Source organism: Panthera uncia, unplaced genomic scaffold (genome assembly GCF_023721935.1).
Source record: "Panthera uncia isolate 11264 unplaced genomic scaffold, Puncia_PCG_1.0 HiC_scaffold_1369, whole genome shotgun sequence".
NCBI classification, from domain to species: domain Eukaryota; kingdom Metazoa; phylum Chordata; class Mammalia; order Carnivora; family Felidae; genus Panthera; species Panthera uncia.
Window position 1 is genome coordinate 1 of NW_026057996.1, and position 105,528 is coordinate 105,528.

A 105,528-nucleotide genomic window follows, 5' to 3' on the forward strand; every position below is an offset into this window, starting at 1 on the left:
CTGCACTCGAGAGCCTAGTTCGGGGCCTGAGGGCTCAAGGAGCCAAGCGGCCCTGAGGATTGGCCGTGCCTGGGGCCTCTGGGAGCCTGTGGGCAGCAGGGCTCAGTCAGCAGGAAGAAGCCTGACTGCTCTGCTTTGCTGTGTCTATCCCACCACAGGTCCAGAACATCAGCCTCCGAGAGGGGGAGGTGGTGACTGTGGAGGGCCTGGGGGGGCCCGACCCTCTGCCCCTGGCCAACCAGTCTTTCTTGCTGAGGGGCCAGGTCATCCGTAGCCCCACCCACCAAGCGGCACTGAGGTTCCAGAGCCTCCCACCACCTGCTGGGCCTGGCACCTTCCATTTCCACTACCAAGGTAGGCCTGGGCAGCGGAGGGAGGAACCAGCCCAGACTGGGTGCCCTCCTCGGGATCTCTGGCGCTATTATAGTGTGTATAGGGGGTGGAGGGGAGACGGGGGACAGGCACAGATGCCCAGTGAAGCTCTGTACAACCAAAGGTGATTGTTTAGTTGTACAGAGACACATCAGACACCTCCAGAACCTTTCTTCCTCCACCTACTACCCTATAAAAGAACTGGTGGTGAAGGGGCCCGACACAGAACCAGGTAGCCTCAGGGGTGCCCCTTGCCATCTATTCATTCATTCGTTCGTTCATTCAGTAAACTTTTCCTAGGCATCTGCTCTTTGCCAGGCCTGTGCTGGACACTGACAATATCAAGATGAACTCTCCAAGTCCTTGCCCTCAAGGAATTCAGAATCTCTAGGGGAGGCAGACACTTAAGCAATAACAATAAAAGCCATCTCCCCCAAATTCAAGGGGGTCAAGGTCAAAGGGACTTGATAATGACCAACGGGAGGTCCTTTGCTACCAACCTGGGCTTCCTGAACTGCCTCATTCACCCTAGACCTGTCTCAGACCCCAGTCAGCTCAGAACACCTCTGGAAATAAGGGAGTGGCAAGATATAATGGGAAAATCACAGACTCAGGAGATGGGAAGATCTGTGTCTAAATCTCCTTCCCATTGGTTGACCTTGGACAGGTCATTTGACCACTGTGACCTTCTTTTCCTCCGCTGTACAATGTGACCAATATACCTACTCCATAAAGTCATGATGAGGATTATACAAAAGGGTTCATGTGAAGTGCCTAGCACTTAGAATGTTCCATGAACTTAGTATGCTCCATGAAGGAACCGAAACAAATATTAAAGAGCTGGCAGGATGGGAAAGGGAGGAAAAGGGGCTTGCCTCTGCCCCTCTTCCATCAGCATCTCTCCTGGCCCCCTTTCCCCAGGCAAAGTCTTCTTGACCCCTTGTACTGCTGTAACAGGGTAACCGGTTCAGACTGGGAGTGCTAATGGGGAAATAATTGGTGTGAACAATTATGGCATTGCCCTGCATTATCAATAGGGGCCCCCTTCTGCAGCTCCGCAGGGTCCACAGCCCAGGGAGGAGGACAGGCGCTGGAGACACAGATGCTGGAACCACCTAAGAAGAACTTGCCCCTCTCTAGCCTCTCCACCCAAACTGGGAGAGCAGTCTGGTGTGGCAGCATGGAGCCTGGCGGTGGGCATGGGCTGCCCAGGGTCTTGGCAGAGGCAAGGGGCCAACTGAGGCAAGGGCCAGCCTCCCTAATGGCTCATCAATCCTCCCTAGCAGTGGGCATAATTTCACGCCACGGTAACCTTCTCTCTTGCCGCAAATTCCTTCGCACAAAACCCTGGACCTTCTCTCTGTTGGGCCAGACAACGGTGGCTGGAAGGCAGGGAGCTGGAGGCCTGGCAAGGGGTGCAGACCCCAAGGAGGGGCTAGGAAAGCTGGCCCAGCCCTGCCTCCTGCTCGGCTCCCAGAAGCCCTCCCTCCTCGGCCCAGTTTTTGTCAATGATCAGCTCTTTCCTTAATGAGTGTAATTCCCCTAATTATAGGCTGTAATTAGCCCTGATCCCAGAGATGGGAACAGGAGGAGCATGTGCTCACACGCGTGTCTCCCTGGGCTGGAGAAAGAGGGTGCCAGAAGAGGGGGCGAGGGGACTAGTACCCACATCACTGCCGGAGCTGTCCAAGATAATGTTGGAGATCACAAGCATGGGCCCCCACAAGGGCTTCATCTGCAGAATCCAAGTTCCACCTCCCCTCCCACAGCCTCAGGCAGGGTGAGGAAGCAGAGGGCCCTGCCAGGCATGCCCCTCCTCCCTCCTGAGCATTCCTGGCACTGGACTTGGCCCCAGAAACAGACGCCAGGGAGAAAATAGCTCAACAGATTGCAGTCATCCAGGCTCCCTGGGAACGGTAGTCATGGCAACAGGAGGAAGCTCCTCCCGGGAAGTGGCCTCTCTGGAGTCTGGGGGCTTCCTCATCTGCCCCCCGCCTCCTGCTCTCACCTCATCCCAGCCCAATTTCCTAATCTGTGAAATGGGGGACCTCCCTTCCCAGAGTTGTGATAGGAACTCCCAGGAAAGATTTAAGTACATCTGACTCGTGGCCTAGACCTCCCTGGGTGTCACCCCTCTCTTCTGCACTCTGGGTAGGGTGCCCCACCCTCTTTTCCCCATCCCTCCCCAGGTCTGTCCCCAGATCATTGTAAGCGGCCACCACAGTAACCAACCACCCAGGGCAGGCTTGTCTGTTGCTCACAGGTTTCTCTGACTCCTGAGCCCAGGTTTCTACTTCACCTGGGGAAGCAGGTGGGAGAGGGGACATGGAAGGCTCTAGAGGGAGGAGCTTCATGTGCCCACCCTACCACTCACTGGCTGCATGATGAGGGCAAGTCCCTCAGTCTCTCTGAACCTTAGTGTTCCCTACCTGAAAATGAGTTACTAACCCATAGCTTGCCTTCCTGCCTCCCAAACGTGTTATAGACATCAAGCAAGAAGAACATGAAGGCATTTTAGAAACTGGAAGGTGTCTGCAGATGTGAGGTGCTTGTATCAATCAAGATTATAAACAATAACAGCAGGCTGGTACATTTGGTTTTTGTTCTGTGCCAGGCATTGCACACAGGTCCTCTCAGTTAACCTCTCACATAACACTGGATGCAATACTCTAAATGGGTGGGTAAACAAGGAAACTGAGGCATGGAGAAGTTAGGCAACTTGCCCAAGGTGGCACAGCAAGTAGGGGAGCCTATATTCAAACCCAGGCAGTCTGACCCCAGAACCACCCCCTAAGCGCCGCCCTGTCCTGCCTTGCCAATCACAAGTAACCACTCGTTGGCCATGAGACATGGAAGAAAGTGAATCATCCTCTCTCTTTTCACAAGCCCGGTAACTACAACCAGGAGAGGTGAAAATCACAAAACTCATTTCTGGATTCTGTTCTGCCCAGAGGCAACCCCCCTTTTTCTATTCACACAAATCACACAGAGGCCAGCAGAGTTCCTGCCTTGACCTCTCTTCCCATCCACCTAGTGCCACCAGTAAGGGTGGGCCCCTCCACCCAAGATCCTCAGTCTAGACAATCCCCATCCCTCTCACGACCCCCAAGAGTTTTCAGACTCTGTAGCCCAAGGCTTCATTCAGCCTGTCTCCTTGACCCCTCTGGCCTTCTTTCCCACCTCTCCGACCCAAGCGCTGACCTCCATTTTTAGCTATCACCCCAGCTTGGCTCCAGGTTAGGACTTGCCAGGTTGTTTTATAGGATTTGCTGCCACCATCCGGTCACACTTGGTATGACAATTCCAAAAGTTCCCAAGTTTCCCAAGGCAACTTGTCCTTCCCCCAACTTCCAAGAAGGCGTTCCCTGCCTCCCCACCCTCGCCCCATCCTGTTTTTAAAAGAAGTCCACAGCCCTTGCCAATGAATACTGGAAAAGCTTTTTACTGTCTGACTTCAATCGTTCTGGCTGTAATTCCTATTCGTCCCCTATAGGAAAAATAATATCAGTACATCAGGATAGACTTATTATTTCAAGTGCTTTCATATCTATAAGTCATTCAATAAACACTTCTTTTTTTAATTTTTTTAATGTTTATTTTTAAGAGAGAGAGAGACAGAGTGCTAGCAGGGGAGGGGCAGAGAGAGAGAGAGAGAGAGAGAGAAGCAGGCTCCAGGCTCCAAGTCAGTCAGCCCAGAGCCTGATGCAAGGCTCGAACTCACAAACTGTGAGATCATGACCTGAGCAAAAGTTGGACGCCCAACCGACTGAGCCACTCAGGCGCCCCTTTCAATAACTGTTTCATAAAGATGTGCTATCAGCTACATTCCAGGGATACCAAACTGAATAAAATACTATCCCCTCTATTCTCTTAATAACCCCATAGGTAGCTGGCATTTTGAATCTCATTTAACAAATGAGGTGGGACACAGAAAGGCTAATCTGCCAAAAGTGTCAGAAAGCTTGGACCAGAACCCAAGCCTTCTAACTTCCAGCTCTGTGCTTGTTCCACTAACCAGCCTAGGCTGCTGGACATTTCACTGGCACCTTCTGAGGGGATCAGAGTCTTTTCTGGAATTCCTGGTGCTTCCTCTGGCCCCGAGTGATGCCTCCAGGCAGGCTGTGGCAGGCCCCTTTTGCCCTGGCTATGACTCAGCCCCACAACTCACACACACACACACACACACACACACACACACACAGTCACTCATTTTCTCTCTGCAGCCTATCTCCTGAACTGCCACTTTCCCCGGCGTCCTGCTTATGGAGCTGTGACTGTCACCAGCCTCCACCCGGGAGGCAGCGCCCGCTTCCGCTGTGCCACTGGCTACCAGCTGAAGGGTGCCATAATCCTCACTTGTCTCAATGCCACCCAGCCCTTCTGGGATGCCCAAGAGCCTGTCTGCATTGGTAAGTGGCTCCAGGAGACCCAGTGCTCAACAGGGAAGTAAGTTGCGGGGCGGGGGGAGGTGGGCATTGGAGATCATCCCCGCTCTCTGCTCCTGCCTGGAACCTTCATTTGGTCTCCATAAGAAAGCCAGACATTGGCCACACACCTCAGTAGCATTTATCCAACCACCCTCCTTGACCACTTCTGACATAGAGGCACCACCAGTACAGAGCTAAATTAAACAGGTACCGTGCCCTCAAAGAGCCCACAATTCCAGGAAGTGGGAGAAGAAGGAAGCGCACGGATCACCAATTTCCAGAGCAGGAAGTAAAAAGCACCAGTGAAGAACAGCAAACAGACCTGGGCAGGGAGGAAGCAATCATTCCTAGTTGGGTATTTAGGAGGCTTCCTGGGGCGAGTGACATTGAAGGTTTAACATTTCAATGGAGGGAACAGCGCAGGCTTTGACAACAGAGGCAACAAGTTGAGGGAGTGTTTAGGGACTCAGAAAATAGCCAGGGAGGAGCTCAGAACTATTCCTCAGGAGAGCCAGCCAGATGGTGTCTGGAGGCCAGGAGGCCGGCCAGGCAAGAGGGTCTGAAATTAGTGACTTTGGTAATGGAGAGCAGGGAAGAGGTTCCAGAGACACAGATGAGGGAAGAGGGGCGAGCGGAAGGAGACTTCCTCCCAGGTTCCAGTCCTGGATGATCAGGAAGTCTGAGGTTGCTGTCATTGGAGATGGGCTTCTTGGCAGAAGGAAGATGGAGTGTTCAGTCTGCAGTGTGAAAGTCAGCTTGGTCGTCTTTTCCTTTTTTTATTTTTTTTTTTAATTTATTTATTTTTGAGAAAGAGAGAGACAGAGCATGAGCAGGGGAGGGGCAGAGAGAGTGAGAGACAAGAATCTGAAGCAGGCTCCAGGCTCCGAGCTGTCAGCACAGAGTCACATATGGGGATCGAACTCACAAACTGCGAGACCATGACCTGAGCTGAAGTCGGACACTCAACCAACTGAGCCACCCAGACGCCCCTTTTCTTTTCTTTTCTCATGTTCTTCTTGCTCTTTTTTTAATCGCTTGGGCTCTTGAGACTTCTCTCATTTTATAAGCTCTTCCTGGGTGCTAGGCACAAGCAGAGGCAAATAAGCCAGATGTGGTCTCTGCCCTCAAGGAGCTCTCTGGCAAGTGGGAAAACTGGCACACAGCAGGTTCTGCGCAGACAGTGCTGTGACGGGGTGAATTCAGGGCATGGGAAGGATCCAAGGGAGGGAGCGCTGCTCCAAAATGAGGAAGGAGGAAAAGAAAGCTTCCCAGGGAGAAAGCATGGAGGGACTACAAGAATGTGAGCCCAGGGAAGTGGGTTGGATTCTTGAGACAGTACATGCAAAGGTGTGGAGGCAGAAAGCAGCATGGTGGAGTGAGGAAGTGCTGAGGCATGCCTAAAGAAGGGGATATATGGGATGGGGCTGAAGCTGAGTCAAGAAAGAGCTGGGCTGATAAAGGTTTGAATGCCACCTTGGGCTTGCATTACCTGGGGGTCACAGGGAGCCACAGACAAATTTAAGTGAAGGGTGGGGCACGATCAGATTTGCAGGGTAGTTCTGTTCTGAGACCAAACAGAAAGGTGCATCTGCCCTCTCTGCAGAGAAGCAGAAAATCAACGCAGCCCTCTCTCCAGCTTTTTTTTTTTTTAAGGTTTTATTTATTTATTTTGAGAGAGAGAGAGAGGAGGGGAGGGGCAAAGAGAAAGGGGTGGCAGAGAATCCCAAGCAGGCTCCGTGTGCCCGATGAGGGGCTCAAACCCACAAACTGGGAGATCATGACCGGAGCCAAAATCAAGCGCTGGTCGTTTAACCAGCTGAGCCACCCAGAAGCCCCCCACCCCACCCCCACCCAGGAGCTTTATTAAAAAAGATTCTGCTCTCTTGAACATCTGGAGACAAAGGCGCTGTGTCTTCGCCACGGCAGCCTGGTCTCTGAGAGCAGGCAGGGGCCAGAGCTGTGTGTCTAAGAGAGGAAAGTGCTGCCTGGAACCAGCCTCACTCCGCTTGCCTTTGAAACCCCTTCTCTGGCCCCACTCAACTGCCAGGAGCTCATGGCCAAGTAACCCAGAAGTCCTCAGTGATGGGGCCGGGAGAGCTACTCAGCCTCCCCTTGGAAAGAGGACAGTCCCAGGCCAGAGGAGTCAGCCCAGGAACAACGGGGGTAGTGATGCTATTTCAGAAAGTATGTGAGGCCAGGTCCTGGCTAGCAATGTCTTCTGAGGGCACAACATTAGGAGGCAGATTGCATGTCCACCAGATGTCTGTCAGCCCAGATTCTAGTCCTGCCCTCTTTTTTATATTCATTCACTCATTTTATTCAACAAACACTGAATACCAACTCTGTGCCTGCCCTGAAAAGACGTGGCCCTTGCCCCAGGGGGTCCTAGTTAAGGGACATATCCAAACAATAACTGGTTTTAGAAAAAGTGGCATGAGGTAGAAGCAGCAGATATACCAAGAAGGCTGGAGCCCTGGGTAAGGGGCTTTAATAAAGTCTGCCTGGGGGGAGTTGGGGAAGGCCTCCGAGAGGAGTCAGCAGAGAGAGGAAATGACTCACCCAGGACCCCTTGGCTAGGCCGTGGCAGATCTACCACAGTCAAAGGGATTGCACATGAATCATCCCAGAGGTGTGAAAGGTTAGGAGGAAAATGTCCCAGAGGTGTGAAAGGTTAGGAGGTAGGGAGTCCGGGCTGCCTGGGGCTGCAGGGTCACAGGGGCCAAGGACTGACCTTCAGGACCATGAAAGCAAATACCCCTGCTGCCCCATGCAGAGGACGCAAGAGCTGGGGTGGGCAGGCACGCTTGGTAGGCCATCCAGAATCCAGTGGGTCTGGGATCCGGGATCCAGCCCACAGCCCTGGCCGTGTCTCGCAGCTGCCTGCGGTGGAGTGACCCGCAACGCCACCACCGGCCGCATCGTCTCCCCGGGCTTCCCGGGCAACTACAGCAACAATCTCACCTGCCACTGGCTGCTCGAGGCTCCCGAAGGCCAGCGGCTGCACTTACACTTTGAGAAGGTTTCCCTGGCGGAGGATGACGACAGGTGAGGGGAGGTCCTGGCCCGGTGTGGGACAGGAGTGTGCGGCCTGCTAATGCCCCGCTGGCAGGACGGGGACCCAAGCGTGGGCCACACCCCCACCCGGGACAACGGGACCAGCCGTGCAGCCGCTCCTCTCCTGGCCCAGGCTCATCATCCGTAATGGGGACAATGTGGAGGCCCCTCCAGTGTATGATTCCTACGAGGTGGAGTACCTGCCCATCGAAGGCCTGCTCAGCTCCGGCCGACACTTCTTCGTGGAGCTCAGTACTGACAGCAGCGGGGCAGCCGCAGGCATGGCCCTGCGCTATGAGGGTGAGCCTGCTGGGGCCTCGCAGGGGTGGAGGGCTTGAACCCAGGGCCTCTTCTCTCACACCCTCCCCCCACCACCTCCATTCCACCATCCCTCCTTCCAACTTAGCCCTTGCTCAGCTAGCACTTAGCCCCACCCCCCATCCCTCCCCTCCAGTTTGGGATCCCTACCCCATTTTTGTGGGAGACCCTTGCCTGGACCCGGGCCCTCCACAGTCCAAGAGAATGAATCCTCTCGAGTCTGAGGAGCAAAAAAGGCCCCAACCCTTAGAGACGGAAAACTAGAGACATTCTAGAACCACTCATGCATGCATGCCTTCGTTAATTAATCCAAAAAAGAAACATTTATTGAATGCCCTGTGTATATGAAGCACAAAACTAGGTGCTGGGAATGCAACGGCGATCAAGACGGCCTCCCGAACATGACAGGGTAGGGTGCTCTGGGCATCCCGCCCCTGCTGCAAGCCTAGGACACGCATTTGTGGTCAAGAACATAAAGGCCTTGGGGCGGGAGGCAGAAGAACATCTGCCCCATGTCTGCCCCGGTTGCGACTGAGCTGGGCTGGGCCTGGTTTGTAGCCTTCCAGCAGGGCCACTGCTATGAGCCCTTTGTCAAATACGGCAACTTCAGCAGCAGCGCCCCCTCCTACCCCGTGGGCACCACTGTGGAGTTCAGCTGTGACCCTGGCTACACCCTGGAGCAGGGCTCCATCATCATTGAGTGCATCGACCCCCATGACCCCCAGTGGAATGAGACAGAGCCAGCCTGCCGAGGTCAGTAGGTACCTGTGGATGGGTCTGCCGGGAAAAGGGAGCAGGGTGGGGACGGGAGAGCCAGCTGCAGAACCTGGGGTCATAGGGCCCCTGTGACATGTGTGATTCAAGCTTCCCCTCGAGGAGGAGGAGGTGGGGGCTCCCAGCGGTAGGTATTCCCGCGGGCAGGAGGCAGCCCCAGGACATAGCGCTGGGGGTGGGAGGCGGGACACCGAGGGGACGCACCTCCGGGGCCTCCCCTGCCTTCCAGCTGTGTGCAGTGGGGAGATCACAGACTCAGCTGGTGTGGTGCTCTCCCCCAACTGGCCGGAGCCTTACAGCCGTGGGCAGGACTGCATTTGGGGCGTGCACGTGGAAGAGGACAAGCGCATCATGCTGGATGTCCGAGTGTGAGTGCTCACTGGGCTAGGCCAAGCCAGCTCCTAAGCCCTGGGGCCATTTCTTGCCCAGCCCAGCCCGGGGTCCCGGGCCCATCCTCCCTGACGGTCCTCCTCCACAGGTTGCGCATAGGCCCTGGTGACGTGCTTACCTTCTATGATGGGGACGACCTGACAGCCCGGGTCCTGGGCCAGTACTCAGGGCCCCGTGGCCACTTCAAGCTCTTTACCTCCATGGCCGACGTCACCATACAGTTCCAGTCAGACCCTGGGGCCTCGGTGCTGGGCTACCAGCAGGGCTTTGTCATCCACTTCTTTGGTGAGTTTGCCCCTGCCCTGCCCTGCTGCCTGGGGGAAGAGATCGTGGCAAGCCAGAGAGGCCAGTGCAATGAGCCTGAGAGCTCTTATCTGACAAGGGAAAGCTGGAAACTTTCCCAGGTGTCACCTGAAGGAAGCCAGTCTTATTCTCAGTCTTCCCCGAGCGCACAGTGAAAGGGGGCCTTCTGTTGCAGCAAGAGAGATTTGGGTAGGCAGCAGGAAGACCTTCATACCAAAAAAAGGAAACTGAGGAAAAGTGTTGGTTTCTGCCTTTCTGACAAGCTTTAACAGCAGTGACAATTTCCCACCCTACCCGGCCCCTCTCTCAGGACTGAGGAACTGGCAGATGTCCTTTAGAAAGCAGAGCCAAAGCCTGCCTACATGATAACCCAGGAACCGAAGAGACAGAATGATGTCAGGGGCAGGCAAGGAGGGGCCCCTGGGCAGGAAGGAATGCATTGCTGAGGCTGCCTGGGCCAGGCTAGGCCCAGGACAAACTGGCAGGAGCTGGAGTGGCCGCACGGTGAGGAAGGCGGGCACAGACAATTTAGTGCCCGCTAAGGGCCCGCACCTTGCTGCCCCTGTGCCCCCAGAGGTGCCCCGCAATGACACCTGTCCGGAGCTGCCTGAGATCCCCAATGGCTGGAAGAGCCCGTCTCAGCCTGAGCTGGTACACGGCACAGTGGTCACTTACCAGTGCTACCCCGGCTACCAGGTGGTAGGATCCAGTGTCCTCATGTGCCAGTGGGACCTAACCTGGAGTGAGGACCTGCCCTCCTGCCAGAGAGGTGAGTGCACCTGTTCCCTGCGTTCCCTTCCTCAATGGAAGCTACAAGCCCCTCTCCTCCATTCTGAACCAGACTTCGGCTGGTATCGGCTGGTACCCTTGAGCTTCCTCCACCTCTCATAGCCTCGGTTTCCTCACCTGTGAAATGGGGGAATGAATACCTTTTCAAAGGGTTATCTACCAAATACTTCAAATATTTCCTTCCTGGGACACTGCTAGTGTCTGTTGATTCTAGTGGATGGGAAGAGGAAAAATAAGGGATACACCAGTGAAATGGTAGGGACAGACGAACAGGCGGCAGGGCCACGTGTCATGAAGATACTGGCCGACCTGGAATAAAGCCAGGGTGGGCTGGCTTTTGTGGAGTTCTACCTGGGCTGCTCTCCCCCACCACCCCCTACCCATAGTGACTTCTTGCCACGACCCCGGGGACGTGGAGCACAGCCGACGCCTCATATCTAGCCCCAAATTTCCTGTGGGGGCCACCGTGCAGTACATCTGCGACCAGGGCTTTGTGCTGACGGGTAGTGCCATCCTCACCTGCCACGACCGGCAAGCCAGCAGCCCCAAGTGGAGCGACCGGGCCCCTAAATGCCTCCGTAAGTGTCAAACGGGTAGGAGGGGAAGCCTCCGGTAGGAGATAAAAGAAGCCACCTCTGGAGGCCAGGGGCCTGGCATCCTCACTGGGCTCTGCCTGCTTTGCAGTGGAACAGCTCAAGCCATGCCATGGCCTCAGCGCCCCTGAGAATGGTGCCCACAGTCCTGAGAAGCGGCTACACCCAGCAGGGGCTACTGTCCACTTCTCTTGTGCCCCTGGCTACGTGCTGAAGGGTCAGGCCAGCATCAAGTGTGTGCCCGGGCATCCTTCACATTGGAGTGACCCTCCACCCATCTGTAGCGCTGGTGAGTGTTCAGAACTCCTGCCTGTTCCACAGGGCTGCTCTGGCAAAGAGGCCAAATGCTGAGAACCAGAACTCCCCTGGCCCCACCCCTTTCATGTTACCCTTGGTCTCCCCAGCCTCTGCCAGATCCTTCTGACCTGGTGACACCAAGACAAATGCTGGGGTGGGCTCTCCTTGGACAAATCCTTCCCATGATCAGCCTCTTCCCTGCCTTAGTGGTTTGGCCCATTGGTCTCACCTCTGCCCTTGGCGCCCCCTTCTTGTTCCAGCCTCTCTGGATGGGTTCTACAGCGGCCGCAGCCTGGATGGTGAGCCCCCTGCTGAGGGCCTGGGAAATAGTCTCCCTGCCCTGGCTCTCACAGCTCCCAGGCCATGGGTTGCCCAAGCAGGGAGGGAGGAGAAAGAGAGAGGTTTGGGACCAGCAGAGCAAAAGTTCTTTCCCTGCCCCTAGCTAGCTAGAGGGAGCTGGTGGCTGGATTCTCCTGGGCAGAGGTGAGGGCAGATATGGGCTCTGGGTGACAGGGACTTCTGCCCCAATCCCGACCTCTGTGTTTTCAGTTGCCAAGACACCTGCTGCCTCCAGCACCCTGGATGCCGCCCACATTGCAGCTGCCATCTTCTTGCCATTGGTAGTGATGGCGCTCTTGGTGGGAGGTGTGTACCTCTACTTCTCTAGGTGAGTCCGGTTTCCCTTCCTGCCCTACAGACCTGACTCACTCCTGCCCAGCACTTCTGACTCACAGGATTTTCTGTCCCACAGGCTCCAGGGGAAAAGCCCCCTGCGGCTGCCCCAAACACGACCCCGCCCCTATGACCGCATTACTGTGGAGTCGGCATTTGACAATCCAACTTACGAAATTGGAGTAAGTACCTATGCCATTCTTTGCACCCTATCCAGGACCTCATCTATGCTCCCTTGGGCAGGTACCCCTGAGGGTCCCTCCAAACCCTCTCACTCTTTCCCTTTTCCTGGGGAAGGTGGATTATGGGCTGGCAACCGTTATACAAGTTTCCAACTCCAAGCAGTCTCTTTACTTTGCAGGAGACGAAAGAATATGAAGTCTCCATCTAGTTGGGGCAGCCTGGAGGAGCCAGCTCAGCCCAGCATCACAGCCCAGCAGCAGAGTTTCCAGCCTCCTGCTGTCCCTACACCTCCTGTACATACCATCTGGGAAGAGACGCCACCAATCCCTCAAGAAGCTGTGCCCTTCCCCACCTGTAATGCCCTCCAGGGCCCCTTTTCTTGGTCCCACTGCCCACATAGGGCCCTTCCTTGGGTTCAAGTCAGGGGGCATCTGCCTCTGGGCAGAGCACAGCTGGAGCACATGCATCAGGAACCAGCATTCTCCTGACTCTCCTTCATGCCCTGGACCTCTAGCCTGGAATCCACAAGCCGAGGAAGAGCACCTCTCTCCAGGTGACCACCATCCAGCTTGGCATGTGGCACCTTGCAGCGGGGTTAACTTGATGGTGGTGGAAACTGCACCAGGGTGCTCCTCACAGGGCCATCACTAGTGGCCAAAGCTGCTGTCAACAGTGACCTCTGGGTAGTCCTGGCATGCTGACATCAGCCCCTCGGGTGGGGAGATCTCTAGTCCTTCTCTAAGGCCCCAGGAATGGACAGTTCTGCTTCCTGGAGGCAATAATTCTAAGGGATCCTAAGGGGCTTAGGGACCCTACCCGAAGCTCAGGTTGGGCTTCCCTAGGCACTCATGCTCCACACCAAAGCAGGCCACCCCACTGCTGCCCTGGCAGCCCTACACCCTGAGGAGAAGGAGATCTTCCCCTGATGTCAGTCTGGCTTTACAAACATCTTCTTTCCCACTAGTCCCTCCTCTAACCCCAGCCACTTGCCAGTCTCCCCTCCTGGCCACTGTGTTTTGGGATAAGGGGAGTGGGCAGGCATATTCTGGAGAGGAGCAGAGGTACAAGGGCCCAGGAGTTTGGCATGGAACATGGGGTCAGAGACCCAGGGAAAGACCCAGGAGTTGGCTACAGGCCACTTTGAACATGTAATGTATTATATGGGGTCTGGGCTCCAGAGAACAATCTTCTATTTCTGTTGTTTCCTTATTAAAATGGTGTTTTTTGGAAAAAAAAAAAAAAAGCAATGGCCAGGTAGATGGTACTTTCTTGGAGGGAAGGGAGTTGGGAAATAAATGAGATGTGGACATCAAGACCAGAAGGCATGCTGGACCCACCAACTGATCACTCCCAGATTTTATCAAACAAATTACATGCAGTACTCCAGGGGCTACTGTTCCAACAAGGTCAGTGCAACAGATGGCAGGTGAAATAAGAGGCCCCAGTAGGTGGCCCACAGGGGTTTGGAAGCCCAGGAATCCAACCGCTCATCTACCCCAATGCTTCCTTTCTTCCTCTTTGCTAGGTCCAGAACTACAGTCTGGCATACTCCCGAGCTGCTCCTCAGTGCCACTGTATTGTTGGCCAGGCCCAGGAAGCCTGATGCCTCTCTCCTTCCCCTTCTTTCCCAACTAGCAATGTTTAGAAAATTGGAGCTGGGGCGCCTGGGTGGCGCAGTCGGTTAAGCGTCCGACTTCAGCCAGGTCACGATCTCGCGGTCCGTGAGTTCGAGCCCCGCGTCAGGCTCTGGGCTGATGGCTCGGAGCCTGGAGCCTGTTTCCGATTCTGTGTCTCCCTCTCTCTCTGCCCCTCCCCCATTCATGCTCTGTCTCTCTCTGTCCCAAAAATAAATAAAAAACGTTGAAAAAAAAATTTAAAAAAAAAAAAAAGAAAATTGGAACCGGATTCAGAGACTGAACCCCTGAACATGAGGCCCTAGTCTGTCCTGGCCTCAGGGAACATCCAGACTATCAAGAGGAGGGGCAATGCAACTTAGGGTAGGGACTTGGCTCCTGTTTTAGCAAAAGCCCTATCCATGGGCTCCAGAAAGAAGTTGGCTGGAGAGAATCTGCTTAAGTTTGCCATGTTTGGTCACTTGTAGCACCGGTACCCCTTCCCTATGGCTTCCCTATGGCTCCCAGCACCTCCTGAGATGAAAGTGTTAGTCCAGCCCTGGCTCCCAGCATGCATACCCACGCTTAGAGGTGTCCTCTGCATGGCTGCTCCCCAGAGTAAGAGAAAGAGGCAGGCAACAGAGTTATGGACACTTCAGAAGCCAGAAGATAAAATCCACGAAGGAAATAATGGCAGCAACCAGCACCTTCTACTTCCACAGTCTTCAAACAGAGAGGTCTTGATCACTTATGGCTGCCCACCTCCCAGCTCTACCACAGGCCTCCTCGAAGGCTGGAGAAACTCCAGCCGGTGTAGAGTGCAGTGCCTATATTAGCCACAAGAGGTCACTTCGGAAGACATCTGTATCCCACCTGCTTGCTAGCTCTCTTCAATTCCCCTGGAACAGCCAGGGCTGGAGCTCTCCAAGGTGGCACCAACTTCCAACCTCTGGGCTGACCTCACCTCCAAGGTCTAAGAGGAAGGTGTGTAGAATGATTAGTTCCCCTGGCACTTGTCAACAGAGCCAAGTATTATTTTCCTCTCTAGCCCACCACCTGTTCCTGTTCTCCACTGCAAATGACGATGTTGGTCAGAGCAAAGCCTTATTCATTTGCCATATGCCAATGGACTTCTCTGCCCCATAATGCCTTCAGGCTGACACAGCAGCACAGCTGGGTCCTGAGCAGTAAGAAGGAATCAGTGGAGAGGGCACGTGTGGTTCCAACTTCTGAGGGCCTGTGACATGAAACAAAGCCCCAGCAGAGATGAAGTCTGGCCATTTTCATACATCTAGCTCAGCGCTACTCTCTCTGAAGTCCACCTCTCTGGGCCATAGCCACTAAGATTTCTTGTTTGCTGAGGCTGGGAGAGGGCAGAGAGCGGCCAGTCTACATGACATCTACACACACACACACACACACACACGAAAGATAAGACCTATGACCTTATCATTCTTCCCAGGCACCAAAAGGATCATCAGAAAAGTCAGAAAAACAGAACCCTAAGACCACACACAGACATCCCTACTATCTAACTCAACCTCCTTAGTATCCCAAAAGAAGCAGCAGCAAGAACTCCATACAGACAATTAGCATGGTGTAGGGGAGAGTGTCCTGGCCTGAGAATCAAATCTGTTTCATTCATACATAAGTCTGCTATAAATTCACTATGCGAACTAGGAAAATCACTGCTCCTCTCTATGCATCTGGAAATGAGATTAACACAGATGGTCTTTAATCCCTTTCTAGTTTTATCCTTCTTCAAGTGTTAAGTACCCCCTTAATATCAGAGGTGAGTTGGACACAATTACCTGGCAACAATGCCAACTAAACGCCTAGTGGCAGGCACAGTGATGCCATTCCCTTCTCCACCTCTTCCCCTACCGTCAGGCAAGAGATAACTGGCCATCTCTGAAGACGACACCAGTGGGAGGGAAAGGTGCTGTGGGGGGTGGGGAGGGAAGCCCAGAATTCGAGGTGAGGCCTTCAAACTACAAATCCCAATACACAACACTGCAGCTCTCAAAAGCATCCCCTCCCAGCAGGCAAATCACTCTTCCCGAGGCCATCCCACCATACAGTGCACAGCATGCACACAGAACTACGGCTCCCACAATCCACCAGATCCCTCGCGATTCTTGCGCCCAGGTTGCAATGCGCTCGCGTTCGCCCTTTGGCCCTCTTGCGCATTGCAAACTGGGAGTTGAAGTCTTCTATAGGCAGGTAGCTGGGCGTTGTCAGCGTTACTAACTCTTCGCTGTTGGCCTCCTCTGGAGTCGTTCCCAGGGACAGTGATCAAGAAAGGATAGTAACGAGCAGGCGGAACTCTCCATGGTGTCATCACTACGCAAGGCAGAGATTCTCAGGCTAAAATTTAGTGTCGGGAGCGAGAGGGAAGTGTGAACAGTAGCCATCCAACCCCACACCAAAAGAATAGTTTTCTGTCGCGGTGGCTTTTCTTTTCTCTTTACCAATATGGCGCCTAGTCCAGCCACACCTGACGCTGGGAACCAAACCATCCAGTACAATAACCCTAGGAGCACAGCTGTCACCGACAGCCTACCAGCTCCAGCCAACACCACACCTTACTCCTTCCTGTTCATGCCTGAGGACTCCAAGGACATGGTAGCCTATATCCCATTACCAAAATGGCGAAAGTAGAAGCATTCTTGTTAGGGCCTGCAGGTGACAATACGCTTGCGCGGAAGGCGGCTGTGTTGTGGGGAGGGAGGGGAGCATTCTCAACACGCCTGCGCAGGAACAGAGTATTCTTGGTTCTATACACAAACACCAATGGATGAAGAGCCCCCATGTTCCTGCGGCTGCGCTGTGACCCTTAGAGGCTCTCCCAGGCGCCTGCGCGAGACCTCAGGTCCCGCCCTCCCCTTCTCAGTACGCTGGCGCAAGGCAGAAAGGCGGGGCTTCGGCGCTCCAGACGAATGCCAGCGCGGCTGCGCGCTGGGGGGTACCCCCTCACTGCGGCTGCGCGGGAGCCCGGCCGCCGGCTGTCACTGCGGTTGCGCGCGGCGAGCGGCGATCCCGGGGCGCCTGCGCGGGTGGCTTTGCGGGCGCTCGCGGTAAGTTTGCGCCAAGTGCGCGGCAGCCGGGACGCAGACGGCGGCGGCGGCGAGAGGCGGAGCCCGGGGACCACCCCCCATCACCCTCCCCGCAGTCACCTCACGTACCACAACCTCACCTAACCTCTCACCCCCCCTCCTATCCCCCCAACCCCGGGATGGCAGCGCCCGCCAGCCTTCCCGGCCGGACCAGCGGTCGCCAGCGCCGGCTTTAGCCTGTGGGACTAGGCCCCGCCGAGGCCTGACCCCCGGAGCCGGGACCCACCGTGCAGCCAGCCGCCGGGCCGGGGTTGAGGGGCCGCTCCCCCCTCACGGCCCGTGGGGAGGACGCTGCCGTCCCGGGGACTGGGGGCCGGGGGGTGGGGGGGAGCCAGGGCGAGGAAGTCGGGACCCGTGTTGGGAAAAAAGAAGGGGGGCCGGGGTCAGGAGCGCCCCCTCCCCCCGCTTCCCCCCTCCCCCCGGGGTTGGGGGGGCCGGAGCAGAGAGCGCCCAGCCCGGGAGGTGGATGAATGTGGGAGAAAATGGAGACCAAGACGATCGTGTACGACTTGGACACGTCGGGGGGGCTGATGGAGGTAAGAGTGGCCCTCCTCATCCCCTTCCCCCAGCGCCGGGAGGGAACCTCCGCCCTCCGCCCCACAAAGCCGGTCCTGAGCTCACAGCGCAAAAGGGCCGGGGGAGGGGGATTCTTCCTCACCCAGATTCTCCCTCCCTTCTTTGCAATTCGAGGGGCTGAGCTTAGCCTCCGAGGACGTTTGCAGCAGTTTCACCTACCCGCCGCCCTGGATTCGCTCTCCCGAGGCACCAACCCACTCCATGTCGTTGCACCGGCGGGCCTCCCCACCCCCTTCTTGTCGGCCCCTTTGTGCTTCCCCCAGCACGTCCGGGTACCGGGTTTCAGGCCTTTCCAGAGCCTGGCTTTGGAGTCCCCCACTGTCCATACAAGGAAGTGGCGAGAAGGGAACCGCGCACCCTCTCCCCATCCCCCTACCCTGATCCTCCCCATTTGGAAGAGGCTGTTCTCGTTGTGCTGCAGGAACGCTGTTAGGGTGGGCTCCCCCCGGTTCCGGGGGGCTGAGAGGTTCTGGGAGCAGCTTGGATGGGAGGAAGAAGGACAAAAGGGGGGAGAGGGGTGGGTGACGGAGAAGCCCTGCCGGGGGGGCGACGGACCGCCCGGGAGCTCCGAGTGTGCACACACGCCGTTTATGTGTGTGTGCAGCAAATCCAAGCTCTGCTGGCTCCCCCCAAGACGGACGAGGCAGAAAAGCGGAGTCGGAAGCCTGAAAAAGAGCCCCGGAGAAGCGGCAGGGCCACCAACCACGACAGCTGCGATAGCTGCAAAGAAGGTGGGGATCTCCTGTGCTGTGACCACTGCCCGGCCGCCTTCCACCTCCAGTGCTGGTAAGGTCTGGGGACCCCTTTGCAGCTCCTTCGCTGACCCTTCTCGGCACATTCCTTCACCCGGCCTACCCCTGGCTGCCGAAATAACGGGCGCTTGCAGCCGCTAGCTGACTTTCTGCAGCCGCTGGGGCGAGCGCCTCCCCGCCCCCAGGTGTCTGCTGGGATCTAGCCGTTTGGGGGGGGGGGGGGAGGAGGAGCAGCAGTGTGTCCGGACCCCGAGGTGGGGGTTGGGACGAGTGAGGAGAGCCCCATCTGGGATTGGAAGTCTCTGGGTAGCCGGGACAGAGCCGGCAGGGCACGGCCGGCGGTGGCGGGGGAGGAAGGGGAGGAGCTCCGGGCCCGGTGCCGCTCGCCTGCCCGCGCGCCCGCCGCCCTCGGGGTCCTGCCGGGCTGGGCTCTCCTGCGGGCGGGTGCGTGGGGCCTTCGGCCGCCCGAGCTGGCCTGGTACGGACCCGGGGGGCCGGACGCCCGGGCGCTTGCGACTGTGGAAATCATGGAGGGTGTCTCTCGAGTCCGCCTCTTCTCTGCTTCTCTGTTTACAATATGGCGACCTGCCTTTAAATTATATTTTTATTCTCAGCGCCATTTTGGCTGCATATATGATTTGCAAACGTCTCCCGGGGAACGGTGGGGGTAGAGGCTCGGGGTCCTTTCTGCAGAAGCTCCTCGGGGGGCAGGGCTAGGATCTCGCCGCTTTGGTCCCCTTTCTCTGGCTCCGCTTGCCCCCTGTTGCCTCTCGGAGCTGCCTCCCTCTTTCCCTCCCCGCGCTGCCGCCTCTTAGGAAATCGGGCCGGGTTAGACAATTAAAATTGCCCTTGGGCGCCGATTTCGCTTCGGATCGGCGAGCCCTTCGCGGCAAAATTCTTTGCTGCTGGGGCAGGATTGTGTGCGGTTGGCTCCGCGAGGGCATTTTTAAGGAGCAGAGAGCTGGAAAGCTGAGCGCTTCCCCCCGCCCCCCCTTACTGAACGCGAGAGGAGGGGAGAGACCGGAGAGAGAGGGAGGGACCTGGGTTGATCGCCCGCTGCGTGATCCTCCTCAGCAGCTCAGCCCAGAACAATCCGGCCAGGAAGAGTTTAAACTCCGGTTTCTGCCTGGAGAAATCATCTCTGCCCTCCACGAAAATCCTCCATCAGCGCAGGGAACCCAGATTGCGTCGTGTTCTGATGGGTGTTGTTCTGTCGTTCAGCAACAGTTGAGTGAAACAGGCGTTTGTGAGGGAGCGGGAAAGAGAGGGGCTTCTGTTTGTCCCCCCCCCCCCCCGCCCCGTTTTTGATACTGCCTTTTTTTAGTCCTCTGGAAGAAAAAAGAGGTTTTCCTTCTGTTCTCTACAGTGTTCCATTCACATTCTGTCTCTGTGGAGTAGTGCTTACTGTATATTTGTACTAATTGCAGGTTTTGGAACACTTACGAGACAGATGACTGATACCGGGCAAATTAAGTCTGTGGTCAGAAGTTATGTAGGAAGCTCCCATTACCATTCCCAAGATGCTTTTGCCCAGGAGGGCACCCCATCTTCGCTTGTAATGTTGCAGGGACAAAAATGGTTATCCTGGAGGAAGCTTTGTTGCTGGCTTTAAATTTTTTATTATGTAGTGACTAATACCAGCAGGAAGGGTCTGTGGTTTTTAGCCTTTGCTTCCTGTAAGGTGTGATCTACCTGGAGAAAATCTCTCTGGTCAAGCTTCCTGTGCTGGTCTTGAGCAAGGAAGAGATTTGTACCTGGATATGTTATGTTGTTTATCAGTTTTTTCCTGTTGCTTGTGTTTTTTATTGTGCTTGTTTGATACATAAACCCAGACTGAATTGTAGGCTTCTTGATTTAAAATGTGGGTTAATGTTTTACCTCTAGGAGGAAGCTATTGTTAACCAAGAATGATGACCCCTGTATTGAGTGAGAATTTTGTAAGCTCATTATCTTTTTTTTTTTTAATGTTTATTTAGTTTTGAGAGAGAGAGAGAAAACACGTGAGTGGGAAGGGGCAGAGAGCGGGGGAGACACAGAATCCCAAGCAGGCTTCAGGCTGAGCTGTCAGCACTGAGGGATACGGGGCTTGAACTCACCAACCAAAAGATCATGACCTGACCTGAGCGGAAATCCGATGCTTAACTGACTGAGCCACCCAGGTGCCCCTATAAACTCATTATCTTTAGTCTCGTTTGTTCAGACCATTTGTTTAGTAAGCTGAGATTGTTTATTAGAAACTTTAGGTATGGAAAAACTGTTTTGCCTGAGTTTCGGCTTTTAAACTCTAAAACCCAACCTGGATCTTCTAATTAGAGGAGTGTAAGTCTTGTCAAGTTGTAACAATTAACAGTTTCTACTTCAGCTAGGAGAGAAGGAGGTACTTTTAGCTGTTGGTGAGACTCGGGTTTGCCCAGACTGCATTTCATTGAATACTTTTCTTTTTTTCTTTTTACTTTTTTTTTTTTTTTTTTTTAAGGACCATGAATGGGAGCTGGTAATCAGAGATTCGAGAACCCTAGTAAATGAGGCAGGGTTTGTTTCACATCTCCAGTTCTCTCTTTGAAGATGCCAGTACTGAATGTACCATTGACTTATCTGAGTTATTATATAAATTACAAAACATTCTAGATACTGGTACAAACGAAGGAAGCTTTCTTTTAAGTGAGGCTTATCCCACTTTCCTGCCTTCTATTCCACTCTTTCCAGCACAAGTGAAGTACTTCGTTAACCATCTCCACCAGAGTTTAGGTCAAGCAGTTGACAGTCTCAGAAATTTTGATTCCTGAGTGTGCTGGCTTTAATTCATGCTATTACTGCTTACTTGTGCCATGTGGGAGTGCAGTTAGGTATGGCTATATTTTCTCTTGCTTCCCTTTTTAACTTGCTAAGACTGGATTACAGTTGACCCTTGAACAATGCTGGGGTAGTTTAGGGGCACCAACTCACAAGCATTAAAAAAATCTGCATAACTTTTGACTCCTCAAAAACTTAACTACAATAGCCTACTATTAACCAGAAGCCTTACCAGTAACACAATTAACACCTGTTTTGCATGTTACGTGTATTGTACACTGTATCCTCATAGTAAGGTAAACTGTAGAAAAGAAAATGCTATTAAAATCATAAACAAGAGAAGATACAGTGCTGTACTATAGAAAATCTGCATGGGGCGCCTGGGTGGCCAGTTGGTTAAGCATCCGACCTTAGCACAGGTCTTGATCTTGTGGTTCATGAATTCGAGCCCTGCATTGGGCTCTGCACTGACTTTGCAGAACATGCCTGGGATTCTGTCTCTCTGCCTTGTCCCACTCTCTCAGTCTCTCGAAAAAAAAACAAAAAAAAAATCCACATACAAGTGGACCTGCAGTTCAAACCCATGTTTTCCAAGGGTCAGCTGTGCTTAGATAAGCAGCGTAATGTTAATTTTCTTAATATTCACAATGTGCAAGAGTGAAGGTGGAGGTTTTACAAATCCTGTAGATCCTAATTTCAGTGCTGCTGTGGGTCTTCATTCAAAGCTGTCTGAGACAAGTTCTTTTTTCAGTCTAGTGTCCCTTGCCAGCTTGCCTCAGTGAACGAGATCTAGTAAAATGTTCCAGAAGTGATTCTAGGCAAACTTTACCTCCTGGGCGTAGTGACATAGCCATAACCACAGGGGATTTTTCTAAGATAAACTGCTGGAGGAAATGACTGGTCAGATAAACTGTTTTAATTGTCTTTTCTTTTCTCAGGGGCCAGTGCTTTGTATGAGGAACAGTTCTCTCTTCCCAATTAGACTGGAAGCCCTATAGCTGGGTTTTCTGTAATGATCCCCTGGGTTGGGGAATGAATTGCTCTGTGCTCAGCCCCATGACCTCTCTAAAGAATTAAACTTGAGGAGGTGATTTTTTGTTTTTGTTTAAGTGATAGTGTAATCATTTTATCTAAGTTGAACTGGTTTATCAGTTATTCAGAGTGGTAGTAGGGGTTACTAAACCTGCCCCAGGAGAACTGGAAAGAGATATGGGGTTTTTTTGTAAGTGTTTTCTGGTGAATCTGACCTCTCTATCATAATTGTCATGGCATTCATTGGACTTTCGGAAAATACTGGTCTCCATGGATTGGTCCCTAAAAACTGGTTTACAAAAATTACGATAACTTGTGGTGCTCTAGTTGCCACTGGCCCATCTTTGTGTTTGAAATGGATTGGATTGTTCTCACTGATAAAGTGAATAAATACCATAGGTCTTCGGTAATGAGGCTGCCTGGAAACTGGATGTTTTCTGATTGCTTTCTCATGGCATTTTGCTCTAGACGACCGAGGGACCAAAACGGTCTGATTGAGAAGTGCATCTACCTCAGCAGACCTCAGCATGGTTGCTTCCCGTCAGACAGATTTCTGTAGCATTTGCCTCCGCATGTTATATTTGGAATTGTTGGCCGGCTTTCCTCTCTTTGGTGTTGGCAGCAAGATCCAAAATGAGGTTTTCGAAGAATGAGAGTAAAAAGGTCTCTGTGCACAGGCAAAACTAAGCTCAGCTTGGAGTTTTGCATATTTAATTTTCAGTGAGTCATAACAAGAAAGGTTTCACACATAGAGTAGAAAACTGCCTTGCAGAAAATCTTTGCCGTTTGAGCATTTAAGAAGGTGATTTTTCTGATTTGTTGTGTTTGGCTCCTCATGAGAATAGTATTAGTCTACTGATGAATTAAAATACATTCTTTTTGGGCGCCTGGGTGGCGCAGTCGGTTGAGAGTCCGACTTCAGCCAGGTCACGATCTCGAGGTCCGTGAGTTCGAGCCCCGCGTCAGGCTCTGGGCTGATGGCTCGGAGCCTGGAACCTGTTTCCGATTCTGTGTCTCCCTCTCTCTCTGCCCCTCCCCCGTTCATGCTCTGTCTCTCTCTCTGTCCCGAAAATAAATAAAAAACGTTGGAAAAAAAAAATAATAAAATAAAATAAAATACATTCTTTTTTTTTTTTTTTTATTTTTTTTTTTTTTTTTTTTTTTATATTTATTTATTTTTGAGACAGAGAGAGACAGAGCATGAACGGGGGAGGGTCAGAGAGAGAGGGAGACACAGAATCCACAACAGGCTCCAGGCTCTGAGCGGGTCAGCACAGAGCCCGACGCGGGGCTCAAACTCATGGACCGCGAGATCATGACCTGAGCCGAAGTCGACCGCCCAACCCACTGAGCCACCCAGGCGCCCCTAAAATACATTCATTTTAATATTACCTTATGAATCTGTTGTTTCTGACATTTTAAGTGCTTAGAAGCTTAGCACTGAAGACCTGGAGGTGACGGCATCTGGCCTTCCTCCCGTCACCCTGCCCCCTCAATAGTAAAATGATTCAACAGTAAACAAACCTGATTTGGTTTTATGTGTATTTTATTTATTTTTGCATTTGCTGCATTGCATTGGAATCTGGGTGTGTAGTATTGTTTTTAAATGTTCCACTCAAACAGGGAGGGTCTGATAACATTCAATTTTAGCTCAATTTCACATGCATGCTTTGTAAACTTAATGTGGGGCTAAGGGTCTAATTCTTGTGATAGGAGTGCTTTGGTTCATAGATAAGAGGATAATCACTGTTTAATAATAATAATAGTAATAATGTTTCGAATGAATTGTTTACTCACAAAATGTTGGTGACGTAGATGGCTGTGGTTAAGACAGGAAGTGTCAGAGGGCACCTGAGTGGCTCATTTGGTTGAGGGTCAGACTCTTGGTTTCAGCTCAGGTCCTGATCTCATGTGGTTAGTGAGTTCGATCCCCGCATCGGCTGGCTCTGGGCTGTCAGTGCGGAGCCTACTTGGGATTTTCTCTCTCTGCCCCCTCCCCTACTTGTGCGCATGCACGCTCTAAATAAATAAACAAACTTTAAAAAAAATGAAGTATCAAATTTTTTAAAGTGAAGGAGGAGGTAATGTTCTTCAAAGGTAACAGTGTTTGTGTAACCTAAGGCAAGTAGTTAGTGGTCCTACTGTGAGAAATTTTTCATTTTGGGCCTATCCCCAAATTGATTACCATACTTAATGAAAGGTAGGATGCAGTTGTAATCTCATCAATTTCCTGCTGCTCCTTAAGGCTCTCAAAGTACTTTACAGATGGGCTCCACTAACTAAACTTTGTAAATGACTAGTGTATTTTTTTTGTGTGTAAGTATATAAAAGACATGTTTAGGTACTGTCTTCTTTTACATCTGGAGATGGGATTCATGTTGGTCTGTTTCAATTTCTTAAGTATGTCTCCAAGATAATTTTTTAAAAGCCAAATCATAAAATGAGACAAATAAATTACCTAATTTGAACTGAAAAAGGATCCAAATAGTCACAACTGAGTGCCAGATGAAACACTGGTTTTTATTGAGCTCTCAGTGAAAATGAAAAGACCAGTGATACTCAAAAGGGTTCAATGAGATTTCAAGGTTCACGCTTGTAGGATTTATCAGTACTTCATCCCTTTTCATGGCTGAATACTAGTCTGTTTATGGATATACCACACTTTTGTTTATTCGTTTATCAGTTAATAGACATTTGGGTTTTTTCTCCTTTTGGCTATTGGGAATAATGATGCTGTAAACTTTTGTGTGCACATTTTGTGTGGACATCTGTTTTCATTTCTCTTGGTTGTGTACCCAGGAGTGGAATTGCTGGGTCATAGGGTAACTCATGTTTAACCTTTGAAGAACTGCTAGACTGGTTTCCAAAGTGGCTACACCATTTTGCATTCTTACCAGTATAGGAAGCTTCCAATTTCTCCACATCCTTTCTAATACTTGTTATTATCTTCTTGATAAAAACCTGTCCTGTGAGTGGGAGTGCTGTTTTTTGTTTTGTTTTGTTTTAACTTTTTTAATGTGTATTTATTCTCGAGAGACAGATAGAGACAGTGTGAGTGGGGGAGGGTCAGAAAGAGAGGCAGACACAGAATCTAAAGCAGGCTCCAGACTCTGAGCTATTAGCACAGAGCCTGACGTGGGGCTCAAACTCACAAACTGTGAGATCATGACCTGAGCTGAAGTTGGATGCTTAACTGACTGAGCCACCCAGATGCCCCTTGATTTGCATTTCCCTAATGGCCAATGATACCAAACATCTTCTCATGTGCTTATTATCCATTTGTATATTTTTTTGGAGAAATGTCCATTTTGATCCTTGGTCCAATTTTAATTGGGTTACTTGGGTTTTTTTTTACTATTATTACTAGGTTGTAAGAGTTCTTTGTATGTTCTAGATACCAAGTTCCTTGTCAGATACATGATTTGTAAGTATTGTCTCCCATTCTGTGGGTTGTCTTTTCACTCACCCATTTTATTTTTCTAATTTTTGAGTCTTATGTAGAAGAAAGGTGATTTAAGCGCACTTTATTTATTTATTTATTTTTTAATTTTTTTTTTTTTTAACGTTTATTTATTTTTGGGACAGAGAGAGAGCATGAACGGGGGAGGGGCAGAGAGAGAGGGAGACACAGAATCGGAAGCAGGCTCCAGGCTCTGAGCCATCAGCCCAGAGCCCGACGCAGGGCTCGAACTCACGAACCGCGAGATCGTGACCTGAGCCGAAGTCGGACACTCAACCGACTGAGCCACCCAGGCGCCCCAAGCGCACTTTAATGGCTGTGCTTTTATTATCAATGTAATGACAGTGAGTAAAAGGTTTCTTCTGTGAACTCCAGTCAGGATGGTGCATCTCAGTGGAGAGAACCTTATCTGCCACCTGCCTTAAGGCACCACTAGCCACAATAGAAAATTTCTGTGTATAGAAATCCCTCGTACTTGGAGATTCCTAGTTTAAGGAGGACAGTTTTAATTTTCTCGCTTTGATTGGTGGCAGCTTGGGATGGAAATAACTCCAGATCAATTGAGGTATCTTTTGAACTCCATTAACAACAAAAATTGTACGCTTAGGTGAACTCACCTGTTTATATGTGTCTTTATGTAGGCCCAGATAGCAATAAATAGGGAGACAGAGTGAAGAGAATATTTGCCTGAAGGTTTTATATAGCTTATAAAAACAAACAGTCTGTTTTGATGCCCCCAAGAGGATTTTTGCTACCTAGGAATGCAGATGTCCAGCTTCTTAACAGAGATGGGTACATCTTTTCTCCTACAAGTGCTAAGGCAATAGAAAATAGATGCAGCTGAATGTTGTTTGCTTTTGGTTATACATAAGAGTGTTAAAATCTATCTCTGAACCTTCTTGTCCCACCCCCAGCACATACACAGTTCCTTGGGCGTGTAGTTAAGCAGGCCACCCTAGTCAAAGATTCTGGTTGGGGTTTTGATGATGCTCTCGGGGTTTTGATGGTTATATTATTATGATCATGCAGCACAGGCTCCTAGAAATGCATTCTTATCTTAAGGTGCCAGAATTTTAAATCACCACAGCAGGGGGAAGGGGACAGTTTGTTTTCCCACCTCGACTTTGCTCTTCCTTTAACTTAAGAGTCCCCAGGGAGTACAAACATGGCCAGCTGCATTGCCATTCAATGAGTGACACTTATAAGAGCACCTCCGCATAATGCTAGCCTCCCAAGAGACCGGACAGGAGTACAGCTGTCCCCCTGCCAGTTTCCTGAAAGAGGAGGACATTGTATTCAGTGCAAGTCCTAGACCAAATTTCAGAAAGGCACTTTGGTATTGCGGATTTGTCACCATGCCCAGGACGCATGCACAGGTCACTAGCTGACTGCTTTTCCCATGACTTGGGAGCAGTTAAGAAGAATAAGAAGGTGACTCCTTTTTATGCCTGCCATTTACAGATGTCAAAGTCTTCATCCTTTAAGCCTAATACTATTTCTGAATCTAGGTCTCAGCAAATAAGAAAAAAAGATGAAGTTTTAGCACATTTGCACGGGAGGTGGAAGACACTTGAGGGGTACAATAGACACTGATAAAAGGAGAAATCATTTCTTTGACCCATCAGCAAAAAAGAATTTGTCTGCTATGTAGAGCTGTTGTTGAATTCACGGTAAACAAATTCCGAGTACGCCTTACAGACTGATGAAATTTCAAGTAATGTAAAACTTGACTCACTCATTCAAAAGGCTACTTTCCCTTTTGCAACCGTGTACTAAATGCTCACTAAACTACTTAAAAGCCAGAGGCTGACCCGTTTTCTCCGCTCACTGCTGTGCGATACCTAGTGGTATTACAAATGAGAGAGACACAAAGAGAAGCACTGGTTGGGGAACAGAAACGATGTCTAGTTCTACCAAGTGGGTAGTACCTTTGTTAACAAAAAACACGGTGACCGTTCCTTTCTCCCTAATTACATTTGCTTTCCTGTATGTTAATAGCGTTGGTTTTTAAGTCTTTGCCCTTCCCGGGTTTTTTTGTTGTTTTGTTTTGTTTTGAGACAGAGAGAGACAGAGCTTGAGCAGCAGAGGGGCAGAGAAAGAGGGAGACACAGAATCCGAAGCAGGCTCCAGGCTCTAGGCTCTGAGCTGTCACCATAGAGCCCGATGTGGGGCTCGAACTCATGGACTGAGATAATGACCTGAGCCGAAGTTGGACGCTTAACCGACTGAGCCACCCAGGCGCCCCTCCCTGTTTTCTGATAAACTGTACAAGATATATCTCCCAGGAAATGTTTCCCAGTCTTGAAAGGACAAAAGACAGAGAGTGTAACAGCAGGGCGGGGACTCCATGCCTGAACCTACCTTCAGTCTTTCCCACTGATTTGGGCTCTGCGTGAGGCTCTTTTGAAATAAGCTTGAGTGAGCAAGAGGACTCTCCACGGGGTTTGAATTTAACCGTAGCCCAAAGACATCACTTTACCACCCGGCCACACGAGGCTGAGGGAACCTCTCAGAATTACTAGCAAGCTTGAGTTCCAGGGTGGAACCCTGTTTGTAGCAGCATAAACACATTTACAGACTTTCTATCCAGCTGTGATCCTTAGAAGGATGTTGAATATTATTTTTCTCTGCTCTGCATTTGTGCAGAGAACAGAGCAGAGAAGGTAATGAAATGCATAGAACTTTAAGTGATTGTAGGTACGTTACAAAACTGGCAGTGAGGAGCTACTGTTGTTCTTTCCACCAGCCCTGGGGTCCTATGCTGAGCTGGGAGCTTTTTAATTCTCACATGCATTGAACCATCAGATAGCATTCTACTGATTTTTGGTTTTAACAAAGCTTTAGAAACATTAGAGGGAAACTCTACAGTGAACTTTTTCAATTGACAATCCTCAATTACTGGCCAAAATGCATTATGAAAATTGTATTTCATTAATCTTGTTAAAAGTGTCCAAACTTATGACTTTCTTTAAAATTTTTTTAAGATTTTTTTTTTTTTTTTGAGTAATCTCTGCACCCAACATGGGGCTCAAACTAATGACCCCAAGATCAAGAGTTGGGTGCTCTTCTGACTGAGCCAGCCAGGTGTCCCTTATAATTTTTTTTTTATGTTTATTTATTTTTGAGAGAGACAGAGCTCGAGAAGGGAAGGGCCAGAGAGAGAGGGAGACACAAAATCTGAAGCAGGCTCCAGGCTCTGAGCTGTCAGCACAGAGCCCGATGTGGGGCTCGAACTCAGGAACCACGAGATCATGACCTGAGCTGAAGTCTGACGCATAACCCACTGAGCCACCCAGGTGCCCCTTATAGTTCTTTTTATGCATAGGCTGGCTATATTCAACTTTCCTTGATCTTGCTTGCCATTTTTTGTTTTTGTTTTTGTTTTTTTAAGTTTATATATTTATTTTAAGAGAGAGCAAGAGCTTGAGCAGGGGCTCGAGAGAGGGAATCCTAAGCAGGCTCTGTGCTGTCAGCGCAGAGCCCAATGTGGGGCTCGAACTCACGAACCGTGAGATCATGACCTGAGTTGAAATCAAGACCCTTAACTGACTAAGCCACTCAGGCTCCCCTTGCTTGCCATTTTTTGAAAGCATCTTAAATATAGGGAGTATTCTGTCAGTGATTTTGGCCTTTTGATAAACATTGTTTGGCTTTATCATTTTTTTTAATGTTAATCATTTTTGAGAGAGAGAAAGAAGGAGAGAGTGTGAAGGGCGGGGGGGAGGGGTGGTGCAGGCGGCAGAGAGAGAGGGAGACACAGAATCTGAAGCAGGCTCCAGGCTCTGAGCTGTCAGCACGGAGCCTGACACAGGGATCATACCCATGAACTGTGAGGTCATGATCTGAGGTGAAGTCGGACGCTTAACCAACTGAGCCACCCAGTTGCCCCTCATTTTTGTTTTCTTTATCCTTCCTTTTTACTCCTCATGGTTTTGCCTGGCTTAGATGACACTTAGCCATTCATTCTAGCTTAACTTAATTCTTATAACACCTCATTCCACGATATCAGACATCTTTGACTGCAGGCTTCAGTTTGTTGGTGTTGAAGTAAGCTGTATGGTAAGAAAAGTAGCTGCAGTTTATTGAAATTATGGGAAAGAACTCATGTCCAAGATTTGTATGCTTGCTGTGTAAGAGCTTTCCTCAAATCTTATCGTTTGTGTGCACACGATCAGACCTTTAAGGGTGATCATTCTTTGGTTAGGGATCATCTGAGAGAAAAGTGGGCCAAAGGGAAAAAATTATGGTGCTCTCTCTCTGAGAAGTATGTTCACCTCCTAAATAGGTCACTGGGGGTATAACTGGAAGGCTTCAGAAGCTCAAGTCAGCACTTAGCTGTGGCATCAAACCACGACAGCATAGTTTGACAGTATGCCCAGGAGATTACTTCAATCATGTAGGTTGGGGAGCTTTAAGGTTTATGAGTAAAATTGGGGGGGGGGAGGTAAAAGAGGGAGGGAATAGGCCCTGTGCTGCTCTGGTGCAAATTATTATTATTCTCTATTTTTCCTTTTTTTAAGGAGACCCTGTCAGAGGAGGGTAAATTAAGCAGAAATCCTCCTTAGGGAGAAGCAGCTGGGTCTTAAGTAGAAACCTGCTCCCTGTATTTAGTTGGATTTCAAATAAAGACATTGCTAGTGTTTTTAGTTTTCCCAGCCTTTATAGAATTTGAGGTCCAGTATCTATAAGATGTAAACCGATCCAGATTTCCTGAGCTGTGTGTGCAAAAAGAATACGGCCTGGTTACTTCCTTGTTCTTGATAGTCCAATAAATTTGGCTGCGGAACAGTACCCAGTTTTCCATACCTCTGAGACTCTTCTGGAATACACAGTTACAATTGTGGATTCTTCTTTCCAGTGGAACATTCCCTAGGAACATCAGAAAGTGTTGAGGCCAGAATGTTGACTTCCAAAACAGGTGGGGGGCTCCAACATCTCTGATGAGGTGAACGAATGAAGCACATTTTTTAAATGTCTGTAGCCAGCTCATTTGCCATTGTGGAGAAGCCAGGATTGACAGAATAGCCAAACTCATGATAGATAAGGCCCTGTGGCACCCAGTCTCAGCTTGTAGAGAAGTTGGCAGAGGGAAAACACCTGGTGTAACTGTTGGTGCTCTACCCTCCCACCCTCCTTTTGCTGCGCTGACTTTATAACCCTGTTCCCCAGGTGTCCTTCACTGGGAGGATGCCACAAACCAGCTCTGCATAGAAGGCAATGAAATTTGGGGGCACAGTCAGCTAGTTTGAAAGGACTGTATGCCTGTGGAAGTGACGCAACTAGCTAAGTTTCTCAATGGGGCATTTGTAATGGCCTGGCACTTCATTGGTTTCCTTGTTAACACTGCTACTGAGGCTTTGCATGAAAAAGCCAGCGGTCCTTGTACTTTTTATGTACTTTGTGGCATTAGCTGTGCTTGAGTCAGTAGCTAGGATGAAGCAGGGCAAGGACCCCTGAACTTTGTTTTTATCTCCATTGCCTTTCAGTATGGCCATCTTCCCTGCCTTTGAAAGGTAGGCTATATTTGAAGATAAAAACTGATGCCCATACAAGTGTCCAGAGGAAACTTACTGTTTAATGCTGACATTTAAATTTCATTAGATTTTGTTTCTTCAAAACTTAGACGATTAAATTTGGATATATTAAGACAGCTTTTAAGTTTTAAAAGATATTTTTAAATTAGATTTTACCTGGCACCTCTTCGCTTTTCTAGAACAGAAGCTGGTTTCAGTTTACAAAAGGCTTGTTTTCTGTGCTCCTAGGTTCCTTTGTAGATCAAGATGGCTGCCAGGAGGCTGAGACGTGATGGTGGTCCTGTCAGTGATCACCTTCGCTCCCATTTTGGCTAATACCAACATATTTCCTGAGCTGGCCAAGGGCAGCAGGGCTGGTCTGAGGGAGAGTGGGCCTGTTCTGAGCATGTATTGTCTTTTGCAGTCACTCTTAACACAATGCCGTTAAATATAATTGCAGGATTTTTATCTGGTAGTGGACCTCAGATGGATGGATGAGACCCATGAACTGTGAAATTAAAAATCAAAACTGCTCAATGCTATTGTTTGCTGGTTGAACACCCCACCACCACCCAAAAAGGGGAGGGGACATATAGAGGGTGGGGGGGGGCAGTGAAATCTTTCTTAGTCTGATATTTTAACTGAAACTGCCACATATGGCTCGAGAGCTTCTGATTCTTGGTGAATGATGGGTTCTGACAGGAAAGACCCTAGCAGTTCATGCGACTGACCTCTTTTAGAAGAGAGCCCGAGTGGAAGGCTGTTGGTGTATTGTGTACAGATATGCTGTCTGCATAGTGTTCCTGTTCAGCCTTTGTATTAAATAGAATATTTTGTCAGTCTAGGAAGAAAAAATGAAGTGTCTTCTTTCTTAAATATTGTTCATCCATCTTGCTTCCTTTTGTCCTAAGATACATACCAAAGCTTTTAATTTGGTTAAGTGATATTTCCATGTCTCCCCAGCTGCCTTTGGCTCAAGTTTTAAAATGTCAGTGTCACTTAGCTGGATGGACAGTTGCAAACCATACATCGGTAACCTAACGTATTTTTTAAAAACAAGTCCACAGCCCAACACCATTTTTATCTGCATGTTTTAATGCAAAAAAATGGGTCTCTGAAATAAAAGGCAGTCTTTCTGCTTCCTTGTCTCCCTCTCTCTCTCTCTCCACCTCTCCCCTCCTCCCTTTGTTCTCTTGTTCCCCTCCCCCTTCTCCTTTCCAGTTCCATATTGAAAAACTGCTTGCGCTGGATGGATAATTAACGCAGAGCTGTGGAGCAACAGGTCCCATTGGTGGCGACTAAATCTGAAGTAAATGTTAATATCGTGCAGGTTCATATGTATTAATAGGTGGGGGAGATGAGTGAGGTTAGACTCAGATCAGCCACACTGGTATATGACTTGAAATAGATCCTCTTAATTAGAGAGCCAAGAACCATGACAACTAACGTCTTCCACCTGCAGTGGTGGGCTGCAGCCTCATTAGTGAATGAAAGAGGCATTCTAAATTAAAACTGGACTTCATCCTTTGGCTGTGAGTTGGGATCATCTGGCTCTGGGCTTTGAATCTTTGACATGGAGAGGTCTATCAATGCAGGCATTACAGTTAGCTGAGGGGTGCAAGTTTGTGGTTTTCTCTTTGAGGACTCCAGAAATAGAGTTTTTTTAAAGTTGTATTTATTTTTGAGAGAGGGAGAGATTGAGCCTGGCACAGGGCTCAGTCTCACAAACCATGAGGTCATGACCTGAGCCGAAATCAAGAGTCAGATGAAATCAAGAGTCAGATGCTTAATGGACTGAGCCACCCAGGTGCCCCAGGCCAGGGTTTTTTTTTTTTGTTTTTTTGGTTTTTTGGGTTTTTTTATTCCTAAGTTTATTATTTACTTTTTGAGAAAGCAAGTGGGGGAAGGGCAGAGAGAGAAGGGAGAGAGAATCGCATGCAGACCCACACTGTCAGCACAGAGACTGATGTGGGGCTCAAACTCACTAACCATGAGATCATGACCTGAGCTGAAGTTGGACACTTAACCTACTAAGCCACCCAGGCACCCCTGGGCCAGGGCTTTTTAACAAATGATCTGGGAGGAAACCTCCAAAGCAGTGAAGATGGATATTCTGCAAAAGCTCTGTCCACAGGGCACTCTTTAAAGAGCTACCAGTTTTCCAAGACAAGCCAGCTTGTGTACATTCTGGGGCTCACCTTCCTTTCTATGACTTGGACAGTTCTCAGAAGGAATCTAAAGGTTCATATGCTATTGGGTTCTAGATGGACATAAAACACCCATTGCCAGGAAAATGTCCTCCCTTCCAGAACTTTCCTTCTTTCAGGTAGTTTTTCAAAATACAGAAATACACCTGCTTCCAAAACTATAGTTTCCTCCTGAACCCCTCAAGATCCTTAACTTTGCCGTCTTTAAAGGATCACTGACTGACTTACCACTTGCTGAATAGTTGTGAATTATGGAAAAAGAGTAGGGAAAAGGTCACTGCCACCTTCAGGTACCAAATAACCAAATTTCTGGGGCTCTTTGAGTCTGGCATCTGTGCACAGTTAAGTCTTACATAGCTTTGTGTGGCAAGGATCAGGGTGTATTCGATTGTATGTGGTCTCATTGTCAACTGTTCTTTTCATGATGTTCTAGCCTGTGATCCCTGAGAGCAGGGACCATGTCTGAAATTTCACCACTTAGCACATTGCCTAGCATAAAATGATTGTCCATTAAATGCTTGAGAGGACAAATGACTTTGGTCCTCTCTCCCCAAAGGAGAGTAGTTTGTTTCTTGGTGGGGTAGATAATAACCACTTGTCCCTCCTCCAGTGTGGTACCTCCAGCGTGGCATTGGTTAGTAAGCAGTGGGAACTCAATAAATATTGACTGATGTCGAAGGAAATGCTCGACCTTGAGGGTTGAGGAAGATATTTTAGCGAATATTCCACTGTGTTCCCCAGAAATAAGAGAACTACCAAAGGTTTTTTACAAACAGCTTGGGCTCAAGATTTGAAAGAACCAGGAAACTGATTCGAGTTCTAATTCTGCAACTTAACTGGCTCCATGGCTTAAGATGAGTCCATTTCCTCACCTGTATGACAGGAATAAGAATTGTCACAGTGTGCTGGTGAAGATCAAATAAGAGCATCTGTGAAAACACTTTGTGAACTGTAATATGCTATGTAGACATAAGATGAGATTGTCACTCTGCTGTTTCTGAGCTTTAGTGACTAGGAAGCATACTGATGTCTTTACAGGCAGTACCAGCTCATTATAGTGTCCTCATGGTTTTCACTGCTGCACAGCAGAAACTCTAATAGAGCATTTCCAACATTACCTGACTTTTAACTTTTAACGATTTCCTTTTATAGAGAATGGCTCTGAGCACCTTGTCTTCGTTGATATATAGGGATGAGCGGGAGCTGAGACAAAGCCTTGTTTTTCTTGACAGACATACCCTGATTTAAAGACTCTGGTAGGCGTGTAATCGTTTCAAAGTTGCACACTAAACTTATGGGAACACCATTCTTATGGGAGAAAGAGCTTTAAGATGGGCAGCTGAGATGGGGAAGTCTCCAGAATGTGTTATGTACATGAGTGTCTTGAAGCTGCAGAATCTCCTTTCTCCCTGGAATCCTCTCCCTGTTGGCAAAATTTCTGATAGCGAATCAAACCAGTCTGTCTGCACAACAGCCTCTTTCGGAACTAGTTCCTGAGCTTATTACTCCAGTGACAGTCTGTCTTTCCTGGATCCATTTCATGAATCCCTTTTGCTCTAGATATTTGAGTTGAAAAACTGCCTTCTAAATATTAGCTTGAAAGGAATTACTAGGGGCAAAGAGGAAACATTGTCATGAGAAAGCTTTATCGTGGGCAGTTTCTGTATTCCGGGTGTACCTGTGATGTTCATTTTCTAGAAACATAGACTTTCCTTCCCTATCCATCCTATCATATATTACTGCCTTCTCTCAAGATAGCACATTTTCGGGGCACCTGGATAGCTCAGTCGGTTAAGCAGCCGACTCTTGATTTCAGCTCAGGCTCAGGTCATCATCTCACAGTTCGTGGGATCTAGTCCTGAGTCCAGCTCTGTGCTGACAGCCTGGAGCCTGCTTAGCATTCCCTCTCTACCCATCCCTGACATGACTCGTGCACTCTCTCCCTCTCTCTTGCTTTCAAAATAAATAAACAAACATTTAAAAAGATGCCACATTTTCAAGTTTATTTCAAGATGCGCATTCTGTCTTTGAGAAAGCAGCAAAAATCTCAACAAGGTCTCACTTTTAAATGTTCTGTGCTCATCCTGGAAATAACATTCTGACTTCTCTGTACTATTCCCTAAACTCACAGCCCTTATCACACACTTTAGTGCAGACAAGAGGAGCCTGTGCCCATAATCTAGAATTCTGAGAAACAAGTGTTCTTAAAGTTGGTATCTCTAAAATCAATCCTTTAGAAACCAACCAGGAGCTACTTTTAAGAGCCCCTTAATACAGACTTTAAGTAATTTACCCCTGTGTTAAGAAAAAGAACCAAGAAACCAAATTGTTTAAAGAGGATTTAAATGAGTCAGGTTGGTTTGCAAGTGTGGACTTTGACTTTGATATCTTACCATTTCGTGACTTAGAAAACAAATTATTTTGTGTGCGATTTAACCACCAAAAACAAGTGCCTGCCTAACTGCATTGCTTTGCCTCATTTGCTTCCTAGAAGCCTATTTTAGTATTCCCCAGTTCTGTGTGTGTGTGTGTGTGTGTGTGTGTGTGTATTTACTTGAGAGAGAGTGTGAGCAGGGGAAGGGCAGATAGAGAGGGAGAGAGGATCCCAAGCAGGCTCCACACTGGCCGTGCAGAGCCCAATGTGGGGCTCGAACTCATAAACTGTGAGATCATGACCTGAGCTGAAATCAAGAGTCGGATGTGCAAGCAACTGAGCCACCCAGATGCCCCAGTGTTCACCAGTTCTCTAAAGCTTTATTGAGTACTTTGTGTATGCCAGGCACCTCGCAGAGTGTGGAGGTACAAAGGTAAATAAAGCATAGAGAAGGGGGTTCCAGTGCATAATAGTTTCAGTACAGTGTGGTACAGAAGTGCTATAGGGAATCAGGGGCTGCCAGAGAAGGCGTCCTGGAGGTGTAATATCTGACTTGAGCCCCAAAAGATAAAGAATCCACTGGGTGAAGGAATGAGGGAAGGGCCAGCTTTTGTGGTTGTAAGTAGCAGCTCCAAAATGAACAGACACACAGACTAAAGAAAGGGTATATGGACTGTGTGGGGAGCCACCAGGTTAATGAAGCTAGAGAAAGAGGCAGGATTCTGGCCACAAGGGTCTTAACCTACAATACTGAGGAGTTTGAACTTTATCCTATAATGGATAGGGTAGGGGTGATACTGAAGGGCTTTTTAATAAGGAGGGTGCTATGATCAGAATTGTGTTTTCAATAACTCATTCTGCCAATAGGGGTTGGGGCTAGATTGAGGGAATCATGAAGGGTGGCCAGGAAGCCATTTACATCTTAGTAAAAGGTCTCAATTCAAACCACCTTGCCTTGCCCTTCTCTGCTTTACATGTTTGGTAAAGAGTATCTTGGTACAAAGCCAAATGGGCAGATGAAAAGAAATGATGAAAAACAGAATCAGAAGTGACAGCCTTTTCAGGGTTAATTTTAATATGATGGTTGCTGAAGCATAGCAGAGTCTGTAAGCCTTTGCAAATTACATGCATACATTTCATTAGTTTGGATGTAGGCTATGCAGAAATCCATTGGTGAGAACTAGGGAAGACTTTACAGGTGACATTCACCTATGGTCCTCTAGGGCTTGAAAACCTGTCACAACAGGCCAGTATGCCTCCAGGTTTTCTGCATCCTACTAAGGATCTCCTGAGAGTCCACCAATGAAACAGGGAGGAAAGGAAGCAAAGAGCTGTGAGGACTTAGTGGATATCCTGACATGTATATTCAGGTCTCCAGGGAAGCGTGGCAAAGCAGAAGCTAGGAAAATTTGCCAAGCCAAGTGCTCTTGTAGATAGAAACAGTAGAGCAGCATAATATTAAGCCTTGGGACTTCAAGAAGAGTCCTTATATATTCAGCCCTCAATTATTTTTTTAGTATTTCTTTTTTTTTTTTTTTTGGATGAAAAACTCCCTTCTGACTGCTAGGAACCAGATATAAGTATTTCTTTAGCATAAATGTATCCTCATTCTCCATAACAGAATTTCTGATTCTGTAGGCCTGAAGTGAGGTCTCAGAATTTGTGTTTCTTTGCTAATAAGTTCCCTGATGACACTGATGCTTGCTTCTGATCTGGGAACCACACTTTGAGAACTGCTACTGTACAGACTTAGAAATGTGACTCTCTCAAGAATTTAATAAAGTCTCATACATATGGTTCTTGGTGTAACTTCAGTGGAAATCAATGATCTGGAGGTTCAGTAAGGCCAGCCCTATACAGCTCTAATTTTGATTCAGTATTGACTGAGTGACTACTGTATGCACAACCTCTGTATTATAAAGCTACAAGGTGGGAAGAGATTTAGTCCTTGTCTTGGTCCCTCTAATGAAAAAAATAAGAGGGGCTATACTCAGTCAGTATAGCATGTGACTCTTGATCTCAGGGATGTGAGTTCAAGCCTCGCATTGGGCATAGAGCTTAACTTTTTAAAAATTGGATGGGGGTGCCTGGGTGGCTCAGTTGGTTAAGCATCTGACTTCGGCTCAGGTCCTGATCTCATGGTCCCTGAGTTCGAGCCCCGCGTCAGGCTCTGTGCTGATAGCTCGGAGCCTGGAGCCTGCTTCAGATTCTGTGTCTCCCTCTCTGTCTGCCCCTTTCCTGCTCTCTCTCTCTCTCCCAAAAATAAACAAACACTAAAGAAAAAAATTGGATATACGGATGGATGGATGGATGGATGGATGGATAGAGAAAGAAAGAAAAGAAGAAAAGAAAAGGGAAAAGAAAGAACGGGGCGCCTGGCTGGGTCAGAAGAGTGTGCAACTCTTGATCTTGGGGTTGTGAGTTCAAGCCACACTTTGGGTGTAGAGATTACTTAAATAAAACTTAAGAAAGGAAAAAAGAGGAGGTGCCTGGGTGACTCCGTTGGTTAAGCATCCGACTTCAGCTCAGGTCATGATCTCACGGTTCATGGGTTTGAGCCCCGCATTGGGCTCTGTGCTGAGAGAGAGCTCAGAGGCTGGAACCTGCTTCAGATTCTCTGTCTCCCTCTTTCTCTGCCCCTCCCCTGCTCATGTTCTCTCTGTCTCTTTCTCTCTCTCTCAAAAATAAACATTAAAAAAAAAGAGCGAGAACTGCCACACAAGGGAAAACATGAGAAGTCGCAAAAGAGAACTAAATCATACAATCCACATATCCAGGAGGTCCCAGTAATCCAGGCAGAGCACATGGAGGAGCTGTACTCAGTTACATGTTGCTGTGTAACAAACTACCCAAAACTCAGTGGCTTAAAACAGACACTGGTTATTCTCTCTCACAAGTCCATGTGGTGACTTAGCTCAGCTGGGTGGTTTTTCTGTTCAGCATTGTGTTGTCTGGGACCACAGTACTTTAGAAGCTCTACTAAGCTGGCATGATCTAAGACAGCTTAGTCACATAGCAGTAATTCATGCTGGCTTTTGGCTTGGAATTCAGAGGAAGCTGTTAATTGGAGCGCCTTAACTCTCCTGAGTGTGGCCTCTTGGCGTGAGAGCAGGGCCCTGAGATGGAACATTCCAAACATGAAAAAATGGAATCTGCAGGTCTCTTAAGAGCCAGCCTCAGAAGTTACAACATAGGTCACCTCTGCTGCGTTCTACTAGTCAATACAAGTCACAAGGCAAGCCTAATTCAAGAGGAAGGAAATGGCCTACCTTTAGATGGTAGGAATAGCAAACAATTTGCAGCCATCTTTAATTAAGCCTTACAGGATTAATAGGGTTTAAGAGGCATAGCGTTCTAGTGGGAAAGGGCTCTAGAGAAAGAAATATCAAGTCTTCAATTTGACCTGGCGAAAGCGTACCTGAAAGGGTCCTGGGAAGGTAGAATGGGACCGTGCTACACAGGGCTTTGAATTGCAGATGAAAGAGCTTAGACTTATACCGACAAACTTTGAAGACTGTAGAGAACCTATCAATGATTCTGTTAGCATGATATAGTTGGGGGATGATTCTCAAGGCTCCAGACTACTTCTGTCTTTCTCTGTAAAGCCCAATGTTGAGAGCTCTGGATTTGGCTTCTCTTCCTAAGATGTGGGAGTAGGTCCTCACTCTTTAGGTTATTGTAAACGATGCCACGTTAGCATCTTGAAAGATGAGAGAAAGAGCCCTGGCAGTGCTACAGGACGGGCCAGAATAGGAGTCGAGGGACAGGTAGCTCTGTGCCAGACCTACCTAGGCTTTTTCCTGCTGCATCAAAGGTTAGTACTTAGTCTTGCCCTTGTCTTTTCCCCACAGTAATCCTCCACTGAGTGAAGAGATGTTGCCTCCTGGGGAGTGGATGTGTCACCGGTGCACTGTTCGCCGAAAGGTAATAATGGCGCTTTCTGAAGGCTTTGCTCAGAATGCCAGATCTAGAGCACTGATATTCTAGAGCTAAGACGGCCTGGCCCTGAAGGCATTTTCGTCCCTTCTTCTTGTCTTTTCCAGCCCTGGAATCACCCTCACTCTCCCCATGGTGACTGTTTGGAATCCAGTAGGGCCTAAAATCCAAACATGGGCTGCTGAAATGGGCAGAAGAGGTGTGTTAATTTATTGAGCCATGTTCATTCACTAGTGACAGGAGTAGACTGAGGAGTTGTAGACCTCCTGAAAAATGGCCTGAATGTGGCAGTTCTATCCCTGACTGAAAATAGCTGAAGAAAAGCAAGGCTGCTTCTCCAGCTTGATGGAAGAAGGATGCCCCTCACCCCAAGGCAAATAAGGCTTGGCTGGGTGTGTGGGAGAGTACTCGGAAGCCTTTTGTACCCCAGGTTGCCTAATCTCTCTTTAGCTCCCCTTCCCTTGGCTTTGATAGTTCAGTACTGGCTTTGAGAACATGATTTTCTACTTTGAGAACTTTTGTGGCGTGCAAAAGCTAAATTCCTCTTTATCAAAAAAGGAAGTAGCTGTTTTTCCAGTCAGAATATGAGAGACCCAATCCTCAAATTAGAGGCTGTGAATTAGAATCTGTCTATGAACTGTAAACCATCCCCTTCCCTCCCTCCACACTAATCGCACACCAAGCAACTTGCCTTTGTTGTGACATCACTTCTGTTTTCCTGGCCCCTGAACATGATGTCACAATGAATGATGATTTCCTTGGTTGCAGAAACAGGATGAGATGATTCAGAGATTGTGGTTTATGTGTGTAACAGTTTTCAGCCTTTAAGAAGGTAAACAGACTTTTATTTTTCAACATCTGCACACGGGTTCTTATTAAAAGGCAAGGCAAGGCCAAGTCAGCCAGTTAGCCCCAGCTATGGTTTGATTGCCCCTGAAGTCCACAAACCAGGCTGTCCTCCAGCCTAACCACCTGTCCGCATCTCTCCCTGTGCATCCCCAGTTAGGTTAGAGCAGAGCCAGTTAGAAGCACCTACCAGCCAGGAGGCCTTTCAGAAACCTGCCACTCCAGAAACTGGACGTGAAAGAAAAAGTAAAACCAGGAAAAGAGGGTGGAGAAGAAGAACTAACATTATTTTAGTGCCCGTCAAATGCTGGGTATTTTACATGTGTTCTCTCATTTGATCCATGCAGTCGTTTGGGGTGCCGGTGATAGTACCTCCATTTTAGAAAGGAAGAAACTGAGGCTTACAAATGTAGAATGAGGACTCAAAAGAATTAACAGAGCCAAATTGTCTTACTCCAAATTTCTATTGCCTCTTCATCAGTTTTCTAGAAACAGAGCTGCTTGACAGGGATTACAGTAGCCTTTTTCTAACATAGTGTGCTTTCCCCGAAATGCCACAGTGACATGCTCTCAAATGGGCTTTTTTGCCTACCAGTGCCAAATCTGCCTTTTCCACCACCACTACCTCTATCCCTCTTTGGCCTCCTGTAGTTACGCTGAAGTGGACTGAAATGATTCATCCTTTGGGCCTCATTAACCTTTGATGTTCAGGTCCTGTTCCTAGTGGAGGCTAGATCTTCCCCCGACTCAGCCATCCCTTTCACATATGTCACCCTCTGTCTCCACCATATCTTTGAAAGGAGGAGAAGAAAGGTTTTACTAGTCTTACTTTACAGACAGGGAAACTCCTGCCCACCAACCTGAGTCATCCAGGGTCATAAGCAATCAGTGGCAGAACTGGGACAGATCCCGGGTCTCCTGATTAGAGACCAGTGTTAAACCTTCATTGGACTGCTCTTTGGAGTCCTAGAGGAAAATGTAATACCAGTCGTCCAGTCCTACTGAATAAATATAGTCTTTTTCCATTTCCCCACATTCCCATTTGAAGAAGTGTCCTTTCCAGAGTCCTAGTAAAACTTGAAATACTGAAAGCCACCATTCTCAGACACTGTGGTCGCTGGGTGGCTACCTTCCACACACAACCCCACCACCTTGCAGTGTAGTTACTTTCCCTGTCAGCACCCAACCTCCCTGGACAGGGACCTCTGTTTGCCTATCTTACCTTTGCTTTTGCAGACTTTATTTTGAGCAAAATTCTTAAACCCATTCAGGAGGTCAGGATGCTCCATGGCAAACTACAGTGATGTTGAGTCCTGCTATATTTTTCTCACCGTTCTCCCTTAGCCTCACTAAATTTATTCTCGCTGTGGTAACTTTTAATCCCTTTACCCCTGTACTTTGTATAGAGATGGTGTGCATCAAACGATGACTTCAAGTAAATGATGTGTGATAAATGTGCGTAATTGTTTCTAACTTTCCCTGCTGTCTGGTGATTCTCTGCTGCAGTTTCGCCAGCTTTAGTTTAGTTCAGCTGTAGTTTTGTCAACTTGGACAGACCCGTGTTCCAAGTCCCCAGGTGGATGAGTCTGTAACATGTTGGAGAATTTCATAATTTTGGCTAGTGGTCTTTGTAGTATCCATCTCTTTCTGTTTTGTGGTACTTTATGTGATGGGCCTACCTGTTCATTTGCACAGAAACGAGAGCAGAAAAAGGAGCTGGGCCACGTCAATGGACTGGTGGACAAATCCGGCAAACGGACTACATCTCCCAGCAGTGATACCGACTTGTTGGACAGATCAGCCAGCAAAACTGAACTCAAGGCCATTGCCCACGCCCGGATCCTGGAGAGGAGAGCCAGCCGGCCTGGCACGCCCACATCCAACGCCAGCACAGAGACCCCCACCTCTGAGCAGAATGATGTCGACGAGGACATCATTGACGTGGACGAGGAGCCAGTGGCAGCTGAGCCGGACTATGTGCAGCCCCAGCTAAGGCGGCCCTTTGAGCTGCTGATCGCTGCCGCCATGGAGCGGAACCCCACCCAATTTCAGTTGCCCAATGAACTGACTTGTACCACTGCACTACCAGGTTAGCCAAAGTGTCACGTCCCCGCCCCCCACCCCAGCTGCCCCAAAAGACTACTGTCCAGCCAGAGGGCAGTGCTGCCTGTGGGATCACCGGGCGAGTAGCCACTCTCATGTTCCTGTTCTTTGTTCTTCCTGGACATCTTTGAAGGTTTTAGCCTTGACCGTGCTTATTCAGTTTTCTATTTTCTGCCCTTCAAGGTATCCCCTTTTTAAAAATATAGGTAATATATTCACATGGTTCAAAAGCCGAAAAATATAAAAAGGCTTAAAATGAAAAATTGCCCTTCCACCCCTGCCTGCCATTTGCCTGATCTCTACCTTCATATCCCTCTCAGATAACCACTGTTTGGTTCTTGTGTATCTCCTTCTGGAATTTCTTTGTGCGTATATAAGCAAAGAAATATAATATGCTCAGTATTTTCCCTTTAAATAGCTTATTTGGTATACTGGTCTGCATCTTGCTTTTTTCACCTCACAGTATGCTCTAGAGATCTTTCCATATTAATGTAGACATTCCTCAGTTTTTATTAATGGTTGCATAATAGTCTATCATATAGACATGACATAATTTATTTCACTGATCTCCTATTAATGGACATTCAGGTTGTTCCTGATCTTCTGTTATTATAGATGCTTCTTCAAATAATTCTGTAAATATAACATTGTGTATCTGTAGGGTAAATTCCTACTGTTCGAATTGCTGGGTTACAACTATGCATTTATAGTTTGATAAAATGTTACCAAATTGCCCTTTTTTTCCCCCTTTAATCATGTCTTCTACTTGATGCCACAAAGCTTCTGGATGTTATTTTCTTTTTCCCAGAGAAAGTGAAATTGGCAGGCTTAAGAATGCTGTTCAGTCAGCAGGAGGTATATAGAATCAAAACTTTTCTGATTTCTATAAAAATGCAGTAAAATTATAGTCTTTTCTTCAGCCACCTCCACAGAACAGTCTTTGTTGACCATTTGACTCGGGCATGTGTATTTCTTAGGTTGCAGTATCTAACAACCTAAGCTTCTGACCACTTCATGTTTGCAAAACATAGATGTGTTTCTGCCACAGAACAGGTGACTTCAGACCATAGTTCTGATTTATGTCTCAGTGTTCCTTTTCCTCCCTTCCTATTCTTTTTTCTCATTTGAAACCAGCCGAGGGGGTCTCAGAAAGAGACCCGTGTCTAGGCTGTGGCACATGCTCTTACGGAGATCTGTTCCTTTCACTTATTGTTGTTTCCATATCCCAGACTAGGAACTCTGCATCCAAGAGAGTTCAGCACCATTAATTTCTCTTCTAGGTTCTAGCAAGAGGAGAAGAAAGGAGGAAACCACGGGAAAAAATGTTAAGAAGACACAGCATGAGTTAGATCACAATGGTCTTGTTCCCTTACCAGTCAAAGTATGCTTCACATGTAACAGGTATTTTTCGTCCATACTAAGGACTCTTCCCCATATTCAGCAAATGAGGTTTTTTCTCTCTTCCATCATCTCTCCCAAACTCTGTCTGTTAAATGGGGATAACCCATATTCTGATGGTATGAGTACAGAGACTGAGTGACTAATTGACCAGAGCCTTGACTGTCTTCACAGCAAATTCCCTTAAGTACTGTAGACTGTGTTTATAGAGGCTCGAATAGGAGGGGTTGGACTTAAACAGAAGCGTGAGATATTTTGACTAGCTAGCAAGAGGAACCGTGGCCAGCAGAGACACAGGTCCCTGGAAAGGGCAAATAACTTTTTAAATCACCAAAGATGAGTTTAAAAGCAGTACAAGTATCCATGGTAGCTAACATGCATCAGACTGGATGACTTCCAAAAGCCTCCAGGCTGCCCCAGTTGTAGCTTCCCTGAGACACTGGTTTCCTTCAAAAAGGATCTCCTCAGTGACGGGAACCAGCTGCTTCAATTACTGACGCTGGACTTACTGGCCTGGGTATCTTAGAAGGGCAGGATAGCAGGAGAAAATAGCCATCAAAAAGAAATGTTCCCAAAAAAAGGAAAGAAAGAAAGAAAGGTTCCACAACAAAAGCTATAGGGAACTAGATAGTAGGGCAGCAGAAAGAACTCTGAGCCAGGCCCAGACTGAGGCTCCAGTGCATCTCAGGGACCCAGGGAATATCATAGTTACTTGCTGAAGCCCCTCCCTTGAACTGTGCATATACATGAATACATCACAGAATTATTTCCCAACACAACTCTTCCTGTGTCATTTTTGCTGGGTGCTTCACGCAGAAGAGAAATCCTTTCTTGCTGTAGTGTAAGACTCTAGAAACAGGGCTAGAGGGATTTTTTGTTGTTGGGTTTTTTTTTGTTTGTTTGTTTTTTTAAATAAGGTAGTTACTTTCTTTTAAGGAGTAGAAAAATCAGAGCGGAGTTGGCTGTCTTCCCCCTGTGGGCACTGAGCATTGATCATTCCTGCTCTGACAGCCACTTTAGCTATACTCCAAATAAACATTCACTTCCCCACAAGACACATTCCTCTTAGAGAATAATGGAGAGCCTGGTGGTAGCCCCCAACTTCATCCATCTTCCTAACTGAGTGTAACTGATCACTGGGGGAGGAGGCCCTGGGAGAACGTTGTGAGGATTAAGGAGAGGCTATTCCATAGTGCACGGTTGGTTTGAATTCTCCCATCTTGCCACAGAAATGGCCTACATCTCTTTTTTGCAGGAGCTGCCGTGTGGCCCCTCTCATCCAGTGTGACTATTGCCCCCTCCTGTTCCACATGGACTGCCTCGAGCCACCGCTCACTGCCATGCCCCTGGGCAGATGGATGTGTCCGAATCACATCGAACATGTGGTGGTAAGTACAGCATTGTCCCTTCTGTTCTCTCTGGGCACAGCCAGGGCATGGCCTGATTCAGTAGAAAGCATAGTAAGGTCAGCTTTGTACCAGAGTTCGCTATGTAATCTCTCAAATACGGATTTCTGCAGACCATCCTACTCAGTTCCAATCACTTTGACATGCCTCAGCTGTGCGTTTTGCATTTTCCCACAATGCCTTGTTTTAGCTGTACAGGCAGACTTGATTGTTTATACATAAATTTATTCCATGGTGAATTGAGCAGTTGATGTTATAGCCATGAAGGAGGGGGGGGGGGTGCGTATATTCGATCCAACTCATGGGAATAAATGTTCTCGTGGTAGCTGCCTCTGTATTTTCCTGTCTCTTATTTTTAGAGGGAGCAAACTAGAAATTCTAAAATGTTTATTCTCATATCTCAAGAATGACAGACAGTCAAATCCCAGTAACTTGGGAGAATTGAAGAATTGACATGGATAACAGTGTTCCAAACATTCAGCCATTTATTGAACACTAACGTGTCCTAGGCATCCCATGAGGATCTTCCCCTTCTCTTTAGTTTTTGACCCCCACCTTACCATGGTGCATGATAGTTAGTAAGTTGTTGAATGAATGACTGGTGTAAGGGTCCTTTTATCTTATCTCCCAGGAGTCTTGGGTACATTTTCCAGACGCTTCCTGGGGCTAAAACAGAACTGTAGTTTGCTATCTCCAAAAGAGGCTTAGGCTTAGGCCCTTTCCTTCTAGGCACTAAGAACAGCCGTTTACAAGGTTGAATGGGTGAGGGCTTCAGAAGAGCAGCTCCCTTATAAGTTCAGCCTTTCCAGATTAAAAAGATTATTGCTTAAGACATTGTGTATAAGATGGTAATGACCACGGAATGTCTTTTGACCCTCAGCGTGACAGAGTGCTCCTCACATTGCACTGAGGAGCCTTGGTTATAGACTTGCACACATGGGGCAAAAACGTTTGCTTTGGCCTCTTCATTTGGCTAACGCTGCTCAGAAAGGTTTATGTAGGAGGAAGCTTCTCTCCAAGCTCAGTTACGAGTGTTTCATTTTGCCTCCTGCCAAACCAGAAAAAAACTACCATCAGCTATACGCCCAAATATGAATCTTAAAGAGCAACTTTCCAACAGATGAAAAATTATTAATTAGATAATTTATTTACTTAGCCACTTAGGGGTTTTTCCTACCTTACTAATCATGAAGCTTCTGAGCAGATCTTTTTTGCATTAAAGTTTAGAGGGAAAGTGGCATAGTTTTTATATGCCTTTTGTATGCTGCTGCGCAAAATTCTTTCTTCCCTCCCTTCGGCCTCTTAGAGCAGCCCAGGGTTTCCTCCTCCTCTAGAGCAGGACTGTGATATCCAGATGGGCTCACTAATGTTCCCTGGTATGTTGGAAGAGGAATAGAGCAGAACACACAGGATTCTGGTGCTGATCCTTGCTGTTAGCCAAGCTCCTATATAGGAAACCGTCCTGCTTCCCGTGGGAATGAGTGCCTTGCTAGAAAGGAAGTCTGGGTCTCGAGGGCCAAGGCCCCGCCTGTCCTCTGAAACCTGTGCTCTGTTAGGGTCCACTGGCAAAAGGTGGTCTGAGCTGTCAGGCTGGATTTGAAGGGTACTTGTGACTAATTTCCTATTTCCTGTCCCCCTCAAGCCTCTCTAGGGAATAGGAACATACCAGTTTTCCCTCTCTGGACCAGGCAGGACTGAGGGAGAAAGTCTTACCGGTGTTCCCTAGCCCTCTGACAGGGGTGTTGACGTATCAGCCCCTGACAGAAGGAACCTATTTGGCCAAGGGCTTCTATTTTTCAGACCTAGAGGATAGTTAGTTGGGAGGGGATGCCTTTTGAGGGTCATTGTAAAAGTGTGTCTGCTTTGTCCCTAGCTGAACCAGAAGAATATGACGCTGAGCAATCGGTGCCAGGTGTTTGACCGTTTCCAGGACACCATTTCGCAGCATGTGGTCAAAGTGGACTTCCTGAACCGAATCCACAAGAAGCACCCTCCTAACCGCCGAGTGCTCCAGTCAGTCAAAAGAAGAAGCTTGAAGGTGAGTCCCAACCTGGAGCAGGCAGGAGAGTGGGCTCTGATTGCTTTCATGGGATAGACAGAGGATTGTGGTCCCAAATTTATAGACAGGGAGACTGAAGCCCTGAGATTTGTCTGTGGTGTCTCAACAAGTGGTGAATGTGACCACACATTTTAATACTTGAGGGCGGTGGTCAGGATTACCAAGGCCAAACCCCAAACTCTGCAAGTCTTCAGTTCTCCTGATGAGTGCTCGTTAGCCCCTTCCGCCAGACGGATGTGCTCTGCTATTGCCACCCCTGGCCTGGTACTCATGCTATCTGTTCCTGGGAGGTGGCCCCTTTCCAAGAGCTGTCTGGCGGGGTGAAGGTGATGGTGATAAAGCAGAGACCCATGTGGAAGGGAGGAGCTATCCCAGCTGAGAAACTTAAGAGGAAAATGCCTAAAGGAGAGTTAAATCTGTTTTTCCAAGGTGCTGGTAACATATAACGAATATTCCAAGTTGTGGCCTTGCCGTAATAATATCTGACATTCTTGTATGCACTTGACAGTTGCTAAAGTGTCAACTTTAGCTGAGATCTGCTGAGATCAACAGAAAAAATTCCTTTATTGAAAAGCATTTGGTGGTGTTGAGGCTGTTTCTCAAAAGCCATTCAGTTTCCTCATTCATTTAACCTAGAGAGCCCAACACCGTGGACCCACATAGAAGCTTGATTTTTCTCTTTTTGGAATAATCCTGCACACAGGCTGTGCTGTGTGCCAGTGGAGACCAGCAATTCTCATATATGGCCACTTGGTGGCAGCAACGCTTTAAATCACTCACCCCACTCCCATCACTTCCAGTGGATGTCAGCGCTAGCAAGCTAGCAAGATGTTAACTGTTGGAAATTGTATAACAATCTCTTAAGTGTGTAAATATTTATACTTCAATATAAATACCAGTTTCTAAAATTAAATCAAGGTGTTTTCAGTTGGGGGTATTATAGAGGTGGCATGCCTCATATCTCAGTAAAACAGATCTGAAAGTAAACTAAACTGTGTAATTCACCATGTGGATTTGGAAGAGAGCCTGGCGGCTGAAGTGAACAGTCCCAGAAAGCCTTGAGAAAATTCTATTTGACAATGCCCTCTCCCCCTTCAAAGGTTTCTCTATTCTTCCCCCCTCCCCTTCATGTTTATTTATTTATTTTGAGAGAGAGAGGAAGCAGAGCACAAGCAGGGGAGGGGCAGAGATGGGTGAAGGGGTGGGGAGAGAATCCCAGGCAGGCTTTGCACTGTCAGTGCAGAACCAGACGAGGGTTCATGTCCTGAACCATAACATCATGACCTGAGTGAAATTAAGAGCCAGATGCTCAACCAGCTGAGCCACCTGGGTGCCCCAAGCTTTCCCTATTCTTGAGGAAAATCCAAGGGCACGAGTTGCCTGAATAGCACCTTTTTTTCCTTGCAGGGCAGACAAGTATTTTTGTTACAGCACGGGGACAGGACACGTGGGCAGAAAGAGCTGCCTGCTGAGCATTCCGTACTGGACAATTTGAGAGTGAAGTGAGGACTGTGGTAGCACAGGACGGTGGTGGACAGTGTTCCAGCTCTGACCTGAACCATCCTCATTGTTGATGTAGAGCAGGGCAGCAAAATTGGCTAAGAACTTTGTGTTAGGGATTCCTCTTCCTGCTAACCCCTTCACTCTTCGCCAAGGGGGGCAACCTTAGGCTTGCCTACCACTCCATTCCTCCCCCTCCCATTCCTGTCTGACTTTGGACAAGCCCATGGCACCAGCCACCACCGTTAATGGTGCTGTCTCTCAATTCCATATCTCTTGATTTTCTCCTCATGTCTGGATTCATATCTGTCTGCCCATCCCACAGACACTTCAGTCTCAACTTGCCCAAGACCGAAAGTCTTCTGCCTCCAAATCTGCTCTTCCTCTTGTATTTCCTGTTTCAGTGAATGACCACAATCTCCACCCGGTCCTTCAAGGCAAAATTCTGGGAACCGTTTTCAGTTCTTCTGTTATCCTCCATAGGGACTCGGTCACCAAATCTGTTCTCCAAATGTTTTCCAAGTCCGTCATGTGCTTCCACATCTCTTTGCCTTGTATGCTGCTCCCCTACCCTTATTTCCCCTTTGTCTGCCTGGAAGTTCTCAACTTCCAAGTCTCAAATACTGCCTTCCTATAAAATCTGTCCTTGTCCCCCAGACAGAAACAAGCACTCTCCTCCATATTTTTAATAGTTCCTTAGCCATGCCTCTATTCTAGGACCCATTACACTGTATTGTAATGTTTATCTCCCCCAACGAGACTGTGAGCTCCTTGAGGGCAGAGCTTAAGTTTTCTTCATCTCTGAATCTCTAGGACTGGGTACAGTGTCCAGACTCAGGAGGTACTCAATAAATGTTGGTTGAATGTATGAATGACTCTTGGCTTGTTGTGTGGCTCTTTCATCCTTACATGGCATGATTCAGAACGTGTCTTCTGTCTTTGTACAACAAAGAGGTCTTCAGTTGTTTCATGAGTCATGAATGAGTGGACGAAGAAAACTGACATTGACTGAGTGCTTATCACAGGCCAGACTTCGTGCTGAGCATTTCCACTGTAAATGTGACCTCCTTTGACGTTTTACCTCTCAGATACGGCTTACTCTCCCAAACTTGATGCTGAGCAGTGAGAGCCTAGAGAGTACCACTCTGAAGCTGTGTCCAGTGTCAGCCCTACACTTCTTTAGGCCAGAGCAATGGTTTCTGGCTTCTGCGGGCCGTAGACCTGAATGAAGAAGGTGGGGGACGGGGCGCACGCCTGTCGTTTCCAGCTCTGTGCCTTCTCTAGCTAATGCGTGTGTGTCTGAGGCACAGAGCGGTTGCAGCCCACTGAGCCTCCTTGTCTTAGTGGACCCCAGAGTGCACGATGGTCCCGCGGGCATCAGCACCGCAGACAGAAGAGGCAGAATCAACTGGACGTGTCGGCACTATCTCCGTCTCCTCCTCCTTCTATACTAAACAGGTTCCCGATGCTATAAAATCTCAGTACCAGTTTCCACCCCCTCTCATTGCACCCGCGGCCATTCGGGATGGGGAGCTGATCTGCAACGGGATCCCCGAGGAATCACAGACGCACCTTTTGAACTCTGAGCACTTAGCCACCCAGGCAGAGCAGCAAGAGGTGAGTGAAGGCAGGGCTGGGATTCCAAAGCCAATCTTCCTTCCTTCTCACCACAGCTGTTACTGGAAGTAGCCTCAGTGCCATTCCCATCCCCATCTTCTGCAATCCCACCGACCCCCACTCTCCAGCCCCCAGTGGTTGAATATTCCAGAGAGAACCTCTGGCTGATATTCTGAGGCAAGTAAAAGAAATACAGTCAAGCAGTCTGTTTTTCTCCATCCGTCCCCCAGTGTGCTGTGAGATGAGCAAGTCTGTCTTGCAGAAAGAGACCAGTAGACCCATAGAGAGGTTAGCTGATAGGGCTGGACACACAGCAGTTGCTTAGGGTACTTGCTGGATATTGGTTCACAAGGTGAGCTCTGCCGACCAGGGTGTTGGCTGCTGAGTATACCAACAAGTCTTGCTTGGGAATGGAAATGGAATCTTAATCAGAAGTCAAGCACACCTTTTCTGGGCATTTGCAGTGGGACCTTGGAAACAGTGTTTATCAGCTGTGCTGTAGCCCTGGCCTCTGGGGCAGGAAGGACCAGCGCCTCCCAGGCCTCTCACCCTCCTCTCCTCTCCTCTCCTTCCATTGCAGTGGCTCTGTAGTGTTGTTGCGCTCCAGTGCAGCATATTGAAACATTTATCTGCTAAGCAGATGCCTTCGCATTGGGACTCTGAACAGACAGAGAAGGCTGATATTAAGCCTGTTATTGTGACTGACAGCTCAATCACCACCTCCCTGCAAACAGCTGACAAGGCACCTACACCTTCCCACTGCCCCTTATCCTGCCCCTCGGGGATTAGCTCCCAGAACTCCCTGAGCTGCTCTCCACCCCACCAGCCCCCAGCCCTAGAGGACATCAGCTGCAGTTCCTGTGCGGAAAAATCCAAGAAAGCCCCCTGCGGGACTGCCAACGGGCCAGTGAGCACAGAGGTGAAAGCCAATGGCCCACACCTCTACAGCAACCCCACCGATTCCACGGACCCCCGGCGACTTCCAGGCGCCAACACCCCCTTACCAGGCCTCTCCCACCGGCAAGGCTGGCCCCGGCCCCTCACGCCACCAGCGGCTGGGGGGCTTCAGAACCACACCGTCGGCATCATTGTGAAGACAGAGAATGCCACTGGCCCCAGCTCTTGCCCCCAGAGGAGTTTGGTTCCTGTCCCAAGCCTGCCCCCTTCCATTCCCAGCTCTTGTGCCAGCATCGAGAACACCAGCACTTTGCAAAGAAAGACTGTCCAATCACAGATAGGACCTCCATTGACAGATTCAAGGCCACTGGGCTCACCCCCAAATGCCACCCGGGTGCTCACTCCCCCCCAAGCAGCAGGAGATGGTATCTTGGCCACAGGAGCCAACCAACGATTCTGCTCACCAGCGCCATCATCAGGTGAGTGGTGCTCAACCTGGGGGTGATTTGGAGTAGTTTCATGCTATTTCTGGCAGTTAAACTTCAGAAAACACTTACGTTCCTGTGCATATTTCAGAGGACTTTGATCTTGGTCTTATTTGTCCTCTCCCCATTTATGTGATAGAGGAGAAAGCATGTGTTAACTTGTCCCCCGTTTTATTGGTGGGGTTGCTTAGGCTCTGAAAGTTTAAGTGATTTCCTCTAGGTCACCTACCGAGTCAGTGGCAGGATCGGAACCACGGCTGGGTCTCCTGACTCCACCTTCCCATTTCAGGCCTAGTCTTCTGCTTGTTTTGTTCCATCACCTTAGAGGAAGGCAGCATGATCTCTGGAACCCCTGTGGCCAGCCTGAGGTTCTAGGTGATGGCCTCCGTGTTTCATGATCCACACCAGAGACCAGGTCACACCTGATCCAGATTCTCAGAGCCCCCTGGTTTGAAGGAGCTTCCATGCCAGGGAACGCAGAGTTAGAAAGCAACACCACCTTTCAGGATAGCTGCAGAGTGGCATGCCCAAAGAGGTTGATCCGGCCCAGAAGCTCACCCTTGGGCCACTTGCAGAAAGGCAGTCCCCTACACCCATACTTGGCCTAGTGTGGACCTGCTCTCTCAGCTGTCCCCAGTCAGCACTCTGGACCTCGAGATTGCTGACCCCAGCATCTGAACCAGGTTTCAGATGCTGCTGGAACCCCCTGTGGTCTCTCCCGTCTGAACTGAAGCTGGCCTCCTAGTCAGCTGGGAGTCTCGGTAACCAGGTGACTGTGACTTCTCTGCATGGGGGCCCCTGGTCCCAGGATGGCCCCTACCCTCAGGCTCTTTTCCTGTCTCTGTTTACCTCTAAATACCAGCCTAGATAGATCTTGCACCCTGTGAGTCGAAATTCAGGAGGCAGGAAACGCAGGGGCAGGCACCACTTAGTTGAATGACTGGAGGCAGCAGGGAGGTAGTCACGGCCCAGAGAACAAAGCCACCCTACCACATTTCCCAGAGCAGTAGATTTCACTGGTTCTCCATGCTCTGGAGACTCCTGCGTGCCCGGGTGCGTTGTCGTTCCATCTGCCCTTGCTCACCACACATTTTTAGCTCTAGGAGTTCCAGAGCCTATGGGGTGAGAATCAAGAAGGGAACATCACCTTGGGTCCGAAATCCAGACCTGTCTCGGCAGTGGGGGATTAGACCGGTGGGTTTCCCTCAGGCGACGTAAGTAATAGTCTTCCTGCTCCGTCCCCAGATGGCAAGGTCAGCCCCGGCACGTTATCCATAGGAAGCGCTTTAACCGTACCCTCTTTCCCAGCCAACTCTACTGCCATGGTGGACCTCACCAACTCATTGCGAGCATTTATGGATGTCAATGGAGGTGAGTGCGTGAGCTGCTGCTCTCCCACCAGCTGCTGCTGCGTGAAGGTGCTGTCCCTGCGCGGCATTCGAGCTCATTTCAGAAAAGGAACAGAAGGGATGCCTGACCTCCGAGGGCTGGGGATGTGGGTTAAGAAAGAAGGCTCCCTCCCACCTCTGCCTTCTACACATGCTTATATACAGACTCCAAGGTGAAAGGAGAGTGGGACCAAGTTGAACCTGTGAGAAGAGAATTACTTGAGGCAGAATAAAACCAGGAGGGCCTTGTTCCCAAAGTCAAAGAGAATGGAGGCAGAGCCTGACCTCTGAAGAGAGGGTGGGTAGCAGATCTAAGCGTCCATGTCCAGCATCCAGGCCTCCTCCACAGGCAGGCAGGTGGTCTATTTTGTTCTACCTTTCTAGGACTGCTTAACCTAAAATCAAGCTGCCCACTGCAAGAGGCATCTGCACAGGCTGCATTGGGGTCCATCTCACTGCAAACGGCCAGTGAGATGCTGAGCTCTGGATCCTTAGGCCACTTTGTACTCTCGCCTGTTCGAGAAAAATCACTTGGCTAGATTTTAGAAATGCTTAACTATTTGCTCTGTGACCCTCACCTACTTCCACATTCCAATTCCTCCTCAGCTGCTTTTTTTAATCTCTCTCTTTGGTTAATAGAAATCGAGATAAATATGCTGGACGAGAAGCTGATCAAGTTTCTGGCCTTGCAGAGAATACATCAGCTTTTCCCCTCCCGGGTCCAAGCTTCACCGGGCAGTGTCGGGGCACATCCGCTGGCTTCTGGAGGGCACCACACAGAAGGTGCGCACGCACACCCCTGCCGCCGCAGCCCACCGTCAGATCTCCCCTGTGCATGTGAGCGGCCGTCTCCCCTCCTGAGGAGTCTGGGCTTTGACTATCTCAGTGTTCCATGTGTGCCTTTGATGGCCTTAATAAAGCGCCGTGGTTTCTTTTCCCAGAAAGCTGGAACAAAATCGCAACCACAGCTTTCACGTCAGACTCGGGGAAGTCTGTTGTAACTTTCGTGCTCATCCGCTTTGAGACACACAAAGCAGCTACGAATGCCTTTGGGTATATGTGGTGCACTTTCTGCTGAACTACTTCCAAATATTTGGGTTACAAAGGTTTCCCAAAAGGGAATTTTTCAAGTTCAAGGTGAGAAGCAGAATAGCAGTTGATCTAGGGGCACCTGGCTGGCTCAGTCAGTAGAGCATATAACTCTTGATCTCAGGGTCAGGAGTTCAAGCCCCATGTTGGGTGTGGAGCTTACGTTAAAAATGATGATGATGATGATGATGATGATGAATAAAGTAACATTTGGGCTAGTCTCCTGAAAATTTTTCCCAAGACATTAACTGCTTTGGATATTCCTTTGAGCATTAACCCTTACTGAGCCGCAGAGCTCAGGCCCCGCTTCTGACCCACAGAATCAGAATTTGCATTTTGACAGGATCTCTAGTTGATTCATATGCACATTAAAGTTCGAGAAACACTGGTCTGTGCCTACTGTTGTTTTGCTTGGCCTCCCTATAGTACATCTGGTATATCCCTGATAAACCAGTCAGCCCAGGAACTTAAAGTACTTTCATCTTTGAATTCTGTGACCACTTTCAAAGATGGTCTCTCTTACCCCGTGTTGGAAATGCTGTGGGTGGGGGGAGAGAGTGCCACCCTGAAGCAGCCCCGTGTCCAAGGTGAGTTTTTAAAGATGACTCATCTAGTGGGATTATTTTCTCTAGACCGTGAGCCAAAGGTCCAGGTTCTGAGTTTCTGAATGATCCTGTCCCTGTGTTTGTCTTGTAGTGCAAAGAAAGGAAGTACAGGCCCGAGCTGTGTTCTACCCTCTCTTGGGTTTGGGAGGAGCTGTGAACATGTGCTATCGAACCCTCTACATCGGGACAGGTGAGCCAGCTGGGGGCGGGGGGGGGGGGCACCGCATCTTGTCAGCCCTAGAAACTACCACCCCTTCCCGCGGAGGCCAGGAAGGGGTGAGGGAAACCCTCCCTCGGGCCGACTGGTTTAACCCAGCAGATACCTGGGCAAGAGGGACTAAGAAAGGAGACTATCGGTTGCTTGTCTTCCCTGCCTCAAGCCCTTTTGCTTTGGGCCCAGCGTGATATCAGGAGAGGGGAAAGTCAGCCATGACTGCTGCTCAGTGAGGCATTTTAAACAAGCAGATAAAACCGGAGGAGAGGGCACATACTTTGTCCCTGGAGGTCTTTGAAAAAGTGATGGTGCTCACACACCCATAACCTTCAGTTAGTCCTGCATCTTGTACAGAGGGACAGTCAGATTAGCCTTTGGCCTAGAAATTTCCTTTCTTTCCAAAGATAGGATTTATGAGCCCCGCACCCCATGTTGTGCCCTCATGGAAATAACCCACCCTCTTCAGGAGCTCACTGTTCCCTTCTGGGCAGCAGCCACATGTTCTGAAGGAGATCAGCTGGCAGGGACACCTGTTCTTCAGAAGGGGAGTGGAAAAGACGTTGGTTTTTGTTCAAATATACAAGGAAGGGGCCCTGAGCTGGTCTCCCCCTGAGGTCTTCCCGGTGCCCACCCAGAAGCTAACTCCCTGCCCCCCACCTTCCCATGCATACACCTTACCGTCTGTTCTCTGCCTGCCTTTGCCTCTACTCCTGCCACCTTACAGGAGCTGACATGGACGTGTGCCTTACAAACTATGGTCACTGTAACTACGTGTCTGGGAAACACGCCTGCATATTCTATGATGAGGTGAGGGGTGGCGAAGGGGTGGGAGAACTCTCACAGCCTGAGGCCTCTCCCAGGCACCAGGGTTTTGTTCAGTGCCCTGGGTGAGGGGAAGGGAGGTGGGAGGTCTTCTTTTCGCTCGTTGTCATTCCTGGAGTAGAAGGGTCTTGGTGTGAAAGGGCATCCTGCCGTGACTAACGCTCCCTAGGAGCGGTGCTACCATTTCTCCTGAGGTAGGTCACGGGCTCAGCGGGGTGGGGGGAGCCCACCCGGAAGCAGGGGAGGGGACCTGCATAGAAGGAAGCCAGGCCCTCTGTGCCAGCGAATAGCATTTCTACAGGAGCCAGGACCCAGGAGGCAGAGTAGAGCAGTGGTGGGAGAGCGGGGGGGGGGGGGGGGGGGGTGAGGGCCACTAGGAAGGTAGGCTTCCCTGAGGAGGTGAGTCTTGAGCCCCATTCTAAAGAGACAGGGCAGGGGGGCTTGACTGGGGAACAAAGAGAGCTCCCCAGGTAGAGCAGCACAGCCTTCTCCATGTGTCCTCTCTCCCCTTAGCCCCAGGCCCCACGCAGCAGACCACACATCTTATCTTCCCTCCTCCTCCTCAGAATACCAAACATTATGAGCTGTTAAACTACAGTGAGCACGGGACAACGGTGGACAATGTGCTGTATTCATGTGACTTCTCTGAGAAGACCCCGCCAACCCCCCCAAGCAGTATTGTTGCCAAAGTGCAGAGTGTCATCAGTAAGTCGGAGCCTGTGGCCACGAAGCCGGCCATTTTTTCAGACGTGTTCTCTTAAGGCCCCCTCAGGGTGGCTCTGGCTTTCTGCCGACGGCCTGCTCTCTTGCCTTCCGGGTCCCATCGGCCAGGCTCTCCTTGCTCGCGGGCCCAGGGAGACCACAGAGAAGCGAGTGCTAGGCACACACCTTCCTGGGGACTTCAGGCTCCCCTGGCCCTTTCCGGGTGTCCCTCAGCCCTAGTCACATAGCGGTTAGAATGGGGAGGTGCAGGGCCCAGCGCTGGCAAACCGCCTTGGGTGGGTTGGCTGCTCACTGTTCCTGTCCCGTGACCACCCTCCTTGTTCCCAGGGCGCCGCCGGCACCAGAAACAGGATGAAGAGCCAAGTGAGGAGGCAGCCATGATGAGCTCCCAGGCCCAGGGGCCACAGCGGAGACCCTGCAACTGCAAAGCCAGCAGCTCGAGCTTGATTGGGGGCAGTGGGGCCGGCTGGGAGGGCACGGCCTTACTGCACCACGGCAGCTACATCAAGCTGGGGTGCCTGCAGTTTGTGTTCAGCATCACTGAGTTTGCGACCAAACAGCCCAAAGGCGATGCTGGCCTGCTGCAGGATGGGGTCTTGGCCGAGAAGCTGTCTCTCAAGCCCCACCAGGGCCCCGTGCTGCGTTCCAACTCTGTTCCCTAGGACTGGCGGCTACCCCGTCGCCCGCCCGTCCGCCCGACCCGAGACTCCTGCAATGCAAAAATGTACACAAACCAAGCCCGGGTTTTTTCTATACTCCACCGGAAACCCTCCAACTACAATCTTTGCATGAAATGAAGAAAACCTTTTGACTGTTTTTTAAAGATCCTTTTTCTTTTCTCAAGTTCTAGGGGGCATTTGCACATATATTTGTACTCGACATTTCATGGGAAAGCGGCAGACCCGAGCTGAGGAACAGCGTGGGCAGGGAGGGGAAGGCCGATGGTCTGGACACCTCCTCCAACACCAAACCGTTCCCCACCCGCCTCCTGCTCCCTCCCCCTCGCCCGCCGTTGTAAAATAATCAGAAACTTGTTCTATTTTGTGGCAGTGACAATAGTTTTATATTAAAAGAAAAAAATACAGTTTTCATACAGCAAAATCTATACAATATCATTGTTTTATTTAATATAAAGATCGCTACCCACCCGACTTCCGTGGTTCCCACCCTCCGAGTTATTTTCCCTTTCTGCAGCGGTTGCACTACAGGTAGCTACTGTGTATTATGGACAAATGAGAAATGAATTCTTTTTCTGGCTGTCCATCTATTTTATTTCAAATAAGGAAAAGTGTATTTGGATTTTGTGTAAATACATCTAGTGATGACATTTTTTCAATGTTTTTAAAAACTGTACAGTACTACATGTGGTAGAGCGTTTTCTTCAAATTGTCTATTGTAGCAAAGACGTTTTTGTCGTAAACCTGTTTCGTCTCCTTTTTTTGTTCTCTTGCCACTTCTCTCCTGTTCCTCCCACCCCTGGCTCCCTCCTCTCCCCTTCCCCCAACCCCAAGTAGTACCAATGTACATAGTAATTGTAATGTTTTAGACTTTACAGAAACTTTCCTGTATTCTGTATATAAAAAAACAAAAATACTTCAACTTATGTTTTCTGCCTGTCTGTCCTACCTGTCATCACCCTCAGAGGGGGCCCTCCCCAAGATCCTGTTCCCAGTCTCAGTGAACTGGTCTCATTCCAAGACACTCAGACCCCAAGGGAGGTCAGGAGAGCAGAGGTCTTGGAGAAAAGTGAGCCCCAGGTGGATGTGGGAAAATGGAGGGGTCTGGGTGCATCGGGTAGGGCGGGGCTGTTGCCTGGCTTCGCGGGCGACTTGAGAGAAGCATTTGACCTGACCACATACTGCAAGAATCCAAGTGTGTGCAGGTCCCTGCTCCTGTTGACTCCAAAACCAAGATACTAAAACAGGACCTGTCAGGAGACAGGAGACGTCTGCATTCTGGTCTAAAAGCTTTAGCCTCGGGAGTTCCGGCTGCCTCCGATTGCAGTTGTTTGCTATCGTATTTGATTCATCTCCTCTAGGAGGAGTCTGCACCTGGTTTTTATCCTTTCCCTGTCAGCCTTAGCTGGGCAGGCAGCAATTACTTGTTCGAGTATCACTCGAGTTCCCTCCTCTGTGCATGGCCTTTGCTAGGACATGGGGGTTGGGCTAGGGAACTTGATGTGAGCAATCAACAGGACAGATATGGCCCCAGCCTCTTAGAGCTTAGAATCTAGTGTGGAGCGGGCTGTCAACTCAAACGTCTCTGGGGAGCATCATGAAGCAAAAGGAGAGATCCGATCCCTAGACCCAGTCGAGCCGCAACTCACGTGACTACCAAGCATAATAACTTCCCTACAATTGCAGCTTCTCATCGGAAGATGACTCTACTGCGTTACCTTAATCCTAAGGTCCTGGGAACCCTCCCATCGAACCTAGCTCCCATCCTTTTCCTCCTCTCGGACCTGACGTGAGAAACTATCCAGGACGTTTTTCCTGAAGACAGGACACAGGGATCGCCCGTGTGTCTGTCCCACAAGGGTTCAAGGAATTGGTACCGGTTAGCAGGTCAGGACTTTGCCTTGAGGATGGAGTATGCATCCATTTTTTCCATTAATATTCCATTCCCAGCCTCTTCCTACAGCATCTGCAACTGAACCCCAAATCCCTAGTGCAGCCAAGTAGAAAACTTCCCCTGGAATCTGAGGTCTGTCCCTGGCTTCCACCTACCTACCTTGCTTTGTCTCCACCACTCTGCTCCCCCTGCCCTGATGGGCCTCTTGAACTCTCCAAGGGCAGAAACCTATTGTTCTGCTCAGTATCTCCAAGGCTGACCGTACCATGGGGCACACCACACGTGTGAAACAGTGGGTGCTAAGTTGTAATGGTTTCCTCAGGCAAGTCCTTGTCCTGGCCAGGAATACCCTCACCTGTGCCTCCCCAAGCTGTCACCACCCACCGTGCTGTCAGAGTCACTTCCTCCATTGAATCAGGGAGCTTCTTTACCTATTTCTACCACCTGTGAGGACCATCCCAGAGAAATTTTCTCCTGGAGGTCAGGTAACAGATGTTACATTTCAGTGTCTTCTTGCTTCCCATCGGAAATGGAGGGGATGGGTGGCAGAGGCACGGAGATACAGCTAATTAAGGAGTGACTCCTAACAGCCCTGGATGGGTGGTGCCACCCTGGCCACTGTGCCATCTCTCTGGCCTCTATAGGAAGAATAAGGAAGCATTCTAGAAGCTGAGATCTGGAAGTGAGCATAAGGAATTGCAGGACTTGTTTATGGAGGGAGGGCAAGGCATCCAGGGCTGGACTCTCTCTCAGACATAACAGCATTCATGTGCACACATCCCTCCAGAAGGGAAGGACTCTGCTTCGCACAGATGACACCCAGAGGGCTCACACACACACACCTTGTGAGCCCCTCCAGCAAGTCCTCAGCTAAGGGGCATGTGCACAAAGGACAGATCCGGAGATGTTCATTCAAGTGCACACACTGGCAGAGACTACAGAGGCATGCACACACCTGGAGGGGCTCTTGGCCCACATGGGCACAAACACGTAAAAGGTACTTACGCAGGCACACACCTACAGGGTACTTCCTGGGCCTGCAAGTACACACCCACAAGGAGCTCACACACAGAGGATCCAGAGGCACACACACAACCTGAGGGGCAATCCCAGAGCCCGTGGGCACATTACACACTCACAGAGTCATTCACACACTCAGAGTGGGTGGATTCATGTACATAGCCAGGGTGCCCCTGCACACGATCACACATCTGGAAGGAGCTCACGCAGGCACACACCTAGAGGGCGCTGCCAGGGCCCCAAAGCACGCGCGCCCCTAGGTGTTCCACAAGCACACACCCAGAGGACGTAGACGCATGCCTAGGGGGCGCTCGCACGGCCCACGCTCCCACGCACGCACACACACCCCTGCCCTGCCTCCCACCCGCCTCCGCCTCTGCCTCCGCCTTCTGGGAGGCTCGAGCCGGTGCGAGGCGGTTCGGCAGCCGCCGGACGGGCTCCGATCCAGGGTGGTGCGGGGCCTGTGCGGGGGAGCCCGGAGGCGCGGCCGGCATGGAGGCGCTGCTGCTGGGCGCGGGGTTGCTGCTGGGCGCCTACGTGCTTGTCTATTACAACCTCGTGAAGGCCCCGCCCTGCGGTGGCATAGCCAGCCTGCGCGGCCGCACGGCTGTGGTCACGGGTGAGTGCCGGAGGCCGGGCGCGCTGGTGGCGGGGAGGCCGGGCGGCGGGGTCAGCGGCCCGTCCGCCTCGGCTCAGCTACCGCCCGCCCACCGCAGGCGCCAACAGCGGCATCGGGAAGATGACGGCGCTGGAGCTGGCGCGCCGGGGAGCGCGCGTGGTGCTGGCCTGCCGGAGCCGGGAACGTGGTGAGGCGGCGGCCTTCGACCTCCGCCAGGTGAGGGGGAGAGGGTGAGCAACAAACGAACACACCCGGACACGGAGGGGGGTGAACAGAGCGGCTTCCTCAACTCTGGTCGTTAAGTGCAGAAAAGAGGGTCTGCTGGTGCTCTGGCCACACAGGGAAGGGACACCAGACGAAAGCTAGGAAGTGGGCTTTTTGAAGGAAGTAATTGCTGTTCCTAAGATGTTTAAGGATCGGTAAGAGTTACACTAATGAAAGACAGTAGCGAAGGGAACAGCAGAGGGAACAGCATATGCAAAGGCCCTGAGGCAAGAGAGCTGATTTGATTTAGGGGGGAAAAAAAACTGAAAGAAAAGATCTATTGAGTCTGTATGGAGCGCGAAATATGGAAGAAAGAGGCAAAATGAAGAGGCTGGAGCCCGAGCCAGAGCTAGGTTCTGGAGGCACTTCTAGATCCTACTGAAGAACTCGGATTTTATAGGATGAGCAGTGGAGATACAGTGAAGCATTGGATCTGTCAGAATAGCAGGGTGTGGACTCAGTAGGGTATGGACTGTCAGAATAGCATTTTGAAATGAAACCCTCGGTGGCTATCGGAGCCTGGACTGGAGAGGACAGGAGTGGATGAGGGGAGACCAATGAGAAGTCTGTTGCAGATTTTAGGATAAGCAATAATGGGAAGAGGGAATGATAATAATAACAGCAAGTACTACCTACACAGTGCTGACTGGGTGCCAGGCACTGTTCTAAGCGTTTTACATTATATTAACTCACTGAATCCTCACAACTCCATGAAATAGGTATTACCTTAGTCCCATTATTCAGGGAGAAACCTGAGCCCCAGAGAGGTTAATGTCACACTCTATCTAATAAAAGGCAAAGTCAAAATTTGCATCCAGAGTCCACATACTTGTCCACTACATTCTAATGCACAGGGGCAGATCTTAGTCAAAGTAGGGGGTGGACTCTCACAATTTGGTACCTGGGGAGAGGGAAGAGGAGAGAGGTGCCTGGTGACAAGCCCAGCCCTTGCTGCCCCACAGGAGAGTGGGAACAATGAGGTCATCTTCATGGCCTTGGACTTGGCCAGTCTGGCCTCCGTGCGGGCCTTTGCTACTGCCTTCCTGAGCTCTGAGCCACGGCTGGACATCCTCATCCACAATGCCGGTGAGGGGCAGCAGGTCCTGCAGGGGGGCAGAGGGTGGGCAACCGTCCCCTCCAGCCAGGCCTTACCAAGGGGCAGTGGATGTATGGAAAGGGTGCCCCCTACCGCTGTCTCACAAACGGGGACACTGAGGCCTTCGGGGATCCCTCTGGAGCAGTTGCTCATATCTAGCCCCCGCCCCAGGGATCAGTTCCTGTGGCCGGACCCACGAGCCATTTAACCTGCTGCTGCGAGTGAACCACATTGGCCCCTTCTTGCTGACACATCTACTGCTGCCGCGGCTGAAGACATGCGCCCCCAGTCGCGTGGTGGTGGTATCCTCAGCCGCCCACCGGCGAGGGCACCTTGACTTCACACGCCTGGACCGCCCAGTGGTGGGCTGGCAGCAGGAGCTGCGGGCATATGCCGACAGTAAGCTGGCCAACGTGTTATTTGCCAGGGAGCTCGCCACTCAGCTTGAGGGTACTGGTGTCACCTGCTATGCGGCCCACCCAGGTAAGGCCTGGCTTTCTGACTGCTCTGCTTTGCTTTGATTCCCCCTCTCCCGTCCTCAACCCATCCTGTGCTCCCTCAGCCTCTCATTGAGCCACAGAAGCTCAGAACAGGAAGGAAGCATGGTACAAGGAGAGACCTATTCCTTGCTGATCTTGGAAGGAGGCTCTCCTTGTCTGGGTTCTTCCTCTCACACCACTAATTCGGATGCTGACTCCTGGGTAGGGAATGGCAATGAATAAAACCCAGGTTCTCACCCCAAGAACCCATCCATATGACTGAACTCAGCATACGATGATGGTGATGATGATGATGATGATGATGATGATGATGATAGCTAATAATTATTCATTCGTTCAAAAAGCATTTACTGAGTACCTACTATGAACCAGGCATTAATCTTGGTGCTGGGAATAGAGCAGTGAACTTAAAACAAAGGCCCTTTCCTTGTAGAATTTACATTCTAGTTTGGGGAGGGGGAGGACTGCTAATAAATAAATATTTACAATGACAGGTGATGATAAAGTGCCATGGGAAAGATAAAGCACAGTGACGGGGATATGAAATGACGGGAGGTGCTGCTTTTTCTGCGGCAGGCAAGGAAGAGGTATCACTGAAAAGGTGACATTTGAGTAGAGGCCTGAAGGAGATGAACCAACCATGTGGCTTTCGGGGGAGAAGAGTATAAAGAACAGACTGATAGCAAGTGCAAAGGCCCTGAGGCAGAAGTGCCTGGTGTGCTTGAGAAAGACCAAGAAGCCCCATGTGGCTGGAACAAAGTGAGAGGAGGAGAGTGACAAGAGATGAGGTATAGAGATGGGCTGGGTCATCCAGGGTCTAGAAGTCCACTGTAAGCATTTCAGCTTTTAGTCTGAGTGACAGCTGATGAATAAAACCCATCTCTGCCTTACAGAACAGATCACAGGATAACAAGATCTGTCCTACGCATTTTACCATACTGCATTTTATTTTATTTTTTATTTTTTCAGAGAGAGCGTACGAGCAGGGGAGAGGGGCAGAGGGAGAAAGGGAGAGAATCTTAAGTAGGCTCCACGCTCGGCACAGAGCCTGATGCAGGGCTTGATACCACGACCCTGGGATCATGACCTAAGCCAAAATCAAGAGGTGGACACTCAACCAACTAAGCCACCTGGAAACCCCTACCATACTACATTTTAGATGGTCTTTGCCTAAGGCTCACTTTAATTTATTAATTAACTATTAATGTATTAATTAACTTATTTAGTTAATTTATTAATTAACTATTTAATTATAATAGTGACAGTAATCATCACAACTAACATTTATCAAGCTTTTATTACACTCCACATCTCTAATGTCCAAAACAGTGGCTGGTCTACCATAGGTGTTAGTTAATATATGTCTGCTGGCTAAACGAAGGAGCGGGACTTGAGCTAGGAAAAAAGATGTCTCCTCAGGCAGGGGACACAGCATGAAGAAACTGGGGCATGAGGAGGTACAGGAGTTTAGATGGAGAGGAGGAAGCTTGCTGTTGAAATGAGTGAGGTCACCCTGTGGGGGCCCTGAATGCCCACCAAATACTCTCCTGGTTTCCCTGGAACTGGACTCCATTCCCCACTCCCTTGTAGCCTCGTTCTTATTGCTCTTCTCCTGGGTCCTCACCCACTCCTGCCTTTCTTCCCGTCCACAGGGCCTGTGAACTCAGAGCTATTCCTGCGCCACGTTCCTGGATGGCTGAGCCCACTTCTGCGCCCACTGGCTTGGCTGGTGCTGCGGACGCCAAGAGGGGGTGCCCAGACACCCCTGTACTGCGCTCTACAGGAGGGCATTGAACCTCTCAGTGGGAGATATTTTGCCAATTGCCATGTAGAGGAGGTGCCCCCAGCCGCCCGGGATGATCGTGCGGCCCACCGGCTGTGGGAGGCCAGTAAAAGGCTGGCAGGGCTTGGGCCTGGCCAGGATGCCGAACCTGACGAAGACCCCCAGCCTGAGGACCCAGGGACCCCATCTTCCCGGAGCAGCCCCCTCTCTGAGGAGCCCACAGTTTCTGAACCCCATGCCATCCCTCACAATTCACCAGACTTGTCTAAGGTCACACACCGAATTCAGGTTAAAACTGAACCTGAGCCCTAAATCTCCTAATCCCCAGGCTGGGGTGCTTTCCATGGCACTTGGTGGCCCTTGAAAACCTGAACTGCATGCCAGGCCACGCCTTGGGCACTGAGGGGTTTGCAGGTTTTACCTCCATGGTTCCTTTCTGGAGCTTCAAGTTGTGTTCTTCCGAGCGGCTCTTTTCCTGGGGGAAGGAAATCATGGGCGATGATTTCTTCCTGAGAATAACAATAATCCCAGATTGAGAGGTGAGGGTGGGGGCGTGATTAATGTGCCAGACATTGCTTCTCAAGAATTTGAATTCCATGTTTCTGGTCCCCACTCTGGATGATGCTGATCGGCTCTGGATGAGGACGTGGGGGGTTGTGATTTGATGCACTGCCAACACGGAGATTTACTGAACTTGGGCCCGTTGCAACCACGTAGCCAGGTAGTTAAGTGACCCCCATTTGCAGAGGCGGGATTAGGCTGCATTGGTAACGGACTCGCCCAAGGTCTCCCCGCGGGTAAGAGCCGGAGCGGCGGGACTCCAGGGCCCCCGGCGGTAAGGTGGGGGCGGGGAGGTGAGGCAGGGCCGGGCGGTCGTTATGCAGGCGGCCGGGGGGAGGGGAGGGGGGGCGCCTTCCCGGGCGCTGTGGAGCTGGGCCTTGGGAAATGAAGCGCGTTGACTGCCGCCTCTCGCCCGCCGGCCCCGCCCTCCGCCGCTACACTTCCGGTGGGGCTGCGACCGCGGAGGGGCGCGGGCGGGCGCGCGGGCGGCCGCTGGGGGTGGCGGGATAGGCTGGGCGCGGCCGGCGGTGCGGGTGGTGCGGGCCGTGCCGTACAGGTCTCTGCGTTCCCCGCGGGCCCTCCGTCCCACCGGCGCCATGGGCAATTGCCACACGGTGGGGCCCAACGAGGCGCTGGTGGTTTCAGGTGAGAGGGCGGCGAGGGGGTTGGGTCTGGGGCGCCGGGGCGGAGAGGGTTGGGACGCGGGCTGTGCCCGCGAAGGTGGGTGAAGAGGGGGCGCGGGGTGGGTGCGGGGCTGGGGAGCTAGCGGGGACGGGCTAGGCCGGGGAGGGGCTCAGAGGGCGGAGGGCAGTGCGGAAGGTGGGGGCGCGGGTGTTGGGCCCGAGAACCTTACAGGAGGGGACCCCCATTCTCACACTTGCGGTGTTCCGAGCCCTCGAGACTCTCCCTCCCACTGCGTGTTTTCCCGTGTTTATTCTCTCCTGTTTCCGCCTCCTCCTTGGGCACGGTCTCCTCCCCTCTACTCCACTGTGGCCTAGGGGGTCCCGAACTGAGGCCGTGGGGAGGGGACCCGTGGTTCCCAGAACGTAGCGGTTTGGCTGGATTCCAGGGCCCGGCCCTTGGGGTGGGTCTCGAGGCTTTGGAGGGCAGGTGCCTGCCTGGGGATGGGGCCCTGGGACGGGGATCCTTTTGTTCCCGTTAATTCTGAGCGGGTTAGGGCTTGCTGGGGTTTACTGGCACTGCCCACCCCCGGAGATGCGGGTGCGGCCTCTACAGGTTGAGAAACCGGGTTCTGGCTGTGTCGCCACGGTTGCAAAATTCTACAGACTCCAGAATTTCTGGGAGCTTAGGTGGGGCTTGACTGCTGTGCTGGGGAAGGGAGAGGTATCTTTGCCTTGAGGCTGCTTTTTAAATTGTGTATTTGGGTATCTTGAGAGGTGGCTGAAGCCTTTCAAGCCACCGGTTTGTGCAACCCCTGGCTGGCTCACAGGTGCTGTGAAGGGTGGTTTCCTGACAGCTTGGAGGCCTGTGGCTGCAGGAATCCTTCAGGTCTTACTTCCTACTATCAATGTCAATTTCCAGCCTGTGTGCAGAGTTGTTAGGGCTGGCTACAGAAGTGGGTAGAAGAGGGTGAGCTAGACCAGGGTTTGTAGCTGCCCCTTGGGGAGGTGTGATGAATCCATTGGGAACTTTTACCCCAGAACATGGCCTCTGGCTCGGTTTGGATCTCAAAATCAGTCTCTCCACTGGGACAGGAAATCCTCGCCCTCCCTGATCAGGACCCTCCTACTCTTGTAGGGAAGAGCAGACAAGACCAGAGGTGGCCTTGGGATTTAGGAGGGAGACCCCCAGAGAGCACTGAGGCCAGACTTGCACCTGTCTCCCGGACCCCAGTCCTAAAGAAGACTTTTAGAACCCAAAAATCTGCATGGCACTTTCTCTGGTAGACTTTTCTTTCCGGAAGTCCAGACCCTGAGCTGAGGAGACAAAAGCTCCAATCCTGTCCCTGTGGAGAGACTAAGGGGTGAGAGGAGCACCTGAGTTAGGCTGCTCTGTACCTTCCACTTGCCGGAAATCTGGTCCTCTGGCCAGAGGCCAATGCAGTGGCCTCCCTCCCCTGTTTTAGGAGGGAGCGGAGGCAGTGCCGAGAATTGAGGGCACTGTAGTCAAGGAAGGGTAGGAGAGAAGAGGGAGGGATAAGGCTCAGGATAACAGAACCTGGGGATTTGAGCCGATCAGACGGATAGAGATGCAGCTCTCCCTCACAGAACTCCCAGCAGAGCAGGGCAGAGCAACCACTCCCGGCCCTACCCCCCACCTGGTTACTTAAGCCTGCATCTAGGTCTGGAGGCATCACATTCAGCCCAATTTGAGAAGGATGCCGTTCTCAAGGATGATCTCCTGGTCATCTTCTGCACCTGAAAAGGCTGGAGGATTTTCCTGGTTGTCTAATCTCCCTTCTTCATTCTGTAATATCAAACCTTTTTGTCTCTCTCTCTCTCTCTCTCTCTCTCTCTCTCTCCTTTTAGCAATTTTAAAGGGGGAATCCAAACACCATACATCTTTCTCTCATCTCTACAATAGGTCAGAGGTTCTTAACCTGGGGTCCGTGGGTAGAATTTAGAGGTCTGTGCGTTTGGATGGGGGAAAGACATGCTCCCGACCTTGTCACTAACCTTAATTGAAAGTTAGCCTTTCTTCGGATTATAAATGTCAGCCACAATCCATGATAGCATTAGCAGGTATTTTCCTACCATACTGCCATTGTAGCAGGTACCTTTGAGGTCATTTATCCTCTCACTGAATTCTGCTTCTGAAACCATCGCTACACTGTATGTTAACCAACTTGGATTTAAATAAAATTTCTTTAAAAAGTGAGTAGTTTTAGCATCCCTAAATTCTACTCCTGAAACCATTACTACACTATATGTTAACTTAGATTTAAAAAAAAAAAAAGTTATTTACGCTCATCAGTACTTGAAGTTTAGCTAGTTATTAACCACTTGATTTTATTATTTAATGTGTTACTATTTCACACCTATTGCTATGTATTACATGTCACACATTTGGTGGTTTTAATAATTTGATAACTTTCAATATAATTGTTTCTTATGTATTTTATGCATTTATCAGCATTCCTGCATTGCTGGACTACTAACAGGGGCTGTGGCTCAAAAGAGGCTAAATCCCCCTTGTCTTCTGGAGTAGTGGGAAGAAGGTAGAAGAGAGGCAGGAAGGGAGCAGAATATTCCCGAGAAGGTAGAGGGATGGACTGGGTCTGGAGGGGCTAAGAGTGGGGCAGAGGTTGGCATGTGATTCTTCAGCTTGGATAAGGACAGGGCAAAGGCAAGTAAGTTGAGTTAGAAAAAGTGAGATAAAATTAGAAGAAACTTCCAGGTGTGAAGAGAGTGAAAGCTAGGGACGTCAAGGAAGGGGCACCTGAGTGTCCTCTCTTGGGTGTGGTGCTCAGGCTGAGTGTGACCAGGAATCTGGGAGGGAGATGCCTTTCAGGGCAGGAAGCTGCTGGGGGTGGGGCAGGCTGGCAGTACGAGCTTCCTGTTGTTGCTACCCCTGGGAACTTGGCCATCTTGCCCTTGGCCTAGGCCCAGCTTCGGCTGTGGCAGCCTGCTCTCAAGGTCAAAGAATAAGTTAAAGGTAAAGGGTGGACACCCCCTTCCCCCACGCGATCCCACCCCACCTCTACTGCTTCCACCCCCAGCACAGTGAGAAGTGCCCTGGAGCCCTCTGGAGGCCCCAGCCCTCACCAGGCCCAAAGTGAAACAAGCTGTGATTTTTTGACCCTTTCAGTTTCTCCAGATCCCGAGATGGCTTAGGTTTCAGGTTGACTGCTTGTCCTTAGAGGCCTCCCTTACCCCACTCCCCAGAGCAGAGAAGCCTACGCTAGCTTCCCTTGAGCAACAGCCTTGTGGACAGTTATTTCCCCCCCAGAGAAACAGGCCTCTTTCCACCCCTACTCACACTGCGGGGCTGCGCCTTACTCCCTGGACTTCTGGCTCGGCTCCTTGCACACTGTGCACAGAGGCAGGCCCAGGAAACTGGGTTGGCTCTCGGGGAGCAGTCTCGGACACCAGTTCTTTAAGGTGACAGGCTTTCTGCACTAGTGAGGTCTTTGTTCTTCGCCTCCACCTGTCCAAAACTTGTCTCCAGTTCCCTGTTCTCTGAGTTGTCTCTGGTTCCGTTGTTGACTTCACCACCCACTCAAACCTGTACTCTGGAGGTGCACCCATGTGGTAGCCAATAGCCACTTAAATTTAAATTAAGTTAGAGGAGAGCCTGGGTGGTTCAGTCAGTTAGATGTCCAACTCTTGATTTCGGCTTGGGTTGTGATCTTGCGGTTCATGAGATCGTGCCCTGAGTCCAGCTTTCTGCTGACAGAGCGGACTCTGCTTGGGATTCTCTCTCCCTCTCTTTCTTCCCCTCTCCCATGTGTATTCTCCCATGTGCATTCTCTCTCTCAAAATAAATAAACTTAAAAAAAAAATTTTTTTTATTAGAAATTCAGTTCCTCGGTTGTACCAGCCACATTTCCAGTCCTCAGTAAGCACATGTGGCTAGTGGCTGCCATATTGCACAGTGCAGCCATAGAACATTTCCACCCTCACAGTTCTCTTGGACAAGACTGCTCTAGAAGTTACTCCATGACATCAGCCACCATGTCTTGCCTAAGTCACTGCAAGAGGCTTCTACCCAATCTCCTTGGCCACCCCACCCCCTTCTTCCACCTTGTGCAAAGTGGTGTTTCTAAAAGGCAAATGTAATTTTGTTGCTCCTCACCTTAAATCCTTGTGTGACCAGCCCCCCGCCCCCCCCGCCCGCCATCTCACACACACACACACACACACACACACACACACACACACACACACACCCAGCTCTTTGGCCTGATACCTGAGACACTCTATGATCTGGCCTCTGCCCCTCTACCCTGCTTGTACCCCGCTGTGGGTCCTCAGAGACACTGTAACTCAACTACATGAAACTACCCCTGACCCTTGACCTTTGGAGGCACACACCCTAAGGCTTTCCTGGAAACTGAAGTCTGTGAATACAGAAATGATGACACCCACTGGCTTTTCCCCAAATCCCATTTCCTTTGAATCATCTGTTTCCTGCACATTTTTCTGCACTGCCAGGAAACTGCCCCTCTAGCTTTTACTAAAGTTTTCTTGAACTCGGTGAATAATTTTGGTATTATCAGTTCACAACAAGAATTTCAGGAATTGGTTCTTCTCACTTCTGCATAGACATTATGCCAGCATGCTGGACATGTCTACAGCTGGATCCGAGTTGGGGCCCGATTCAACATTCTGTTTAGCTGATATAGTTTTCAGGAACCACTTCCTTAAAAAAAAATTTTTTTTTTTTTTTTTTACATTTGTTTATTTTTGAGAGACAGAGAGAGACAGAATACAAGCGGGGGAGGGGCAGAGAGAGAATGAGACACAGAATCCGAAGCAGGCTCCAGGCCCCGAGCGGTCAGCACAGAGCCTGACACGAGGCTCAAACCCATGAACTGTGAGATCATGACCTGAGCCAAAGTCGGACGCGTAACCAACCGAGCCACTCAGGCGCCCCATAAGAACGAACCACTTCCTTTTCAGGCCTTTTCTCTTTGTCTCCACTTCTGCCACTGGTACCACAGGTTGGCCTTTGTTTTGAGGCCTTGCCTTCCCCATTCACTCCCATAAGAAGTACACAGTCACTCTGAAGCCCTGGAAGTAGAGAACCAACCTTACTGAGATGTGTCTGCTGGGCATGAGCAAGGATCCCATCTTGGCTCCAAGACACCTCCCTCCCTTCAGCCTCCCGGGGCCCCCCCGCCCCCCGTGTGCCCTGCACCCCTTCTTGTTCTGCACACTCCCTGGTACATGGTATTACAATTATCTCAGGAAAAGTTCCCACCTCCTTCAAGGTAGAAATTGTAGGGGCGCCTGGGCGGCTCAGTCGGTTAAGCATCCGGCTTCAGCTCAGGTCATGATCTCACGGTTCATGAGTTCAAGCCTCACGTTGGGCTCTGTGCCCACAGCTCAGAGCCTGGAGCATGCTTTGGATTCTGTGTCTCCTTCTCTGCCCCTCCCCCACTCGTGCTCTGTCTCTCTCTCAAAAATAAATTAACATTAAAAAAAGATAGGAATTATAGGGGCGCCTGGGTGGCTCAGTCGGTTGAGCGCCGACTTCGGCTCAGGTCACGATCTCGCGGTCCGTGAGTTCGAGCCCCGCATCGGGCCCCTGTGCTGACGGCTCAGAGCCCGGAGCCTGTTTCAATTCTGTGTCTCCCTCTCTCTGACCCTCCCCCATTCATGCTCTGTCTCTCTCTGTCTCAAAAATAAATAAACGTTAAAAAAAAAAAAAAATTAAAAAAAAAAAAGATAGGAATTATAAATTTTAAAAAAAGATAGGAATTGTATCTTCATCTCTTTATTCCTAGCACAGAAACAGTCTACTTGTTTGCTGAATGAATGGTTAAATGAAAGATGAAGCTTTTCCTGCTCACTCCTGCCCACTGACTTCTGTTCTCTGAAAGTACTTACATTCGGAACCACTCATTGGATAGCCTTCTTTCTATGCAAATTGTCTACCAAATTGTCTCCCTTTTTTTTTTAATTTAAAAATTTTTAATGTTTATTTATTTTGGGGAGAGATCGAGAGCAGTTGGGGGAAGGGCAGAGAGAGAGGGAAAAGCAGGCTCCAGACTCTGAGCTGTCAGCACAGAGCCCAATGCAGGGCTGGAACTCACGAATTGCGAGATCATGATCTGAGCTGAAATCAGAGGCTTAACAGACGGAGCCACCCAGGCACCCCTGTCTGTCTCTCATTTCTGTGTAAGCTCAGCACCCAACAGTGGGGCTTGTCAACTGTCAGAGTGAGTAAAGACCCAGAGTTGCTGTTGGAGGGATGGGGGGTACACAAACCCAAGAACTGACTGACCAGCAGTGGTTTGCTTTGCTCTCCAGGGGGCTGTTGTGGTTCCGACTATAAACAGTACGTGTTTGGCGGCTGGGCCTGGGCCTGGTGGTGTATCTCCGACACTCAGAGGTAAGGGCCCAGGGGCTGGGGAACCTGGCATCCTGGTGGGCAAGGGAGAAAAGGGTTTCCAGCCTTCCCTGCTTCACCCCCCCGGTCAGCTAGAGCATCCTCCCTTGCCACATTCCCATGCTGGGGGTCTCCTAAGAAGCAGGTGAGATGGGTTGCACAGGGACACAGGGGGTCTTTCTGCGGGCACCTTCTCCTTAGTGGGTATGCTTTTTCCACTGGAGACGTCACTTCTGTCCCAGAGATGCCCAAGCAGAATCCTGACTCCCTGAGCCTAACTCAGTTATTCTTGCAGCCCTATTCCCTGTGGAGAGGAAGGGCCGAAGAGACCCACACACGCCCTCACCCGTGCAGGCCTGGACAGTGTAGGCAGGGCTAAAGGGCAGAGAATGACGGATGCACATTGTGAAGGGCTCCATGATAGCCGCAGCTTACCGACGGGGTGGGGGTCTAAGGAACTGGTGTCGGGCTGGGCAAAACAGGTCTGGACCTCCTCAGTCAGTCTGGAAAGACTCACCAGAGGAAGGGACATTGCAGCCCCCCAGAGGGCCCACCATCCGGCTCTCCCTGGGGCTCCCCCAGAACCCTCAGCGGGACCAGACTTGGCCTGGGTCTCTCCTGGCTCCCTCACTGCCTACCCACAAGGAGAAGAGGTGTGCCAGCCACTTTTCCACCGTCACCCCCTTCCTGACTATGCCCAGATCCTTCCAGGCCAGGACCCACGCAACAGGGAGGGGAAGTGATGGTCACCCCGGAGGGAAAACAGCAGCGATTGCAGTGGAAATCCCCCTCTGGCCCAGCCCCCCCAGTCAGCAGAGAGAGGCCCTCCGTGGCTGCGCCGAGCTCTACGCTTGAGACTCCAGGGGGACTGAGGGTGTTGGCCAGGGTCAGGGCCATGGGGAAGCAGGTCACCTTTTTAACTTCACTGATTTCTCGTAACCCCCTCTGCTCTCCCCTCACTTTGTTCTGCCCGAGTTGAGGAATCCTGGGGGACTCTCCTGGCTCAAGGCCAAAAGTGTCCGAGAGTAACCAGTACTGATCACAACTTCTCAGGAGGACACAAGGCCCTCCTGAGTGGGCCAGTGGCCTGTCGGAAGCCATGGGGTGCCCTCTCCAGAGGTACTGTCAGCCCACCCCACATGCCTTGCAGTCCTGGGATGACCGAGTAAGTCGTCCAGACACTGCGGTACAGCCAGTCCTGGAGAGTTTGCAACTTTACCCAGAGACTTGTCCCGCGCAGGCATCCACTGCTAGGGTGACACGCCTGCAGCCCTTTCTCTACGGTCTTGGCACCCCCTCCTGCTTTTTGCTCCAGGCAGCAGAGCCCCAGGACAGGAGAGCCAAGCTTCTCTGACAGTACGTTTGGAAGTAAGGAGTGGAGGGCCTTGTACGTCATCCTGAGAAACTGACCTCACACACCCAGGCTTAGCATTCTCCCTCTGGTGCCACTTGCTGGGTGGTCTAAGCCTGGAGCCCGCCCCTTCCTGGGCTCTGTCCCTTCCCCGACCCCTAGCCTACCTGAAGGACGTCTCTACAAGCTGGGGCTTCTATTTCCCTAGGCCGGCAGGAAGAGCCCCTCAGGTCAGAGTAGAGGCTTCTAACCCAGCCTGGATTCTAGCCTCCCCTTCGAGATACTTTCCGCACACCGCCCTCCAGGTCCCCCACCTCCGTTGTCAGCCGTTCTTCGCCAGGCTCGATGAAGCCCTGCCTGCTGCACTTTGCCGCCACATCCTGTGCTGTCCTGAGGCCCCGATGTGGCAGCTCTCTCTCCCTTACCTGAGTGAATCCTCCACCTCTGGCATCTGAGCTGCAGCCTCCTGTCTTCCCTCCTTCCTTCCCTCCCTCCCTCCCTCTCTCCTATCTCCCTCTCTCCTCCTTCCCCAGAAGAGAGCTTAGTGGGTTCCTGTCTGAGTCCTCTCAGGCCAAGGAGTGCCAGTGTCAGGGGCTCATATGAAGGCAACCTTTCCACATCTGCACGGCCAGAGCCCCCCGGGCTGGCACTGTGCTGGGTGAGGCAGGGCTCCCATCCCCCACCCCCATCCCCCAGTCTGCCTGCCTCTGCTCCTTCAGCTTCTGCCACCGTCCTCCCTTCTTCTGGTTGAAGGAAACTGTCCACGCTGTCAGCATCCCGGCTTCTGCCTGGCCTGCCACCCTGCACACACTCGCACACACGTGCTGCACGAGGGAGGCCCAGCTAGGGTGGCCTAAACAGCTTCAAGACGCTTCATTTTGTTTGCCATGACTCTCTTTGCCTCTGCCCAACTTTGGAAATCCCAAAGTGAATTACCCTGTCACCTCCCAGTTGTCCCTGTGAATATTGTGGGAGGGACACACTTTCTTCTCCAGCCTTCCTTGACACCTAGCCCCCCAAATCAGAAAATCCAAGGTTTTCTTTGGGCTTTCCTGGCCCTAAATTGCCTACTTAGTGATATGTAACACAAACCCAAGCAGGATTTGGTATTTGCTGTGGTTCATTAATCCCCAGAGTGGCCTCTTCTGTCCAATTTCTGGAAACACAGGCTTGCCTGTGTTTGGAGAGTAGAGCTAACACTAAGTCTCCCAGACTCTCCTGCCAGGAGTCTGCCAGGAGTTTCCTGGGAAAGTGAGGTGGTGGGCAACTCAGGTGCCCTGTGCACAGGCCTCCCGACCTCAGGTCGTAGGCTTTTTCCCCAGCCCAGCCGCTCCTCCTTAGAGGGGTATGGGAAAAGAGACCCAGAGGCCTCAGGCCAGCAAGGGGCCTTCCTCTGTCCCCCTACAACCCTAGGCTGAGCTGGCAGTAGAGGGCTAAATTACTAAGAGCAACCCCGCCCTGCCCCAAGCATCTGGCATCGTTGCTTGTCTGGTAACCACTGTGTGTGTTTGCTGTGTCCCCTCCTACCCCTTCCTTTCCCTACCTCTCCCTCCCCCTGGCTGCTCCTCAGACTGTCTCTGGAGGTTATGACCATCCTGTGTCGCTGTGAGAATATTGAGACGTCGGAGGGGGTCCCGCTATTCGTAACAGGGGTTGCACAGGTAATAACCCACCTGCTTCCTCTTCTGTGTCTAACCTTCTCTCTTCCTGCCCAGCGGGGCCTGGCAGGCAGGAGCCAGATGGACTCCCCTCCGAAAGTGTGCCTCCCTCCCCTCTGTTCCCACCTGTGCTGCTGTGGGTGCCAGGATGGACCCCTAGAGATCCCCAGCTCCTTTGCCCTCACTGACTGGGGCTGCTAGTGGGGAAAGAGCAAGGGATTCTGGAACCCCTCCCAGGTCTGCTAGTGAATGTCCTTGGATGCCAAGGGGTAAGTTGAGGCAGGAGACACAGGCCCCTGTGTGCCAGAACTCAGCTGTCTGGACAGGAAGGGTTCAGTCCCAACCACTCCAGGTCCTGCGGAGCCCGTTGCCAGCCTCCCGTCCATGCTGACACCCCAGTGTCGAGCCCTAGCCCTCCTTCTCACAAGGCCAGAAAATGGGTCCCATGAAAAGTTCTGTTCATCAGGCTCCTCCGACCTCCTTGACAGGCATCAGCAAAATGAGCCTTGGCCATTCCCTGCTCCTAATTTTTGTTGAGAAGGCTTTGAGAAAATCTCTTGTCACTAAGATTTTAGTTTCCCTGTGTGAAGTAGGGGAATCATGTCCTCTACGTGTTCTGTAGGGATATTGGAAAGGCAAGTAAAACAACATGAGGGCTTTTTGAGATTTTTGGAAAAGAAGTGCTAGAAAAACCTAAGCTTTTATTATTAATCCGGTCTCACTCTGTGTGTGTGTGTGTGTGTGTGTGTGTGTGTGTGTGTACGCACATGGGTGTGTGGTATTTTTAAAGTTCATTTATTTTATTTGAAAAAATTTTTTTAATGTTTATTTATTTTTGAGAGAGAGAGACAGACAGAGCATGAGCGGGGGAGGGGCAGAGAGAGAGGGAGACACGGAATCAGAAGCAGGCTCCAGGCTCCGAGCTGTCAGCACAGAGCCCAATGCGGAGCTCGAACCCGCTGACTGTGAGATCATGACCTGAGCCAAAGTCAGACGCTCAACCGACTGAGCCATCCAGGCACCCCAAGTTCATTTATTTATTTTGAGAGAATGTGAGAGAGCAAGCAGAGGAGGGGCAGAGAGAGGGGGAAAAGAGAATCCTAAGCAGGCTCCACGCTATCAGTGCAGAGCCCAACACAGGGCTGGATCCCACCAACTGTGAGATCGTGACCTGAGCCGAAATCCAAGAGCTGACCACCCAACCAACTGAGCCACCCAGGTGCTCCCCAGTCTCACTTTGAAAAGCAAGTGGCCCGATGTCTCGCTCTTCACTGCCATGCAGCTGTAGCCAATGAAACCCATTCCTGAGCCAGGGTGTTCGGTAACTCCCAGCACTTTCTTTGTAATATGCAGGTGGTCATCTTCATTGCTTCCCTCAGCAGCTCCCTGTTGAGCGCCTTCCCAGTTCCAGGCACTGCGGTGAGCATCAGAAAGCCCCTGCCCCCTCAGAGCCTGCATGCTGGGCGCCCAGACCGGAAGGGCCCAAACATCATCTTACCAATCCCCTTACCTTGCTGGAAATTGCCCTTCCGGCTTCTCAGGCACAACCCCGCACCACCTCTCCCTTCCTCACCCAGCCTGCCGGCTCTAACGGGGAAGGGGACTGTCCCCACCTTACCCACTCCTTGTAGCCGTGTGCAGGCAGGCTTCGGCACGGAGGCCCGACAAACTCAGAGCACTTTGTGTGGAACCAGTAGGGTCCCAGCCTCCCTCGACACCCTTGGCTAAAGAAACCCCGCTCTGCCTCCAAACCGCTACTGACTTGAGACAACTGCAGATACCTATGTCCCTTTTAAGCTGGGTGATGTGGACCCTGGAGATTCTCTGGGCCAGGAAGCCCTCGTGTGACCTCAGCCCCGGTTCCCCACTTGAGCCACCTGGGCCCAACCCCAGAGGGTAGGCTTCAAGTCCAGCCTGTTGCCAGGTGAAGGGACCGGGCAGGATTCCCCTGGCCAGGCGCAGACGCAGGGTCACCTCTGTCTCGGCCCGGCAGCGGGCATACTCCTAATACGCCAGGCTAGTAGGCAGGGCTCTCTGGGCAGCCTCCCGGGGTGCCTTGGGGACAGGTGAAGGCCCCTGGGAACGTTCAGATGGCACCCGTGGATGACCCACACAGCCCAGCCCGGAGTACCAGCGCTTACGTGTTTTTCCCAGGACACACACACACACACACACACACACACACACACACAGCTACACCTGGACTGTCCGCACTGGCCCAGACCGCCCACAACCACTGCTTTACTTCCTTTCCCTACTCTGCAGGCCAGGCTCATCTGAGCAGACATGTGTGCCGTGGGCAGAACACTTACACTGCTTCCCCCGGAGCCACCCGCACCCACGCTGCTCTGCCTTCCCACCCATCTCCCCACAGACTCCTGACTACGACCCCTCAAAGCGCCCACCCCACCCTCTGCAGCAGGACCCCTGGCCTGTCCCAGTCGGAGCAGTGAGGTATTGGACTCTCCCCACACCCCAGGCCCTGGGCCCCCAGACCCATGCCCCTGTTTTGCATTTCTTGGCAGGATTTCCCTAGAGATTATGACGTTGCAGCCCCGCTGCGAGGACGTAGAGACGGCCGAGGGGGTAGCTTTAACTGTGACGGGTGTCGCCCAGGTATAGTAACCCAGCAGCCCCACGCATGTCCGTTGAGCTGCCTCGTCCCTGTGCCGGGGTTTGGGGGGAGGAGGAGAGGACGGCAGCCAGGGGCAGTCTCCCTCCAGTGCCCCTTCCCCTGCCCCCCTTCCAAGAGAGGGTCATCGTCACCGGAATGTGCTCACTCGGCCTCTTGGCCACTCAGTAGGACTAACAGACACCCCTTCTCTCCTCAGCGGGCTTGCAAGAGACAGAACCAGTGCTGAGGGCTCCTGGCTCACTAACCCCACCCCATTCTTTGCAGGTGTTGGAAGTGCCACGCCCCAGAATCCAGGCCTTCCCTGTTCCCTGGGGAGGGGGCTAAAGGGGACCAGAGGGGAGGCCACGTGAGGCAGAGGAGTTGTCGGAGGCTGCTTTATGTTCCCAGCTCGGGGCCAGGGTGAGGGGCTTCCTGCTCCAGTCCAGTTCTCAACGTCACAGGGCAGCAAGGTGCAACCATGCTATAGGCTCCTGGTGAGGGGGTGGTTGGCTTAATACCTCGGGTATGAAAGGCAGGTGGATACCCACCCTCGGTGGCATCCCCCTGGACCTGTCTCCTGCCCTGTCCAGGCTCTCTTCCCTAGTCTGTGTATCTGTGTCCCTATCACTCATTTTCCTTTTTGCCCTCTCTGCCCCTCAGCCTGCAGGTCTCCCACCTGTGGGGAGACTGCATGGGAGGAATTGGCTAACGAGGGAATAGTGAGTGGGCTGAGGGTGGGGAGATGAGCCCCAAGTGCCCAGCAGAGAGGCCGTGTCAGGGCCCGAGGCTGCCAGTGAAGATAAAAATTGTCAGTGTAAGAATTCCATGTGTGCTCTCCCCACCAGAGGCCTCAGACAGACTCTGTCCCCTCCTGGCCCCTAGGCCTCCGGGTCTGAGAAAAGAGGGGAGGGGCACAGCCACCATCCTCCACATCTCTGGGTCTGGGGACTCCATCTGCCCCCCTCCAGCCTGGTTCAGGCGCCTCTGTGACTACTGGCAGGTGAAGATCATGACGGAGAAGGAGCTCCTGGCAGTGGCCTGCGAGCAGTTTCTGGGCAAGAACGTGCAGGACATCAAGAACGTCGTCCTGCAGACCCTGGAGGGACACCTGCGCTCCATCCTTGGTAAGGCCCTGCCCCTCCCAGGGACCCCTCTGCTGCCTTTGAGGAACCTCGCAGGCTCTCCAAGCCAGGGCCAGGGAGGGGCGTGGGGCAGGGCAGGGAGGTCTGTCAGTCCCACCAAGGTTTCCTTTCCAAACTTCCGGTGACTTGAGGCAAAGGAGAGGGCATTGGGATGGGGAGGCGAGGGGCCGCCAGTCTGGCCAGGCTCCTGGTGTTGCTTGAGACACTTTTCCTCATCCAGCCTGGACTCTGCAAGAGGAGGCTCAGTGTTAAATACTGTGAAGAAGAAACCCCGGGAAGACCCAGCTCAGACCGCACTACGTGGGCATGCAGACTGCTGCTTGTATGCCTCGTCCCTTCTGCGGTGGGCTGGGCCCCCAGGGAACCAGCCCATGATCCCTCTGTTCCCAGGGACCCTCACCGTGGAGCAGATTTATCAGGACCGGGACCAGTTTGCCAAGCTGGTGCGGGAGGTGGCGGCCCCTGATGTCGGCCGCATGGGCATCGAGATCCTCAGCTTCACCATCAAGGTGCAGTGCGATAGGAAGGCTGCAGCCCCCCACGTCCCCCTGGGAGGGGGGTGTTGGCAGGAGGGGCACCTCTGTACCTATGACTCTTCCCAAGGATGACTCCCCCTTCCCTCCCAGGACGTGTATGACAAAGTGGACTATCTAAGCTCCTTGGGCAAGACACAGACTGCCGTGGTACAGAGAGATGCCGACATTGGGGTGGCCGAGGCCGAGCGAGACGCAGGCATCCGGGTACGTGGGCTTTCCTTCCTGCCCCCAGGGCCAGGGATCTCGGGGGGGTGGGACCATGGTAGGTTGAGGGAACCCTCAGCACCTGCCCCTCCTGCTGCCAGGAAGCCGAGTGCAAGAAGGAGATGCTGGATGTGAAGTTCATGGCAGACACCAAGATCGCCGACTCCAAGCGAGCCTTCGAGCTACAAAAGTCAGCTTTCAGTGAGGAGGTCAACATCAAGGTGAGGAGCCGTAGGGCATCCCAGGTTGGGGCTCAGGGCTCGGGACCTGGCAGCCAGCCTCTGACGTGCTGCCCTTCTTCCTGCCGCAGACAGCCGAGGCCCAGCTGGCCTATGAGCTGCAAGGAGCCCGTGAGCAGCAGAAGATCCGGCAGGAAGAGATTGAGATTGAGGTTGTACAGCGCAAGAAGCAGATCGCAGTGGAGGCACAGGAGATCCTGCGCACAGATAAGGAGCTCATTGCCACAGTGCGCTGTCCTGCCGAAGCTGAGGCCCACCGCATACAGCAGATCGCCGAGGGTGAAAAGTGAGCGCCCCTGGCTGAGGGGGGGACTAGTCAGGCTCCTCTCCCATCCACCTCTCCAGCCCCAGCGTGGAAGCCGCCTCTCCCAGCACCTGCTGACTGAGGTGGGGGTGTGCCGCCTTCCCAGTGGGATTGCTGTTGGGAAGGCTGAACTAGATAAAGGAGACCCGAGGGCCCGATATGGTACTTGGCACAGCGGGCATCCTGGCCAGTCCCTGGCTAGTCTCTCCCATTTGCATCTGGCAGCTGGTGGCCTCTCTCTGCCAGAGCCTGAAGAAGGCACCTCCCTCCTTAAGTCCCCAACCCCTGACACCCGGCAGAGCAGAGGGCTTGAGGGTTTGGTGGCCCCCAGGCAAGGCTTGAGGGCACCCTGGCACTTCGCACTGATGCTGCCTGACCTGAACTCCTGCAGGGTGAAGCAGGTCCTCTTAGCACAGGCGGAGGCTGAGAAGATCCGCAAAATCGGGGAGGCGGAGGCAGCAGTCATCGAGGCGATGGGCAAGGCAGAAGCTGAGCGGATGAAGCTCAAGGCTGAGGCCTACCAGAAATATGGGGATGCAGCCAAGATGGCCTTGGTGCTGGAGGCCCTGCCCCAGGTGAGGCCTTTGCCCCGGGGTGGATCCGGCTGGGCCTTGTCAGGAACACAGCGACGGGCTGGCTAGAAACATGAAATGTGAGAGCGCTCGGCAGGGGGGGGGCAGGAACCCTGCAACAGGCACAGGCCCATCCCTGGCCCACTGGGTCTCACTGACCGTGGCTTGCAAATAAGAGCCACCTAGGCTGGGGTGGGGTTTAGGCGAGGTGGAGAAAGGAAGGGGAGATGCTGGACGGGGCAGGGCAGGAGGACAGAGCGCACCAAACCGAGCCCTCCCCCCACCTCCCCCACCTAGATTGCTGCCAAAATCGCCGCCCCGCTGACCAAAGTCGATGAGATTGTGGTCCTCAGTGGGGACAACAGCAAAGTGACATCGGAGGTAAACCGGCTGCTGGCCGAGCTGCCGGCCTCTGTGCACGCCCTCACAGGCATGGACCTCTCTAAGGTGAGTGCTGGCCGCCTGCGGGTGGGGCAGTCACGGGCCGCAGAGCCGAGGCCTCACGGCGCCTCCCTTCCTTGCAGATACCCCTGATCAAGAAGGCCACCGGCGCACAGGCGTGAGGCTCCCAAAGGCCTACACCCGTCAGCAGCCGCCCGCCTCTCCCTCCAGCACCCGTTTTCCTACCACAGCGACAACGGGAACGCTACTGACTCTGGTGCCTTATTTTGTAGGGACCAGAAGTGCTGCGTGTTCAGGCCTTCTGTGGCTGTCTTCCCTTCTGTCCTGTCTCTAGCTGTCTCCTTCCTCTCCTCCCCCCACACCTTCACTTTCACTGCCACATTCATCTCGTTGGTCTCTTCCACCCTCCTCTCCCTGTACGTCTCCTCCTTTGTCTGTCTTTTTCTGTCCCTCTCTGCTCCCACCCTCTACACACATCATGTAGTTTAAGCTAAAGATGTGTATTATAATCACTGTCTGTCTCGGGGGGCAGTAGCCCTGCTGCTCCTCAGAATCCTGGTGCCTTGAAGTTCTCTGTGCATCTGTCCATCCTCCCCGTGGCCCTTGCCAAAATTCGGCATGGGTGCGGAGGGTCTGGGTAGGATGGCCACCCTCCCTTCTCTTGGCTTGGTCTTCCCAGCCCTAAACCTGACCCCAGGAAGTCCCCAGCCTCACCCGCTCCAGACCCCCTCGGCCTAGCCGGGCACTGCCCTACTTCAGCCTCCCCCAGCCCCAGGCCTGCTCTCCTACCTTAACCTCTCTCTCTCTACCCAGGGGCAGAGGCAAGGCCTCCTGTCTACAGCAGCTCCCTCAGTTTACTACTGCCTTAGGAGGCCCCTGCTTGTGCTCAGGGAAGTCCCCTTCATGGACATGTCCCTACTAGGTGGAGTGGGGCTTGGTCCCAACTCTGCTAAACTCTTTTGGGATCAGGGTCTAGCCCCACTGGGGACTAGAAGGTGTGTAGACCGTCTTCCTGCTAGGGCTGTGCTGTCCTGGGTATCGGGCCAGGCCCTTCCAGTGGGCAGGGCTGTGCCAACCCTATACAGAGTTGAGTGCTGTAGACTGGCCAGACTCTTATCATATCCCCCGTGCCCTCTTTCCTTCTGGCCAGAGTGATAGGGTTCCAGCCATGGGGAAGCAGCCCAGTCCTCTGTCTTCTTGCTCTAGTGGAGACAGAAGAGCCCGGGGCCCAAGCATCCTGGCAGGGATGCTGTGGGTGTCCAGAGGTCCCAGTGTCCCACTTCTGGCTCTGCCCCAGCCTGTGTAGCTGTTCCTGCATGTGGATGCTGCATGTCTGGTCTGGGGCTTGGATGCTGCACTGCCCCATTGCCTGTCCCTTCTGGTAAAATAAAGATCTGTTATGCCTATGCCCTGTATCGTCTCTTCTGTGAGAGTGGAGACTAGGAAGCAAGAACTAACCAGGTCCCCTGCCCACATGCCCATTCAGCCTCACGGTTACACTTTGTCTGTTCTTCCCCATGGTAGCCACTGGAGGGCATCAGCACACTGGCCTTGCCCCCAGCAGCATCCTGGGGCAGGGCGGCCATTGGCCCAGGTGCTGTGTCCAGATCTGAGCCTTGGGAGACCTGGCTCCACTGCAGGCAGAAGATGGAAGGGGCTGCCGGGCTCATCTCCCCACTGTGTCCATCCTGAGCGTCACTCAGTACTGGAGCCCGTTTCTCAGGCGTTAAGAACGTGAACTCTGGAATCAGACTGCGTGGGTTTAAGTTTTAGCCCTATTGTTACCACCTGTGTGATCTTGAGCAATTATCTTCATCTCTCCGGGCTTTAGTATTTTTCTTTTTCTTTCTTTTTCTTTTTTTTTTAAATTTTTTTTTTTTAACGTTTATTTATTTTTGAGACAGAGAGAGACAGAGCACGAACAGGGGAGGGTCAGAGAGGGAGGGAGACACAGAATCCGAAACAGGCTCCAGGCTCTGAGCTGTCAGCACGGAGCCTGATGCAGGGCTCAAATTCACGAATTGTGAGATCATGACCTGAGCCAACATCAAGAGTCAGACGCTTAACTGACAGTCATCTAGGCATCCCTAGACCCACATGTGTTTTGTGACAGAAGTGGCAATGCAGAGCTATGGGAAAGGACAGTCTTTTCAGTAAAAGATACTAGATATCTGTGGGAGGGGAAAAAAGTGGTTCTTGACCCTGAACCTCACATTGTACACAAAATCAGTTCCAGATGGACTGTAGATCTAAATGTGTAAAGTAGGATAATAAATGTGTAGAAAATAACAATATCTCCATGACTTTAGGGTAAGCAAACATTTTTTTTTCAAATGTATATTTATGAGAGAAAGAGAACACAGCAGGTGAGGGGCAGAGAGAGAGAAAGACACAGAATCTGAAGTAGGCTCCAGACTGAGCGGTTAGTGCAGAGCCTGACGTGGGGCTCAAACTGATGAACGGTGAGATCATATCATGACCTGAGCCAAAGTTGGACACAACCGACTAAGCTACCCAGGAGTCCTGGAGTTTACTTTATTTATTTATTTTTATTTATTTATTTTTTTAATGTTTATTTCTTTTTGAGACCGAGAGAGACAGAGCATGAATGGGGGAGGGTCAGAGAGAGGGAGACACAGAATCCGAATCAGGCTCCAGGCTCTGAGCTGTCAGCACAGAGCCCGACCCAGGGCTCGAACTCACAGACTGCGAGATCATGACCTGAGCCGAAGTCGGCCACTTAACCGACTGAGCTACCCAGGCACCCCTAGAGTTTACTTTAAAAAATAAATAAATAGGGGAGCCTGGGTGGCTCAGTCAGTTAAGCGTCTGACTCTTGATTTCAGCTCAAGTCATGATCTCACTTCGTGAGTTCAAGCATTGCATCAGGCTGTGCACTGACAGCAGGGAGCTTGCTTGGGATTCTCTCTCTCTCTCTCTCTGCTCCTCCCCTGCTCTCTCTCTCTCTTTCAAAATAAATAAATACAAACTTTAAATAATAAATACCAGAAGGAAAAAAAAATTGTTGTTTATTATTTTGAGAGAGTGAACATGACAAGGGGAGAGGCAGAGAGAGAGAGGAGAGAGAATCTCAAGCAGGCTCCCCACTGTCAGCACAGAGCTTGATGCAGGGCTCAAACTCACAAACCATGAGATCATGACCTGAGCCGAAATCAAGAGTCAGATGCCTAACTGACTGAGCCACCCAGGCGCCCCGGGAAAAAGGTTTTAATTTAAAAGAAAAAAATATTTATTAAAAGACATAGTAATCTCCAGGGATTACACTAAACCGAAAGAACCAATCCCAAAATGTTACATGTTGATTTCATTTATATAACTTTTATTTGTAATCGTGGTAAAATACACGTAACATAAAATTTAGCATCTTAACCCTTTGTAAGCATACAGTTCATTGGTTTTAAGTGCATTTACACTATTTTGCATCGATCACCACGCATCTCCGGAACTCTTTTCTTTTTGTAAAACTGAAACTCTGTACCCATTACACACTAACTCTGCCTCAGTCCCTAGCAACTACCAACCTACTTTCTGTCTCTATGAATTTGGCTACCCTGGGTACCTCATGTAAGTAGAATCATACAGGAGTCATCTTTTTGTGTCTGGCATCTTTCACTTAGCATAATGTCCTCAAAGTTCATCCATGTTGTACCATGGTCAGAATTTCCTTCCTTTTTTTAAAAATTTCTTTAGGGGCACCTGGGTGGCTCAGTCGGTTAAGCGTCCGACTTCAGCTCAGGTCACGATCTCACACTCTGTGAGTTCGAGCCCCGCGTTGGGCTCTGTGCTGACGGCTCAGAGCCTGGAGCCTGCTTCCAATTCTGTGTCTCCCTCTCTCTCTGCCCCTCCCCCATTCATGCTCTGTCTCTCTCTGTCTCAAAAATAAATAAATGTTTAAAAAAATTAAAAAAAAAAATTTCTTTAAAAAACGTTTATTTATTTTTGACAGAGAGACAGAGCATGAACGGGAGAGGGGCAGAGAGAGAGAGAGGGAGACACAGAATCCAAAGCAGGTTCCAGGCTCTGAGCCGTCAGCACAGAGCCCAACTCGGGGCTCGAACTCACAGACCGCGAGATCATGACCTGAGCCGAAGTCGGCCGCTCAACCGACTGAGCCACCCAGGTGCCCCAGAATTTCCTTCCTTTTTAAGGCTGAATAACATTCTATTGTATGTATATACCATATTTTGTTTATTCATTCATCCATTGATAGACCCTTGGGTGGGTTACTTCCATGTTTTGGTTATTGTGAATAATGCTGCTATGAACATGAATGTGTAAATATCTCCTCAAGATCCTTCTTTCCATTCTTCTGGGTCATATGAGAATTCTATTTTTAATTTTTTGAGGAATTATACTGTTTTCAACAGCAGCCGTACCACTTTATATTTCCACCAACAGTGTAAGAGTTCCAATTTTTCCACATCATTGCCAACACTTGTTTGTTTGTTTGTTTGTTTGTTTTTTATAGTACACATCCTAATGGGTGTGAGATGTGTCTGACATTTTTGAAATGACAAAATTTTAGAAATGGAGAACAGATTAGTGGCTCCCAGGAGTGGGAGTGGCAAAAGAGAAGTGGGTGTGGTTATAAACATTAGGGCCCCTGGTGCTGGAATCTTCCCGTAACTTTACCATGGTGGTGGATACATGAGCATATACAGGTGGTAAAATTGCACGGAGATGGGGCGCCTGGGTGGCTCAGTCAGTTAAGCGTCCGACTTCAGCTCAGGTCACGATCTCGCGGTCCGCGAGTTCGAGCCCCGCGTCGGGCTCTGGGCTGACAGCTCAGAGCCTGGAGCCTGCTTCCGATTCTGTGTCTCCCTCTCTCTCTGCCCCTCCCCCGTTCATGCTCTGTCTCTCTCTGTCTCAAAAATAAATAAACGTTAAAAAAAAATTTTTTTTTAATTGCATGGAGCTTAACAGACACACACACACACACAAGTGAGCACAGCTGAAACAGGAAATCCGAATAAAATGAGACGACTCTATCAATGTCAACATCCTATATTTGGCTGTGGTTATGATATTATACTGTAGTTTTTTGCAAATGTCACCATTGGAGAAACTGGCTAAGGAATCTCTCCATATTATTTCGTACAACTGCCTGCGAATCTACAGTTAGCTCAATAAAAATTTTCATGCACACACATGAAAACCCACTGAAAGACGGAGAAGGCAAGCCTCAGAATATAGGAAAATATATCTGCAATACATATATCTGGAAAGGAAAAAAAAAAACCCTAGCATCCAGAACGTGTTTTACAAATCAATAAGGAAAAAGACAGATGACCAGGCAGAAAAACAGACAAATGATGGGCCCCGGCATACACAGAAGGGTCAATCGATGTATGGAAACACATGTGGCAGGGGTGCCTTGGTGGCTCATTCGGTTAAGTCTCCAACTCTTGGTTTCAGCTCAGGTCATGATCTCATGGTTCACGGGATCAAGCCCCGCATTGGCCTCTGTGCTGGCAGCACAGACTCTACTTGGGATTCTCTTTCTCCCTCTCTCTCTCTCTCTCTGCCCCACCCCTGCTTGTTCACTCTCTTCCTTTCTCTCAAAATAAATAAATAACCTTAAAAAAAAAAAAAAACTTGTGGCAGATCATACTTTGCAAAGATAGTGGCAACAGTTGTCCATTCTACACGTTCCTCTTACTGTAACTTTTCACAGTCTTTCCAATTAGAAGTAGAGCCTATGCCCCCTTCCTTGAAGCTGAGTAAGTAGGCTTTTGTGACTATTTAGGTCAATAGAATATGACGGAAGTGATACTATGTGACTTCCAAGGCTACATCACAAGAGACAATGTAGGTTCTGCTTTATTTGCTGGAATACTCAGTCTTTACAGTCACTGTGTAAGCCGTCTGTCCATTCTGAGGTGACAATGGTGTGAGGAAACCCAAGCAGACAGACCACACGGACAGGCCCTGAGCCACGTAAAGAGACAGATGCCTGGCCAGCCCCCAGCTGCTCCAGCGCCCATCTGCCTGCATCCACCTGAGAACGTCTAAACCAGTTCTGCCCAGCCAACTTCTTGAAACCCTGACCCTCAAACCTGAAACCGTGCGAGATAGTAAAAGGACTGTTCGTTGTTTAAGCGTCTACATGTGGGGATGATTTGTTACACAGCCATGGATAATGGGAATAGCAGTCTAACTCCATTAGGCTTCAGACAAGTGCCAATTATTATATATATATTGGGGGCGGGGAGAGAGAGAGAGAGAATGTGAGCAGGGGAGAGGGGCAAAGGGAGAGAGAGAGAAACTTAAGCAGGCTCCAGGCTCAGCATGGAGCCCAACTCGGGGCTCGATCCCACAACCCTGGCATCATGACTTGAGCATCAAGAGTCAGACGCTCAACCGACCGAGCCACCCAGGCGCCCCAGGAAGTGAGAACTAAATCCAAAATGGAAAAAAAAAAAAAAAGAGAGAGAGCTATCACTCCACACCCACCAGAATGACCAAAATGGAAAAGAGTGACAAGTAGGTGAGGGTGTGTGGATCAGTTAGAACTTTCATACACTGCTGGAAGAAATGTAGATGGAGAAACCACTTTGAAAATATATTTGAGAGAATCTACTACAGTTGAACATAAGCATATCTTCTGTTTTTTGTTTCTTTCAGGATGAAAAATGTTTTAAGTTTATTAATTTGAGAGAGAGAGAGAGAGAGGGAGAGATAAAGCACGAGTGGGGGAGGGGCAGGGAGCGAGGGAGAGAGAGAGAATCCCAAGCGGGCTCCGCACTGTCAGCACGGAGCCTGATTCAGGACTCAAACCCCCAACCGTAAGATCATGACCTGAGCCGAAGTCAGACGCTTAATCACCTGAGTCACCCAGGTGCCCCAAGATTAAAATTTTATTCTTAAGAGAAAATATAAGCCAGGTTTCCTTAAGAAAACCTACAGAAAACTGTAAGCATTCTGAAAAAGTTACTTGGTCTCATTTGAATAGAAAGCTGATAGGACCAAACTGTGATTCTGAAAATATTCAAAATGCAGGACAAAACACAGCCTCCTTCCTGCTAAATTAATCAGGTGAACTAAGTTTGCAGCAAAAGCAGTGCTCTCAGTTCAGGTGCTGAGTGAGCTCGAGGAGTGGGTCTGTGGCTCTGCACAGCAACAGAAGCTATCAGTGATTTGGAGCTCTATTTCTAACTTGCTTTTGGAAATATTTCCAAATGGGAACAATCGTTTCTTTTTTATTTTTTCAATGTTTATTTATTTTGAGAGGGGGGGAGGGGCAGAGAGAGAGAGAATCCCAAGCAGGCTCTGAGCTCTCAGAGCGGAGCCCAGCTCAGGTCTCGATCTCACGAACTGTGAGGTCATGACCCAAGCCAAAACCAAGAGCTGACGCTTAGCTGATTGAGCCACCCAGGTGTCCCATGAATAATCGTTTCTAAATATCAGTTTGCTGTCTCTAATCTTAACGAATGGAAGTATCTCATCACATCCCCATGAGGATATTGACAGCTTGCTTTGCCTTTAAAATCAGAAGAGCTATTAATTAAAAGCTTATCTCCATGCCATTGTTTGGGGCGATATGCGGATATTAAATGAATAGTAGAAAAGGTCCCCATTCTACTTCACTCTTTTTTTTTTTAAGTGAACTTGCTTTTTTTAAATTTTTTTTTTTTAACATTTATTTATTTTTGAGACAGAGAGAGAGCATGAACAGGGGAGGGTCAGAGAAAGAGGGAGACACAGAATCTGAAACAGGCTCCAGGCTCTGAGCTGTCAGCACAGAGCCCGACGCGGGGCTCGAACCCACGAACCATGAGATCATGACCTGAGCCAAAGTCGGACGCCCAACCGACTGAGCCACCCAGGCGCCCCTCTACTTCACTCTTGAACCTTAATGAAACATAATGACAGAGGTAGGAAAGGAAACAATTTATATTTAACATTTTAGCATCATACATATAAAATGGGATGCTGGTAGGGCGCCTGGGTGGCTCAGCAGGCTGAGCATCTGATTTCAGCTCAGATCATGATCTCACAGCTTGTGAGTTTGAGCTTCACGTCGGCCTCTGCTGACAGCTCAGAGCCTGGAGCCTGCTTTGGATTCTGTGTCTCCCTCTCTCTCTGCCCCTCCCCTGCTCATTCTCTCTCTCTCTCTCTCTCTCAAAAATACATAAACAATAAAAATGAAAAAAAAATGGGATGCTGGTAATTGAAAATGTTTTCTCTTTTTCTTTAATTAATTAATTCCCATTCTGGGGTGAAAGGGAGAATGTTTAAAGGTGGACGATCATGGGTGCCTGGTTGGTTCAGTCGGTTGAGCATCCGACTTTGGCTCAGGTCATGATCTCGTGGTCTGTGAGTTCAAGCCCCGTGTCAGGCTCTGTGCTGACAGCTCAGAGCCCGGAGCCTGCTTTGGGTTGTGTGTCTCCCTCTCTCTCTGCCCTTCCTCTGCTCACACACTCTCTCTGTATCTCAAAAATAAATAAAAATGTTTAAAAAAAATTAAAAAATATATTGACACATGCAACACTTTGAATGAATCTCCCAAACAAAATAATGACCCAAAGAAGCCAGACAAAAGAGTGCATAGTTTACCATTCCATCATATAAAGTCCAAAAAAAGCAGGTAAAGCTAATCTATGACGTTAGAAGTTGGTATGGAAGTCCCGCTTGGACAGGAAAAAGGGAGTGGCTGAGAGGGGACACAGGAAGCTCCAGGGGGATATTCTGGTAGTGTGCTATTTCTTGTCCTGGGTGATTGTTACATGGGTGTGTTCACTTTGTGACAATTGCCTTACAAGTTGTACATGTTTTGAATGCATGTTGTCCTTCAATAAAAAGTCAATTTAAAAAACTGCCTACTACCCCATGACCCATCAATTGCACTACTAGGCATTTATCCAAGGGATACAGTTGTGCTGTTTTGAAGGGGCACATGCACCCCCATGTTTACAGCAGCACTATCAACAATAGCCACAGTATGGAAAGAGCCCAAATGTTGATCAAGGATGAATGGATAAAGAAGATGTGGTATGTATACACAATGGAATATTACTCGGCAATCAAAAAGGATGAAATCTTATCACTCGCAACTACGTGGATGGAACTGGAGGGTATTATGCTAAGTGAAATTAGAGAAAGACAAAAATCATGTGACTTCACTCATGTGGAATTTAAGAGACAAAACAGGTGACCATATGGGAAGGAAAGCAAAAAGAATATAAAAACAGGGAGGGGGACAAAACATAAGAGACTCTTAAATACAGAGAACAAACTGAGGGTTGCTGGAGGGGCTGTGGGTGTGGGGATGGGCTAAATGGATAAAGGGCATTAAGGAAGATACTTGTTGGGATGAGCACTGGGTGTTATACATAGGGGATGAATCACTGGAATCTACTCCTGAAATCATTGTAGCACTATATGTTAACTAATTCGGGTGTAAACTAAAAATAAATAAATATAAAAAATAAAAGATAAGCAAACTGCCAAAACAAAAACAAACAGGGGCGCCTGGGTGGCTCAGGCGGTTAAGCAGCCGACTTCAGCTCGGGTCATGATCTCGCGGTCCGTGGGTTCGAGCCCCGCGTCGGGCTCTGTGCTGACAGCTCAGAGCCTGGAGCCTGTTTCAGATTCTGTGTCTCCCTCTCTCTCTGACCCTCCCCCGTTCATGCTCTGTCTCTCTCTGTCTCAAAAATAAATAAACGTTAAAAAAAATAAAAATAATAAAAAACAAACAAACAAACAAACAACAACAAAACCTCCTAGGGGCACCTGGCTGGTTCAGTCCATTAAGCAGCTGACTCTTCTGATCTCAGGGTCATGATCTCAGGTCATGAGATCAAGCCTTGCTTTGGGCTCAATGCCGAGCATGGAGCCTGCTTAAGATTCTTTCTCTCTCCCTCTACACACCCCCTCAAATAAAGAAATTCTTTTAAAAACATAAATTAATTAATTAAAAATCTACTTGGGGCTCCTGGCTGGCTCAGTCAGAAGAGCATGAGACTTCTGATTTCAGGGTCATGAGTTTGAGCCCCATGTTCGGTGTAGAGATTACTAAAAAAGAATAAATAAAACCAAAAAACCCCCACAAAAACACAAAAACCTCTAAGATTTGGGTTTTGTCTGGAAGAATGGACTTGTTATTTGCTGAAATGGGAAAAACAGTGGAAGGAGCAGATTCAAGATGGGATCGAGACTGCAGTTTGGGACTTGCTAAGTCTAGGGTGCCTGTTACAGAAACTGGCAAGTAGGAGATTTACTCTACAATTTAGTGTTTTGGGTTTTTTTAGTGTTTATTTATTTTTGAGAGTGAGAGAGAGACAGAGTGTGAGAGGGGAAGGGGCAGAGAGCGAGAGGGAGACACAGAATCGGAAGCAGGCTCCAGGCTCTGAGCTGTCAGCACAGAGCCCGACGTGGGGCTCGAACTCACGGACCACGAGATCACGACCTGAGCTGAAGACGGGCGACCAACCGACTGAGCCACCCAGGCGGCCCTAGTTTATTTTTTTTTTAATTATTGTTTTAATGTTTATTTATCTTTGAGAGGGAACATGAGCCGGGGAGGGGTGGGGTGGAGAGGGACAGAGGATTCAAAGCGGGCTCTGCACTGACAGCGGCAAGCCCGACGCGGAGCTCGAACTCACAAAGCGCGAGATCATGACTTGAGCCAAAGTCAGACGGTCAACCAACTGAGCCACGCGGGTGCCCCTACAAGTTAGTTTAGGGACGAGGCTTGGCCTGGACTTATGGATGGCAGAGTCACCACTGTGTAGATGGTATGTAAACCCTTGGGATGAGATGAGATCAGTGAAGGAGTGAGTGTAGGCAGCAGAGAGAAGAGGTTCAGGGATTGCACTTGGGGCCGTCTATGGTTGGGGTTGTCCCAAGGACTAAGTGACACAGCTCATGTTGGCATCAAGCATGTCACTTACAACGTCCTACCTGGTATTACTTGCTTGCAGCTGGCTTATAAAGCCCCCTCCTAGGCATTCCTTTTTCCTTGTTATTTTTTTCTTCCGATTTTAATATTATTTTCCAGTTGATCACTAAAATGATATGTATATATTTTACTTATTTAATCCCTGACTTAACCCTGTGAAGACAGCTACGACTGCTCTCTATTTTATCAAACGAGGAAACTGAGGAGCATGGGAGGGAAGGAATTTGCCCAAGTCACACAGTGTCCGTGCCAGAAGCAGGACTGGAAGCCAGACTCCCAGACTCCACACTCCTGCTCTTTTCATTCCTTGCCGCTGACCTTCAGGAAAGGGAGGCCTGGCTGGCTGCAGTAGGGCCTAACTAGGAGTTGATCCTGGCTAGCCCTAGTGTCAGGGACAGCGGCTGGCCTGAGGAGACGAACAGAGCGGCCTGGGGAAAGGCAGCCAGCGGGAAAACAGGCAGGGGCCTTGCTGAAAGGGGTTTGAAGGGTGCTGGAGAGGAGGAAGGGGCCGGGATGTAGGGGTGGAAGGAGAGGGGTGATGCATTCGCATCTGCCCTGAAGCCGGTGGACCCTAAGAGTGGAGCCAGGCCTCCATCCTCAGAGCCGGGAACCAGCCTTGGGAAGGGAGAGTAAAAAGTATAGGGCCTTTGGTGTAAGCCCTTAGAGACCTGCCCAGGCTGTCCCTCCTTACCTAAGGCTGCCACATACCCAGGATGGGCAGAAGAGGGCCCAGTATGGAGACTGGGCTCCTGGAGGACACAGGCGATGCTGTTCCCTGTGCCCTTGTGCTCATGACTTCAGCCTTGGGAACCGGATACGGGGGCACAGGGCCCACCCCCTTCCCCGCTATTCCTAGTCCCTGGGCCTGAGGGCCCAGCACAGAGGGGATTAAGGGCCCTGGAACCTTTGCCTGGAGGAGGGGGCGGGGGGAGGGGGGCGTGGGGAACTGTCATGAGGAGCCTCGTCTGGCCTGATAATCCAGGCTGCCTATCTCTTCCACAGCAGCTGTGAGGCAGACAGGTTGTCCTGGTGGGGAGGGAGGGAAATAAGGGTCTGGCTGATGGCGGGAAGGATTTGAGGAGGGAGGGACATCCAGGCTCCCTGGTGATCTTTTCCCATCCAATAGCTACCTTCATGACTGTGCCTGCAGACTGGAGGTCGTGGCCCGAGTCTGGACACGGGGGTTCCCACTGACCCAGAGAATAGGAAGTGGGAGCTGGTGAACAGACTTAGGGAGGTGTTGATTGGAAAGTTTCTATTTCTGACTCACTATGTGCTTGGGCAGGTGTGCAGGGGTGCAGTATCGTGTGCGTCCGTAGAGGTGTCTGAGTGAGCGCACGTGCCCACGGGTACATGCCCCTTTAAGGGGGCGGGCGAGTGGGGAAAGCTCACTACAAAGCCAGAAGAGAAGGAACCTGGCATTTGTTGAGCCCCTGTCATATGTGAGCCAGGCTCTTCTTAGAAATTTTCACCTCTCCTGTCGCATTTCATCGACACAACAACGAGGAAAAGAAAACATTTTAAGCCCATTTATCTGATAAGGAATTCAAGGCTCCAAGAGCAGGGCAAGGGCCCAGGCACACCTAGCAGGTAGTGACGGGAGTCCAGGGTCTGACAAATCCAGAGCTAAGCTTTTCCCTTTTGGCTCTGAGCCCAACCTGGGCAGGTGGACTGGAAGAAAAGCAACAGGTTCTCGCTCAAGCCAAGGATGATGTGTGATTTCAGGGCCTGTGAGCTCCACGCAAAGGCCTGGCTCACAAGCTGTAGGAGTCAGAAGAAAGAGGATTATTGCTGGGTTGGACCTGCCCAGGAAGAGGCTTACAAAGGGGTTGCACGTGGGGGGCCTGGCTGGTAGAGCCAGTCGGTAGAGCACTAGAGCACGTGACTCTTGATCCCGGGGTGGTGAGTTCAAGCCCCACACTGGGTGTCGAGTTTATTTAAAAATAAGTTAGGGGCACCTGGGTGGCTCAGTCGGTTGAGCGTCCGACTTCAGCTCAGGTCACGATCTCGCGGTCCTTGAGTTCGAGCCCCGCGTTGGGCTCTGGGCTAATGGCTGATGGGGGGGGGGGGTGGCTTCCTACACGTTCTTTCACTGCATCTTCCCAAGGATCTTGTGAGGTAGGGATTATTGTCATCCCCATTTTATTTTATTTTTAATGTTTATTTATTTTGGGGAGAGAGAGAAAGTGTGCGCCTGTGGGGGAGGGGCAGAGAGCGAGACCGATCTGAAGCAGGCTCTGCTCTGGCAGCAGAGAGGCTGATGCGGGGCTCAGATTCACGAACTGTGAGGTCACGACCGGAGCGGAAGTCGGATGCTTAACCGACTGAGCCACCCAGGCGCCCCGGTCATCCCCCATTTCAGAGATGAGGAGACCAAGACGTAGAGAGACGAAGCAAAATGCTCAGAAAGACATTACTGGTAAGTGGCAAAACTCAGGTCTGATTCCGTTGACTTTGAAACTCAAAAAGGCCCCACAGACACACGCACAAAATCAACCTCATTTGTAGCAAGTTTGTGCACAGAGCGCAGAGTCTGGAGTCTAGAGAGTAGTTGTAGTCCTGCCTCATCTCCCAATTTACTGTATCACTCAGGCCTGGGCAGCTCAGTTGGTTAAGTGTTCGGCTCAGGTCATGATCCCAGGGTGGTGGGATCGAGCCCCTCATCCGGCTCTGTGCTGAGCATGGAGCCTGCTTAAGATTCTCTTTCTCTCCCTCTCTTTCCCTCTGCTCTTCTCCACTCCCTCACGCTCTAAAATAAAATAATACAAAATAAAATCTTAAAAACAAATAAAATTGGGGGCACCTGGGCGGCTCCGTCAGGTGAGAGTCTGACTTTGGTTCAGGTCATGATCTCACGGTTTTTGTGAGTTCAAGCCCCGCATAGAGGTCTCTGCTGTCAAAGCAGAGCCTGCTTCCGATCATCTGTCTCCCTCTCTCTCTGCCCCTCACCCATGTTGTCTCTCTCTCTCTCTCAAAAAATAAACGTTAAAAAAAATTTGGGTGCCTGGCTGGCTCAGTCGGTTAAGCATCCGACTCTTGATTTGGGCTCAGGTCATGATCTCACGGTTCCTGAGTTCAAGCCCTGCATCGGTCCCCTCGCTGATAGCGTGGAGCCTGCTTGGGATTCTCTCTCTCTGCACCTTCCCCTGCTCATGTTCTCTCCCTCTCTCAAAATAAATAAACTTGGGAAAAAAGTAATTTTACTAGCTGAATCTATTTTTTTAAGTATGCGTGCTGTGTATCTCTGTGTGTATATGTCTCTGTATATGTGGGCGTTACATACGTGTGCTGTGCACATGTGTGTCTGCGTGTCTGTGGGTTTCTGCTGCTGCCTTCCTGTTTTTCCTAGGGTCATGGGTTCCCAGATGCTGAGAGGTAGAGGAACCCTGAGGCTTTGGAGGTGATTTTCTCCCCTTCTCTGGGCCTCAGTTTCCTCTCCTACAGAAATGGATTACTTGAATTCCATGATTTCAAAGGATTCTTGCAGATCTGACCATTCTTAACTTTGTTATTCACCATATGGTCTAAGGACTTCATCCAGAGAAGGTCAGAATAAAAAAGTCAAGGGCTTGACGCTACTGTGGCAGGGATTGGAATGAGACAGGAGAAGGCAAAGTTCCCAGACCAGTCCACATTGGCCTCAGGAAAGTCGTGCTTCTTGATCTGAAGCAAAAGCTCTTAGAATGCAAGACCACGTCCAAGGACCTGGATTGTGCCCTCCATCGCCATGCTGGCCAGGGAAGGGGAAGCGTCTCCATGTGACTTGCAGAAAGGAGGCAGAGGGATGGAAGGGCAGCCATCCAGGAGACAGCTCTGGGCGGGCAGTGTCCTCAGGTCCTACTGTGGCCCCTGCAGGCTCCTGATAAGCAGAGGCCTCCACCCTGATAGCCCCGAGTCTGCTTATCAGGGTCCCCAGACTACCCCACCCAGGCTCAGACTCTGTTTCAGCCCACACCCTGATGACAGCACCCTCCACCCCAGCCAGGGCCACAGCCACAGGATCTCTGGTTGGCTGAGATATCTCTCTTTTCTACCTCCAGGACCCTGGTTTCTGCCCATGTTCACCCTTGGTCTTGGGACTAAGCAGGGACTAGGCAGAAGCCTAAGCAATGAGTGGCGTAAATCTTGGCCTTGGTGCGTGAAGCCTTATTGTCTGTGGGGTCTCCGAGTAGAGGTGGCGTGGCAGCAGGAGTCACAGGACAGGAAAGGGGGCAAGGAGCAGACATAGCGATAATTTCTCACCTGGACAGAGTGCCTGGGTTTGTAAAGGTTCTTCAGCCATATTTCTCAATTCTTACAACTCGGTGAGCTATGTGTTGCCACCAGAGTCCAGGGAAGTGGCACTCTGCCCCTAGTTACGCAGCTAGTGAGTGCGACAGGGGAAAGAAGGAGGGAAGGAACCGGACACTGGCTGCACAGGTGCTAGGTCAGATCTGGGAGTTTGAGATGAGCACTCACAGCATCCTTGTAACCACCATGTGAGATAGGTGTGGCCCGCTCCCACTTTACACATGTGGGAACTAAGCTGAGAGCACTCCGTCCAGAGTCACAGAGCTGGATGCAGTGGACTTGGGACTGTCACTCAGGGCCTGTTATTTCTTTTCAAGTTTATTTATTTGAGAGAGAGACAGAGACAGAGACAGAGACTCCACTGTCAGCGTGGAGTCCAACTCGGTACTCAGACCCATGAACCGTGAGATTATGACCTGAGCCAAAGCCAAGAGCCAGATGCTTAACCGACTGAGCCACCCAGGCACCCCTGGGCCTGTTATTTTTAAACCTGGGCTCTCTCAAGGGCCTCAAGCAGCTTTTAAGAATATTCTATGAGGGCCACCTGGCTGGCTCAGTCAGTAGTGTGTGTGACTTGTGATCTTGGGGTTGTAAGTTCGAGCCCCATGCTGGGTGTAGAAATTACTTAAAAATAATAAAATTGAAATTAAAAATTAAAAAAGAATGTTCCACGAACTTTCGGATGTTCACCCACCCCTGCTGTTGCTCATCACTTGCGGCCTTCGGTGAGCCCCTGTGGGGAGGAGGTGAGATGGGAACTAGCTTGAGTCCCTCCTGGGGGCAGCACTAGCCTCATGCTAAGTGCTTTGCCAGCGGCTAGTCACCCAGCTCACAGCTCGGGACTGAGGACCGTGCTTATTGCTGTGGACAGAACACGAAGGGTCTGACAGAGAAGGCTCGCCTGGGAGTTACAGCTTTGTCTGCCGGTCTCCCCAGGCCAAAGTTTCTCTCCTCCCCCACATCACGCTGAGCTTAGCTCCATGTCAGACATTTGACACGCATGTTTATTTATTAGCCACTACTCCGTGGTGGAGATACGTTGGCGAACAAACCAGGCTCTCATGATGATTTGCTAAAGTGAATAATCACACAAATAAATGAGCCCATAACATGGAGAGTTAACTAGCCAGGGAAGACTTCCCTGCAGAGGTGATACTTACAGATGAAGAGGGAATAGGAGTTAGACAAGAAAGGAGGGAAGGTTATGCCAAACAGGGAAGAGCAGGGAGCCTGGCTGCCTCCATCGGTGGAGCAGGCAACTCTTGATTTTGGGGCTGTAAGTTCGAGCCCCATGGTAGGTATAGAGGTTACTTTAAAAAAAAATAAAATATTGGGGCACCTGGGTGGCTCAGTCGGTTAAGTGTCTGACTCTTGACCTTGGCTCAGGTTAACATCTCACGGTTCGTGAGATCGAGCCCCATGTCGGGCTCCATGCTGATCGCATGGAGCCTGCTTGGGATTCTCTCTCTCTCTCTCTCTCTCTCTCTCTCTGCCCATCCCCCCCAAAGATAAACTTTAAAAAAATATTTTTGGGGGGAGAAAGAGAGAGTGAGAGAGAGCGCATGAGCAGGGGAGGGGCAGAGAGAGGGGGACAGAGGATCGGAAGCAGGGTCTGCACTGACAGACTGACAGCAGCAAGCCTGATGTGGGACTCAAACTCATGAACCGCAAGATCATGACTTGAGCAGAAGTTGGACGCTCAACCAACCGAGCTACCCAGGCACCCCTAAAAAATCTTAAAAAAAAACCCAGAACAAAATAAAACAAAAAAACAGAGGGAAGAGCACGTGCCAACATTCTGTGACAGCAGGAAGCACGACACCTCCAAGGAACTAAAGGGTTTGGTCTCTCCTCCCATACCCCATCCTGGCCGCATCTGCCCCTGCAGAGGAGGGTATAACTACATCCCAGCATACAGACCAGACTGTCTAGGATGGGGGCTAGGGGGGAGCAGAGAAGCAGATATGTCCTCCAGTATGGGGTCTAAAATAACAGAGACCCTGCTTGAGGGAAGGGTCTACTCCAGGAGTCTCGCCTTCCCCAGAGGCGAGAGAACCGAATACTGCCAGGCTCTCACTGAGTCTTGAGCTCTCAACAGGCCCCTACCCATTCTCTCTCTTTTTGAAAAAAATTCTTTTAAGTTTATTATTAAAAAATTTTTTTTAATGTTTATTTATTTTTGTGGAAGAGAGAGAGACAGAGCACAAGCAGGGAAGGGGCAGAGAGGGAGACACAGAATCCGAAGCAGGCTCCAGGCTCTGAGCTGTCAGCACAGAGCTCGATGTGGGGCTCGAACCCATGAACTGTGAGATCATGACTTGAGCTGAAGTTGGATGCTCAAACGACTGAACCACCCAGGCGCCCCTAAGTTTATTGATTTTGAGAGAGACACAGTGAGTGGGGGAGGGGCAGAGAGAGAGAGGGGGACAGCAGATCTGAAGCAGGCTCTGAGATGACAGCAGAGAGCCAAACTCGGGGCTCGAACTTGAGAACTTCAAGATCGTGACCTGAGCCGAAGTCGGATGCTCAACCGACTGAACCACCCAGGTGCCCAGGCCTCTACCCATTCTCATGCTGGCTCTCAGAAGAGCTTGGAATTCACCTGCCCTCAAATCACCAGCAGAGCCCCACCCTGCCCCCCGCCCCCACACCCAGGAAAGCTTGCCATGGCAGAGGTGGGCAAGAGGTCTGACTGCCTGAGTCTAGTCTCCTTGGGCTCAACATAAATATAGGCAGGGGCCCAGGAACTGAAATTTAAGCCAGAGCTTTTCCCAAGAATTCAGAGATCCAGCTGTCAGGACCCTCCCTGCTTTACAGAGGTTCAACTAACATTCCCACTACCACCACTGCTGCTGCCACTGTCATGGTCAACAACAGCCTCCACCAGGGATGGGGCGGGGGGGGGGGGGGGGGGGAGGTCTGTTCTCCCTCTGCCCAGGCCCAGCAGATAGATGACCAACTTCATTGGGGATAGGAGCGAAGCGCAGATCCTAACCTTAGCAAGGATACTAGAAAGGGCCTAATAGGGAGAGGGGATAGAGACCCTTGTTCCAAGGGGTCCAGCAGGGAAAGGGTTAAGAGGAGGGGCTCTCTAGAACCCGGGAAAGTGCCCCACCCAGGGGAGGGGCCAGTGGATTAAAAAGCAAGCAGTTTGCGCCCCGAGAGGCAAGGACAGGGCCTCCCTGCCTCTAAAGGCCTCCACAGTCTGCAGTTCCAGCTCCAGGTAAGTGCCCTCTCCTGGGCCTGTCTGCTTGTTGGTGTGACCACAGGGAAGCTTCTGCCTCATTACATCATCTCTGGTTTATTTAATTCTGGTGCTGGGTCCCCGAGGAGATCTCAACAGACCTGAGCTTTACAGGGTTCTCCAGGCCAGTCCCCTTGCCTATGCAACTTGGGCCGCCCTTGACCACAGTATCAAGGGGTTGCTGGCTCAGGAGCTATGGACCAGGGAGGGGGGAGATCTGGGTGTCTAGCACTGGCCTATCCTGCTCTGCCCTCGGCCCCTGGCTCTCCCTGCCACAGTCCCCTGTGCCTGCTGCAGGATCCTGGCTGGGATATCATCATATACTGTAAGTTTGCGATGAGATACTACAGTATAGATGATGTACTAGTCCGGGTACCCCCAGCTCTGGAGCCAGACGAGGAGGGCAGGGGATGCTGCAAACCCACGGGGCTCGCCGCTCAGCCTATCACAGCCTGCTGACCGCCAAGACACTTGGGAATGGCGAGGAAACCGTTACCATTACTGAGTTTAGTAATGGTAACGGTTCTCTTGCTGCACCCAGAAAACGTGCCAAGAAGAGAGCTCAGGACCCCGGAGTGGAACACTGGAAGGGAGGGAGACTCCAGCTCAGACAACGGGGTGGGGGTGAAGGAACGGGTTAAGTTTTCTCTTTCTTATTCTAAAGAAATAAAGATGAGAACCAGTATGCTTGTCTTTCAACTTTATTGGAATTCGAGACTAGGGGGAGGGATGGGGCGAGAGGCACTATCTCACTTAAGACCCATAAGTCCTTACACATGGTTTCAAGGTAGAGGAACTGAGGGGATAAGGAAAAAAAAAAAACAAAAAACAAAAACAAAACAAAACAAAAAACCCTCTCTGCTAACAAATGGCACCTGAGAGAGAAACTCTGGGTTCATTGCCAGCTGGAAGCAGTGTGGTATTGTTCCCACCAAGGAACCAACTTCTAGACCTAAGCAGCGGAGGCCCGAGGCAGAGGAACTACCTGAGAAATGAGCTAAGGTCGGTTCCTTCCTTCAATGGGAAAAATGGCCAGGCAGGGGCTGTGCAGACTCAAGCAAGGTCAAGTTAGTCAGGAAGTGTCCGTGCCCCTTACCAGTCCCTGCAGGGTCTGAGCAGGAACCATTCTGATCAGTGGCTCTTGCCAGCAGCTTTGATGCCTTGGGAGAGGGAGCAGAGTGGTCACTTGAGAAGCTTCACGGAGAGGCGGAGCCGAACATCGCAGAGGAAGATGTCCATGAGGTCGCGGCCCACCTCCTGTGCAATCTGGGAGATCAAGTGCCCCTTTGGACCAATGAGGATCTTCTGAGGGAGGAGCAAAAGAGAGGGCCATGAGGCTGCTCTCGGGGCTCTAAGTGCTAGAGGAGAACCCCTGCTTAATAGACCCCTAGTCCCTTCTCCAAGCTTAATCCAGCTTACCACATGAGATTCTTTGGGCACCAGAAGCTTCTGTTCGATCACCAGCTCCCCGCTTGGCCCTTCCTCCCACACCACTGTCCTCTGCACAGGGAGATACCATGATTAGTCAGACAGGCCTATACCCCTATCTCTCTGGGCCCCAGATAGCCTATTCTGGGTATGTGGCTGAAGAGCCCCTAGACCCCTTCATTGTGCCTGCACCTGCTGCACATTGTAGGGTATCTCCTGGGGCAGGTGCTCTAGTAGCTTCTCTCGGATGGTGTTGGCACAGATCTCCTCAGGTGTCTGGCTGGTGAGGACTCCGCTGTGGAACTCCCAGGGTCCTGGCCGGGCCTGTGCCAGGAGGTACTGCTGTGGGTACAGAGAGGGTACGTGGGGCAGCTCAGTCCCAACCAAGACTTTCCTACCTACTCACTCTTACTTCCGGGAGGAACTGTGAGGCTTGTCTTCATATGTGGAAATCAAAGGACAGGCTATGGCCAAGGCCAACTGACCTTTAGTATTTTCACATCTTCCTGGCTTAGGGCAGACAACATGAAGATCTCCTGGAAGTGGGGCCAGCCAATCTTCTGAGGGCCTCCCACAGACTGTGTGTTTGGGCCCTTAGCTGCGGGGCCCGGGCGATGAGTGCCGGCCCGTGAGCGAACAGCCTCCCTCATCTTGAGCTTCTTGCCATTGACCACACCTTCAGTGAGGGCTGCTGTGAGCTCCAGGAGAATGGACTTCTGCTTCAGGCAATCTACCTGGGCATGGGGGATGGGCAGAGGGTGGGGAGGTAGTGAGATGGGCACCTGGGAGGAAAGTAGACCCCTCCTTCAGGTAGGTGGCGCTCACCTTGTTCATGACAAGGATGCTAGGGACTTGGGAGAACTGGGTCAGGCACTGGAGTACTTGGGGGCTGAGCTGGTTCCGAGTCCACTTGTCTGAGACGTCCACAAGAACCACAACTGGAAGTTGGCAGGTGGGGAGGAGGACAAAGATATGACCACTCTTTCTTCACCCCCCCAAAAAGATCCATGATATGGGCTCTGGCCAACCCCCATCCCCCAAACTACCAGGAATGAGAGAGGCCATGACCATGTAAATTGGGCTTCAGATTCCCATCATGAGTCTAACCCATATCAGCAGATTCCATGCTCTTCCACGGATCTTCCAACAAAGAAAGCTCCAGATGGTGCCTGAGGGACAAACATAGGTCAGGAAGGGTTTTATGACTGATGTACTCCTGAGGAGGAAGAGGGTATAAGGGGGTTTTCCAGTCCCTATGACAGAATCTCCCCACCCTCTCCTCAACACCTTTCCCTCTACATACCCATTTCCACAGCTATTACCTTTTCTGTTTAACAGGGCTGATGAGACCTGGTGTGTCAAGTAGAATCTAAAATCAGGAAAGAGAGATGCCCAGCCCCCCAGATGGAACACTTATGACTGGTGAGCGAGAGAAAGGCCATCCTTGATGTCAGGAGCCTGCCCCCATTCTTGGCCAAGCTGACTTTAGATTTTCACCCTCCAGGTTTGTTGTGGTTCTAGATGGGATCCAAGAGAAAGATGATGACTGTGAATATGTAGAAGATTAGAAAGGAGTGAAGAGGGAATGAGATCTTTCTGACTAGATGCCAGAGATGGAAGGTAGAGAGAGAACTGCATGAGGCCTAATGGCCCTTCCCTCAGAGAAATGAACCTAAACATCATTTTCTTCATGTCTAACTGTAAGGGGGACCCTCTTAGGTTCACCCTCTGTCCTATTTGCTGGACTCCCTTTGCAGGTACCCACCACCTGAGCTTCCTTCTCTGTGATGATCCCCAGAGCTTGGCAACGAGTGGTGTGCACCTTCTTGGAGACAGGGAACACCTGCCAGAAACAAAGAAGTCCCAAGTGAAATCCCAGATTCCTCTAGAACAATCCATAAACAGAAAAGAAGTGAGAGATGAAAAGGGGGTTAAAGATTGAGCATACTTTTCGGCCCAGCAGCTGGTTGGAGAGTGTTGACTTCCCTGCATTCGGAGCACCAAGGAGGACCACTCGTAGGACCCTGGGGTTCTCGGGCATATCAGGACGATGGACCAAGAGGAGATCCTGTTCATCTGTGTGTGTGGGGGTGGGTAGGAGGGGAGTGAGAGGTAATGCAATATGGATCCTGTCAGGTACTCAGTCCTACCCACCCACAGAGGAAGTAAGGAATATAAGATTAGTGTACCATGTTGAAGCTGAGACCTGGCTTTGAGATTTAGTTTGCCCGTTAATTTGTTTATGTAATTTTATTAAGTTCTCTAACTTCTCTAAGCCCCTTAGTTTTCTCACATGTAAAATGGAGATAATATTAAACAACACCTACTTTTATAACCTTCTTTTCATGGGGCACCCGGGTGGTTCAGTCAGTTAAGCGCCCGACTCTTGGTTTCAGCTCATGATCTCACGGTTCGTGAGTTCAAGCCCTGTCAGGCTCTACAGTGACAGTGCAAAGCCTGCTTGGGATTCTTTCTCTCTCCTTTCTCTGTCCCTCCCCTGCTTGCTCTCTCTCTCAAAATAAATAAACATTAGGAAAAAAAAAACACCAACTTTGGGGCACCTGGGTGGCTGTCAGTTAAGCATTTGACTCTTGATTTTGGTTCAGGACATGATCTCACCGTTTGTGAGTTCAAGTCCAGCATCGGGCTCTGCACGGACGGCATGGAGCCTGCTTAGGTTTCTGTCTCCCTCTTTCTCAAAATAAATAGATAAACTTAAAAAAAAAATCACCTTCTTTTGGCAATTGTGTAAAAACAATCAGCACGATGCCTGGCACTTAATATTCAACTACTGTGTGGAACTGTACTGTAGTTGTGCCTGGTAAATCTATGTACATGTATGAAAGTACATCTAGATCAGATAAAGCGAGAAATCCCTCCAGCTCTGACAGTCTCACCTTATTAAGGGTGTTATGAAGGCTCTGCAAGCTTTCTCAGTATTTCTAAGTAGGAGTCCCTTATGCATTACAATTACCAGTTTTTGTATCCAGACTCCCCACCAGACTGTAGTCTATGCTACTTGAAGATCAGAGAGTGCTGTTTCCTGGGTATAACTCAGTCTCTTGACAAGTAGATGGGCACTAATCGGATCGAGTTTGCTTCCCAAATCCGGGCAGAGAGCCACAACTGTGCTTTGCCCATGGCCCTGCAATCTCCTGCTTTTTGTAAGCGTCTCTGATTGTGATCCTCTGGCTCCAAAAATTTTAGAACCTGGTATTTCTCTCCTGTGAGATTCTTCACGGCTCGCCTCTCTTTGGGGACCTCGAGATCGTTTTCCATAATATAAGACCAAAGATGATATCCCCAGAGAGTTTCCCTGACCCGGAACTTTAAATGCTAAAACTGTGACAGTCCGGGACAAGCTATCTGGGCCCTTTACCTCTGTGTATGGACACGGCGGGAGGATGAGAAGTCAACGAACTGTCTGGCTGAGAGAGTCCGAGGAAGCGGTCCAAGGCTGAGCTCTGGCCATAACGGCGAGAGGCGGAGGCCAGACGGGGACCAGAGAAGGCGGCGCCCGCGAAACAAGACACGCACCTCCGCTGACAGTCCAAGAGCGAGGAGAGGCCGGTCACCCACCCCCTCGCCGCGTCTGGGCCCAACTGCCGGACCCCTAACACCGCCCGAAAGAACATAGCAGCGCGCCGCCCAGGAGCAACCATTACAGCCGCAAGGCACTCCGGGAACTGGCCAGAAACGCACCTAAGATTGAATAGAGCAGTGGAAAAGCGAGCACGAGAGAGCTAGATGGGCCCAGAGAGCGGAGACGCACGGGATGCTGGAGGTGGGATGAAGGAGAAACTGCTTTGGAGACTGACCGAGGCTAAGGAAAATCTGTATTTAGAATTTGTGTAAACATGATGATTGTTTTGGACTCCTATACACAGCCTGCTTTCTTCTTCTCCTATCAAAGTTTTGTAAAAGGTTCTTCTAGCCCTGCCTCCTGGGCGACTACATCTCCCATGAGGCCTAGAGGCAGAAATCGTTCTCTTAGCGCAAAACTTATCGCGGCTGGAGAAACTGACGCATCTAAGGAGGAAAGGTCGTGGAAGCCGGAGCGGGTGCTGTTCCGCTGTCCCCCTAAGGGCCTTTTTAGTTTTCTCTAGCCTCAGGCTTGCAGGATCCTCTCCCAGTGCCACCCCTGGCTTGGTCTAGCGGTCGGCAGCGGCCTCCATTGCCACCCAAGGAGTAGTCAGTCCGTAGGTCTGTGTTTCCGAGGAGCAGCAGACGCGATTTCCCTTCTGTAAACCTCCATAACTATCTCATCTCAGAGACCATTCCTTTCTGGAGAAAAAACAGAGGGTCTGTAAAGGGAGAAGCTGCTCAGACACGTACAATTCCCCAGACTGACTCAGCGGCCTGCAAAACTTGGTATATCTTAGCTGTTTGTGGCCTTAAGCCTTATTCATCCTTTGAAGCCTCTGGATTAAACTCTTGAAATTGAAGAGAGAGAGAGAGAGAGAGAGAGAGAGAGAGAGAGAGAGATGTTGGCGGGGATT

General features: G+C 50.5%; 5 protein-coding genes across 13 annotated transcripts; 4 read left to right on the forward strand and 1 right to left on the reverse strand.

Annotated features, from left to right (window-relative positions):
* Nucleotides 1–125: 125 nt before the first annotated feature.
* On the forward strand, nucleotides 126–14,762 carry LOC125916974 (seizure protein 6 homolog; the record flags this gene model as incomplete). Its single annotated transcript, XM_049623235.1, has 14 exons — nucleotides 126–354; nucleotides 4,596–4,781; nucleotides 7,676–7,844; nucleotides 7,987–8,153; nucleotides 8,730–8,924; nucleotides 9,175–9,313; nucleotides 9,424–9,620; nucleotides 10,213–10,407; nucleotides 10,814–11,005; nucleotides 11,112–11,309; nucleotides 11,578–11,616; nucleotides 11,867–11,984; nucleotides 12,069–12,171; nucleotides 14,694–14,762. Coding segments are annotated over 14 exons (2,196 nt in total), but the record flags the coding sequence as incomplete, so codon positions are not given.
* Nucleotides 14,763–16,669: 1,907 nt separating this feature from the next.
* LOC125916970 (PHD finger protein 12) lies at nucleotides 16,670–58,299 on the forward strand. 5 transcript variants are annotated; one of them, XM_049623225.1, is made up of 15 exons: nucleotides 16,670–17,437; nucleotides 17,592–18,263; nucleotides 39,460–39,532; nucleotides 42,086–42,479; nucleotides 43,774–43,894; nucleotides 45,147–45,279; nucleotides 47,171–47,335; nucleotides 50,315–50,473; nucleotides 51,054–51,849; nucleotides 53,101–53,226; nucleotides 53,883–54,080; nucleotides 55,029–55,127; nucleotides 55,876–55,958; nucleotides 56,540–56,678; nucleotides 57,024–58,299. In XM_049623225.1, exons 2-15 carry the CDS (start codon nucleotides 17,962–17,964, stop codon nucleotides 57,356–57,358), a joined length of 3,123 nt encoding a protein of 1,040 aa, XP_049479182.1. In that variant the 5' UTR covers nucleotides 16,670–17,437; nucleotides 17,592–17,961; the 3' UTR covers nucleotides 57,359–58,299. The 5 variants fall into 5 exon arrangements, with proteins under 5 accessions (XP_049479182.1, XP_049479184.1, XP_049479185.1 ...); XM_049623227.1 differs by having other exon boundaries at nucleotides 16,673–17,437; nucleotides 18,082–18,263; XM_049623228.1 differs by having other exon boundaries at nucleotides 16,678–17,437; nucleotides 18,082–18,263; nucleotides 53,883–54,026.
* A 1,436-nt stretch (nucleotides 58,300–59,735) lies between these two features.
* On the forward strand, nucleotides 59,736–65,441 carry LOC125916973 (dehydrogenase/reductase SDR family member 13). The gene is made up of 5 exons (XM_049623234.1): nucleotides 59,736–60,906; nucleotides 61,004–61,122; nucleotides 62,133–62,256; nucleotides 62,438–62,749; nucleotides 64,419–65,441. Exons 1-5 carry the CDS (start codon nucleotides 60,780–60,782, stop codon nucleotides 64,859–64,861), a joined length of 1,125 nt encoding a protein of 374 aa, XP_049479191.1. The 5' UTR covers nucleotides 59,736–60,779; the 3' UTR covers nucleotides 64,862–65,441.
* Nucleotides 65,442–65,555: 114 nt separating this feature from the next.
* On the forward strand, nucleotides 65,556–82,552 carry LOC125916971 (flotillin-2). 4 transcript variants are annotated; one of them, XM_049623233.1, is made up of 11 exons: nucleotides 65,556–65,755; nucleotides 72,046–72,127; nucleotides 75,046–75,136; nucleotides 78,748–78,871; nucleotides 79,280–79,398; nucleotides 79,516–79,629; nucleotides 79,731–79,850; nucleotides 79,940–80,154; nucleotides 80,564–80,747; nucleotides 81,042–81,191; nucleotides 81,269–82,552. In XM_049623233.1, exons 1-11 carry the CDS (start codon nucleotides 65,707–65,709, stop codon nucleotides 81,305–81,307), a joined length of 1,287 nt encoding a protein of 428 aa, XP_049479190.1. In that variant the 5' UTR covers nucleotides 65,556–65,706; the 3' UTR covers nucleotides 81,308–82,552. The 4 variants fall into 4 exon arrangements, with proteins under 4 accessions (XP_049479190.1, XP_049479187.1, XP_049479189.1 ...); XM_049623230.1 differs by lacking the exon at nucleotides 75,046–75,136 and adding an exon at nucleotides 77,659–77,749 and having other exon boundaries at nucleotides 65,559–65,755; XM_049623231.1 differs by lacking the exons at nucleotides 65,556–65,755; nucleotides 72,046–72,127; nucleotides 75,046–75,136 and adding exons at nucleotides 77,663–77,749; nucleotides 78,033–78,217.
* A 17,732-nt stretch (nucleotides 82,553–100,284) lies between these two features.
* On the reverse strand, nucleotides 100,285–104,716 carry LOC125916969 (GTPase Era, mitochondrial). 2 transcript variants are annotated; one of them, XM_049623223.1, is made up of 10 exons: nucleotides 104,409–104,716; nucleotides 102,978–103,105; nucleotides 102,795–102,872; nucleotides 102,352–102,398; nucleotides 102,137–102,198; nucleotides 101,855–101,967; nucleotides 101,515–101,763; nucleotides 101,222–101,371; nucleotides 101,021–101,101; nucleotides 100,285–100,903 (listed from the first exon to the last, which is right to left on the reverse strand). In XM_049623223.1, exons 1-10 carry the CDS (start codon nucleotides 104,689–104,691, stop codon nucleotides 100,784–100,786), a joined length of 1,311 nt encoding a protein of 436 aa, XP_049479180.1. In that variant the 5' UTR covers nucleotides 104,692–104,716; the 3' UTR covers nucleotides 100,285–100,783. The 2 variants fall into 2 exon arrangements, with proteins under 2 accessions (XP_049479180.1, XP_049479179.1); XM_049623222.1 differs by having other exon boundaries at nucleotides 100,285–100,906.
* Nucleotides 104,717–105,528: the final 812 nt, after the last annotated feature.

What these genes read in the sequence shown, in the direction of transcription:
- LOC125916969 (XM_049623222.1), bottom strand. Translation starts at nt 104,691, where the DNA reads ATGGTTGCTCCTGGGCGGCGCGCTGCTATGTTCTTTCGGGCGGTGTTA. An exon ending in CGCCGTGTCCATACACAGAG is followed by an intron (nt 103,106 to 104,408) that starts GTAAAGGGCCCA and finishes CCACACACACAG; the next exon opens with ATGAACAGGATCTCCTCTTG. An exon ending in AGCCCTGTTAAACAGAAAAG is followed by an intron (nt 102,199 to 102,351) that starts GTAATAGCTGTG and finishes TTTGTCCCTCAG; the next exon opens with GCACCATCTGGAGCTTTCTT.
- LOC125916973 (XM_049623234.1), top strand. Translation starts at nt 60,780, where the DNA reads ATGGAGGCGCTGCTGCTGGGCGCGGGGTTGCTGCTGGGCGCCTACGTG. An exon ending in CCGCACGGCTGTGGTCACGG is followed by an intron (nt 60,907 to 61,003) that starts GTGAGTGCCGGA and finishes CGCCCACCGCAG; the next exon opens with GCGCCAACAGCGGCATCGGG. An exon ending in CTGCTATGCGGCCCACCCAG is followed by an intron (nt 62,750 to 64,418) that starts GTAAGGCCTGGC and finishes TCCCGTCCACAG; the next exon opens with GGCCTGTGAACTCAGAGCTA.
- LOC125916971 (XM_049623233.1), top strand. Translation starts at nt 65,707, where the DNA reads ATGGGCAATTGCCACACGGTGGGGCCCAACGAGGCGCTGGTGGTTTCA. An exon ending in CGAGGCGCTGGTGGTTTCAG is followed by an intron (nt 65,756 to 72,045) that starts GTGAGAGGGCGG and finishes TTTGCTCTCCAG; the next exon opens with GGGGCTGTTGTGGTTCCGAC. An exon ending in CAGATCGCCGAGGGTGAAAA is followed by an intron (nt 80,155 to 80,563) that starts GTGAGCGCCCCT and finishes GAACTCCTGCAG; the next exon opens with GGTGAAGCAGGTCCTCTTAG.
- LOC125916970 (XM_049623225.1), top strand. Translation starts at nt 17,962, where the DNA reads ATGGGAGGAAGAAGGACAAAAGGGGGGAGAGGGGTGGGTGACGGAGAA. An exon ending in TCAAAAGAAGAAGCTTGAAG is followed by an intron (nt 47,336 to 50,314) that starts GTGAGTCCCAAC and finishes TATACTAAACAG; the next exon opens with GTTCCCGATGCTATAAAATC. An exon ending in ATTTATGGATGTCAATGGAG is followed by an intron (nt 53,227 to 53,882) that starts GTGAGTGCGTGA and finishes TTTGGTTAATAG; the next exon opens with AAATCGAGATAAATATGCTG.